We start from the raw sequence: 144179 nt of genomic DNA on the forward strand, positions 1-144179 counted from the left end.
AGGGATTGTGAGGCCCTATGGTCTCCTCATGCTGCCGCCAACTCCAGGTTGTGTCATTCAGCCACTATATGGTCTCCTCTTGCTGCAGCCAATTCCAGGCTGTCATTCTGCCAGATTATGGTCTCCTCATGCTGCTGCCTCTTCTAGGCTCCATCATTTTGCCGCCATGTTTCTCCTTGTTAGATTGGGTTTTATGGTCATACAGTATTAGTTCAAAGTAAACACCGGGACATTAAACTTGGGAATCTAATGTTAATCTTAAATTTAAAAAAATCAATTAAATCTTTTCAAGACTGAGGCCTTATGATTGTTGACGTCATATTACCTGTGGAATTATCACAAGAATCCAATGAAACAGCTTGGAGCGATAACAATAAACCATAACTGATTAAATGGAACATTGACACTTTCACAGTCAGAAAGGCACTGAGAAGCAGGTGCTGGAACAGGTGGTATCTCGCCTGGCGGAGGACTGCCAGCTCGATGCTCACCAGGATGGGTAATCAAAAATTAAAATAAATTCAAATTAAATTAAGTAAAAATTACTTAAAAAATCTGCCACATCCAGACGCTCTGTGGCAGTGATTCTAATAGTGATGCCTGTAATGTGCATGTCATACTGAATAACAGTATTATTTCACTAAATCAGCACACTCCCTATGCGTGTTAGGACAAGGCAAAGCCTCTCTCTAGGCCAGAAATAGCTGTTTTAAATAGCGATTCGCCACAAATAAATTTAGTCCGAACCAATTTTTTTTGAAAAATTTGGCTAATCTGCCTGAATTGAATTTTTCATCTCTAATGAATACAATAATGTGAAAAGGAACTATGTTTTAATAATACTAAATATTAATTAACACCCATATGTAGAGAGATAGATGTCTATGTTCTATATACATATATACAATATGAAACACATCTATTTTTACCACATTATAAATGTAGTTTTACTCTTCCATAGGCCAACGCTTCATCCGGTCAACAGGTACCTGTTGACCAGAAGAAGCGTCAGCCTATGACGCGAAACTAGTTGTCTAGTGGTACACCCCCTGCACTGAGAGCGGCGTCTCTCACTCCCTGCTGGCTATTTCCTTGCACCGTGTCTTGATGTCCTGAAATAAAGAAGGATTTTACCTGCTACAGTGGGTGAGTGCAGCGTTCTTTTTCTCTGCCTTCAATTGCTCATTTAATAACAAAATCTGCTGCAAAACCCAAAAATATTTATTTGTGAAATAAAATAAAAAATGCCACTTTGTAAATTTTGGGGGCTTTTAGGGGCCGATTCTACACAGAGCACTTTTTGGTAAAAATGACACCTTATCTTTATTCTGTAGGTCCATACGGTTACAAGGATACCTGATTTATAAAGGTTTTATATTATTTCACTACTTAAAACAAATTTTAACTACATGCACCAAAATAAGTATGTTAAAATTGTAATCTTCTGACCCCTAAAACTTTTTTATTTTTCTGTATAAAGGGCGGTATGTGGGCAAATTTTTTGCGCCATGATCTGAAGTTTTTATCGGTACCATTTTTGTTTTTATTGGACTTTTTGATTGCTTTTTATATAAAATATGTTTTATTTATTGTATGCAAAGTGACCAAAAACATCCAATTTTGGACTTTGGTATTTTTTTTACGTGTACGCTATTTACCGTGCAGTCTAATCAACATTTTATTTTTATATTTCAGACATTTACGCAAGCGACAATACCACATATGTTTATGTTTATTGTTACTTACATATTCAAACTTTTATTAGGGAAGGGGTTAAAGGGGTATTCCAGGAAAAAACTTTTTTTTATATGTCAACTGGCTCCAGAAACAGATTTGTAAATTACTTCTATTAAAAAATCTTAAACCTTTCAGTACTTATGAGCTTCTGAAGTTAAAGTTGTTCTTTTCTGTCTAAGTCCTCTCTGATGACATGTGTCCCAGGAACCGCCCAGTTTAGAAGCAAATCCCCATAGTAAACCTCTTCTAAACTGGGCGGTTCCCGAGACACGTGTCATCAGAGAGTACTTAGACAGAAAAGAACAACCTTAATTTCAGAAGCTCATAAGTACTGAAAGGATTAAGATTTTTTAATAGAAGTAATTTACAAATCTGTTTAACTTTCTGTTTTTTTCCTGGATAACCCCTTTAATGCACATTAACTTTTATTTATTTATTTATTTTGAAAAATGTTATAGTTCCCATAGCATAGCATTGATCAGTGTTATTGGTGCTCTGCTGCTCCAGTCTGCTGAGGCTGACTGGAGCTTCAGACCAACGATCGGACAGCGAGGAGGCAGGTAAAGGCCCTCCGTCCCTCCTCTAAGCTGATTGACACACCGTGATGGTCCTGATCAGCTCTGCTGAGCTGCCGGGATAGATTTTTTCTATTTTAGACATCGCAATCAACTTTGATCCCAGGCATCAACAGGATCAGTGATGTCTGGTATTAGCCACCATAGGGACCACCCCACTATGACGCAGGGTCAGCTCGTGACCCTAAGTCATAGATGGGGAGCCGGACGAGGGCATACAGGTATGCCCTTCATCCTTAAGAATATATATATATATATATATATATATATATATATATATACTGCATGGTAATAAAATAATATGTGTTACGTAAATAAAGAAATAGACATCGATGACCCTTTTGGTAGTTCACTGGTTGTCCTTACTTAGGCCACTTTTGGTAGCTAACCAAAGTGTACTGGAAACACCTTCCATTTTCACGATGCTCTGACTATTGCATTGCTTTGGCTCCTTATCTAACCATCACAGTTTTGCCCTTGAATGAGTGTTCCTGATGACCCTCTCCAAGAAGGCCATGAGTGAAAAAATGCTTGTTGTTAGCTGATTGGATCTTTTGTACAGCCAAGAAAATAAATGTTATCGGCCGTATATCACCCTCTTTAAACAGATGTAAAGCCGACAATAGTGAACCTTACAGCTGCACAAACTATCCAGTGGTTGTTCGTATGGCCCAGTTGGACAATCAATCAAACCTAGTGAAGGTTATGGAAACCATCGCCGACATTGTGATCATTATTAAGAACCTGTTGGCTTTATTGTAGCTACAATCAATATATGTATATGTATGTGGGTGTATAAAAAAACCAAAAAAAAAAAAAGCACAGATGCATATATATATATATATATATATATATATATTAGACAAAAGTTAGCTTCTTTAAGTCAAGCTTCAATCTACAGTATGCGACACTTGCGCTAGTGTCTATTGTTATAGGCAGCTTGAAATGGTATATTTCATCTTGGCTAGCTCATCAGTCAATTTTCATATCCGTAAAACCAGAAATATGCTTGTAGTCATTTCTTCTTGCCAGGCAAGGTAATCTTTCAAATGTTTATTCAAAAGTGGAGTGAGTCATGTAAACTGCTCTATCCAAGATATTTAATATTTATTTATTGTGCTGTTACATGTGGCTTCAGACTTTTTGGTACAATGAGATCCTGCTGCCTTACCAAGAGTTCTGCTCTTTTTCTCTCCACCTTTGACATAAGACTTTCCAGTAAAGCCCCATCCTTACCTCAGACAGCCTGATTATATGACCCATGTTTATACTTGTTCTTCTTTAAAGCATCCCTCCGGCGTAACTCCCAAAAAAACATTTTGAAAGCAACATATCATAAGTCTAAGCTGTTAAAACAAATATCTAATATCCTTTAAACAAACATTTATTCATTTGGTTTCTTTAAAATGTATCATTGAAGCAGGCATCCTATAAAAAGAAGCTCCTGACAAGTGTTTTCTACAAGTCAGAAGTAAAATCAGCACACATGTCGGCCTGTCTAATATTCTGCCAATAGTCATCAGTATGACATCACAGGAAATGGAATGTAAAGAGTCAAAGCCTCTTCCAGTGTTTGTTTATAGTGCTAGTAAACAATTTGTAGTAAAACTGATTGCAAGGCTATCTGTAAGTCATTCCCAACAATGTGTTTCTTCCAACAGTCAGGAAAGGATACTTGATGGAGAATACGTTTGTATTGTAATCTGTAATCTGCTTAGTCCATACACTTTACAACTGTGGAGTATTTAAGGTTGACTATTTTAAAAATGAGCATAAATAACAGGTAGGTCCAATTGGTAGGCTGGGTTCACACAACGATTTTCAAATACGGTAACCGTATATGGTTTTCCGCTAAAAAACGTATGGCAAAAACCGTATGGAACCGTATACAACCGTATGACTCCAATTACGGTTTTTCCCCGTATACGGTTCCAAAACGTATGTACGGTTCTATCCGTTTGCATCCGTTTTTGCCAACGGTTTTGCTGATTTGTTGGAATAAGTTTTCAAGCAATTTAATAAAGTTACTAGTGTTCTATTGAAATTCCTTCTGCGCATTTGTCAACTCCAAAAACGGATTAGAAAAACCGTGTGCAACCGTATTCTGAAATTCTGTGTACGGTTCTCATAGACAACAATATTAAAAGAATCGCATACGGTTTTCCAACTGGAGGCAAAAATGTGGTCGACAGCGTTTTTGCCTACGGTTGAAAAATCAGCAAATCCGTATCCGAGGCAAAACGGATGCAACCGTACACAACATTTGGAATATGGTTTACAATGCATTCTCTATGCATACGGTTTCGGATACAGTCGGATACATTTTTTTGAGGGAAATTTTTTAAGAAAATAGGGGGAACCCTATGCATTTTTTTGGGATAAATAAATAAATTAAAAAAATGTGTGGTTCCCTCAATTTTTCAGTATCAGCCAGATACCAACCAAGCAGCAACAGCCTGACATTACCAGGGTGGGCGAGGACCATTGTTACTGGCCCTCCCAGTCTAAATAACGCCAGCCTGTTACCGCCTAGGCCCAGGAGCGGGCCTGTTGATACCGTCCCTTCCCGGAATCCCTGTGGTGGTGAGTACTGGGGTAACAATTGGGGGTTAGCGCTAACTGTTTTGGGGGCTAATGCTAATCCCCGGGTTAGATGGATTCTGTCTACAAGACTCCTTCCACTACTAAGCCTGAAAATTCAATTATAAAAACCACAACACATTGAAAAAAAATAAAAAAAATAAAAAGCTCCCCCTCAGCCCTCGTTAACCCTTTTATTGACATTTAAAAAAACACTGTTCATCGTCGCAATCCACCAAATCTGCATTCACATATCTAAATTTTGAAGAAAAAAAAACAACAAAAAGTTTAGTTTTTTTTTTGGTTTCCACACACCAGCAAAAACTCAAGTAAAAAATGCAAGAAAAACTGACAAAACACAGGAAAAAGCTGTGACAGATTTTCTGGCGTTTTTGCTGATGGACAAAAAAACCTCAATGGAATCCTGGTCTCAAAGCAATAGAACAAAATCCCTGTGTCCACTTTTCCTGTGAGGTAGAGAAGCAGTGTACGGTAGAGCGAGGGGGGGGGGGCGTTTCTATATTTGCACAAGATTTGGAGTGCACAGCCTTAGTAAATTCTGAGCAAGAGTGTACAATAGACAAGCAGTGTAAAGGGGTAGAACTGTGTCTACAATAGACACATAATGATAAATTACCCACTTAGTGTATATGGCTGAGAAAAAAAATTATATCTAAAGAATATATATAAAATAAATAAGCAATAGCAGTTATCATTAACCTGTTAAGGACCCAGGGCCTACCTGTACGATACAACATATGTTTATTTTTATTTTTTTACACTGTTTTATTTTTTTTATGGGAAAAGGGGGGTGATTCAAACTTTTATTAGGGAAGGGGTTAAATGACCTTTATTAACACTTTTTTTTTACATTTTTTTGCAGTGTTATGGGTCCCATAGGGACACACTGATCTCCTATGCTGATCACTGGCGTGTATTGACACGCCTGTGATCAGCATTATCGGCGCTTGACTGCTCTTGCCTGGATCTCAGGCACAGAGCAGTCATTCGTCGATCGGACACCGAGGAGGCAGGTAAGGGCCCTCCCGGTGTCCGATCAGCTGTTCGGGACGCCGCGATTTCACCGCGGCAGTCCCGAACAGCCCGACTGAGCAGCCGGGTCACTTTCAGTTTCACTTTAGAAGCGCCGCTTCTAAAGGGTTAATACCGCACATCGCCGCACATCGCCGTGTTGATGAGCGCCGGGACCGAAGCGATATGATGCAGGATCGCGGCGCGATCCCGCTTCATATCGCGGGAGCCGGCGCAGGACGTTAAGGGGTTAAAGCTGTAAAACTAAAACATTAGGGTGACTAATTAACTAGAGAATCCATCGAAAGATGGTAGTGCTATCATTATGATAATAATTACATAACCAATAAATTACACAATTTATTACAAATTGATGATTTAAAAATGAAAAAATCACCTCTAGCAGATATTGGCTGCCGTAAGTTGTTCTGGGAGAGTGGGATACCGAGAGTAATGCCGCTGGTATTGCGCAGTAACCACCTGGCCGTGCCTCACCCTTGCGTTGCTGTGACTCCGCCTCCGTGTGATTTCACGGAAAACGCCATGCATGCTACAGGGGAGGTCTGGAGGAGGAGCATGTCTGTCCTACACTGTGCGGCAATATTGCTCGCATAGTGTAGGAGGATTGGATCAGCAGGGAAACAAATGGAGGCCCTGCCCCCCACTTCCTCCCTACCTTACCTATACAGGAACATATAGAGGTACTGTATATACCCCCTCCCCCCAGTAGGCAGGTAGTATCCCCAGATTAGACCCCCCCAGTAGACAGGCAGTACCCCCAGATTAACCCACTCCCCCCATTAGGCAGGTAGTACCCCAATATTAACCCCATCCCCCCCGTAAACTGTAGTGAGCGAACATCAATACGAGGCAGACGCACCTAGCTGGACGGCCTTTACCTGGGGACGGGGACATCCTAAGTTCCCGGCAACTACAGGTGAGCTGGGCACAAAAAATAGGAGCCAGAGGCCGAGCGGCTTTAGTCTCTGTCTCCCGCTCCAGGCTCTGGCACTGCTGGCCCGGCCGGCCGACAGGGCGAGCTGCCAAACCAGGATAGGGGCAGGAGGACGGCTCGGCAGAACAAGCACCAGCTCTGCTCGGGGCCCGGCCAGCTCGGGCCCCAAGCAATTGCTTGGTTTGCCTGTCCTGTAGCGACAGGCTTGAACAAATCCATGGCAAGGCAGTGCAGCACGGAGGTGATAGAACCTCAAGTTTGAGGCTTGATTAGGGTGTTCCCATGCACACCCGGTACACCCCGTGCACACGCCTTTGTGTCCAACGCAGTGGAATCTGTAACCAATTGAATACCCAATTCTGCTTTCAGCCATGAGACCAATGCCACATGATGACTGTCATTCAATACCAGAGCCACCAGAGAAATGGAACTTAGACAAAACAGATAAAGATGCAGCAATGAACTAGCTGTGCACGGACAGTGACATTCATCCAATGATCCAGTGACAGTGATTTTGACCCATGCGTGTCTGCTGGATCTCATCTACACTGCTCAAAAAAATAAAGGGAACACTAAGATAACACATCCTAGATCTGAATGAATGAACTAATCAGATGAAATATACCTTTTTTTTTTACTAGTCTTTACATAGTTGAATGTGCTGACAATCACACAAAAATTATCAATGGAAATCAAATTTCTCAACCCATGGTGGTCTGGATATGGAGTCACACTCAAAATCAAACTGGAAAACCACACTACAGGCTGATCCAACTTTATTTAATGTCCTTAAAACAAGTCAAAATGAGGCTCAGTAGTGTGTGTGGCCTTCACGTGTCTGTATGACTTCCCTAAAACGCCTGGGTATGCTCCTGATGAGGTGGAGGCTGGTCTTCTGAGGAATGTCCTCTCTGACCTGGACTAAAGCATCTGCCAACTCCTGGACAGTCTGTGGTGCAACGTGGCGTTGGTGGATGGAGCGAGACATGATGTCCCAGATGTGCTCACTCTGTTCCATTTGCACAACAGCATGTGAAATTGATTGTCAATCAGTGTTGCTTCCTGAGTGCACAGTGTGATTCACTTGGAGTTACATTGTGTTGTTTAAGTGTTCCCTTTTTTTTTTGAGCAGTGCATGAACACAGTCTAAATGTATCAATCCGGTGAGGGACTAAGGTTTGTTATAAGTAGAATAAGAAGTACTGGGTTTGATAATGCAAGGATGGTGTTTGCTGTCAAATGGTGCAGTAATTTCTGTCTTTCGAAGCTGCCAAGATCATTTAACAGAACTTTTTGCACAGGATGACATCCTCATTTTCTCTACTGACAATAATGTCTCTCTATTGATTTAGTGTTAAGCCTCAAGGCTGCCTTGTGATGCAATGTTACACAATGTCCTTGCTACACAATGTCCACCCTTTAATATGTGTTGGCTATGTGCACACACAAAACATATGAAAGCATAAAACTGTTGTACACTGAACACAGCTGTGGAGCTCCTGTGGAGATCTAAAAGTAGGAGCTCTGCTACATGGAATGCAACGTGGTTGGAAGATTTGTTTGTAAGCCCAGAGAAAATTGCCTGAAAAGCATTCAAGGGTGTTGTAGCATCACGCCCCGTCCATTCATGTCCATGGGAGGGGCAGTGGGACCCCGCGATCAGACATCTTATCCCCTATTCTTTGGATAGGGAGTAAGATGTATGTGGGTGTAGTACCCCTTTAAGGCTACCATGGGGCCCTTGTGTAGATATGGCTCCACACTTACTTCATAGATAAAAAGTGAAAACCAAGCTTACTGTATTGATACAATGTCAAATCAAGCTTACTACATACAATTACAGAACAGATCTTACTGCATAGCTACATCTTATGTGTACTGTTATGTTAGCCAGTAGATGGAAATTATAGTCATTACTTGTTACTGGCTAACTATAAAAAATGATGACAAAATACAAGGTTTCCAGACTGAAGCATTTAACCTCCTGAGCGGTATTCCCGAGCGTGACTCGGGGTTAATTTTCCCTGCCAGGATCGGTAACCCCGAGTCACGCTCGGAGTAGAATTGCAGAGTTCCCGGCCGGGCTGCACTATATATCGCAAAAGCAATGCGATATAGCGATGCGGCCCCCCGGGGGAAAACATGCGATTATCTGCTCTGGTCGGCTCCCGTTGCGGGGGCCGGCCAGAGCAGGTAAAGAAAAATACTAAAAGTCAGTGTTTCCCTACCAAGGGGCCTCCAGCTGTTGCAAAACTACAACTCTCAGCATGCCCTGACAGCCAAAGGCTGTCCGGGCATGCTGGGAGTAGTAGTTTCACAACAGCTGGAGGCCCCCTGGTAGAAAAATACTGAGCTAAGTGTAAAAGGAAGAAGTAGTAAAATAAAAAAAAACTTTTGCTCACCTAATCCCGGTCCCTGAAGATGTTGTTCCCCTCCGTACGGTCCGGGGTGTCCTCTCTTCACTATTCATCTTCTAGGACCTTTCCCTTTTCAGCCAATCACAGGCCGCAGTGGTGTAAAGCCTGTGATTGGCTGAAGGGGAAAGGGCTTGTTCTGCAGCAAATACACTAGGTTTGAAATCTGCCCGGCAAACCTAGTGTATTTGCTGCAGGACAAGGTGACAAGGGGGGGGGGGGGAAGAATGTGACAAGGGGGGAATGTGACAAGGGGGGAATGTGACAGGGGGGAATGTGACAGGGGGGAATGTGACAAGGGGGGAATGTGACAAGGGGGGAATGTGACAAGAGGGGGAATGTGACTGGGGGGGGGGAATGTGACTGGGGGGGGAATGTGACAGGGGGGGATGTGACAGGGGGGGTAGGGGAATGTGACATGAAGGGGGGATGTGACAGGGGGGAGGGGAATGTGACATGAAGGGGGGATGTGGCAGGGGGGGAGGGGAATGTGACATGAAGGGGGGATGTGGCAGGGGGGGAGGGGAATGTGACATGAAGGGGGGATGTGACAAGGGGGGGGATGTGACAGGGGGAGGGGAATGTAACATGAAGGGGGAGAATGTGACAAGGGGGGAATGTGACAAGGGGGGAAGAATGTGACAAGGAGGGGGGAGAATGTGACAAGGAGGGGGGAGAATGTGACAAGGAGGGGGGAGAATGTGACAAGGAGGGGGGAGAATGTGACGGGGGATGTGACAAGGGAGAGGGGAATGTGACGGGGGAGATGTGAAATGGGCGGAGGGAGATGTGAAATTCAGTTAAAAAAAATTGTACCGCTTTTGGTACAAATTTCCAGACAGAATCATACCGCCAGGGAGGTTAATAAAGAGACCACTGAGAGTCTGCGTAGATATAGTGTCAGAGTTGCTATACTTGGGGACTAGATGGATATGCAAGATTCCTAGTTATATGAAATTGGATATCGCCTCAACCAATAAATAAAGTTAGAAGAAGAGGTGAGGTAGGGCACAGTGAAGGGCTTATAGTCCTAGGTGGGTGCACAGCTCCAGGGATCCGACTCACAATCCCAGACGTTCAGTAGAGACAAAAAAGGATGAAGCGGCACTCCAACGGATTAAAATCCAAAATGTGAGTTTATTCACCTATCAGTACAGATGCAACGTTTCGTTCCACAATCAGGAAAGGTTTGAGAAAGTTCCTGATTGTGGAACGAAACGTTGCATTTGTACTGATGGGTGAATAAATTCACATTTTGGATTTTAATCCATTGGAGTGCCGCTTCATCCTTATTTGTCTCTAATAAATAAAGTTATATGAAAGGAATTGTGAAAAATAAGTAAATATATTTTTTTCTGTTCTTCTAGACAGTTGGAAGCGAGGGGGAAGTGAAGATAAAGTTTGATAGGTATAAAAGGTAATGTATTTTGTAAAAAAAAAATCTGAAGAAAAGTGGAAAAAAAATACAAATAGATACAGATACACAAGTCATGTATGGACTAAGACACGGACATAATGTTGATAAATAGCCATTCAGGTGAAGCAATGGTATTAAAGGGGTACTCCAGTGGAAAACATTTTATTTTTAAATCAACTGGTGCCAGAAAGTTAAACAGATTTGTAAATCTTTTCCCTTCCAGTACTTTTTAGCAGCTGTATGCTACAGAGGAAATTCTTTTCTTTGAATTTGTTTTTTGTCTTGTCCACAGTGCTCTCTGCTAACACCTGATGCCCATATCAGGAACTGTCCAGAGCAGGAGAAAATCCCCATTGCAAACCTATGCTGCTCTTGTCAGTTCCTGACACGGACAGAGGTGTCAGCAGAGAGCACTGTGGACAAGGCAAAAAAGATACCGTATTCAAAAAGAAAAGAATTTCCTCTGTAACATTCAGCTGCTAAAAAGTGCTGGAAGGGTAAAGATTTTTTAATAGAAGTCATTTACAAATCTGTTTAACTTTCCAGCACCAGTTAATTAAAAAAAAATAAAAAAATTAAAAAAATGTTTTCCAAAAATTTTTTTAAGGGTGAAAGTTATTTAATCTGACATAACATGGTCACTTATGACCAAAGAAGAAGAATTTTTATAGGATTAATTTACATCATGTTTGGGCTCTATGTCAGAGGCAGACATTAATCAGAATAAAGGCTGATACTAAACTCACATACACCCATGTTTTAATTATATTATAATACCTTTTTATGCTAAAATCTTGACGTTTTTCAGCAGTTTGCTGTAAATGTGGTACAGAAAATGTAATTTACAGTCCCATGTAAATATATTGTTACAGACTCACATGATATCTTGTACTATTTCCAGGGATGACTTAGCTTGTTAATATCAGAACACTTTGTTGTATGAAGCTTGCATCTATCCTAAGATGGCCCATAAGCTCAATTATATGAAATCTTCAAATGCATATAAAAACTAAATCTTTCCAAATGTAGAGCAATGGGAAATCAAATTTTGCAAGAAATTTTAAGTTTAAATCTTCAAATGTACTAAGCTTTTCATACACATCTACATGTCATTTATCAACTTACTAATGTACCTGGAATAATTCCAGCTTTAAATAAATAAAGAGGTAAAGAAATACCTATATAACATTTATGCTTTCTAGGTAATAGACTTTGTGGTGTAAACTGACAAAAAAGGTACAGTGCCAACTGCCAAATTACTGGAACTGATTTTTTATTTTTTTTTTAAAGAAAAGAAAATCACCAAACTTAAACTAGTTTTAGGAAAATTTTCCATTCTTTTCTTAAAACTGTGTTTCAGCAAATAATTCACAAAATAAACAATATTGCAATTAGTACATTAAATAAAAACTAACCATGTACCATGAAATTGATGCCTGTAAGAGGAAACAGACTTAATATCTGCATATAATGGCACATAATACATTTATTGTCCCAAACTGGAAGTCAGTCTGGCTAGGGCTTTTGAGAAACAGCTTCTTACCATTGATAAGTATGTCTCTCCTATGTGTTTCCTCTGTATGGGATTCTGAAGCATGCTGATAGAACATTCATAGAGACATATGGTCCATAAATAATGCACCTATTTGCATTTAAAAGCCACTGTGCAACCAATAAAGTTGCACACGCTTTATAAATGACCATGTCTCTGACTGTTGCTAATTTTCCAGGCCACAAAAAAACAATGCAGTTTTGGTAAAGTTATTGTATGTGTTCCCTTTAACTAAGACCATAACTGCTACAGAAGAGTCCTAGTTTTGAAAGCTGTTATGGGTAGGGAAGCATACTGGATTGGCAGCCTGACGGGGGTTTAAATGGGAACCAGGTGGGGGTTAGGTTACTTTATAGATGGGGCTGCAAGATTGTAAAGGGTTTTATGGGCCCAGGTCTCCTTAAATGTGTGTGGCCACACAATAAAGGGGCAGTACTGTTAATGGGATGGGGGGGGGGCATATTAGACAGGTGGGTGGAGCAGGTGGAGTCCAGGAGCTGGTGAAAATGAGGAGCCTCTCACTTGGTGGGAAAGCAGCTTGGTTGGCTAGGTGCTCCTTACCCCGACAATGACAAATGCAGTAGATGCCCTGCATGAGCAGCTGTGGTTGGCAGTAAGATGGAAGGGAACAGCATGGCTGCGGGATCAGTTCTCAAGCTGTGTTGGTGAGCAGGAGTGTGGTGGCTTCAGGTTTCCTCCCCAGTTGGAGGCACTGAGCTCCTGAGTGGGTTAGCCCAAAGGTAGCTCCCTAGACTAAGTGCTGTGTTGAGAGTCCTATATCTCTCCTGGCCTGTCCCTGCGCCCCACCATTTCAGACATCTCTTGCAAAATATTAGGTAAAATCTGGCAGTTTAGGAATTGTTTTGGGGGTGTAGAATGGAAGTTAAGTATGGAAGGAGAAAGTTGTGCACAACATCGACTTTGAACTATATACCAACGTGTCAAGTGACACTGGGTATGGGATGTATATATATATATATATATATATATATATATATTTTTTTTTTTTAGGGACAGGGAAGTGTGGGTCCTTGACTGTAGTCATAGAAGGGGTCTGGATTCCTGGTGAACCTGGTCCTCCTGGAGTTGGTTTCCTGTCATTAAGTTGCATCATTTGGTGTTGAGGGGTATGTTGTTGAATTCTCAGTTCTTGGCTGTGCATGTGGCAGGTGTGCAGAATTCTGAAGGTGGAGCAGTATAGGATTTCTTCTCCAGCAAAAATGGGGATCAAAGTCTGAGGTCAGTGGCAGACTTGGTTAGACTACCCTTGAAAGTATCTGGTTGTCTTATTCCAAGATTTGGTGTAACTATAGGAGTCTATTGGTGCATGCTTTAACCCCTTAAGGACGCAGCCCATTTTCACCTTCGCCTTTTTTTGCAATGCAATCATAAAGTAGACATTTTTTAAGATGCAATCATAAAGTAGACATATTGTATATGTGAATCAAAAAAAAATTATTTGGAATATCCATTTTCCTTACAAGCAGATAGCTTCAAAGTTAGAAAAAGGCAAAATTTTCAAATTTTTTCAACAAATTTGGGGATTTTTCACCAAGAAAGGATGCACGTTACCACAAAAATTTACCACTATGTTAAAGTAGAATATGTCACGAAAAAACTATCTCAGAATCAGAATGATAATTAAAAGCATTCCAGAGTTATTAATGTTTAAAGTGACAGACTGTCACTTTAAACATTAATAACTCTGGAATGCTTTTAATTATCATTCTGATTGTGAGATAGTTTTTTTCGTGACATATTCTACTTTAACATAGTGGTAAATTTTTGTGGTAACGTGCATCCTTTCTTGGTGAAAAATCCCCAAATTTGTTGAAAAAATTTGAAAATTTTGCCTTTTTCTAACTTTGAAGCTATCTGCTTGTAAGGAAAATGGATATTCCAAATAATTTTTTTTTGATTCTCATATACAATTTGTCTACTTTATGATTGCATCATAAAATTGACGAGTTTTTACTTTTGGAAGACACCAGAGGGCTTCAAAGTTCAGCAGCAATTTTCCAATTTTTCACAAAATATTCAAACTCACTATTTTTCAGGGACCAGTTCAGGTTTGAAGTGGATTTGAAGGGTCTTTATATTAGAAATACACCATAAATGACCCCATTATAAAAACTGCACCCCCCCCCCCCAAAAGTATTCAAAATGACATTCAGTAAGTGTTTTAACCCTTTAGGTGTTTCTCAGGAAAAGCAGCAAAGTGAAAGAGAAAATTCAAAATCTTCATTTTTTACACTTGCATGTTCTTGTAGACCCAATTTTTGAATTTTTACAAGGGGTAAAAGGAGAAAATGTATACTTGTATGTGTAACCCAATTTCTCTCGAGTAAGCACATACCTCATATGTCTATGTAAATTGTTCGGCGGGCGCAATAGAGGGCTCAGAAGCGAAGGAGCGACAAGGGGATTTTGGAGAGTAAGTTTTTCTGAAATGGTTTTTGGAGGGCATGTCTCATTTAGGAAGCGCCTATGGTGCCAGGACAGCAAAAAAAAAAAAAAAAACACATGGCATACCATTTTGGAAACTAGACCCATTGAGGAACATAACAAGGAATAAAGTGAGCCTTAATACCCCACAGGTGTTTCACGACTTTTGCATATGTAAAAAGAAAAAAAAATGTTTCACTAAAATGTTGGTTTTCCCCCAAATTTCACATTTTTTAAAGGGTTAATAGCAGAAAAGACCCCCCAAAATTAGTAACCCCATCTCTTCTGAGTATGGAGATACCCCATAAGTGGACCTGAAGTGCACTGCGGACGAACTACAATGCTCAGAAGAGAAGGAGTCATATTTGGCTTTTTGAGAGCAAATTTTGCTCGGGGGGCATGTTGCATTTAGGAAGCCCCTATGGTGCCAGAACAGCAAAAAAAAAAAAACACATGGCATACCATTTTGGAAACTAGACCCCTTGAAGAACATAACAATGAATAAAGTGAGCCTTAATACCCCACAGGTGTTTCACGACTTTTGCATATGTAAAAAGAAAAAAAAATGTTTCACTAAAATGTTGGTTTTCCCCCAAATTTCACATTTTTTAAAGGGTTAATAGCAGAAACCCCCCCCAAAATTAGTAACCCCATCTCTTCTGAGTATGGAGATACCCCATAAGTGGACCTGAAGTGCACTGCGGACGAACTACAATGCTCAGAAGAGAAGGAGTCATATTTGGCTTTTTGAGAGCAAATTTTGCTCGGGGGGCATGTTGCATTTAGGAAGCCCCTATGGTGCCAGAACAGCAAAAAAAAAAAAACACATGGCATACCATTTTGGAAACTAGACCCCTTGAGGAACATAACAAGGAATAAAGTGAGCCTTAATACCCCCCAGGTGTTTCACGACTTTTGCATATGTAAAAGGAAAAAAAAATTTCACTAAAATGTGGGTTTCCCCCCAAATTTCACATTTTTGCAAGGGTTAATAGCAGAAAAGACCCCACAAAATTTGTAACCCCATCCCTTCTGAGTATGGAGGTACCCCATAAGTGGACCTGAAGTGCACTGTGGACGAACTACAATGCTCAGAAGAGAAGGCGTCATATTTGGCTTTTTGAGAGCAAATTTTGCTCAGGGGGGGGGGGGGGCATGTCGCATTTAGGAAGCCCCTATGGTGCCAGGACAGCAAAAAAAAAAAACACATGGCAACCATTTTGGAGACTAGACCCCTCACAGAATGTAATGAGGAGTACAGTGAGCATTTGTCCCCCACTGGTGTATGACAGATCTTTGGAAGAGTGGGCTGTGCAAAATTTTTCATTTTCATGGACCACTGTTCCAAAGATCCGTCAGACACCTGTGAGGTGTAAATTTTCACTTTACCCTTCATTACATTCCGTGAGGGGTGTAGTTTCCAAAAGGGGGTCACATGTGGGTGTGCTTTTTTTTTTTTGCGTTTGTCAGAACCGCTGTAACAATCAGCCACCCCTGTGCAAATCACCTCAAATGTCGCACTCTCCCTTCTGGGCCTTGTTGTGTGCCCCCAGAGCACTTTGCGCCCACATATGGGGTATCTCCGTACTCGGGAGAAATTCCGTTACAAATTTTGGGGGGGCGTTTTTCCCTTTTACCTCTTGTGAAAATGAAAAGTATAGGGCAACACCAGCATGTTAGTGTAAAAAAATTTAATATTTTTACACTAAAATGCTGGTGTAGACCCCAACTGTTCCTTTTCATAAGGGGTAAAAGGAGAAAAAGCCCCCCAAAATTTTTTAGGCAATTTCTCCCGAGTACGGCGATACCCCATATGTGACCCTATACTGTTGCGTTGAAATACAACAGGGCTCCAAAGTGAAAGCGCCATGCCCATTTGAGGCCTGAATTAGGGACTTGGACATAGGGGTATTCTATGCCAGTGATTCCCAAACAGGGTGCCTCCAGCTGTTGTAAAACTCCCAGCATGCTTGGACAGTCAATTGCTGTCCAGATATGCTGGGAGTTTTTGTTTTGCAACAGCTGGAGGCTCCATCTTAGAAACAATGCCGTACAATACATTTTTCATTTTTATTGGGGAAGGGAGGTGGTAGGGGGGGCAGTGTATGTGTGTATATGAAGTGTTTTACTCTGTTTTTTATGTTAGTGTAGTGTAGTGTTTTTAGGTTACATTCACACTGGAGGCAGATTACACAGAGTCCCCCGCTAGGAGTTTGAGCTGCGGCGGAAAGTTTGCCGCAGCTGAAACTTGAAGCGGGGAACTCACTGTAATCTGCCGCCAGTGTGAATGTAGCCTGTACATTCACATGGGAGGGGGGTTAAAACTACAACTCCCAGCATGCACTGACAGACCATGCATGTTGGGAGTTGTAGTTTTGCAACAGCTGGAGGCACACTGGTTGGAAAACCTTGAGTTAGGTTCTATGACCTAACTCAGTATTTTCCAACCAGTGTGCCTCCAGCTGTTGCAAAACTACAACTCCCAGCATGTACTGATTGCGGAAGGGCATGCTGGGAGATGAAGTTATGCAACGGCTTGAGGCACGCAAGTACAACTCCCAGCATGCCAAATACAGCCTTATGCTGTTCCTGAATGCTGGGAGTTGTAGTTTTGCAAGATTTAGAGGGGTTCAGGTTGTAAATCAATGTCCAGTGGTCTCTAAACTGTGACTGCTGTCTGGGCATGCTGGGAGTTGTAGTTTTGCAACTTCTGGAGGGCCACAATTTGGAGACCACTGTAAACTGTGGCCCTCCGGATGTTGCTAGGCAACAACTCACTTGGCATGACCCGGATTAATTGCTGCCGCCGCCATCGCCGCCGCATATGGGGGATCCCTGCATGGAGAATCGCGCTCTGGGATCCAGGTAAGGGACCTTCGGCGCCGGTCCCTGGACAGTTCCCTGGTTTTGCCCGGACACCGATAGGCGGGCAAAGCGGGGGAACCGAACTTTAACCCCCCTCCCCAGGTCTGCTATCGGTCGCTCGGCCGACCAATAGCAGGGATAGGAGGGGTGGCACCCCTGCAACCAAACTTCTATCCCTTCAGGGGGATCGAGGGTGTCTCGGACGCCCCCGATCCCTCTTATTTTCCGGGTCACCAGTGACCCGTATGACCAGGAATCGCGCAGATCGCAGGTCTGAATTGACCTGCGATTTGCACCCATCGCGGTCATGGGGGAGTCTCAGGACCCCCCTCAGCGATGTGCCGGGATGCCTGCTGTTAGATAACAGCAGTCATCCCGGCCCGATCACCGCTACCGGTGACGCGGCGCTCCCGGAACCCCGCGACGTACATGTACGTCGCCGCGCGCCAAGTGACACTTCGTGGCAACTTACATGTACGTCGCTCGTTGTGAAGGGGTTAAGGAAGATGATTGGGTGACCATGTTGTTTTATATTGTGGGCTCTCAGTGGCAGGCGTGAATGACAGGGAGTTGGCTTTTTGGCTTTACTTGCATAGCCTCAATGATGTTACAAATATTTTCTGATTAGGCAGGTGCTGTGTGGTTATCAGTTAGGTATTTTGAGTGTCAATACTCGATGACTGGTGTCGGAAAAGGAGAAAGGATCACATGACCTAAGGGAATTCAATAATGCCTTTCATACCTCTCCCAGCGAATCAGGAGGCAGTATTGGGGAGATGTCAAAGCAACCATAAAAGCCTAAGCACATAGCTTCCACAGTCCCTTAAGAGATAATAGGTGTTAGGTGAAGATCTCTGTGAGGGGCAGTGATCAGTAATCAACACAAATTGGAGTAGGATCAAACATATACAGTGGGGCAAAAAAGTATTTAGTCAGCCATCAATTGTGTAAGTTCTCCCACTTAAAAAGATGAGAGAGTCTGGTAATTTTCATCATAGGTATACCTCAACTAGGAGAGGCATAAAAATCCATAAAATCACATTGTCTGATTATCAAAGAATTTATTTGCACATTATAGTGGAAAATAAGTATTTGGTCAATAGCAAAAGTTCATCTCAATACTTTGTTATATACCCTTTGTTGGCAATGACAGAGGTTTAACGTTTTCTGTAAGTCTTCACAACGTTTTCACACACTGTTGCTGGCATTTTGGCCCATTCCTCCATGCAGATCTCCTCTAGAGCAGAGATGTTTTGGGGCTGTCGCTGAGCAACACAGACTTTCAACTCCCTCCAAAGGTTGAGATCTGGAGACTGGCTAGGCCACTGCAGGACCTTGAAATGCTTCTCACGAAGCCACTCCTTCATTGCCGTTGTGTTTGGGATCATTGTCATGCTGAAAGACCCAGCCAGGATACATGGCCCCATTAATTCTTTCTTTTACACAGATCAGTCGTCCTGGTCCCTTAGCAGAAAAACAGCCCCAAAGCATGATGTTTCCATCCCCATGCTTCACTGTAGGTATGGTGTGCTTTGGATGCAACTCAGCATTCTTTCTCCTCCAAACACGACGAGTTGAGTTTTTACCAAAAAGTTCTACTTTGGTTTCAAATGACTATATGACATTTCTCCCAATACTCTTCTGGATCATCCAAATGCTCTCTAGCAAACTTCAGATGGGCGCGGACATGTTCTGGCTTAAGCAGGAAAACACGTCTGGCACTGCATGATTTGAGTCCCTGGAGGCGTAGTGTGTTACTGATGGTAGCCTTTGTTACTTTGGTCCCAGCTCTCTGCAGGTCATTTTCTAGGTCCCCTTGTGTGGTCCTGGGATTTTTGCTCACCGTTCTTGTGATCATTTTGACACCACGGGGTGAGATCTTGCGTGGAGCCCCAGATCGAGGGAGATTATCAGTGGTCTTGCATGTCTTCCATTTTCTAATAATTGCTCTCACAGTTGATTGCTTTACACTAAGCTGCTTGCCTATTGCAGATTCAGTCTTCCCAGCCTGGTGCAGGTCTACAATTTTGTTTCTGGTGTCCTTCGACAGCTCTTTGGTCTTGGCCATAGTGTAGTTTGGAGTGTGACTGTTTGAGGTTGTGGACAGGTGTCTTTTATGCTGATAAGTTCAAAGAGGTGCCATTAATACAGGTAAAGAGTGGAGGACAGAGGAGACTCTAAAAGAAGTAGTTACAGGTCTGTGATAGCCAGAAATCTTGCTTGTTTGTAGGTGTAATAGTACAGAGAATTTAGGGTATCTCCCAATCAAATAGTAACAATACTCCCAGTCAATTTAAGAAATGAAAAAGGGGGGGAGAGGAGTGACTAAAACTTAACTTTTAATCTAGTAATCTTAAAAGAATACAGTTATATGTGAATGTACAGTGTGGGGTAGATCTGATGATATCTCCCCACCATAAGGACGCAATAAATACACACTGTTAAATAACCACGAGTGTTAAGTGTTGTAATTTAGTGTCATCAGTTATTTCCCTTAATGTCCAATGTCCATGTTGTTTGTAGGTGGCCAAATACTTATTTCCCACCATAATTTTCAAATAATCTAGCTACAGTGATAGACCCCCAAGTAGGGGGGGGGGTATAGGTAGAGGACAAGGGAATTTTAGGGGAAGAAGAAGTAGAGGAGCGGGTCAAACCCATGGTGATACCAACAGGAACCAATATAATAACTCAGAATGGGTTACAGGCAACTCCTCCACCTCCTCACAACCCTCCTTGCCTTTTTTAGGGAACAGAGACCCCTACCCCCTACGCCCGAAAGAAGGACAGAACAGATGACAACTGCTGGGGATGATGGTACCCTGTCTTGTAAATCAAACTTGTCTGATATTGAGTGATGCACAGTTGAAGATTCTAAGTCGGGGCTTGTTTTATGTTCCCACAACATCTTTTGATGCCTTCACATGGACGAAAGACCTTCCCTTGTTCTTTAGAAAATTTGAATGGCAAAACTATTTTAAACAGAAAGATAGAAGAGAGGCTCTGGAACTGGGCATTGGAGTTAATGAACTCCTTGCTGTAAGAGAGGCAATGAAAACCCCCATAATGAGGGCCCCTTTACTTCCCTGAAATTAAAAAGTAATGCATTTTCACCAATCTCCGAAACTTCCTGCCTTGATGTTTTTCTTGAGCTTACTCTCCAAGACATTAGGAGACTTTCCATAGCCCCCTCCCCCTCCTCTATGATGAGACCTAATCTCTAAAATTGAGAGACGAGCACTGAAAGAACTTCAAGATAATGAGGATCTCATTATTAAGTCAGCGAATAAAGGTGGCCATAGCGTACTAATGGATCGTCTGCAATACACCTCTATGTGCCGAAAAATTCTAGAAATTCTAGTCCACATTAAATACTCTCAAGTGATCCCACCATGCAATATAAACATGAGCTCTCACTCCTCATCGTGCAGGCAAGGCAAAAAGAGATAAACTTCTGAGTGAGGAGGAGTGCAGGTTTTTGGTTCCCAAAACACCGGTCTTGGCGACCTTTTATGCCTTGCCTAAGATTCACAAGGGGATGACCCCTCTTAACCTCTTGAGGACGTAGGGCTTACCTGCACGCCCTACACCAGGTCCCGGTATATAAAACAGAGTCATACCGTGACCCCGCTTCATACCGGGTCAGTCCCAGTGGCTAATGATAGCTGGGACCCTGGGCTAATAGAGTGCGTCACCGATCGTTGCGCCACTCGCTATTAACCCTTTATCAAAGTTGATAGCCGCGTCTAAAAATAAAGTGAAAGCTTCCCAGCAGCTCAGTCGGACTGATCGGGACCATCGCGATGTCCCGATCAGCTAGGACACGAGCGGAGGTCCCATTACCTTGCTCCGTTGCATCCGATCGGCGATTGATTGCTCCAAGCCTGAGATACAGGCTTGAGCAATCGACCGCCTATAACACTGATCCATGCAAAGCTATGGCTTTACTGGGATCAGTGTAAAAGATCAGTGTGTGCAGTGTTTTAACCCCCTATGGGAGCTATAACACTGCAAAAAAAAGTAAAAAATAAAAAAAAGTTAATAAAGGTCATTTAACCCCTTCCCTAATAAAAGTTTGAATCACCCCCTTTCCCGTAAGAAAAAAAAACTGTGTAAATAAAAATAAACATATGTGGTATTGCCACGTGCAGAAATGTCCGAATTATAAAAATATATTGTTAATTAAACTACACGGTCAATGGCCTACGCTCCAAAAAGTTGTCAAAGTCAAAAATAGCGTATTTTTGGTCACTTTTTATATCATGAAAAAATGAATAAAAAGTGATCAAAAAGTCAAAAAGTCACAGACACGGACACCAAACATCGATCAGCAGAATGGGTGACAGCTGTTGCGCGTGCGCAAAGCACGCTTCATCGGACCCTGCCTTCTTCATGCATGACACGCACATATAAACTCCTCAGGTGTGACGTCAGCAAAGGTAAACTTACAGATTAAAAAGAAAGTGTAGTGAAACATTAAAAACATTAATCTGTATAAATACATACTTCACAGGTATACACTATAGTCTAGTCTATCATTAAGACCTAGGTTTTCCTTGTGTGTTAGTTATTAGTATCTAACATGCTTCAGCTTGCAGAAGGGCTCTATGTCTATCTTGACCTTCTTTAGTATTAACCCTTTCTAAGCCGTAAAAGACTAGACTATTAGGATCACCATTGTGTCCTTCATTCAGGTGACTAATAAAGCAAGGAGCACCGTTTTTGGAATGGATGGAGTAGATATGTTTGCGAAATCTGATATTCATGGGTCTTTTAGTACTTCCTATATAGAAGTGCCCACATTTGCAAGAAATCGCATACACTACTCATAGGGTGCGGTAAGTTATCAGATCATGTAATGTTATTCTGCATCCTCCGATGCAAAAAACCTTACCAGGCATTAAATGGGAAAACCAGGAATACGTACCACATCTAAAGCTACCTCTCGGACCTGTATTAGCAAGCCAGTCCGTACCTTTTTTCTTTTTGGAATCAAAGGAACTACATGTAAGTATGTATTTCCATGTGGTATTGCCACGTGCAGAAATGTCCAAATTATAAAAATATATTGTTAATTAAACTACACGGTCAATGGCCTACGCTCCAAAAAGTTGCCAAAGTCCAAAGTAGCGTTTTTTGGTCACTTTTTATATCATGAAAAAATGAATAAAAAGTGATCAAAAAGTCTGATCAATACAAAAATGGTACTGATAAAAAAACTTCAGATGACGGCGCAAAAAATTAGCCCTCATACCGGCCCGTATGCAGAAAATTAAAAATGTTATAGGGGTCAAAAGATGAGAATTTTTAACGTATAAATTTTCCTGCATGTAGTTATGATTTTTTTCAGAAGTACGACAAAATCCAACCAATATAAGTAGGGTATCATTTTAGCCGTATGTACCTACAGAATAAAGATAAGGTGTTTTTTTACATTTTTTTACCGAAAAATGTACTGCGTAGAAACGGAAGCCCCCAAAATATACGAAATGGCATTTTTACTTCACTTTTGTCGCACAATGAATTTTTTTCTCTTTCGCCGTGGATTTATTGGTAAAATGACTAATGTCACTGCAAAGTAGAAAAATTAGAGTTGGTGGCGCAAAAAATAAGCCATTATATGGAATTTTATGTGCAAAATTTAAAGCATTATGATTTTTAGAAGGTGATGAGGAAAAAATGAAAATGCAAAAATGGAAAAACAGAAAAACCCTGCATCCTTAAGGGGTTAAGGGTCATCTCATTGTATCAGGCATTGGCAGCTTGGGACAAAATGTTGGGATATATATCGACAGGGTGTTACGTGAATTTGTTTTATCACTTCCGTCGTACACAAGAGACACCATGGACCTCTTACAAAAACTAGAGGGGATCACGATCGATAGTAATACTCTACTTACTAGTATAGATGTAGAGACACTTTACTCATCTATACCCCATGAGATGGAGTTGAAAGCAGTGGCATATTAATTGTCCTTTAGAGGAGTACATATGAAGGCACACAATGATCATCTTCTGCAACTTTTGGAGTTTATCTTGACACAAAACTATTTTTTGTTCGATGGTAAAATCTTCCACCAGCTCAGGGGTACGGCTATGGGGAGCCCATGTGCCCCCACATACGCGAACCTACTCCTGGGCTGGTGGGAGGTCACCATAGTTTTAAATGCTCAAAGGGAACACTTCCATGAACTGTCCCTTTTATGGGCCAGATATATAGATGACATTTCTATTCTTTGTCAGGGCTCTAAAACCACATTTGAGCAATTCTTGACATCTCTCAATCAGAATAGTATTGGTTTACATGTCACGCATGAAATTGGGACTGCCAGACTGTTCTTTTTGCACATAATGCTACGGAGGGAGGAGGATGGCAGTCTTTCTATGTCCATACATAGAAAACCCACAGCAACTTATAGCCTCCTGAGGTGGGAGAGCTGCCACCCGGGCCCTCTCAAGAGGGGGATTCCGGGGGGAAGGGCAGTACCTCCGCCTCAGGAGGAATTGTTCCAGGCATGACGAGTTTGTCAGAGAGGCGAGGGGCTTGAGAGCACGATTTAAAGACAGGGGATATCCCAACCACGTACTAACTGCCGCATACAAACAGGCCCTGGATACCCCAAGAGAAATTTTTCTTATTCCTAAGTCCCATACAGATGGCCACAGCCCTACCCAGATTATAGCAACTTTTGACCAACGTTCCCTACAGGTCAGGGAAATTCTGAATAAATATTGGAATATTCTGAAAATGGACCAGGACATATGGGAGACCTTATCGGATACACCTCTGATTACATACAGGAGAGGATGGAACCTAGGTGATTTACTGATGCAGAGTCACCTAGGTCCAAATAAAAAAACAAGAGAGACTTGGTTAGGAAGAATATCCAGAGTTTGCGGCAGTTACCCTTGTGGGCGTTGCAAGACATGTACATATCTTCCCAAAACTGATCACTTTTTTGACTACTCGAGTGGCACCCGATGCAAGATTCGGCAATTCATTAATTGCACGATATATCATCTATATGGCGACCTGTGATGTGGTATGAGATACATAGGAAAGACTACTCGAGTACTCAAAAAACGGATACTGGAGCACCTTGGAGATATCAGACACGACCGTGATATTCCACTTGCAAAACATATTAATTTGATCCATGCAGGGAATTATAGGAATTTGACATTTGTTGGGATTAAGAGTATAACTCCTTCAAAAAGAGGCAGGATGTGTAGCGGTTGCTACTTCAGCTGGATATACCAGCTGAATTGCATGCTTTGCATGTTTTTTGTAAATGCGATTCCCCCCTTTGTTTTTGGTGACAGCTAGGCAGTTGAGTGGAGGTTGTAGCCGACCCCCTGAGGTAGTGTCACCATCACTAGTGTAGGGGGAATATGAATTTAGGAGGCACGAGAGGGGGACCACCCTTTTTTAGGGCTGACCATCCTGCCTAGCTCTAGGGCTGAGGGCTATAATAGGGCTAGCAAGGTTCACTAGGCCCCGCCTCAATACCTTGTCCCATTTCGATAGGGCCCCCCTTAAGTCCATCCTTGGGGGGTCTCGCATTTTGATCCACAACCCCCCTCCCTAGCTTGTAGTATGTTTATTAATATCCAGTTCTATCTGAATTGTTATAGCCCCTGCCTACTCTACTTCTCTCAATAACAATAACCTCGCCGTATTCCTGTCTATCTCATCATGCCTGGTATAGCAAATGTCACAGTGCAAGTCTGGATCAGGATGTTTAGTGGCATTGTCCATCCCTTATAAAATGGTGCACGCTATCTGGACTTCCACTGCGCACAAATTATGTCTATATTAGAATCTATCTCTATATATCATTGTTCTATTCAGTTTAGTAATGACATCAACAGCTCATTTGCATAAAATGCCATCAGCTAGAAGACATATGGGACGAGTCAAAAACATTTTTGACAGTCTCAGTTATTCCACTGATGCTTAACTTGATATCAGTGCCGAGAATCACATTGCTCTGATTGGCTGCTTAGCTGAAACTTAGTGCAACGTCAGGTCAACCAAGCCGAGCCCACTACTGACGTCAGACGGCGCTGCAGCGAGCAGATATTACATCAGACAGCGCTGACATGTGTTTACAACGCAGAGAAGCCAGTGGTCACGGCTCCCTGCCACTGCAGGTATGCGCTGCACCTAAACCTTTATACCAGATGTACTAACTGTGAGTACACCACTGCGCGGCATGCTCAAATTTCATTCCTTTCTTCTTCCCCAGAGACAATGCAACTTCAGAGATTGGGCTACATCGTTTTTATGTATTTTTCCTAGGTTGCCTTATTCTATCCATGGATGACTGTGAGTAAGACACTCAATAACTGGGGGCTGCAATGTTCTCTTTTCCAGGAATATGAATCATAAATTGCATATATTTTATGTGTTTTTCTACAGAATCCTGGAGAAGGACGGCCAAACCTATCTCTAATAAGGGACTTTGCATATTGCAGACCTGATATTAAAGTGTGCTATCCTCTGAGAACGTAGTTCTTTGGTGCATAATGTACATACTATTGTGTTGCACAATGAATTTTGTCATTTGAACAAGCACTTCTTTTGTACAATTCCATAGAAGAAGAAGGTGGCAGCACTCACCAATACAGTACAAAAAATCTTCTTTAATTCAAAGTGCAGAAGTGAGCATTCAGTGCGGCCGGACACGGACGCCAAACATCGATCAGCAGAATGGGTGACAGCTGTTGCGTGTGCGCAAAGCACGCTTCATCAGACCCTGCCTTCTTCATGCATGACACGCACATATAAACTCATCTGGTCAGCAAAGGTAAACTTACAGATTAAAAAGAAAGTGTAGTGAAACATTAAAAACATTAATCTGTATAAATACATACTTTAAAGGTATACACTATAGTCTAGTCTATCATTAAGACCTAGGTTTCCTTGCGTGTTAGTTATTAGTATCTAACATGCTTCAGCTTGCAGAAGGGCTCTATGTCTATCTTGACCTTCTTTAGTATTAACCCTTTCTAAGCCGTAAAAGACTAGACTATTAGGATCACCATTGTGTCCTTCATTCAGGTGACTAATAAAGCAAGGAACACCTTTTTTGGAATGGATGGAGTAGATATGTTTGCGAAATCTGATATTCATGGGTCTTTTAGTACTTCCTATATAGAAGTGCCCACATTTGCAAGAAATCGCATACACTACTCATAGGGTGCGGCAAGTTATCAGATCATGTAATGTTATTCTGCATCCTCCGATGCAAAAAACCTTACCAGGCATTAAATGGGAAAACCAGGAATACGTACCACATCTAAAGCTACCTCTCGGACCTGTATTAGCAAGCCAGTCCGTACCTTTTTTCTTTTTGGAATCAAAGGAACTACATGTAAGTGTATCTTTAACATTTTTACACCTTCTAAAGGCTACCATTGGTCTGGTGGGGTCTATCTTGTTTAGATCGGGATCTTTTTTAATAAAAAACCAGTTCTTAAAAATAGCATTCTTGACTACATCGGCAAGGGGACTAAATTTGAACGAAAATGAAAATATATTTTCTTTCTCTTTATTGTTGACTGTTATACTTGTTTTACACTTCTTCCTATTATTATGGAGTAAGATACTTCAATCTTGATTCAATGCTTGTGTCCATGCTTTATCCAAGAATTGTTCAGGGTAATTTCTATATAGCAATCTCACCTTCAAATCGCCAGCTTGTTTCATAAAACCATCTATAGAATTGTTAATGTGACACAGTCGCAAAAATTGACCATAAGGTACTGCTCGCTTTACGTGTTCCGGATGGTAGCTGGCGAAATGAAGGAGAGAATTGAAAGCTGTGAGCTTTCTAAACCCTGACGTCACAAGCTGCCCATTCTTAATTTGTACCAGCACGTCCAAGAATTCAAATTTTTCTTCATCTGTTTTTTATGTAAATTTAAAATGTTGTACCATTAGCATTCTATATACTAAAAATTTTTTTTTCTGGGTTACCCCTGAGGACACAGCGTCATTGCGGTAGAAACATGTTGGGTATCTTGTTTCTATGTACTAGTACCATTACTTGCATGGAAATGGTTTTCTGTGTGGTTGTTTGCTTGTATACATATGATTTATAACAACATCTACTGGTGCAGATGTAAACAGGCACGGTTAGATAATTTGGGGTGAGGCTATATAGAGCTCCCCTGGTCTAACAATTTTAGGATTGTGCACAAGTTGTTACCTGAGACTCTGGAGCAAATTATTGGTCCGTTTATGGGCCCATGCAATAGTCTCCTTTGCAAACGTGACAAATATTTAAAGGGGTTATCCAGGAAAAAACTTTTTTTAATATATCAACTGGCTCCAGAAAGTTAAACAGATTTGTAAATTACTTCTATTAAAAAATCTTAATCCTTTCAGTACTTATGAGCTGCTGAAGTTGAGCTGTTTTTTTCTGTCTAAGTGCTCTCTGATGACACGTGTCTCGGGAAACGCCCAGTTTAGAAGCAAATCCCCAAAGCAAACCTCTTCTACTCTGCTCTCTGCTGACATCTCTGCTTGTCTCGGGAACTGCACACTGTTGCCAGACAGAAAACAACAACTCAACTTCAGCAGGTGATAATTATTGAAAGGATTAAGATTTTTTAATAGAAGTAATTTACAAATCTGTTTAACTTTCTGGAGCCAGTTGATATATAAAAAAAAGTTTTTTCATGGAATACCCCTTTAAGCCTATATTGACTTTTATGGTTCTATAATCTATTTTCTACACCTTAGGTGTTCTCACATGCTCTTATCTAAGTACGTAAAAAAGGTTATGTTTTATAACTCTTCCCCGCCCTATTCACAGGTTGATTAGGTAATATTTTTTGTTTCATATTTGGGAGTGTACACCAATTATTATTTTGATCTTTCTGCTAGACCAGTTTTAGACAGCAGTCTCATTTCTAAATACTTTTTTGCCCCACTGTATAATATCACTTTTAATTGGAAGATAAGGGTGACACTTTTGTCTATTGTACACTTATTGTTAAAGAGCTGTGCAAAGAGGGTTTTATGTAAAAAGTCACTTGTTCTATACTTTCCAGGCCCCAAACAGGTTGCTACTCCTTAAAAGGTATCATTTTTGGACTACTTGCGTCCAAAAAGGTATAATTTATTACCATGAAGTACCATGTATTTACCTATAGCCATACATGTTGCCGTAATTTTGAAATCTACTGTGCCATTAAAATAGCAGAAGTAGTCTGAGCTACAGGGCTTTTAAGACTCTTACACAGTGTTAAAAATGTTTTTGTGCTTTTGGTGAAGTACAGGTACGGACAAAACTTTTTGCCAGAGTTATTGGAGCCAGCAAAACAAACATTTGCTCCAGTAATGGCAACTACGTGCATTCTAGAAATTCAGCCACACACAAATTAATTTTCTACTATACATTGATACTTGAGGTGTACCCCATTTTTACAATGGGCTAGAGATTTCTGAGATCATTTTAACCCCTTTTCCTGGCATGCCTTTTGGGCTTATTTTTTGTTTTCCCTTTGTTGTCTTCCAAGTGCTATTACATTTAGATTTTTCTGTCGAGAAAGCTATATGAGGGCTTGTTATTTTGTAGGACAAGTTGTTTTTTAATGCCACCATTTTGTGGTTCATATATCTCATTGGATAATTTTTATTCTTTTTTTTTTTTGCTGATCAAATGTGATTTTGTCACTCATTTTTATACATTGTAAATTTATTCTTTTCATCATACAGTAAAAATAACATTATAGCTTTATTCTACAGGTCAGTAAAATAACAGCATTACCAAATCCATATACCTTATTTTTACTACATTGCCACAATAGAAGCATTAAAAAAAAAATAATAATAATTAAAGACGTTGTCCAGTGGAAACAGTTAATTTACTATAGTTCACAGGCTGCCTACAAAAATAATAAACACTTTCATCACCTTCTGCCAATACAGGAGCTATAAGGGAGCTGCGGAAGATGAATGATAGTGTTTGTTATTTTTGCAGGCAGTTTGGGAATGCTAATAAGTAAATGTCTCCACTAGTGTAAGGATTTTTTTTTTCATTCTTTTTTTTTTTACTTGTCCCACAAGGGGAGTGACAGCAATCACCAGATCACTGGTATAATACTGTGCCCTTGTATAACACTAGTCAGCATAATGCTAACAGGCAATGTACCCGGTCATGCTGCAGAGCATGGAGTATACAGACACCACCATGGCAAGTTTAGGGGACTTCACAAGACCCTCGGCTGCCACGGAAACCAGGGCTGGAGACTGATGGGCCAATTGAGTTAAGCTGCATGCAGGCACTCTTCCATATCTCTATCAATGTACAACACAGACCGCTCGGAGATGCAAAATAATGATTGTACTGAGTACTCTACATACAAACTTTATACACTAGACAAAAATTTTGAGCTTACACTTCAATCTTTATATATAAAACTCAATGGCCCTCATTTATTAAGAGTGGAGTGTCGGTTTGTGTTTTCAACCTTTTTTTTCACTTGATATTTACTAATCTGTCGCATTTTTCCCGATATTTTTAGTCGCAGGGAAAAATTCTGTCGCACGGTAACTTTTGTCGCATGGTTCTGTTGCACGGTAATTTCTGTCACAGGGTTTTCTGTCGCACTGTAAATTCTGTCACAGGCAGGTTTATTTCTGTCGCAGGGTTTCTTCTACTTCTAATCATAAAAAGTGGCAATACATGGTAGGACTACGCATTTCTGAGGGGCTCCCTCCTTCGTTAGGTCCGAGTTACAGTACTTTATATATACATATTTCCATGAATACATTAACCCATTAAACATTTGAAGTTTGTCGGGTCTCAATGCCATTGGAGTATGATGTCAGCCTCCAAGGTCTATTGGTGGTGTATAGGAATGGGCTAGATCTATAACATTGTGATTTTTTTGCCCCTTGAAATCTGTGGGCCCATATATGTCTATCCTAATTAAAGTATAATCATTACACTGTATATCAACCTGGGAATTGAACCTACACCAGGGTCTCCCATTCTCATTACTACCAGGACCCTACTATTTAGCTTTCTACCCTGTTTGCCACAAGATCTCCCTAGACCACAACAGGCCCATTGACTTCAATGGGCAAAAAATCTCAATGTTATAGATCTAGCCCATTCATTCCTATACACCACCAATAGACCCTTGAGGCTGACATCATACTCAGCCTCCAATGGCATTCAGACCTGGCAAACTTCAAATGTTTAATGGGTTAATGTATTCATGGAAATATGTATGTATAAAGTACTGTATCTACTAGACATGCGCAATTCGTTTCGTAAGAAATTCGTTTTTGTCCAAATTGTTCATATTTCGTACATTCGGATTAATCCGAATGTACAAAATACTTACATCCGAATGAATCTGAACTTGGAAAAAAACTAATTGAACATGCCTACGAAATTGAGAAAAATCAAATTTTATTCTTGTTAAAACAAAATTATTTTTCATTTAGAAGCAAGGGACCATTATCGGGAGCGGGTGCACGGAAAAGAAGCGACCCGCAGAGATCAGAACATTTGAAGACCGGTAAGATAATGTATAATTCTATGTGATTCATTAATACATGATGTAATGTTAAATGAATGAATGAATGCTGCATGAATGATTGATGTGTTTGATCCATGTGTTTGACGGGTAAATTATGTATAACATGTGATGTTGGTTATTTTTATTGTATTTTTGATGTAGATATTTATAGTAAAATATGTGATTTGAATACTTATTGTTAATACATTAATTTTTATGTCATGTCATGTGTATTTTTTTGAAAATGTAAAATATGTTAGATATGTGTTTTACACTTGGGCTAACCCAGTGTTTCTGTTACCCAACAAACCAGGGTGCCTCCAGCTTTTGAAAAACTACAATACCCAGCAGCCAAAGGCTGTCCGGGCATGGTGGGAGTTGTAGTTTTTCAACAGCTGGAGGCACCCTGGTTCATTGGCAAACAATGTGCTAACCTATTTCTGGTTTTTCTTTTTTAAATTTCCTCTCTTCTTACTCAATTGGTTGGTAGGTTAATGAAATGCATAGTAAATTGCGTTGGGAAATTTTTTTTTATTGACAAAGCCACAAACGTTCTAAAGGGCAATTATCAAATTATGTCTTTGGTTTTGTCAATAAAAAATGTTTCCACAGCAATTTACTAAGCATTTCATTAACCTACTAACCAGTTCAGTGAAAAGAGAGGGAAATTTAAAAAAGAAAAAACAGAAATAGGTTAGCGCATTGTTTGCCAACGAACCAGGGTGCCTCCAGCTGTTGTAAAACTACAACTTCTAGCATGCTCGGACAGCCTTTGGCTGTCAGGGCACGCTTGGTGTTGTAGTTTTGCAACAGCTGGAGGCACCCTAGTTTGTTGGGTAACAGAAACACGTAAGCGCAAGTGTAAAACACGTTTCTAACGTTTTACATATTCAAAAAAATTACATCAAAATTAATGTATTAACAATAAGTATATATTCAAATCACATATTTTACTATAAATATCTACATGAAAAATACAATAAAAATAACCAACATGACATGTTATACATAAATCACCCGTCAATCAAACACATGGATCAAACACATCAATCATTCAAGCAGCATTCATTCATTCAACATTACATCATGCATTAATAAATCACATAAAATTATACATTATCTTACCTGTCTTTTCTTTTCCTGCACCGGCACCCGATAATGGTCCCCAGCTTCTAAATAAAAAAGAATTTTGTTATAAAATAAAAAAAATGTTTCTCACAAATCCCTACATCCTCTTTCTTTTTCGTGGTAACCTTGCAAAAGGGCAAAAAAGAAAAAAAAATGAAAAAGTAATGAAACGAAACGAAAATTTCCCTTGTGCACATGTCTAGTATACCATATATCTTTTTTTTCATTTTTTTTTTTGAATCCCCATCATTACTGAAACGATAGAAAAAAATAAAGTGTTGAAAAGACTCACAAAAAATGTGTTAATATAGCTAAAACCTAAATTTAAAATGAATTGCTTGAAAAAGACGAGGCAGGCAAAGGAGCAAACAGCCAGAGAATTCACTCAACTTTCTGAATCTTTATACATGCTTTAAAGTGTTGGGTTTTCTTCCCAGATAATTCACATGAATTTCAAAGTGGTTTTAGGAAAAGACGAGTGATTTTGGGTGAAATGTAGGGAACATGCCCCTTTTCCCGAAAACAACGCCCATTTTGTAGGTTTTTCTTTTTTCACTCTGAGTGATTCAGATTCTGTCAGGATTTTTCTGTCGACAGAATTTAGGCGCAAAACCCGACAAAAAGAGTCAGAATCATCTTGGTAAATGAGGCCCACTGTGTGTATGTATGTGTATATGTGTGTCTGTATGTTCCAGCATCACGTCCAAACAGCTGAAGATATTAACATGAAACTTTGCAAACATGTTACTTATATGTCAACAACAAACAAAGGATAGGTGATTTAACCCTTACTCGCCCCCATTTGCCAGGGTCAGGGGTTTTGTTTAAAGTCCCATACAAGTCTATGGGAAATTGATGCTACTGCATAACTTCCAAACGGTTGGAGATATTTTGATACTACTTGGTCACATGTTACTTATATGTCAAATAAAAAGATATGATAGTTAAATTAACCCTTACCTACACCCTTACATACAAGATGGGTTTTTGTTTCAAGTCCTATGCGAGTATATGGGACTTCCAGTACCTTACTCCACAAGATCCGTTCTGCATCTCCTGGTGAATGTGTCAATTAAACTTACAAGCCACACCCCATCACACAAAGAGAGGAGATCGGGATAGGAGGTCGAGATATGAGGATGGGATATGAGGTGGGGATATGAGGTTGAGATATGAGGACAGGATAGGAGGTGAAGATATGAGGATGGAATATGAGATCGGGATAGGAGGTTGAGATATGAGGACAGGATAGGAGGTCGGGATATGAGGTTGACATATGAGGTCGGGATATGAGGTCGGGATATGAGGACGGGATATGAGGACAGAATATGAGGACAGGATATAAGGTCGAGATATGAGGACGGGATATGAGGTTAAGATATGAGGGCGGAATATGAGGAATGGATAGGAGGATGGGATATGAGGAACGGATAGGAGGATGGGATATGAGGACAGGATAGGAGGTCGAGATATGAGGACAGGATAGGAGGTTGGGATATGAGGTCGAGATATGAGGTTGAGATATGAGGTCAGGATATGAGGTCGGGATATGAGGACGGGATATGAGGTCAAGATAAGAGAACAGGATATGAGGATGAGATAGGAGGTAGGGATAGGAGGTCGGGATATGAGGACAGGATAGGAGGTCGGGATATGAGGTCGAGATATGAGGATGGGATATGAGGTTGAGATATGAGGACAGAATATGGGGACGGGATATGAGGTTGGGATATGCAAACAATATATGGGGATGGGATATGAAGTCAAAAGCTTCCTCCTTTGTTGATTTTCCTCCCCAACAAGGATGAGTAAGGAAAAACCGGGCAAAGCACGGTACTCAGCTAGTAGGTTTATAAAACTAAATTTTATTAAACAAAATTAAAAACTTGTAAGACTAAGACAATATGTACCAATATACAATAAGAAGCTTAGGGCCCAATGTTAATACAATATTATGCACCATTATTTACACTCCTATCATGAATACGATCCAAAAATGTGATGGCTCACTATATTCACCATATCATGAATACTCCATTTGCCCTACAATTTTGTGACAAGTACTAATAGTCATATACCAATACATAAATCTAATGAAGTCACTAATGATGTATGACAAATGCTAGAATGGTTACAATAACCTGAAAGAGTATCTTCAATGGACTTCTATCATGACATGATAACAGCTAGTACAATAATATAAATGGTGCCAGAGTCATCTGACCCATTTTGTTTGATGCCACACGGCTTCAATACCACAACAACTGCTGTTTCAGCTCCTTACTCAGGGGGCTCTGCATCAAAAAAAATGGATAAGATGACTCTGGCACCACTTATATTATTGTACTAGCTGTTATCATGTCATGATAGAAGTCTATTGAAGTAGGTGGATACTATTTCAGGTTATTGTAATGAGTCCATTCTAGTATTTGTCCATGCAGCATTAGTGACTTCATTAAATTTATGTATTGGTATACATAAATCCTATCTTCCTATCTTCCAATGGGTCCATGCAATGGGACATATACATATGTTCTACGGATCGCAAAAATGGTACCAATAAAAAGTACAGCTTGTTGTGCAAATAATAAGCCCTCGTACAATGGTGTTTGATGAAAAAAAAAAAATAAATTATGACTGTCAGAACATAAAAAGCTATATAAATTGTGTATGACCATAATTGTACTGACCCACAGAATAAAGATAATGTAATATTTACTGCAAAGTAAACTGTATAAAAAATTAATTAAAAAAAATGGCAGAAATTTTAAAATTTTTCCCAATATTTTGGAGTTTTTTTTTTTTACAAAAATGCTGTATGTATTAACAAAGATTTACCACTCATTTTTTTCCCAAAATGCTTTCCTCAGTAATAGCATGTCAGAGGTATTACCGCTTAGAGAGACAGAGACATGGTATAAAAATATAACCTTAATTAATGTTACGCCGAGCGCTCCGGGTCCCTGCTCCTCCCCGGAGCACTCACGGTGTTCTCCTCTCTGCAGCGCCCCGGTCAGACCCGCTGGCCGGCAGCGCTGCACTGACACAGCCGACGGGGATGCGATTCGCATAGCGGGACGCGCCCGCTCGCGAATCGCATCCCAAGCTACTTGCCTGTCCCGGTCCCTGGCTGTCACATTCTGGCGCGCGCGGCTCCGCTCTCTAGGGTGCGCGCGCGCCAGCTCTCTAAGATTTAAAGGGCCAGTGCACCAATGATTGGTGCCTGGCCCAATTAGTCTAATTAGCTTCCACCTGCTCCACGCCTATAATACCTCACTTCCCCTTCCCAGCATCGCCGGATCTTGTTGCCTTGTGCCAGAGAAAGCGTTTAGTGTTTGTCCCAAGCCTGTGTTCCAGACCTTCTGCTGTTGCCCCTGACTACGACCCTTGCTGCCTGCCCTGACCTTCTGCTACGTCCGACCTTGCTCTTGCTTTGTCCTTTTGTACCGCGCCTGTCTCAGCAGTCAGAGAGGTTGAGCCATTACCGGTGGATATGACCTGGTTGCTACCGCCGCTGCAAGACCATCCCGCTTTGCGGCGGGCTCTGGTGAATACCAGTAGCAACTTAGAACCGGTCCACCGGTACGGTCCACGCCAATCCCTCTCTGACACAGAGGATCCACCTCCAGCCAGCCGAATCATAACAGTAGATCCGGCCATGGATCCCGCTGAGGTGCCGCTGCCAAGTCTCGCTGACCTACCCACGGTGGTCGCCCAGCAATCCCAACAAATCGCCCAACAAGGACAGCAGCTGTTGCAGTTGACTGCCATGCTTCAGCAACTTCTGCCACTGCTACAGCAGCAACCATCTCCTCCGCCAGCTCCTGCACCTCCTCCGCAGCGAGTGGCCGCTCCTAGCCTCCGCTTGTCTCTGCTGGACAAATTTGATGGGGACTCTAATCTCTGCCGTGGTTTCCTGTCTCAATGTTCCCTACATTTGGAGATGTTGTCGGACCAATTTCCTACAGAACGGTCTAAGGTGGCTTTCATAGTTAGTCTTCTGTCTGGAAAGGCCTTGTCTTGGGCCACACCGCTCTGGGACCGCAATGATCCTGCCACAGTCCAGTCCTTCTTCGCTGAAGTCCGTAGTGTCTTCGAGGAGCCAACCCGGGCCTCCTCTGCCGAGACTGCTTTGCTGAACCTAGTCCAAGGAACTTCTTCCGTTGGCGAATACGCCATCCAGTTTCGTACCCTTGCCTCAGAGCTAGCCTGGAACAATGAGGCCCTCTGCGCGACCTTCAAGAAAGGCTTATCCAGCAACATCAAAGATGTACTGGCCGCACAAGAAATTCCAGCTAACCTGTCTGAACTTATCCTTTTGGCCAACCGCATCGACAAGCGTTTTTCTGAAAGACACCAGGAGCTCCGCCAGGAAAAGGACCTTGCTCTCTGGGCACCTCTCTCCCAGTATCCTTTGCAATCTACTCCTGTGCCTCCCGCCGAGGAGGCTATGCAAGTGGATCGGTCTCGCCTGACCCATGAAGAGAGGACTCGTCGCAGAGATAAAAACTTATGCCTGTACTGCGCTAGTACTGGACATTTCCTGGTGGACTGCCCTATTCGTCCTCCGCGTCTGAGAAACGCACGCACGCACCCTGTTCAAATGGGAGTGGCGTCCCTTGGTGTGAATTCTGCTTCTCCACGTCTCACTGTGCCCGTGCGGATTTCTCCTTCTGCCAACTTCTCCTTCTCAGCTGTGGCCTTCTTGGACTCTGGTTCTGCTGGAAATTTTATTCTGGCCTCTTTTGTTAATAGGTTCTGCATCCCAGTGACCCGTCTCGTCAAGCCGCTCTACATTTCTTCGGTCAACGGAGTGAAATTGGACTTCACTGTGCGTTACTGCTCAGAACCCCTGCTTATGAGCATTGGTCTGCATCACGAGAAAATTAAATTTTTTGTTCTGCTCAACTTCACCTCTGAAGTCCTCCTTGGTCTGCCATGGCTCCAACGTCATTCTCCCACCCTTGACTGGACCACCGGGGAGATCAAGAATTGGGGTCCTGCTTGTCACAAACGATGCCTCACATCTGCTCCTCTAAGCCCCCTTCCTGGTAACACTCTGGCCCGTGACAAGCTTCACCCTCTGCCCCCCCTCCTCATTCCCACTTCTTCTGGATTGCCTGCCGCTGATGTAGTTTCCCAGGACTTCTCTTTTTTCCGGAAGGAGACTCAACAGTCGCCCCCAATGTTCTCGTCTCATTTGAAGGGACAAACAGACAAAAAGAGGGGGAGACCTAAGCGGGGGGGTACTGTTACGCCGAACGCTTCGGGTCCCTGCTCCTCCCCGGAGCGCTCGCGGCGTTCTCCTCTCTGCAGCGCCCCGGTCAGACCCGCTGACCGGGAGCGCTGCACTGACAAAGCCCGCCCGTTCGCGAATCGCATCCCAAGCTACTTGCCTGTCCCGGTCCCCGGCTGTCACGTTCTGGCGCACGCGGCTCCGCTCTCTAGGGCGCGCGCGCCAGCTCTCTAAGATTTAAAGGGCCAGTGCACCAATGATTGGTGCCTGGCCCAATTAGTCTAATTAGCTTCCACCTGCTCCACGCCTATAATACCTCACTTCCCCTTCCCAGCATCGCCGGATCTTGTTGCCTTGTGCCAGAGAAAGCGTTTGTTGCCAGAGAAAGCGTTTGTTGCCAGAGAAAGCCTTGTTGCCCCTGACTACGACCCTTGCTGCCTGCCCTGACCTTCTGCTACGTCCGACCTTGCTCTTGCCTTGTCCTTTTGTACTGCGCCTGTCTCAGCAGTCAGAGAGGTTGAGCCATTACCGGTAGATACGACCTGGTTGCTACCGCCGCTGCAAGACCATCCCGCTTTGCGGCGGGATCTGGTGAATACCAGTTGCAACTTAGAACTGGTCCACCGGTAGGGTCCACGCCAATCCCTCTCTGACACAGAGGATCCACTGTGTCAGAGAGGGATTGGCGTGGACCGTACCGGTGGACCGGTGGACCGGTTCTAAGTTGCTACTGGTATTCACCAGAGCCCGCCGAAAAGCGGGATGGTGGATCCTCTGTGTCAGAATCATAACAATTAACCCCTTAAGGATGCAGCCCGTTTGGGCCTTCAGGACGCAGATAATTTAATTTTTACGTTTTCGTTTTTTCCTCCTCTCCTTCAAAAACTCTTTTATATTTTCATCCACAGACTAGTTTGGGGCTTGTTTTTTGCGCGACCAGTTGACCGTTGTACTGCCATCACTCATTTTACCATAGAATGTATGGCGCAACCAAAAAAATGGTGAAATTAAAAAGAAACCACAATTTTGCTAATTTTGGAAGGTTTTCACGCCGTACAATTTACGGTAAAAATGACATGTGTTTTTTATTCTTTGGGTCAATACAATTAAAATGATACACATGATAACATACTTTTCTAGTACTGTTGCGCTTAAAAAAATCGCAAACTTTTTAACCAAATTAGTACGTTTAAAATCCCCCTATTTTGAAGACCTATAACTTTTTCATTTTTCTGTATAAGCGGCGGTATGAGGTTTAATTTTTTGCACCGCAATCTGCCATATTTGCTTATATAGAACTTTTAATCCATTTTTTATAAAATTTTTGGGGAATAAAATGTTATAAAAAAAGCATCTATTTTGGACTTTTTTTTATTTTTACGTTCAGGCCGTTCACCGTACGGTATCATTAACATTTTATTTTAATAATTCAGATATTTACGCACGAGGCGATACTAAATATGTATATCAAATATTTTTTTTTAACACTTTTTGGGGGTGAAATAGGGAAAATAGGACAATTTACATTTTTATTGGGGGAGGGGGTTTTTCACATTTCTTTTTACTTTATTTTTAACTTTTATTTTTACACTTTAATAGTCCCCATAGGGGCTATTTATAGCAATCACTCGATTGCTAATACTGATTAGTGCTATGTATAGGACACAGCACTGATCAGCATTATCGGTCATCTTCTGCTCTGGTCTGCTGAAGGCAGATCAGAGCAGAAGACTCCGGGAAGGCAGTGGAGCAAGGTGAGGGGACCTCCGTCTGCCGTGCTGGATGATCGGATCACCGCAGCAGGTGAAGTGACGCCGCACCACCTGCACCAGAGCAGAGGATGTAGGATGCAGGAGGTATAAGGTTTTTTTTTTTTTAAAGGGGTACTCCGGTGTTTAGACATCTTATCCCCTATCCAAAGGATAGGGGATAAGATGCCTGATCGCGGGAGTCCCGCCGCTGGGGACGCCCGCGATCATGCACGCGGCACCCCGTTAGTAATCAGTCCGATTACGATCGACCGCAGAGCCAGCGGCGTGTGACGTCCCGCCCCGTGTGACGTCACGCTCCGCCCCTCAATGCAAGCCTACGGGAGGGGGCGTGACAGCTATCACGCCCCCTCCCGTAGGCTTGCATTGAGGGGCGGAGAGTGACGTCACACGGGGGCGGGGGCGCGACATCACACGCTGCCGGCTCTGTGGTCGACCGTAATCAGACCTGGAGTGAACACGCTCCGGGGACTGATTACTAACGGGGTGCCGCGTGAATGATCGCGGGCGTCCCCAGCTGCGGGACTCCTGCGATCAGGCATCTTATCTCCTATCCTTTGGATAGGGGATAAGATGTCTAAGCACCGGAGTACCCCTTTAAGTATGGGGGTACCTTCTCCCTGTCACTCAGCTTTTCCAGTCTCCTGAAGAGACTGTATGTCAGGTGACTGGAAAAGCTGGGTGACAAAAGCTGTGACTGAAGTACTGAAACTGCCAGGGGGTTGTTAGGGTGTGTGTGTGTGTGTTGGGGGGGGGGGGGGGTAAGGGGGGTGGTGTTAGGTAGGTTAGGGGGGTGTAAGGTAGGTGGGTGGCCTACCAGCCTCAGGAGGAATGAGGACGTCCGGTGGTCTGCAGGCCAGTCCTGGCACTGCAGGCAGCAAGCAGACAGGCGGCAGCCATTGCGGCACTCCCCTCTACTATGCAAGCTCCGCTTCATGTTCCACATCACTGGGCGTGACGTCGGGTCTTCTCCCAGGCAGCCACTGCGGTACTTGGCTGCAGTGACTGCCTGAAAAAATTAATGAGGAGGAACATCTCACCGGCTCCTCTATGTGGCGGTAATTTAAAAAAAGAATACGTGTTGGATGGGTGTGCAGGTGGCAGGGCGGGTGTCATGGACGGGACAGGCGCACCTGGGTCATGGAGTCACCCCACATGGGGGTTTCACCCGGTGCGGTCCGCACCCCCCGCACCCCTGTAGCAACACTACTGGTGTCCTGGTACAGAACACATTTCAAAGCCTGTACTGTCCAGCAGATGTTGCTGCAGGTGTCCGTTCCAGCCCACATGTCCGGAGAGGGAAATGCTTTGTAAAATTGTATTGATTCTGGTTTGATTCATGTTATTTATGCTTTTGTATCATTAATTTATGTTCATTATGCCTTTATACCCATAATATGTTATTAGTAGGACTGCTGTACCTTTAAGAGAGACCTGCAGAGGAGTCATGCGATCTACTTTGGCCAATAGGAATCTCCTGCCTGAATTTAGTGACCTGTCAAGGCAGGAAGGAGTTCAGTGTAGAGGAGAGTGTTGATGAGAGTGTGTGAGGAGAGAAGTCAGTTAGTGGAGTGCTGTGAAGTCAGTTATTGGAGTGAGGAAAGGAGTCGTGGAGTATGAGTCAAGGTTCTGCAAGTGAGCAACAACACTACCTACATGTGTTCTGCCATCCAGGAAAAGTCAGAAGTTGCGGGGAGAAGAAGAAAAATTGCCAACAAGGGGCCCCATAGCACAATTAAGGAATCAGAGTAGAAAGCCTCAGGCAGCTCTTGTCCTAAAAGTCTAAAGTCCAAGCCTGACGGTAAGCTAATTCCGTGGATGCACTGTAGTGAGTCTCCAGTCAGTGTCAGTTATCTCAAGTCTGAAGTCTCCAGTAATTTAGTTCAGCTAAGTCAAGTTACATAAAAGTGGTGTATGCCCAGCCATTTCACTACTGACTTCCTCTGCAACCCTCTGTCTTACTCTGCTATAAAAAGACTGTATTGCTATGGTTATATATCTGCCTGCAATTTTCCTCAGTAAACTCCTCAGTGGTTTTATGTAACCTTGCATCTGGTGTCTTTATTGCCCAGCACCTGGCCCAGGAGAACTGTTGTACCTTGAAGCATGGTGGTTAATGCTACCCTGGCATCACAAGTGATTGTCTGTCTGTTCGCTGCACCCCAACACTAACACTAAAACACGCCATAATAGCCCACCACACATGCAATGGTCATGATTTGACCGCAGCATGTGAAGGGTTGAACTACACAAAGCAGAGGTTTCTCCATTCCTAGTAGTTACAGTGGGACCCTGATTATCATGTTGACATCTTAGTTCCTGCGATCACTGCACAGGAAAGCCATACATGCTTATGCTGTTTTCATGGCGGGCTAGAATAAGTATCTTTTATAGCAGCTGTAAAAAGATGTATTGGTGGTCATAAAGGGGTTAGGAATCCTTAGATTTTCCCAGAACCTATTTGGAAATTGACAAATCTAGAAAGTTAAACAGATGTGTAACTTACTTCTATTTAAAAATCTTAATCCTTTCAGTAATGTATGCTACAGAGGAAATTCTTTTCTTTTTGAATTTCTTTTTTGTCTTGCCCTCAGTGCTCTCTGCTAATACCTCTGTCTGTGTCAGGAACTGTCCGGAGCAGCATATGTTTGCTATGGGGATTTTCTCCTGCTCTGGACAGTTCCTTATACGGGCATCAGGTGTTAGCAGAGAGCACTGTGGACAAGACAAAAAAGAAATTTAAAAAGAAAATAATTTCCTCTGTAGCATACAGTTGCTAACAAGTACTGGATGGACAAATATTTTTTAATAGAAGTAATTTACAAATCTAAAGCAAAAAGACAAAGAAAACTCGGCACTGCTGCGACTGTACTACGGACTGATAGGTGAGGAAGGGACCACTGGTAAACTGCTGTATGAACTTGGGTGGTGCTCAGACTGAATGATAACAGTTCAATAAATCTTCATAGAACGCTGGTTCTTGTGAGATCCTTCTTTATTCATGGCATACTCACATGCAACAAACAGGGGAGAGACAGACTGTGGGGGGTACAACAAATAGGCCAAGCTGAGCGCCGCATCAAAAGTGAAAGTAAATGCTTCCCGGCTGCTCAGTCGGGCTAATCGGGGTCATCGACATACAATCGCGATGCCCCGATCAGCTACCCGGAGAGAAGAAGGTCCCTACCTTCTTCTGTCGGCGTCCCGGCTCTGATTGATTGCTCCATGCCTGAGTTACAGGCTGGAGCAATCAACTGCCGATTACACAGCTTGTTGGCATGCAACGGCAAGGCAACAATCTGTGTATGCAATCAGCCATTGCAAGCTCATAGGTCCCTATAGGAGCTATGAGCTCGCCAAAAAAAAGTGTAAAATAAAAGTTAACCCTTTCAGGTATTCCCTTCTGAATTAAAAGTTTAAATCACCCGGCATTTCCTAGTAACAAAATAAAACAGTGTAAATAAAAATAAACATATGTGGTATCACCGAGTGCGGAAATTTCCGAATTATAAAAATATACTGCTTTTAAAACCGCACGTTTAATGGCGTACGCGCAAAAAAATTCCAAAGTCCAAAATAGCGCATTTTTGATCACTTTTTATACTTCAAAAAAGTGAATAAAAAGTGATCAAAAAGTCTGATCAGAACAAAAATGGTACCGCTAAAAACTTCAGATCACGGTGCAAAAAATTAGCCCTAATAGCGCCCTGAACAAAGAAAAATAAAAAAGTTATAGGGCTCAGAAAAGGATAATTTTAAATGTATAAATTTTCCTGCATGTATTTATGATTTTTTTCTGAAGTAATACAAAATCAAACATATACAAGTAGGGTATCATTTTAATCGTATGGACCTACAAAATAAAGATAAGGTGTAATTTTTACCGAAAAATGTACTGCGTAGAAACAGAAGCCCCCAAAATTTACAAAAGGCATTTTTTCTTCAAGTTTATCGCACAATGATTTTTTTTTCCGTTTCGCCGTGGATTTTTCGGTAAAATGACTAATGTCACTGTAAATTAGAATTGGTGGCGCAAAAAATAAGCCATAATACAGATTTTTAGGTGCAAAATTGAAAGGGTTATTTTTTAAAGGCAAGGAGGAAAAAACGAAAATGCAAAAACGTGAAATCGCTCAGTCCTTAAGGGGTTGAGTAACACTACTATGGCATATGCATTCTTCCCTCTGACAAAAAAAGAATATATATATATATATATTATGCAAAAAAAAAAAAGTAGGTCTGTCAACAGCTTCATATAATAATAGACCATATTATTCCATTTGTAAATCAAACTAGCCTGCAAGCTTAAAAAATAGCAACCATGGAGCACTGAGGGAGAAGAGCTAATAGAAAACTGTCAAGGATGATCAGAAAATGATCCCAGACCAAGGGTAATGTGCAGAAAACAATTGATTCTCTTCACAAATTAAAGGAAGATTTTAGCTTCAGGCAATGCAGATTATTCTGTAGTCCACAACTGTTCTGTATTATTCCCCATTACAATCCAGTTTTCTTACGCTCTCAAGAGAAACACTGATATTATACGTGGCACATGAACAGTGTAGCTGGAAAGTATTACAATATAGAGGACATTTTATTTCTTGACCCCTATTTCCGACCTCTGAACAAGGTGAAATATACCGTAAAATATGATACAGTTTTTCATGCTTCGCTATTTTATGGCTGCATAATTTTCATTTGAGAGTTTAGAGTCCATGCTGTGCAACTCAAAAATAACTGCATGGATCTGAAACACTGTGGAAAGCTAGAAAACCTGTATCTGTATGTAGGTACTGTTAGCTCACTATAGGTTTTATCCTCTTCATGTAAACAAGAAGTTTCAATTCACTGATAGCAAGCAGAGTCCTAGTAAATGGTAAGGAATTATAATGCAGAGTATACTGAGAAATTATGTATTTTTCTCAGTAAAACTCACAGTCACTAACCAACATCAGTAAGCGATCACACTAATAACGGTCATTACTATCCTCTTAAAGGCCATATTTAAGAGGTTGGTGATAGGAGCAGGGGGATCGATTGGTTAACATGGCAGCCGGAGGTTTTCTGGTCTCAGGCAGACTAAACTAGCAGAGTCTCACTGAGCTATGGTATAAACTGGAATAGCATTGTTTAGTAAAAGCAATCCAATAATTGATTATAAAAATCTCATAGAGGGATTAAAACAAGTGAAAAAAAAAGTAAAAAAAAAATACATTAAAGGGAACCAATCATCAGATTTTACCCTATATAATGCTTGGCACAGCGTTATATAGGGTAAAATCCTTATCATCATCCCCTTATCATCATCCCCGGGGGACGCTCCTGCCCCCATGGATGGTGATGATATGAACTCATAAGATGCTCCCTGCCAGCGCCGTAAGTAGTTCCCTGGGCAGGGAGCTCCTCTAACCTAGTCCCATGTCTTCGGCCAGCAGCGATGCCCCCCTCCACTTGATTGATGGGCCGCGTCATCGCTCTGCTCACTGAACAGATGGAGAAGAGCGATGATGTGGCCCGTCAATCAAGCGGAGGGGGCATCACTGTCAATTCAGACCGGCAATTCCGAGTAAATCGGGTCTTCGGTGACAAGGGGGTGAAAAAAAGGGTGATTGGTGCTGTCCAAGACACGATCATTCAGATCTGTCAGCCAACGAATCAGGACTCCTGCTGGGGGTGTCACTAACGGCACCCGCTCCGCCCCTAGTCCGGAGGATGAGAATGGGTGCCAGGAGTGGACACCGGCAGCTGGGGCCCACAATTCCTGGTGTTGGGATCAGGGCCTCAGGACCGTAGGCGGCATTGGCGGTTGATAAAAATTGTCCCCCATACTGCCGGCAGTAAAAAAATATAAGATATACATACCTTCCTCCGCTCCCCCGGGGCCTCCGGTAACCCGCTCAGGTCTCCGCCACGATCCTCTTCCTGGTTGCCGGTGGTCGGAGAGTCTTACTGCGCTCAGCCAATCACCGGCCGCAGTGAAGTCCCAACTCGGCCGGCAATAGGCTGAGCGGCAGTGTGACGTTTTCGGTCCCGGCAGAAGATGCCGGTGTAGTGAAGAATTTTGTGTCTCACACTGCCGCTCAGCCTATCGCCGGCCGAGTCTGACTTCGCTGTGGCTGGTGATTGGCTGAGCGCAGTATGATTCTCCGACCACCGGCAACCAGAAAGAGGATCACGGCGGAGACCAGAGACGGTTACTGGAGGCCCCGGGGGAGCGGAGGAAGGTATGTACATCTTTATTTTTTTACTGCCGGCAGTATGGGGGACAATTTTTATATTCTGGAGTTCTCCTTTAACTCTTTTTTGTAGACTTTTTTTTTTGCAATGTTATAGCTTCCATAGGGGGCTATTACATGCAGTACATTGATCTGTGTTATCGGCGGTCGATTGCTCAAGCCTGGGTCTACGCCCTGAGTCCCCAAGAGATTAAGGCCTAAACTGGTGATTTGCACAGGGGTGGTTACAGGGGTGGTTACAGTGGTTCTGACATAAACGCAAAAAAAAAAAAACACCCATATGTGACCCCATTTTGGAAAACTACACCCCTCATGGAACATAACAAAAGGTATAGTGAGCACTAACACTCGACAGGTGTTTGACAATTGTTTGTTAAAGTTGGACGGGAAAATGAAAAATTTGATTTTTTTTCACTAAAATGCTGCTGTGACCCCAAAGTTTTCATTTTCACAAGGGGTAATAGGAAAAAGTCCCCCAAAATTTGTAACAACATTTCTTCTGCGTAAGGAAATACCCCATATGTGGATGTAAAGTTCTCTGTGGGTGCACTACGGGGCCCAAAAGGAGCTAAATTTGGTTTTTGGAGAGGGAATTTTGCTGGAATTAAAAACCATGTGCATTTACAAAGCCCCCATGCTGCCAGAACAGTGGACCCCCCATATGTGACCCCATTTTGGAAACTGCACCCCTCACGGAATTTTAACAAGGGGTAAAGTGAGCATTTACACCCCACAGGTGTCTGACAGATTTTTTGAACAGTGTCCGTGAAAATGCACAGCCCAAAGCCCACTGAAATTGTGATTTCCCGCTGTCTAAACGGTGATCCTCTGCTGGAGCTGGAGTAGCAGAGCACCGATAACACTGCTCAATGCTGAGCCAAAGCTCAGCATTGAACAGTGTATGCAATTACAAGATTGCATGGTATCGCCTCCTATGGGAGCTAATAAAAAAAAAGTTAAATGTGTAAAAAAAAAAAGTTAATAAATGTGAATAAGCCCTTCCCCTAATAAAAGTTGGAATCACCCCCCCTCCTTTTCCCATTATTTAAAATAAAATAATGTAATAAAAAATAAACATAAACATATGTAGTATCGTGTGTAAGGTTAGTTAAACTGCATGGTCGATGGTGTACATATAAAAAAAATTGTGCATTTTTGGTCACTTCATATTCCATAAAAAAATTTAAAAAAAGCGATCAAAAACAAAACAAAACCCATCAAAACAAAAATGGTATCAATAAAAACTACAGATTAATTGTTTTTCTCCCTCAAATAGCCTCGTATGTAGAAAAATAAAATAAAAGTTATAGGGGTCAGAAAATGACAATTTTAAAAATACTAATTTTGGTGCATGTAGTTCGGATTTTTTTTAAAGTAGTAAAATAAAATAAAACCTTACATGAATTGGGTATCTTTGTAATCGTATTAACCTACAGAATAAAGATAAGGTGTCATTTTTACCAAAAAGTGCACTGCATAGAAAAGGAAGCCCCCAAAATTTTCAAAATGGCTTTTTTTTAAATTCCACCCTAATAAGTATTTTTTGGTTTTGCCATGGATTTTGTGATAAAATAAGTATTCATTACAAAGTACAATTGGTGACGCGAAAAACAAGCCCTTATATGGGTCTGTAGGTGCAAAATTGAAAGCGTTATGATTTTTAGAAGAGATGGAGGAAAAAACTAAAGTGCAAAAACGAAAAATCACCTGGGCGTTTTTCCGTTTTTGCATTTTCATTTTTCCTCATCACCTTCTAAAAATCATTAGGCTTTCAATTTTGCAACTAAACATCCATATTATGGCTTATTTTTTGCACCACCGATTCTACTTTGCAGTGACATTAGTCATTTTACAAAAATATCTACGGCGAAACAGAAAAAAAATTCATTGTGCGACAAAATTGAAGAAAAAATGTCATTTTGTAACTTTTGGGGGCTTCCGTTTCTACGCAGTACATTTTCGATAAAAATTACACCTTATCTTCATTCTGTAGGCCCATACGGTTAAAATGATACCATACTTATATAGGTTTGATTTTGTCATACTTCAGAAAAAAATCATAACTACATGCAGGAAAATTTATACGTAAAAAATTCTCACCTTCTGACCCCTATTACTATTTTATTTTTCCGCATAATGGCCGGCATGGGGGCTAATTTTTTGTGCCATGTTCTGAAGTTTTTATCGATACCGTTTTTGTATTGATCAGACTTTTTGATCGTTTTTTATTCATTTTTTCATGATATAAAAAGTGACCAAAAATACACTATTTTGGACTTTGGAATTGACCGTGCCATTTAATTAATGATATATTCTTATAGTTCGGACATTTACGCACGCGGCGATACCACATATGTTTATTTTTATTTTTATTTACACAGGTTTTTTTTTGGGGGGGGGGGGAAGGGGGGTGATTAAAACTTTTATTAGGGATGAGGTTAAATAACCTTTATTCACTTTTTTTTCACTTTTTCTTTGCAGTGTTATAGCTCCCATAGGGACCTATAACACTGCACACACTGATCTTTTACCCTGATCCCTGCAAAGCCATAGCTTTGCATGGATCAGCGTTCTAGGGGCTTGATTGCTGAAGCCTGTAGCTCAAGCTTGGAGCAATCAAACGCCGATCGGACGCAACGGAGCAAGGTAAGGGGGACTTCACTCGTGTCCTATCTGATTGGGACATCGATTTGTAAATTACTTCTATTAAAAAATCGTAATCTTTCCAGTGCTTTTTTAGGGTCTTTATGCTACAGAGGAAATTTTTTCTTTTTGGAACACAGAGCTCTCTGCTGACATCATGACCACAGTGCTCTCTGCTGACATCTCTGTCCATTTTAGGAGCTGTTTGCTATGGGGATTTTCATCTACTCTGGACAGTTCTTAAAATGGACTCAGTATTCAGCAGCTAATAAGTACTTTTTCATTTTTACATTTCTGGCACCAGTTGGTATATAAAAAAAAAAAAACGTTTTCCACGGGAGTACCCCTTTAACCCCTTAACGACCACGGACGTAAATGTACGTCCTGGTTTGGACTTCGCGCACCAGGATTTACGTCCTGTGTATGAGTGCGAGCATCGGAAGGGTGCTCGCGTCATACACAGCAGGTTCCGGCTGCTAGCAGCAGCCGGGGACCCGCCGGTAATGGCTGACATCCGCGAAGGCGCGGATGTCTGCCATTAACCCCTCAGATGCCGTGATCAATACAGATCTGATCATCCAGCATGGCGGCCGGAGGTCCCCTCACCTTGCTCCGGCCGTCTCCCGGGGTCTTAGCAGAAGATCACCGATAATACTGATCAGTGCTGTGTCCTATACATAGCACTGAACAGTATTAGCAATCAAACAATTGCTATAGATAGTCCCTTATGGGAACTATTAAAGTGTAAAAGTGAAAAACATGAAAAATCCCCTCCCCCAATAAAAATGTTAAATGTCCTTTTTTCCCATTTTACCCCCATAAAGTGTTAAAAAACATTAATAACTCTATTTGGTATCGCCGCTTGTGTAAATGTCCAAACTATTAAAATATAATGTTATTGATCCGGTACGCTAAACGTCGTGAACGTAAAAATAAAAAAAAGCACAAAATTGCTTCTTTTTTGTCACATTTTATTCAATAAAAAAATTATAAAAAAATTAATAAAAGTTTTATAAACACAAATGTGGTATCAATAAAAAGTACTGGTCATGGTGCAAAAAATGAGCCCTTATACCGCGGCTTATACGGAAAAAATTAAAAAGTTGTAGGTCGTCAAAATAGAAGGATTTTAAACATACTAATTTGGTTAAAAAGTTTGTGATTTTTTTTAAGTGCAACAATAATAGAAAAGTATATAATCATGGGTAACATTTTAATCGTATTGACCCACAGAATAAAGAACACGTGTCATTTTTACCGTAAATTGTACGGCGTGAAAACTAAACCTTCCAAAATTTGCAAAATTGTGGTTTTCTTTTTAATTTGCCACACAAATTAAATTTTTTGGGTTGCGCCATATATTTTATGGTAAAATGAGTTATGTCATTACGCAGGACAACTGTCCACACAAAAAACAAGCCCCCATACTAGTCTGTGGATGAAAATTTTAAAGAGTTACGATTTTTTGAAGACGAGGAGGAAAAAACGCAAATGCAAAAATAAAATTGGCCTGGTCCTTAAGGTCAAAATGGGCTTTGTTCTTAAAGGGTTAAGGACCAAGCCCATTTTGACCTCAAGAACCAGGCCAATTTTATTTTTGCATTTTTCATTTTTTCCTCTTTGTCTTCTAAAAATCCAGAAGTCTCCTCTCGAAAGACTCCACATGAGATGAAACCATGCCCTCCGTGGTCAAATCGGAAGGATAGCAATGGCTCTGACCTTCTCGTCCCTGATCTTCTTCAGGACTGCTGGAATTAATTGAGTCAAAGGAAAGACAAACACGAAAATCCTGGACCGTGTTATTGATAGCCTGTCCACTGCTACCGGATGATCTCCCCTCACGAGGGAACAAAAGCTGATCAACTTTGCATTCTGATGTGTTCCCATCACATCCAGAGAAGGAGTTCCCCGTCTTGCAGTTATCAAGTCGAACACTTTTGAATTGAGCTCCCACTCGCCTGGTGATATTGTGTTCCTGCTTAGCCAGTCCCCTGTGGTGTTGAATGATCCCTTTATGTGGACCGCTGATAGAGATAGCAGGTGATGTTCTGTACACAGCATCAATCGGGCACACTCTTTCTGAAGGGCTTCACTCCTTGTGCCGCCCTGTTTGTTTAAATAGAATACGGAAGGTAGGTTGTCTGAAAACAGAACCAGCTGATGGAGCAGGATAGGTTGGAAGTAAATAAGGGCTTTCCTTATCGCCGTCAATTCCTTCAGATTCGAGGAAAATCTCTGCACCATTTGGCTCCATTTTTTCTGTACCCATGCGTCCCCTACATGGGCACCCCAACCCGAACCTTATGCATCTGTAATGAGGACTGTAGGGAGAGGAGAGAGGAGAGACTTGCCTTTCCACAGACGACCTTCTTCTAGCCACCACATCATGTCCCTCTTCACTGGGGTCGGAATTCAAATCACAGAATCCTGAGGATTTTTTACAAAGTAAATCCACTTTTCTTTCCATCGGGTCTGTAAGCAGAGAAGACTCATCTGATGGAAAAATAGATTTCTTTGCTGGTCTGGCAGCTGCTAGGTCCACCTTTAGAGGAGCATCCCACTTGGCAGAGATCAATGGGTCCAACTTGTATGTAGCCTTAAACTTCTGGATCTGTCTTTTTCTCGGGTTTTAGCCAATCCTTTTCCACCCAATCAGAGATTAGCGGTTGTGAAGGCAATTACCCTGGTTTCCCCGGAGGGAAATAGTGAAGACGATCCTTACAGGACTTGTGAGAAGCATCATCTGTGGACTCCAGTACTTGTTTAACTACCTAAACTAATTTCAGTATTTTTTCTTTTTGAAGGAGATAAATATTTTCAATGGTCTCAGACTCCAGAACTTCCCCTTCTTCACTATCAGACCCTTCAGGCGTACTTGTGGAAGAAGTGGAATCCTGAATTTGAATAGATTTAATCTTCTTACTCCCTTTCTTAGGAGCCAGAAAAGACTTCAAATCGTCAAAAGTAGAGGATAATTGGCCTTTAAGCATCTTTCACATTTTCTGTCCTCCCATGATTCAGGCAAGGGTGTCTCACATTCTTCACACACATTGGCCCTGATTTACTAAGATTGGAGTATAGGTTTCTTTGAATGTTTTAATTCCCTACAATTTTTTCCAACAGTATTTACTAAGGTTTCCCTATATTTTGCACTTTTCCCTACATTTAGCTTTTTTTCACATGCTCTGATCTGTCGAGTTTTCCTCAGCTAAAATCCACAACATTTTCCGTGGAAACCTTAGTAAATATTTATTTATTTATTTTTTTAATGGTGGGAACACGGCCCTTTTTTGGTGGCCATGCCCCCTTTTCCAGGCGGTCACACCCCTTTTTTGTTTTTTCCCATTAAAATAGAGAGTTAGTCTTTTTTTTTTTCAATTCTGGCGCACATTCTGACGCAGACAGAATTTCTGGAGCAAGGCGCCAAACATTTCGGGTTTGCAATAGTAAATGAGGGCCATTATGTATTGATTTTCTTTTTCTTTTACCACCGTCTTTAGACATGGGGGAAAAAACAACAGAAAAGATCACATTATAAGCAAGTGAAACCAGAGAGGATTCATGAAGGAAGGTAAGAATTATCAGCAGCTGCAGAGAAATACTGAGGAGCTTATACCTGTAATGACTAGGGAAGTCTGCTGTGTTAGGCTGAGTACAGCCAAACCAAGCCAGAGGCTTCCCAGAATACCCGCCAGAAAGTGCGCTTGCACCAGAAACTGTGCCTGCTCCAGAATTTGCACCAGAAACTGGTGCACGCGCCCAGGACCCAGCGCACTGTGCAACTTCACGCAAGCATGTGCCTGCAGCTGTGTGACGGCAGAGGCCATCCATGTGCCTGCGCCCGATCCTGGGTCATGCCCCAAAGAAACATGGACCGAAACCGCTGTCCCTCGTGTTGCGGGAAAATCAAAACTGCTACAGGTCCAAACATGAGCCCAGGAAACACCAGGGACAGTGAACCACCATGCAGATTTCGGCTAAGGGACCAGGGCAACCCCCAGTATACGGCCGGCATAAACAGATACCACCCTCTAGGGACCGGATCAACACCCAATGTAGAGGTACTTTATGTTCTTGTCTTCCACCTTCTACCTAGAAAAGAAAAAAGATTACGAGCTGTGTTTGTCAATTGGGGGTTTATATAGGCTCGGCCCTGCAGGGAGGGGCTAAGTTCCATGTTTTGTTCTTGTTCATTGCTATATCTATTCTTCTACCAAAGGTCCACAGGAATCTGTTCTCCATATGTGTGCCGCCGTAGGTCGACCAGGATATATCTATATTAAAGGGGTTATCCAGGAAAAAAGTTTTTTATATATCAACTGGCTCCAGAAGGTTAAACAGATTTGTAAATGACTTCCATTAAAAAATCTTAATCCTTTCAGTACTTATGAGCTTCTGAAGTTAAGGTTGTTCTTTTCTGTCTAAGTGCTCTCTGATGACAATTGTCTCGGGAAACACCCAGTTTAGAAGCAAATCCCCATAGCAAACCTCTTCTAAACTGGGCTTTTCCTGAGACACGTGTCATCAGAGAGCACTTAGACAGAAAAGAACAACCTTAACTTCAGAAGATCATAAGTACTGAAAGGATTAAGATTTTTTAATAGAAGTAATTTACAAATCTGTTTAACTTTCTGGAGCCAGTTGATATAGAAAAAAAGTTTTTCCTGGAATACCCCTTTAACCCCTTCCCGACCTATAACATACCTGTACGTCATGGGTGGCAAGGTGTTCCCGACCCATGATATACAGGTACGTCATGAACATTACTGCCGCTACTCGCGGCATCCCTCAGCGCCCGGAAAGATGGTGGCTATCACTGATAGCCAGCCATCTTACCGTGCGACCACGGGGGGTTTCAACCCCCACCCCCCCCAGCGATCGCTGCTATTAGCTGGTCAAATCTGACTAGCTGATAGCAGCGTTCCGCTTTGAAAATACTTAGCAGCGCGGTGTGTGAGTCCCGATCACGGGGATCGGGACACACACCGCTCTGCTAAGTGTCCCTGACTCGTCCCCCGGCGTCACTTACCCGTCCGAGCGGTGTCCCGAGCGGTCCCGGCGTCCTCCATGCGGTCCCGGCTGCGCTGCGTCCCGGAGGTGAGTTTGCAGCAGCAGTGCGGCATCTTCATTGGCAGCAGTGAGATCGCCGTAAAGCGATCTCACTGCTGCCTCTGGGAGTTTCAAAACTGCAACTCCCAGCATGCCCAGACAGCCTTTGGCTTTCTGGGCATGCTGGGAGTTGTAGTTTTGCAACATCTGGAGGCCCACAGTTTGGAGACCACTGTATAATGGTCTCCAATCTGTGCTCTTCCAGATGTTGCAAAACTACAAATCTCAGCATGCTCAGTCTGTCCAAGCATGCTGGGAGTTGTAGTTCTCTAACATCTGGAAGAGCAAAGATTGGAGACCATTATACAGCTCAAACTTCCAGCGGCAAACTTACTGTGAACCTCTGCCCATGTGACTGTACCCTAAAAACACTACACTACACTAACACTAACCTAAAATAAAAAGTAAAAAACATTACATATACACATACCCCTACACAGCCCCCCTCCCCCCAAAAAATGAAAAACGTCTGGTACGCTACTGTTTCCAAAACGGAGCCTCCAGCTGTTGCAAAATAATAACTCCCAGTATTGCCGGACAACCATTGACTGTCCAGGCATGCTGGGAGTTTTGCAACAGCTGGAGGCACCCTGTTTGGGAATCATTGGCATAGAATACCCCTATGTCCACCCCTATGCAAATCCCTAATTCAGGCCTCAAATGCGCATGGCGCTCTCTCACTTTGGAGCCCTGTCGTATTTCAGGGCAACAGTTTTGGGACAAATATGGGGTATCGCCGTACTCGGGAGAAATTGCCTTACAAATTTTGGGGGGCTTTTTCTTCTTTAACCCCTTATGAAAAGGTGAAGTTGGGGTCTACACCAGCATGTAAGTGTAAAAAAATACATTTTTTACACTAACATGCTGGTGTTGCCCTATACTTTTCATTTTCACAAGAGGTAAAAGGGAAAAAAGACCCCCAAAATTTGTAACACAATTTCTCCCGACTACGGAGATACCCCATATGTGGGCGCAAATTGCTCTGGGGCGCACAACAAGGCCCAGAAGGGAGAGTGCGCCATGTACATTTGAGGCGATTTGCACAGGGGTGGCTGATTGTTACAGCAGTTCTGACAAACGCAAAACAATAAATATCCATATGTGACCCCATTTTGGAAACTACACCCCTCACGGAATGTAATAAGGGGTGCAGTGAGCATTTACACCCCACTGGTGTATGACAGATTTTTGGAACAGTGGTCTGTGAAAATGAAAAATAAAATTTTTGATTTGCACAGTCCACTGTTTCAAATATCTGTCAAACGCCAGTGGGGTGTAAATGCTCACTGCACCCCTTATTACATTCCGTGAGGGGTGTAGTTTCCAAAATGGGGTCACATGTGGGGGGGGGGTTCCACTGTTCTGGCACCATAGGGGCTTCCTAAATGGGACATGCCCCCCAAAAACCCTTTCAGAAAAACTCACTCTCCAAAATCCCATTGTCGCTCCTTCCCTTCTGAGCTCCTTCCCTCTACTGCGCCCGCCGAACACTTTACATACGCATATGAGGTATTTCCTTACTGGAGAGAAATTGGGTTACAAATTTTAGGGTGATTTCTCTCCTTTTACCCCTTGTAAAAATTCAAAAATTGGGTCTACAAGAAAATGCGAGTGTAAAAAATGAAGATTTAGAATTTTCTCCTTCACTTTGCTGCTATTCCTGTGAAACACCTAAAGGGTTAAAACACTTACTGAATGTCATTTTGAATACTTTGGGGGGGTGCAGTTTTTATAATGGGGTCATTTATGGGGTATTTCTAATATGAAGGCCCTTAAAATCCACTTCCAACCTGAACTGGGCCCTGAAAAATTACGATTTTGAAAATCTTGAGAAAAATTGGAAAATTGCTGCGGAACTTTGAATCCCTCTGGTGCCCTCCAAAAGTAAAAACTTGTAAATTTTTTATGCAAACACAAAGTAGACATATTGTTTATGTGAATCAATATGTAATTTATTTGGAATATCCATTTTCCTTTCAAGCAGTGACTTTCAAAGTTAGAAAAATGCTAAATTTTCTAAATTTTCATGAAATTTTTAGATTTTTTACCAAGAAAGGATACAAATATCAGTGAAATTTTACCAATAACATAAAGTAGAACATGTCACGAAAAAACTATCTCGGAATCAGAATGATAAGTAAAAGCATCCCAGAGTTATTAATGTTTAAAGTGACAGTGGTCAGATTTTCAAAAAATGCCCAGGTCATGAAGGTGAAAATGGGCTGGGTCATGAAGGGGTTAAAGATAGCCATAGCCACCTTTAATAGCTGTTGGCTGAATGCTTGTTTGTCTACTATTCTACCCATACATTCTTTGGATATGTTCACGCCCTGTTTAAACTGGCTTTTTTTTCTAGCTGTAAATTGCTGTTTTTATGGGAAAGAACTAGTTGAAATCAGCCGATTGCCCTGTATTTCCTATTTCCTTTGTCGCCATGTGCCCATTAGTGATATAAAATATAGTTTATTATTTCAACAATGTTAACCCCTTAAGGACAATGGATGTAAATGTACATCTGATGTGGCGGTACTTCACGCACCAGAACAAACATTTATGTCCTGTACATGACCGCGAGAACGTGTACTATCAGTTGGGGACAGCGATCGCGTAAACGTCTTCCATTAACCCCTCAGATGCCGTGATCAATACAGATCACGGCATCTGTGGCAGTGTGGCTACTGTTATGGCTGTTCTGATCAACTGCGGCACGGCCACGGGGATCAGATCAGCTAAGATGGCAGCCGAGGTCCCCTCACCTGCCTCCACCACTCTCCCGGGGTCTTCTGCTCTGATCTGCCTTCCAGCAGACCAAAGCAGAAGATCTCCGATAATACTGATCAGCCCATGCATTGCACTGAACAGTATTGGCAATCTAATGTTTGTCTTGAATAGTCCTCTATAGGGACATAATGAGTTAAAAAGTAAAAGTATAAACAGTTTTACAAACTATTTAAAAAAATGTGAAAAATCCCCCAATGAAAATGTAAATCACCCCTTTTCCCCTATTTTACTAAAAAAAAGTGTAAATATAGCCACCTTTAGTAGCTGTTGGCTGAATGCTTGTTTGTCTACTATTCTACCCATACACTTAAAAGTGTAAAAAAAATAAAATAATTAAACATATTTGGTATCGCTGTGTGCGTAAATGTCCGATCTATCAACATATGGAACTGATTCATTTGAAATTACTAGGAGTACGTGTATAAAAGGAGGGAATAGAAAAAAGTCTGTTTCCCAAGAAAAGTCAGATGCTGTATATACAATAATTTGTAATGTCTGGCAAATGGTGAGGTATTACACTTACCTTCCAGTGTTGTGCTGCAGGCACAACACTGCGATGCGCATATAAGAAGATGAATGCTCAGTAAGAACCCCTGTAGCAGCCTGGTGTCCTGGTCCAGGTAATCGAAGATGGCGGTCTGGCAGTCTGAGGTTTGGAGAGGTGTATACCCCTCGCTGGTGAGGATCGCAATCAGACGCTGCAGGGTGGCGGTCTGTTACAGATTCACAGCAGGCAGCCGAGGTAAAAAAAAAGTATTTTTATTGTTTAAAATAGCACAAAGACAACGCGTTTCGCAAGGCACCCCTTGCTTCGTCAGGTCTAAAGCAACTTACTACATGTATATATATATATATATATATATATATATATCCACATATATGGCCGTAAATGTTGGCACCCCTGAAATTTTTTAAGAGAATGAAGTATTTCTCCCAGAAAAGGATTGCAGCAACACATGTTTATCCCCTTTGTGTGTGTTGGAACTAAACCAAAAAAGGGAGGAAAAAAAGCAAATTGGAAATAATGTCACACCAAACTCCAAAAATGGGCTGGACAAAATTATTGGCACCCTTAAAGAGGTACTCCGCTCCTAGACATCTTATCCCCTATCCAAGGATAGGGGATAAGATGTCTGATAGCACGAGTCCTGTGCTGGGGACCCCCGCGATCTCTCCTCCAGCCCCCCGAATCATCAGCTCTCCACAGCTAAGTTTGCTCTATGGCTGATGACAGGGGCTGGCGGTTCGTGACGTCATGAGGGGGCAGAGCCATGACTTCTCGAACCTCCGGTCCCTGTATCGTGAGTCATCAGCCACGGAGTAAACATAGCTCTGGAGAGCTGATGACTCGGGGGGCTGCAGGAGAGATCGCGGGGGTCCCCAGCAGCGGGAACCCTGCAATCAGACATCTTGACCCCTTTAACTTAAAATTTGGTTGCATAGCTTTGGGAAAAAATAACTGAAATCAGTCGCTTCCTATAACCATCAATAAGCATTGCAAACTGCTCCAGGTCTCTCTTATTGGAAGGTGTCTTTTCCCAACAGCAATTTTAAGATCTCTCCACAGGTGTTAAATGGGATTTAGATCTGGACTCATTGCTGGCCACTTCAGAACTCTCCAGCACTTTGTTGCTATCCATTTCTGGGTGATTTTTGACGTATGTTTGGGGGCCATTGCTGGAAGACCCAAGATCTCAGACGCAAACCCAGTTTTCTGACACTGGGCTGTACAGTGCGACCCAAAATCTGTTTGCAATCCTCAGATTTCATGATGCCTGTCACGATGCCGGCTGGCAGGTAGTGGATCCTCTGTGCCAGAGAGGGATGGCGAGGACCGCGCTAGTGGACCGGTTCTAAGCCACTACAGGTTTTCACCAGAGCCCGCCGCAAAGCGGGATGGTCTTGCTGCGGCGGTAGTGACCAGGTCGTATCCACTAGCAACGGCTCACCTCTCTGGCTGCTGAAGATGCTGAAGATAGGCGCGGTACAAGGGAGTAGGCAGAAGCAAGGTCGGACGTAGCAGAAGGTCGGGGGCAGGCGGCAAGGATCGTAGTCAGGGGCAACGGCAGGAGGTCAGGAACACGGACTAGGAACAGACAAGGGAACGCTTTCACTAGGCACAAGTGCAACAAGATCCGGCAAGGGAGTGCAAGGGAAGTGACTAGATATAGGGAAGTGCACAGGTGAACACAATAAGCTAATTGGGCCAGGCACCAATCATTGGTGCACTGGCCCTTTAAATCTCAGGGAGCTGGCGCGCGCGCGCCCTAGAGAGCGGAGCCGCGCGCGCCAGCACATGACAGCAGGAGACGGGAACGGGTAAGTGACCTGGGATGCGATTCGCGAGCGGGCGCGTCCCGCTGTGCGAATCGCATCCCCAACGGCCATGACAGGGCAGCGCTCCCGGTCAGCGGGACCGACCGGGGCGCTGCGGAGAGAGAGACGCCGTACGCGCTCCGGGGAGGAGCGGGGACCCGGAGCGCTAGGCGTAACAGTACCCCCCCCCTTAGGTCTCCCCCTCTTCTTGGGGCCAAAGAACCTGAGGAAAAAAAATTCAATTTTTCCGTGATGAGGTCCGATGCAAATTAGGAGGGGTTCTGTGTGGAAACGAACGAGACAGTCCAATCTTTTATTGTAAAAACAATAGATGTAGAGGGGTCTGGCGAGACTGGTCACAGGAACGTAGAACCTGTTGATGAGAGAGGCCAAAAAAAATTTTCCTGCAGATCCGGAATCCAAGAAGGCCACTGTAGAGAAGGAGAAGGCAGAGGCAGACATCCGCACAGGCACAGTAAGACGTGGAGAAGCAGAGTAGACATCAAGGACTGTCTCACCTTTGTGCGGAGTCAGCGTACGTCTTTCCTGGCGGGGAGGACGGATAGGACAATCTCTTAGGAAGTGTTCGGTACTAGCACAGTACAGGCAGAGGTTCTCCATACGGCATCGTGTCCTCTCTTGAGGTGTCAAGCGAGACCGGTCAACTTGCATAGCCTCCGCGGCGGGAAGCACAGGAACAGATTGCAGAGGACCAGAGGAGAGAGGAGCCGGGGAGAAAAAACGCTTCGTGCGAACAAAGTCCATATCCAGGCGAAGCTCCAGACGCCATCCGGAAGAACGCATGTCAATGCGAGTGGCAAGATGAATGAGTTCATGTAGGTCAGCAGGAGTCTCTCGTGCGGCCAGAACATCTTTAATGTTGCTGGATAGGCCTTTTTTAAAGGTCGCGCAGAGAACCTCACTATTCCAGGACAACTCGTAAGCAAGAGCACGGAACTGAATGGCGTACTCGCCAACGGAAGAAACACCCTGGGCCAGGTTCAGCAGGGCAATCTCGGCTGAAGAAGCTCGGGCAGGTTCCTCAAAGACACTTCGAATTTCCGAGAAGAAGGAGTGTACAGAGGCAGTGACGGGGTCATTGCGGTCCCAGAGCGGTGCGGCCCATGACAGGGCTTTTCCAGACAGAAGGCTGACTACGAAAGCCACCATAGACCTCTCAGTAGGAAACTGGTCCGACATCATCTCCAAGTGCTGGGAACATTGCGAAAGAAAGCCACGGCAATACTTAGAGTCCCCATCAAATTTGTCCGGCAAGGACAGGCAGAGGCTAGGAGTGGCCACTCGCTGCGGAGGAGGTGCAGGAGCTGGCGGAGGAGAAGATTGCTGGAGAAGTTGCGACTGAAGTTGGTGCGAAATGGTGGACATTTCCGACAGCTGACGGGTTAGAAGGGCGATCAGTCGGGCTTGCTGGGCGGCCACCGTGGTGAGGTCAGCGACCACTGACAGAGGAACTTCAGCGGGATCCATGGCCGGATCTACTGTCACGATGCCGGCTGGCAGGTAGTGGATCCTCTGTGCCAGAGAGGGATGGCGAGGACCGCGCTAGTGGACCGGTTCTAAGCCACTACAGGTTTTCACCAGAGCCCGCCGCAAAGCGGGATGGTCTTGCTGCGGCGGTAGTGACCAGGTCGTATCCACTAGCAACGGCTCACCTCTCTGGCTGCTGAAGATGCTGAAGATAGGCGCGGTACAAGGGAGTAGGCAGAAGCAAGGTCGGACGTAGCAGAAGGTCGGGGGCAGGCGGCAAGGATCGTAGTCAGGGGCAACGGCAGGAGGTCAGGAACACGGACTAGGAACAGACAAGGGAACGCTTTCACTAGGCACAAGTGCAACAAGATCCGGCAAGGGAGTGCAAGGGAAGTGACTAGATATAGGGAAGTGCACAGGTGAACACAATAAGCTAATTGGGCCAGGCACCAATCATTGGTGCACTGGCCCTTTAAATCTCAGGGAGCTGGCGCGCGCGCGCCCTAGAGAGCGGAGCCGCGCGCGCCAGCACATGACAGCAGGAGACGGGAACGGGTAAGTGACCTGGGATGCGATTCGCGAGCGGGCGCGTCCCGCTGTGCGAATCGCATCCCCAACGGCCATGACAGGGCAGCGCTCCCGGTCAGCGGGACCGACCGGGGCGCTGCGGAGAGAGAGACGCCGTACGCGCTCCGGGGAGGAGCGGGGACCCGGAGCGCTAGGCGTAACAATGCCTTGTACACATTCAAGGCACCCAGTGCCAGAGGCAGCAGAACAACCCCAAAAAAATCATTGAACCTCCACCATATTTCACTGTAGGTACTGTGTTCTTTTCTTTGTAGGCCTCATTCCATTTTTGGTAAACAATAGAATGATGTGTTTTACCAAAAAGCTCGATCTTGGTCTCATCTGTCCACAAGACGTTTTCCCAGAAGGATTTTGGCTTACTTAAGTTCATTTTGGCAAATGTAAGCAGTGGGGTCCTCCTGGGTCTCCTGCCATTGCATTTAATTTCATTTAAATGTTGACAGATAGTTCGCGCTGACACTGATGCTCCCTGAGCATGCTGGACAGCTTAAATATCTTTGGAACTTCTTTGGGGCTGCTTATCCACCATCCAGACTATCCTGTGTTGACACCTTTCATCAATTTTTCTCTTCCGTCCATGCCCAGATAGATTAGCTACAGTGGCATGGGTTGCAAACTTCTTGATAATGTTGTGCACTGTGGACAAAGGCAAATCTAGATCTCTGGAGATGGACTTGTAACCTTGAGATTGTTGATATTTTTTCACAATTTTGGTTCTCAAGTCCTCACACAGTTCTCTTCTCCTCTTTCTGTTGTCAATGCTAGTGTGGCACACACAGACACACAATGCAAAGACTAAGTGAAGTTCTCTCCTTTTGATGTGATTTTTATATTGTCCACACCTATTACTTGCCCCAGGTGAGTTTAACCCCTTAACGACAATGGACGTACTCCTACGCCCCCGTTTCCGAGTCCTTAAGGACCGAGGACGTAGGAGTATGTCCTGTCCATTCCCGGCCCCCCGCCGCTAGCCGGAGGGGAGCCGGTGACCGATGCCTGCTGAAATCGTTCAGCAGGCATCGCGGCATATCTCCCAGGGGGGTCATGATGACCCCCCATGTCGACAATGGCCGCAGATCGCTGGACAATTCAGCCCAGCGATCTGCGGCGGATTCCGGGTCAATCGGGTCTCCAGTGACCCGGTGACCCGGAATTACTGGCTGTCGGCCCCGAACAGCCATAGCCGAACAGCCATAGCCAGCAGGGGTGAGGTGGCACTGGTGCCATTCATGATCGCCCTGATTCGTCGGCTGGTTTACCGGCCAACCAATCAGGGCACCTGCTGCTGGTGTCACTCCCGCAATCCGCTCTGCCCCTCTTCCGGAGGACGTGAGCGGGTGCGGGAAGAAGACCCCGGGAGCTGGGGACGCCGATCCCCGGCATCAATGTTGGGATCAGGACCCCAGGAGGGGCGGCGGCGGCGAGAGGCTGACCTGCAGCGTGGAGCAGCAGTAGGAGGTGAGTGACAGCCTCCTGCTGTTGCTTAGCAACAGTTCCCAGCATGCAAAAAGGGAATGCTGGGAGCTGTAGTTGTGCAACAGCAGGAGGCAGACCACCACAACTCCCAGCATTCCCTTATGGGCATGCTGGGACTTATAGTTTTGCAACAGCTGGAGGCCATTTTGGAAGTGGGAAGGAATATCAGATAGATATAGAAGTATGGGCTTAGTATTAAGTATTAGAGAGGAAATACGAAGGTGGATCTAAAAATTAGATAAAATAGCAGAAAGGAATAATAGAGTATTAAGAATAATGAAAGATAAAATAAAAAAGGTAAAACAGAAAATAAAAAATAACTAAAGAAAATAAAAAATTAATAATCATAAAAAATTATAAATAAAATATAAAAAGTAAAAATAAATAATAAAAAATTAAGATTAAATTATAAAAAATAAAATAGCAATAAACAATAATTTGTCCAACCTCCTCTGTGAATGGAGTTGAAAATATCGTCGTGGACTGCCCCCACTCCAGTGTCCGGTCATCCGTGGGAGAACCCATGTAGGGCCGGACTACTCGAGGCTCAAACCTGTCACAGGTTATGTAGCAGGTTGCCTGCTAGAGCAATGGGGTGGAGGCCTAGAGTCCCAGTATTATAGCCTTAAAGTTAGAGGAGGTCGACTGGTGTTATGGAGGGGCCATTGGCATCTAATGGACTCCACCTCATGGTCACATTGCTGTGGCCAAAAATAATGAAAATGAATAAACAAAATTGAAAATAAATACATAAACCATAATAAATACATTTGTGAAATAATAAAAAATGACAAATGAAAATAAATTAGTAAAAAGAAAAAGAAAAGGAAAGGAAAAAAAGAAAATATAAAGAATAAAAAATAAGGGAAATTTTTATGTAAAAATAAAAAAGGGAAGAAAATTAGATCAATACAGAAAATGAAGAAGAATGTCTGTTTTAATTAATAATTTTTTTTTTTAAAGTGTCTGTGTCAATAACAAAATTGGTATATACAAAACAGTTTAATGAAATAAAACATCTTGGTGAGGAGTCCAGCCGTCTACCCTTCTGACACCCTGAAAAGATAAAAAGAGAAAAGCATAAATAAATTATAAGGTCACTTCCTGTATCCCCATACCAAGAGAATCATCTGCCAGAGTAATACATTTGAGGCGTCACTGAAAAATCTATATTTAACCCTCCTGGTCTATGGGAACACAATTCGAATATCCATTTTACCTCTCTGCGTTTGAGGAGACTAACTCGGTCTCCCCCACGTTTTGATGGTGGGATATGGTCAACCAGTACAAATTTGAGTTCCTTCTCTGAATGTTGAACCTCGGTGAAATGTTTGGACACTGGTAGGTCCATGCGACCCTTCCGCATAGTATACCGGTGATAATTAAATCTAGTTTTGAAATCCCTTGTGGTCTCCCCTACATAGAGGAGACCACATGGGCAAGTCAAAACTTATACAACGTAGTCAGAGGTACAAGTGAGCTAGTGATGTAATTTATGTAAAAATTTCCCTTATTTCTTATTCTTTATATTTTCTTTTTTTTCCTTTCCTTTTCTTTTTCTTTTTACTAAATTATTTTCATTAGTCATTTTTTATCATTTCACACATTTATTTATTATGGTTTATGTATTTATTTTCAATTTTGTTTATTCATTTTTATTATTTTTGGCCACTGCAATGTGACCAGGAGGTGGAGTCCATTAGATGGCAATGGCCCCTCCATAACACCAGTCGACCTCCTCTAACTTTAAGGCTATAATACTGGGACTCTAGGCCTCCACCCCATTGCTCTAGCAGGCAACCTGCTACATAACCTGTGACAGGTTTGAGCCTCGAGTAGTCCGGCCCTACGTGGGTTCTCCAACGGATGACCGGACACTGGAGTGGGGCCGTCCACGACGATATGTTTGCAACTCCATTCACAGAGGAGGTTGGACAAATTATTGTTTATTGCTATTTTATATTTTATAATTTGATCTTTATTTTTTATTATTTATTTTTTACTTTTTATATTTTACTTATTATTTTTTATTTTCTTTATTTATTATTTTTTATTTTCTTTTTTACCTTTTTTTATTTTATCTTTCATTATTCTTAATCTTCTATTATTCATTTCTGCTATTTTATCTCACATTTAGATCCACCTTTGTATTTCCTCTCTAATACTTAATAATATGCCCATACTTCCATATCTATCTGATATTCCTACCCACTTCCAATATGGCTCCCGCTGTGTGTTTGCAGGCAGACACGAATGCGCTGGTCAGCGCAGCACGTCATGCCAGGTGGACACACAGGGGGCAGCTGATTGGTGGACACACTGATTTTCAGTCACGGCGACGGCTTTCCCCTCAACCAATATGGCCCCAGTTGCTGTTGGTGGCGCTGGTGCGCATGCGAAGTGGCCCTGGGCGACGATGCATCACGTGACAGCACGGCTGGGTTGCCAATTGGTGGAGGCTATCGCCGGATATCGCGTGACTGCTAACACACACGCTAGTATGGCGTGTATACTCCATTATGGCATCAACATCCGGTGAGTGTCCTGCTGCGATCCCTGCCCCCTTTGTAAATATTAATGATGATATGTACTGTCTATTAAGTGATTATGTCTTTTTCAATGTGATTTTATATATTGCACCACCAGCTCACTGCATCATTATTTGGACGGAGAAATCCGCCCCGTACCTAAAGTACACTAAGTAAATTTTTTGCACGATATCACTTTGTATTTTTGTATTGTACTTTTAATGATGTTATATCAATATATCACTGTACTCATTGATTGATTGCTTTGAATATGCATTTAAACCCACCACTGGGGTCACTTCCTATGCTGTTTTTTGTATGGAATAAAGCCACATATATATTTTTTCACTACTTCTGGATTGCTGCGACCATCTTTTCTTCTTGTGTATTTGGGATCCTTGACCGGGATCAACTGGACTCCTGCACCCTACTTTATTGCTATTTTTGCCTGGCAGTGCCGCTTATCCATTATCTTCTCCATATATATATATATATATATATATATATATATATATATATATGTTTGTTTTTATGTTTTTATATTAAATTGTTCAGTTCTCTTCTTATCGGCTTTCATTTGGTCTGGTTTTGGACTATTATATTACGGAATTGCGGGTCATTAGTGTCTTGTGTTGTCTTATTTGCGTAAATGTTTCATTTATTAAAAAGATGTGTGCGTGCCAACTTTTACAAGTATGTTTCTCTGTTCCCTTCAGAATGGAAAGTAGGAAACTGGCAGTCTGCCATGATATCCTCATATGGGCAGCTATATGGAAATAGTGCCATTAAAATGTAAACATTGCTATCTTTTATTAATTATATGATTTAAAAAAATATTATTCACATAAACCAGGAGGCTACAATGACTGTGCAAAACAAAGCATGACGGTGCTAACAGACTTTATTAAGGACAAACCTGGGGTCTTTTTAGAAGTCAGTATTAGACCATTTGCACTACCAGTGCTGAAAATAGAGGGACAGAAAGACCCATCTTATTGTTGAAGATACACCTGCAGTGCCTGCTTTATAATAGCACCATAAATGTTTGGCACTGGACATTGAAGCACAGCTTCCAGAATTTACATTTATGGCATATGACAGGGAAAAATTAAAGGGACACTCTGCAGTAAAATTGACATACAGTTATGCTTAGCTTAGGGCTTGGGAGGGTGGTGCCTGGTCTACTTTAAGGCCCATATTTTTGGAGAGAAAAAACAATCACAGCTTAGCTTTCACTTTACCTCAGCTCAGCAGCTGAGCTGTGATTGGTTGCTGTGGGAAAATCAATTTTTTTCTCTCACACAGTTTGATATAGTATCAGTTTTTTAATCAACTGATGCCAGAAAGTTAAACAGATTTGTAAATTACTTCTATTAAAAAATCTTAATCCTTCCAGTACTTTTTAGCAGAGGTCAGCAGAGAGCACTGTGGTCGTGACAGAAGAGAAATAAAAAAGAAAAGCATTTCCTCTGTAGTATACAGCCGCTATCAAGTACTGGAAGAATTAAGATTTTTTTAACAGAAGTAATTTACAAATCTGTTTAACTTTCTGGCACCAGTTGATTTAAAAAAAAAAAAAAAGTTTTCCACCTGAGTAACCCTTTAAAGGGGTACTCCTCTTTAAATTTTGTATATCATAATTTGCCTACTGAGGAAGGGGTCTAGTTGCAGTACCCTGAAACGCTTAAGACTTTGTCTGAATAGAGCACTGCAAAGACGCACTGCCCATTCAGAAGCCAACTTAGCCTAAACCAGCTGCTGATAGACCCGCTGTTCCAGCCAGGATTTCTATCCATCTGATGCACTCACCTGCTTCTGATTCTACCTTACATGCCTGACATGCTGCCACCACCACGAGCATTTCCAACAGAGTAAGCCAGCGAGGGTCCGACATTACAACAGCCGCACGCCGCAGCCACGGACCTCCTTCATGGGAGCCATCTGCTATATCACTGCTCCCAAACCAAGCAAAAATCAACGTTCTGCTTGTGAAGTAGAACAGCTACTCCCATCATTTTCGGCCCGTCGCAGTACGGGACCAGCGGACACGGTGAGCATTATTCATCTCCATAGACACTACAGGATTTTTTAGTCCAATCCACACAAAGGACTTTACAACCAGATATACAAATTGCAGGTTTAACAGTACAGTCGGCCATTATTTACAACTGCAGTGCCTCATATATCACTATGAATATATACCATTAGGGCCCTATGGTAATCCAATATATTCAATATTGCTCTGTTCAAATGTTTTTTAATTTAATAATTTTAATAAATATTTTTTGCATTGTTCAAACAAACTGTCTTCAAACCATTTTTTCACTGTGCACCCAGTAGGGTGGTATCCTTGAGGGGTGGGTGAAATTTTGTTTCTAAATTTGTTTTGCTCAGTCAGTGGGGACCGATTTGTCAACCACAATTTAACCTCGGATACAAGGTTGTGAGCTGCACACACATTTCCATTTATCTCAGATTTGTAAATTACTTCTGTTAAAAAAAATCTTAATCTTTTCAGTACTTTTTAGGGTTTGTATACTACAGAGGAAATGGTTTTATTTTTGGAACACAGAGCTCTCTGCTGACATCATGACCACAGTGCTCTCTGCTGACATCTCTGTCCATTTTAGGAACTGTCCAGAGCATCATATGTTTTCTATGGGGATTTTCTCCTATTCTGGACAGTTCTTAAAATGGACAGAGGTGTCAGCAGAGAGCACTGTCGTCATGATGTCAGCAGAGAGCTCTGTGTTGATAAAAGAAAATAATTTCCTCTGTAGTATTCAGCTGCAAAAAAAGGACTGGAAGGATTAAGATTTTTTAATAGAAGTAATTTACAAATCTGTTTAACTTTCTGGCACCAGTTTTCCTTTAACCCCTTAAGGACCAAGGACGTACCGGTACGTCCTTGGTCCTGCTCTTCTGATATAACGCGGGGTTACACAGTAACCCCGCGTCATATCATGGCGGGTCCGGCGTCATAGTGATGCCGGGACCCGCCTCTAATAGCGCGCAGCGCCGATCGCGGCGCCGCGCGCTATTAACCCTTTAGCCGCGCGCTCAAAGCTGAGCCGCGCGGCTAAAAGTGAAAGTGAAAGTTCCCGGCTAGCTCAGTCGGGCTGTTCGGGATAGCCGCGGCTAATCGCGGCATCCCGAACAGCTGACAGGACAGCGGGAGGGCCCCTTCCTGCCTCCTCGCTGTCCGATCGCCGAATGACTGCTCAGTGCCTGAGATCCAGGCATGAGCAGTCATGCGGCAGAATCGCTGATCACTGGTTTCTTATGAGAAACCAGTGATCAACATAGAAGATCAGTGTGTGCAGTGTTATAGGTCCCTATGGGACCTATAACACTGCACAAAAAAAGTGAAAAAAAAAAGTGAATAAAGATCATTTAACTCCTCCCCTATTAAAAGTTTGAATCACCCCCCTTTTCCAATAAAAAAAAAAACACAGTGTAAATAAAAATTAAAATAAACATATGTGGTATCACCGCGTGCGGAAATGTCCGAATTATAAAAATATATCATTAATTAAACCGCTCGGTCAATGGCGTGCGCGCAAAAAAATTCCAAAGTCCAAAATAGTGCATTTTTGGTCACTTTTTATATCATTTAAAAATGAATAAAAAGTGATCAATAAGTCCTATCAATGCAAAAATGGTACCGTTAAAAACTTCAGATCACGGCGCAAAAAATGAGCCCTCATACCGCCCCATACACGGAAAAATAAAAAAGTTATAGGGGTCAAAAGATGACAATTTTAAACGTATTAATTTTCCTGCATGTAGTTATGATTTTTTCCAGAAGTCCGACAAAATCAAACCTATATAAGTAGGGGATCATTTTAATCATATGGACCTACAGAATACATATCAGGTGTCATTTTTACCGAAAAATGTACTACGTAGAAACGGAAGCCCCCAAAAGTTACAAAACAGCGTTTTTTTTTCAATTTTGTCGCACAATGATTTTTTTTCCCGCTTCACCATAGATTTTTGGGCAAAATGACTGACGTCATTACAAAGTAGAATTGGTGGCGCAAAAAATAAGCCATCATATGGATTTTTAGGTGTAAATTTGAAAGAGTTATGATTTTTTAAAGGCAAGGAGCAAAAAACGAAAATGCAAAAACGGAAAAACCTCCGGTCCTTAAGGGGTTAAGGACCAGGCCAATTTTTGTAGTTGGATTTTCGTTTTTCCTCCTTGCCCTTTAAAGAGGTACTCCAGTGGAAAACTATTTTTTTTTTAATCATTTGGTGCCAGAAAGTTAAACAGATTTGCAAATTACTTCTATTAAAAAACTCTTAATCCTTCCAGTATTTATTAGCTGCTGCATGCTCCACAGGAAGTTCTTTTCTTTTTGAATTTCCTTTCTGTCTGACCACAATGCTCTCTGCTGCCACCTCTGTCTATGTTAGGAACTGTCCACAGCAGGAGAGGTTTGCTATGGGGATTTGCTCCTGCTCTGGACAGTTCCTGACATGGACAGAGGTGTCATCAGAGAGAACTGTTGTCAGACAGAAAGGAAATTCAAAAAAGAAAATAACTTTTTCTGGAGCATACAGCAGCTGATAAGTACTGGAAGGATTGAGATTTTTTAATAGAAGTAATTTACAAATCTGTATAACTTTCTGGCACCAGTTGATTTTAAAGAAAATGTTTTCCACCAGAGTCCCTTTAAGGTCAAAATGGGCGGTGTCCTTAAGGGGTTAATCGTGTCAATCTAAAATATCAAGTGTCACGATTCGGCTTACGGGTTGTGGATCCGCTGTGTCAGCGAGGGATTGGCGTGGACCGTGCTAGTGGACCGGTTCTAAGAGGCTACTGGTTTTCACCAGAGCCCGCCGCAAAGCGGGATGGTCTTGCTGCGGCAGTAGCAACCAGGTCGTATCCACTAGCAACGGCTCAACCTCGCTGACTGCTGAGAAGGCGTGGGACAGAAGGACTAGGCAGAGGCAAGGTCAGACGTAGCAGAAGGTCGGGGGCAGGCGGCAAGGTTCGTAGTCAGGATGGATAGCAGAAGTTCAGGTAACACAGGCTTTGGACACACTAAACGCTTTCACTGGCACAAGGCAACAAGATCCGGCCAGGGAGTGCAAGGGAGGAGATCAGATATAGCCAGGGAGCAGGTGGAAGCCAATTAAGCTAATTGGGCCAGGCACCAATCATTGGTGCACTGGCCCTTTAAGTCTCAGAGAGCTGGCGCGCGCGCGCCCTAGAGAGCGGAGCCGCGCGCGCCAGCACATGACAGCAGGGGACCGGGACGGGTAAGTGACCTGGGATGCGACTCGCGAGCGGGCGCGTCCCGCTGTGCGAATCGCATCCCCGACGGCCATGATAGTGCAGCGCTCCCGGTCAGCGGGACTGACCGGGGCGCTGCAGGGAGAAAGACGCCGTGAGCGCTCCGGGGAGGAGCGGGGACCCGGAGCGCTAGGCGTAACATCAAGATTACATGTTGGTTTGACCAAACAGTGATTTTTTTTCTATTTTAAAGCATACAGTATGTTGTGGAAAAATGAATGAAGACATTATAAATCAATTACAACTGGTCCTGCAAAAACAAAGCCCTTACATTGGAGTGTAGATGAAAAATAAAAGAGTAATGGGTACTCCGGTGGAAAATAATTTCTTTTTCTGAACTGATGCCAGAAGCTTAAACAGATATGTAAATTACTTGTTTAAAACTCTTAATCCTTCCTGTACTTATGAGCTGCTGTATGCGCCACAGGAAGTTGAATTTATTTCTGGAGTTCTTTTCAGTCTGACCACAGTGCTCTCTGCTGACACCTCTGTCCATATCAGGAACTCTCCAGAGCAGGAGAGGTTTGCTATGGGGATTTGCTTGTACAGTTCCTGGACAGTTCCTGACATGGACAGAGGTGTCAGCAGAGAGCACTGTGGTCAGACTGAAAAGAATTCAAGAAAGAAATACAACTTCCTGTGGAGCACACAGCAGCTGATAAGTACTGGAAGGGTTTAAATAGATGTAATTTACAAATCTCTTCAATTTTCTGACACTAGTTAATGTTAAAAAGTTTGTTTTCCACCGGACTACCCCTTTAAGTGCAGAATGATATGGTGTACTCGTAGCGGCCACAGGGGGGGAAACAGCTGGAGGCACACTATTGGGTCGTGTCATTGGCAGATCAGCCGAGTAAAACACGTTGCGGATCTGTTACATGTGACCCTAGCTTAAGGTCACACTTATGCTATTCGAGAGTTGGGTGATCTCCATTATCACTGCTGAATAACTTAGTTAATTCTTAATGTTTAAGACGCATTGGTTGATGGACATCACAGATTGGTTAGTTTCATGAGCTTTATTAAAGGTTAGGTTTGAATTGTATTTTATAGCAGGCTTGTCACATTTATTTAAGAATAATTTTCTTGCAGGTTTTCTTAGATAAAAATAAAAAAAAACTCCAAAACCAAGATAATGGGAATTACAGCTAAATCAACAAAGACTAAAGGAAACTTCAAGTGTATCTTAGAGGTAATTCATCACTACATGGTAAAACCGTCATGGCATGTTTCCTCAGTTGTGGACATAGAGCAGAAGCCTGTTATTGTTATGCCTTACATTACACATAATATGGTTTGTATGTTTTTTAATCTAATATATATTAATATTATCATCTCAGTTCATAATTTACCCGAAGATGAACAGATCTTGCATCCTGAACATGATTAAATTAATGATAGACCCATTTCAATGGAATAAATGCACATGGGTCTATTTAAAGTTCCATCGATCTATTGGCAAACTTTACCTTGATATTTAGGTTTAACAGGCAAAGATGCAGCAAACTTTCCCTATATCCCCTGAATAACCAACAGAGCTGGGGTCCTGTTTTGGAGATCAATGGGACCCCCCCCCCCAGCAGATGGAATCCTCCATCATCAGACACTCATCCCCTATTCTGTGGATAGGGCATATGTTGTTCCGCCCCCCCCCCCCCCCCGACATCTCCTCTGAAGTTTGCTGGATCTCTAAATGATGTCATTCCATTTAACCCCTTAAGGACCAGGGTTTTTTCCGTTTTTGCATTTTCGTTTTTTGCTCCTTGCCTTTAAAAAATCATATTTTGCACCTAAAAATCCATATGAGGGCTTATTTTTTGCGCCACCAATCTACGGTGAAAGGGAAAAAAAAAAATCATTGTGAGACAAAATTGAAATTTTTTTTTCAATTTTGTAAATTTTGTAAATTTTGGGTGCTTCCGTTTCTACGTAGTACATTTTTCGGTAAAAAGGACACCTTATCTTTCTTCTGTAGGTTCATACTATTAAAATGATACCCTACTTATACAGGTTTGATTTTGTCATACTTCTGGAAAAAATCATCATAACTTCATGCAGGAAAATTAATACGTTTAAAATTGTCATCTTTTGACCCCTATAACTTTTTTACTGTTCCGCGTATGGGGTGGTGTGAGGGCTCATTTTTTGTGCCGTGATCTGATGTTTTTAGCGGTACCATTTTTGCATTGATGGGACTTATTGATTGATTCATGATATAAAAAGGGACCAAAATGCACAATTTTGGACTTTTGAATTTTTTTGCGCGTACACCATTGACCGTGCGGTATAATTAACAATATATTTTTATAATTCCGACATTTCCGCACGTGGCGATACCATATATGTCTATTTTTATTTACACTGTGTTTTTTTAATGGGAAAAGGGGGGTGATTCAAACTTTTAATAGGGGAGGGGTTAAATGATCTTTATTCACTTTTTTTAAAAAAAATTTTTTGCAGTGTTATAGCTCCAATAGAGACCTATAACACTGCACACACTGATCTCTTACATTGATCACTGGTTTCTCATAAGAAACCAGTGATCGATGATTCTGGCGCTTGACTGCTCATGCCTGGATCTCAGGCACTGAGCAGTCATTCGGCGATCGGACAGCGAGGAGGCAGGTAGGGACCCTCCTGCTGTCCTGTAAGCTGTTCGGGATGCCGCGATTTCGCCGCGGCTATCCCAAACAGCCCACTGAGCTAACCGACATACTTTCACTTTAGACGCAGCGTTCAACTTTGAACGCCGCGTCTAAAGGGTTAATAGCGTGCGGCACCACGATCAATGCCATGCGCTATTAGCCACGGGTCCCGGCCGTTGTTAGAGGCCGGGCCCGACCCGCTATGACGCGGGGCCACGCAGATGGACACATGACGTTCCAGTATGTCATGTGTCCTTAAGGTGGTTAAAGAAAATATTAAAATGATCAGAAATCAAGTTTTTTTTAATTTAAACTGAATATTTTATATGCAGGTATGTCTGACTAAATCAAGTGATTTTCCCTATCATCATCATTTATATTGTACTGTACTTAAAAAATAAATCCACTTTCCAAATCCATAATATTAGCTAAATTGCTTACTTCTTATGTTGTGTTCATCCTCTGTTCCTATTGTTTACAGTTCATTGCTTAGGATGCGACCATACAGGTTGCGACAGGTGGTTGGGATCACGGAAGGGCACTCTACTGCCTTGCTACAGCTCACAGATGGCTTCAGGTCAGTGTTGGAGAAAATTTCCTGCATCGCTCCAACACTGTCCATGATCCATCTGTGCAATTTGAATATCCTGCCCCCGCACCCAAAACAGAAAGTGAAGCAGAGAGAAGAACCTTGCAGGGAGCAGAAAACACAAGGTGGGCAAACCCCTTTAGAGTTACTGTCAATAAACAAAACTTTTGACATGTCATAGAGACATGTCAAAAGTTTTGATCATTCGGTAGGGGACTTGGTCTTGGAATGTTTTAACATACACTTTTGGTGCAGAGTAAGCCAAACAGTGGTTGGTATAAAAAGTTGGACAATTTGGATGGGACAAATTTATCAAGCAACATAAGCCAGTGTGGTGAATTTGGTGTTTTTCTAAGACTGGGCCTCATTTTCTAAGGCTCTTCAGAGTAGATATGGTTTTTTGTGTCACATGTGTTGTGTGCCAGAATTTCCAACAAAAAGTTAAAGCAAAACGTACTAACTCTCCACTTTACGCAGAAAACCCAAAAGGGGAGTGGCTGCCATTAAAAGGGGGGTGTGACAACTGAAAATTGGGAGTGTTCCGGACAGTTTTGAAAAATCCCAACATATGTAATAATGTTTCCACATAAAATGTGGTGAATTTGAGGTCTGTAAAATCCCGCAGCTCAGAACAGGTGTAAAAAAAAAAAAAACATAGGAAAAAGTAGTAAAAAAACACCAGGATTTAGATTTATGTCCTGCAGCGTTTACTGTCTATGAAGTGAGCGCAGGACTTTTGCTTGCTATTACCAGCTGGGACGCTCCTCTAATGGCGGACATCAGCGATGATGCTGATGTCTGCCATTAAAGGATAAAAAAGACAATTGCCAGGGATTCATGGGGTTTATTGGATCACAGGGGTCAGATGAGTCAAGATGGTGGCTGGAAATCTCTTCTTTACCTCTGTGCCGCCAATTGTCGCTCATCTGAGAAAGTCTTACTCAGGCATCCTGTAAGAGCAGTGTGTCGATAACCCTGATCAATGTTATGTTATGTGGGAATTCCACGAGTGGTATTACGCACTGTGAACATTAGCATCAGTGTGAATGGGTCTTCCGCGAGACCCGTTCAAACTGGGGAATTTCAGCAGCAGACAATTCCGACGCTGAAATTGTTCTGTGCAAAAAGGAACATGTTCATTCTTTGCGCGGAAGTCCGCAACCACTGCATAGCCGTCAATGGTGACGGAGCAGTGCTGCACAGTCCTACTGCCGAAGTATTTTTGGCAGCGGACTCCAGATGGAATCTCTGCTTGCGGAATTCGGCAGTGTGAACATACACTAACATTGAACATTGAACAATGAAAGCAATCAAAAGCAAACATATAATAGTGACTGGGGACTTTAAAAGTGTAAAATAATACAAAACAAAAGGAGGAAAAAAACATATTGCCAATAAAAAATAAAATGATGTTACTCAGTACCTAATCCTGATCATGTACATATATTTTTATGTGTCTAGGACTTATATATCCCTAGCAAATAGCATTTATATCTTGCTCACTTGCTTTGTTATCTTGCCTTGTGGAGGGGGCGTGTTCATCTCTCTCACTGTGGATGACTCATCTGCTCTGAGTTTTGGAGCAGCCTGGCAGTCTGCATATTACTCCGTAACACTTTCCTCTCTGGGCAGTCAGCAAATCACTGCGCTCTGTATCCCTTTCCTCTCTGGTTTCATGCTGTACATGAAAGGAAAGGAAGATAATTAGAGTTTGCCTGCAGCATTCCCAAGACATTATGGTGAGTTTATAACACTAAAAAATGTGTAAATATGAAAATAGATCTTTCTAAATTAGTGCAAGGATTTTAATGATAAAAGCACAGTAGCTTTTATGCATACATTTTCTATCTATGCCTAGTAAAGCCGGATGCTAATCAACATAGCTGTCACCATGTGTGTCATTCAGCTTTCACAGACTCCTGAATGTCTAATCAGCTTCTTTGTCATTCAGGAGTCAGAGAATGCTTTGGCTGTTCAAGCATTCTGGGAGTTGTAGTTTTACAACAGCTGGAGCTGCAGTGTTTGTAAAGTACTGTGTTAGAGCAGTGTTGCCTTTAGCTGTTGCAAAACTACAACTCCCAGCATGCCCATACATCCTTTGTCTGTAGTTTTGCAAGAGCTGAAGGCACACAGCTGGAGAATACACAGCTCTAACACAGAGTTTTAGATTGTACCTCCAGCTGTTGCAAACTACAACTCCCATCAAAGGAGTTGTAGTTTAGGAACAGCTGAAGGCTGTAGTGGTGCAATGGTGATCTCCCATACTGGATACCAACATGCTTTATGGCTGGTATCCAGTATGCTGCAAAATACAAAGTAGTCTGTCTGCAAAAAGGCAGATGACTCCTAGTGGCGGCTATTTTAATTTTACATTTTTTTGTAAAATTTATATATTTTTTTAAATAAATGTATAATTTAAAAAGTTATATTATCTGTAGTACTACAAAATATAAAAAGATTTTCATAATGACAGTGCCTCTTTAACCTGTTAAGGACGAAGGGCATATCTGTACACCCTGCGCCCTCTCCCGCAATGTAATGGGGGGTCATATTGGGTCGGTCCCGGCACCTAGTAACGGCTGTGATCCGTGGCTAATACTGGACATCACAGTGATTTTTTTGTTTAAATTTTGTCCCACAAATTATATATATATATATATATATATATATATATATATATATATATATATATATTTTTTTTTTTTTTTACCGTAGATTTTTGGGAAAAATGACTGATGTTATTACAAAGTACAATTGGTGGCACAATAAACAAGCCATCATATGGGTGTGCAGGTGCAAAATTGAAAGGGTTATGATTTTTAAGGTAAGGAGGAAAAAACGAAAGTGCAAAAATTGAAAAATGCTTTGTCCTTAAGGGGTTAAGTGCAATGCACACCTATCAATAACAACAATATTCTGTATAAAATATCAATCTTTATTAGCAAATGATATACAAAAAACACACAGTACAATTAAAAAGAATAAAAATTGCTCTAACCAGGGCAGCCTCCTACAAAAACATGAGGGGAGGGAACATGTACATAAATGGTAAGCAGATTATACTGTTCAGTCTGTCCAAAACCCCAACCTCATGTGTAAACCATATATGTGACAAAAAAGCAATACCTAGTGTATAGAATAAAATTGCACAGTATAGCATCAAGGCAAAGTAATGCTGCCCTACACTTTATTCCCTTAAGGACCAAGCCCATTTTGGCCTTAAAGGGGTACTCCAATTCCCAGTGTTCGGAACATTTAGGTCCGAATGCTGATGCAGCCACCTCATGATGTCATGTCCCGCCCCTTGTGACGCTACACCCCACCGCCTCAATGCAAGTCTATGGTAGGGGTGTGACGGCCATCATGCCCCCTGCCATAGACTTACTTTGAGAGGGCGGGGCATGACATCACTCATTTTACCATAAAATGTATGGCGCAACCCAAAAAAATACTATTTGTGTGGCGAAATTGAAAAGAAAAATGCAATTTATAATTATGTTTATGATTTTTTTTTTACACTTTTTGGGGTCAAATGAGAAAAAGGAACGTTTTAAATTTTTATTGGGGGAGGGGATTTTTCAAATGTTTTCACTTTTTTTTAATAATTTTTTTTACTCTTTTGTTTTAAAATTTTATATCCCCATAGGGGACTATTTATTGCAATCACTTGATTGCTAATACTGTTCAGTGCTATGCATAGGGCATAGCACTGATCAGTGTTATCGGCGATCTTCTGCTCTAGTCTGCTCGATCTCAGACCAGAGCATAAGACCCCTGGAGATGTCCGGAGGGAGGTGAGGGTACCTCTGGCTGCCATGCTAGGTGATCGGATTCCCGTGGCAGGGGTTAATGGCGGATATCGGCGCGATCGCTGATGTCCGCCATTACTGGCGGGTCCCTGGCTGCTGACAGCAGCCGGGATCTGCCGTGCATGATGCGAGCACCGGATCGGTGCATGATGCGAGCTCCGGATCGGTGCTCGCGGTCATGTTCATGTTGTAAATGTACATCATGGTGCGTTAAATACCACCGCACCATGACGTACATTTACGTCCGATGTTGTTAAGGGGTTATACACAGGCTGGACTGGCTACCCTACAGAGCATAAGTATAGCAATGAATGTAAAAGTAAAACATGCAAACCAGTGCAGGATACCAGTTTGAGGATTAGGTGGATGCAGGTATAAACAGGTCACAACAGGTGGGGGGGCCACAGAGCACCATGCGTTCTGTCACTGTTAGGCAACTTCCTGAGATATATAAAAGACCCTTTTTTTTATACAATAATAGAAAAACTATGTAAACTACGTTTAAATTGTATCGATCAACAGATAATTAGCCTATATTTGCATTGTTTTTATTTTTTGGGGGTTTTTTTTGTATCCCCCACTTAAGTAACATTTCTTTGGTTGTGCTGTACATTTTATGGTAAAATGAAAGGTGCCATTACAAAGGACAATTGGTTGCGCCAAAAAAATAAAAAAAAATAAAAGCCCTCATATTGCTATGTGGATGGAGAAATAAAAGAGTTATGGCTGTTATAATGTGGGGAGGAAAAAAAATAAAACCTAAAAATAAAAATTAGCTGTGTCCTTATAGAAGGACCTGTGCTATCTTTGTCTCGACATCTATAGACAGTAAAGGGAGGTTGATCAAATACCTGTTTATAGTATCATAGTAAATAATCATTTTGAGAGGCTCTTTCCCTGCTATTAACCATTTAAGACTGGGCTAGCCAACATCTATACATCTATACCCCAGATTACAAAATAATACCAAGTAAAAGAAGATATTTGTGTTGGCACTCAAAGTCACAAGTATATGCATTATCACTTTAAATAAACACAATATTTGTATGTATATATATATATATATATATATATATATATATATATATATATATATATATATTTATATTTATTTATCTATTATGAATCTATATATCACCACAAATCTATGACCCCCAATTTGTGGTGATATAGATTTTAAAAATAAATATTGTGTTTATTTAAAGTGATAATCCAGATACTTGTGAGTTTGAGCGCCAATGCAATTTGGTTCTTATATGGTATTATAGTATGGGGATTTCCCCACCCCCTCTTTTTAAAGATACAGGATGGCATTATACAATGTACAGCATGTGTGGACTATCCGGGATCATAAGTGTGCATACTTAATGACTGGGGCGTGTATTCAGCTGTGACCAGCACACACAAGATCCTGTTTGTTGGACCTGGCTGGAGTTGAATACTGTAAGGATTCCTCCTTGGGGATAGCTCCAGGATCGTCCTGGTCACTTGCCATGGGACACATTCCTCACAATAACACAGCAGACCACAGTTCCTCATACAAGTCTGGCTCCTCGCCAGCTTTATTTCCACAGGTTGCAGGTAAAACAAAACACAAACAGGAACAAAAATAAAGTCCTAGACCGTCTGTTCACTGACTATACATGTAAGCATGCCCTGACTACGAACTGGTGAGCTACCCTCAGCCAGTTAAAAACCTGTGCCACCTGCATTCTGTTTTACTACCAGTTCACACCCGAACTTGGACCACTCGCAGCACCTTCTGCGTGTTACCTAAACAGGGCCCGTGTGTCTCCCCCTCTAACAGCCAGCATACTGTTTCCCAGGGAGAGCACAGACTAGACTGAGTCTCCATCTTATATACACCTCCCTTCCCTGCTGCCTCATTACTTAAGAAGCAGGTGAGAGAATCTTCAGGGTGAGCAAAGGAAATACACCCTTTCCTTGCCACCTTATCACAATACACACTCCAATCATTAGGTTTGCATGACCCCATCCTATTACAGCAGATGCACTTCACACACTGTAATAATGCCGTCCCACCAATTTGAGTAGCTAGACCATCAGATGGACCCTATATTTCCGGAACAGGGGGAAGAGGGGCATCACTATACCATAAACAGGTATGTGATCAGCCCTCACCTGTCTACAGATGCTGGTATCTCACTTTATACAAAGAGATCACAGGTCCTCTAAGAGAAAAATGGACCCAGTTTTGAAGGTGTTCCGTTTATGTTATCTAAGAACTCAACAGAATAAGTAAACTTGCCCCACTCTGTTTATTAAAAGTACACTGTATTATTTCCAGCCTAAGTAGGCAAAGCATGACTTTATTGTCTTTTTGATGTCCCTTTAAACCCTGTGAAATTCAAAACAGACATAGGTGCACAGGTTGCAACTAGGACCTGAAGTCTTAGGGGGTGAATTAGGTTCCATAGGAGACCCGTACTGTAAACTATGGTTTGGACACCCTGTTACAGATTTTACATGGGAGTCGATGTTGCTGTTCTCTAGTGAGGTCTATGGGTGTTATTATAAGTGATAGTGTGTAACCAAACATGCAGCATATTGTATTTTGAGAAAATAAGTTATTATCCTCCTAGTGAGGTCAATTCTATGGGTATAAGGTATGAGGTAAAAGGATGCTAGTGTGAGATTGTATTCAGCTAAAATATCATCAAAAAGAGAATAAAAATGGAGGACATAGAAAAGATAGATGTATCCAGACACATTTAGTATTGTTAAAAATTGGATATTTATTAAAATGAGTATTTAATAAAAAAATATATATAAAAAAGGATTAATGTATGTTTAGCTTCAGGGCCCTTGCCGTATACATACAAAATCAGTATATCAATGTCACTGCATCTAAATTACATAGATAATACTTATTGCCTAGCTTTGTATGTTTCAGTATTGTTTTAAATAGACTCTTACAATATGGATCGCATCGGTATGGCAAAATCAAAGGTACATGTCTCTGTTATGATCTGCTGTGTGTATAATGGTATGTTGTTGTTCCACTAAACATGTAACATCACAGTCAACAGTATAAATAGTTTTCTTTTTTTGTACTCCAAATGCATGTGTGGTGAGCTGGGTGAGGCAATGGTGTAACAGGGGCTGGTGATATTAACCCTTACTTGTCGTGATGCCAGGGTGGGGTTTGCTTAGTATTGACGGTCCACAGCAGATTTTATAAGCTAACTGGAAACTTTTACTTGAACTTTTATGCAACAGTCTTTACAATTATACAGTTTCTCTCGAGGTAACCAGGATGCAGGTTCCTCACAGGCTTTGCTGGGATTTGTAGTAATGAGCTTTATGCAGGCCACCGTGCTATTAATTATAAGATTTGAGTAGAATAGTAGTCACACAGGATTGATAGGATGAGCTTTATAACTCACGGTTTTAGTGGCTGCTGGTTCTTTAGGCTTTGGCCAAGTTGAGATGAATGAAGATATGCTGATTGTGCTTACTTGATAGTCCTAGACTAGGAGAGTGAATTTGGTGACTACAGCCCCTTATATACCAAGGAGGCTGGACTAAACTCATTGGCCAGCAAAGCTGTAGGTCCTGAACCCAGTGAACTCTGGGTAGACCACATGACCCGGGAAGGTCCTTAAACATCCGTACATTCAAAACTGTAGATCACATGACCTGGGAAGGTCCTATACATTTATTTTACCTATACATTAACCCCTTAACGATGCAGGACGTATATTTACTTCCTGCGCCGGCTCCCGCGACCCGCGGCTAATACCACACATCGCCGATCGCGGCAATGTGCGGTATTAACCCTTTAGAAGCGGCGGTCAAAGCTGACCTCCGCTTCTAAAGCGAAAGTGAAAGTATCCCGGCTAGTCAGTGAAATCGCGGTGAAATCGCGGTGTCCCGAACAGCTTGCAGGACAACGGGAGGGCCCTTGCCTGCCTCCTCAGTGTCCGATCGACGAATGACTGCTCCGTGCCTGAGATCCAGGCAGGAGCAGTCAAGCACCGATAACACTGATCACAGGCGTGTTAATACACGCCTGTGATCTGTGTAAGAGATCAGTGTGTGCAGTATTATAGGTCCCTATGGGACCTATAACACTGTAAAAAAAAGTTAAAAAAAAGTGTTAATAAAGGTCATTTAACCCCTTCCCTAATAAAAGTTTGACTCACCCACCTTTTCCCATAAAAAAAATAAAACAGTGTAAATAAAAATAAAAATAAACATATGTGGTATCGCGGCATGAGTAAATGTCCGAACTATAAAAATATATTGTTAATTAAACCGCACGGTCAATGGCGTACGCGCAAAAAAAATTCCAAAGTCCAAAAAAGCGTATTTTGGTTACTTTTTATACCATTAAAAAATGAATAAAAAAGTGATCAAAAAGTCAGATCAAAACAAAAATCATACCGATAAAAACTTCAGATCACGGCGCAAAACATTAACCATCATACCGCCCTGTACATGGAATAGGGGTTATAGGGGTCAGAAGAGGACATTTTTAAACGTATACATTTTCCTGCATGTAGTTATGATTTTTTTCCAGAAGTACGACAAAATCAAAGCTATATAAGTAGGGTATAATTTTAACCATATGGACCTACAGAATAATGATAAGGTGTCATTTTTACAGAAATATGCACTGCGTAGAAACGGAAGCCCCCAAAAGTTACAAAATGGCGTTTTTTCTTCGATTTTGTCGCACAATGATTTTTTTTCCCGTTTCGTCATGAATTTTTGGGTAAAATGACTGATGTCACTGCAAAGTAGAATTGGTGACACAAAAAATAAGCCATAATATAGATTTTTAGGTGGAAATTTAAAGGGTTATGATTTTTAAAAGGTAAGGAGGAAAAAACGAAAGTGCAAAAACGGAAAAACCCTGAGTCCTTAACCCCTTAAGGACATAGGGCGTATCCATACGCCCCCGTTTCCAAGTCCTTAAGGACCGAGGGCGTATGGATACGCCCTGAGCATTTCCGGCCCCCACCGCTAGCCGGAGGGGAGCCGGAGCCGGATGCCTGCTGAAATCGTTCAGCAGGCATCCCGGCATATCGCCCAGGGGGGTCATTATGTCCCCCCATGTCGGCGATTGCCGCAGATCGCTGGACAATTCAGTCCAGCGATCTGCGGCAGATTCCGGGTCAATCGGGTCTCCAGTGACCTGATGACCCGGAATTACTGGCTGATCGGGGCCGTCAGAGACGGCCCCGAACAGCCATTGCCAGCAGGGGTGAGGTGGCACTGGTGCCACCTCACGGTCGCCCTGATTCGTCGGCCGGATTACCGGCCGACCAATCAGGGCGCCTGCTGCGGGTGTCACTCCCGCAACCCGCTCCGCCCCTCTTCCGGAGGACGTGAGCGGGTGCGGGAAGACGACCCCGGTGCTGGGGACCCCGATCCCCGGCGCCCCTGTTGGGATCGGGGCCCCAGGAGCAGCGGCGGCGGCGGAGACGACGAGGGACTGACCTGTGCTGCTGGATCGTTGGAGGTGAGTGACAGCCTCCTGCTGTTGCTTAGCAACAGCTCCCAGCATGCAACAAGGGCATGCTGGGAGCTGTAGTTATGCAACAGCAGGAGGCAGACCACCACAACTCCCAGCATGCCCTTATGGGCATGCTGGGACTTGTAGTTTTGCAACAGCTGAAGGCACATTCTTTCTATGTAAAAGTGTACCTTCAGCTGTTGTGTAACTACAACTCCCAGCTTGCACAATCAGCTAAAGTGCATGCTGGGAGTTGTAGTGGTGCATCTGGTGGTTGCATAACTACAACTCCCAGCATGCCCGTTGGCTGTCGGTGACTGCTGAGAGTTGTAGTTTTGCAACAGCTGAAGGCACACTGAGTTAAGTAGTAAACCAGTATGTCTCCAGCTGTTGCATAACTACAAGACCCAGCATGCCCTTCCGCTGTCCGTACATGCTGGGGGTTGTAGCTTTTGCAACAGCTGAAGGCACACTGGTTGCAAAACACTGAGTTTGTTACCAAACTCGGTGTTTCACAACCTGTGTGTCTCCAGCTGTTGCAAAACTACAACTCCCAGCATGCACTGATAGACCGTACATGCTGGGAGTTGTAGTTTTGCAACAGCTGGATGTTCCCCCCCCCCCCCCCCCCCCAATGTGAATGTACAGGGTACACTCACATGGGCGGAGGATTACAGTAAGTATCCGGCTGCAAGTTTGAGCTGCAGCAAATTTTCTGTCGCAGCTCAAACTGCCAGCGAGAAACTACTGTGAACCCCCCGCCCGTGTGACTGTACCCTAAAAACACTACACTACACTAACACACAATAAAATAAAAAGTAAAAAACACTACATATACACATACCCCTACACAGCCCCCCTCCCCTCCCCAATAAAAATGAAAAACGTCTGGTACGTCACTGTTTCCAAAACGGAGCCTCCAGCGGTTGCAAAACTACAACTCCCAGCATGCACTGATAGACCGTCCATGCTGGGAGTTGTAGTTTTGCAACAGCTGGATGTTCCCCCCCCCCCAATGTGAACGTACAGGGTACACTCACATGGGCGGAGGATTACAGTAAGTATCCGGCTGCAAGTTTGAGCTGCGTCAAATTTTCTGCCGCAGCTCAAACTGCCAGCGAGAAACTACTGTGAACCCCCGCTCGTGCGACTGTACTCTAAAAACACTACACTACACTACCACAAAATAAAATAAAAAGTAAAAAACACTACATATACACATACCCCTACACAGCCCCCCTCCCCTCCCCAATAAAAATGAAAAACGTCTGGTACGCCACTGTTTCCAGAACGGAGCCTCCAGCTGTTGCAAAACAACTACTCCCAGTATTGCCAGATAGCCACTGACTGTCCAGGCATGCTGGGAGTTTTACAACAGCTGGAGGCCCCCTGTTTGGGAATCACTGGCGTAGAATACCCCTATGTCCACCCCTATGCAATCCCTAATTTAAGCCTCAAATGCGCATGGCACTCTCACTTTGGAGCCCTGTCGTATTTCAAGGCAACAGTTTAGGGCCACATATGGGGTATCGCCGTACTCGGGAGAAATTGGGCTTCAAATTTTGTGGGGTATTTTTTGCTATTACCCTTTTTAAAAATGTAAAATTTTTGGGAAAACAAGCATTTTAGATTAAAAAATTTTTTTTTTTTTTACATATACAAAAGTCATAAAACACCCGTGGGGTATAAAGGTTCACTTAACCCCTTGTTACGTTCCCCGAGGGGTCTAGTTTCCAAAATGGTATGCCATGTGTTTTTTTTGTTGCTGTCCTGGCACCATAGGGGCTTCCTAAATGCGGCATGCCCCCAGAGCAAAATTTGCTTTCAAAAAGCCAAACGTGACTCCTTCTCTTCTGAGACTTGTAGTGCGCCAGCAGAGCACTTTTCACCCCCATATGGGGTGTTTTCTGAATCGGGAGAAATTGGGCTTCAAATTTTGGGGGGTGTTTTCTGCTATTACCCTTTTTAAAAATGTAAAAATTTTGGGAAACCAAGCATTTTAGGTAAAAAAAAAAATAAAATTTTCACATATGCAAAAGTCGTGAAACACCTGTAGGGTATTAAGGTTCACATTACCCCTTGTTACGTTCCCCGAGGGGTCTAGTTTCCAAAATGGTATGCCATGTGTTTTTTTTTTTGCTGTTCTGGCACCATAGGGACTTCCTAAATGCGGCATGCCCCCAGAGCAAAATTTGCTTTCAAAAAGCCAAATGTGACTCCTTCTCTTCTGAGACCTGTAGTGCGCCAGCAGAGCACTTTTCACCCCCATATGGGGTGTTTTCTGAATCGGGAGAAATTGGGCTTCAAATTTTGGGGGGTATTTCCTGCTATTACCCTTTTTAAAAATGTTAACATTTTGGGAAACCAAGCATATTAGGTAAAAAATAAAAAAAAATTTTTACATATGCAAAAGTCGTGAAACACCTGTAGGGTATTAAGGTTCACATTACCCCTTGTTACGTTCCCCGAGGGGTCTAGTTTCCAAAATGGTATGCCATGTGTTTTTTTTTTGCTGTTCTGGCACCATAGGGGCTTCCTAAATGCGACATGCCCCCAGAGCAAAATTTGCTTTCAAAAAGCCAAATGTGACTCCTTCTCTTCTGAGACCTGTAGTGCGCCAGCAGAGCAATTTTCACCCCCATATGGGGTGTTTTCTGAATCGGGAGAAATTGGGTTTCAAATTTTGGGGGGTATTTTCTGCTATTACACTTTTTAAAAATGTAAAATTTTTGGGAAACCAAGCATTTTAGGTAAAAAAAATATAATTTTTTTTACATATGCTAAAGTCGTGAAACACCTGTGGGGTATTAAGGTTCACTTTACCCCTTGTTACGTTCCCTGAGGAGTCTAGTTTCCAAAATGGTATGCCATGTGTGTTTTTTTGCTGTTCTGGCACCATAGGGGCTTCCTAAAGGTGACATGCCCCCCAAAAACCATTTGACGCTCCTTCCCTTCTGAGCCCTCTACTGCGCCCGCTGAACAATTAACATGGACATATGAGGTATGTGCTTACTCGAGAGAAATTGGGTTTCAAATACAAGTAAAAATTTTCTCCTTTTTACCCCTTTCAAAAATTCAAAAATTGGGTCTACAAGAAAATGCGAGTGTAAAAAATGAAGATTTTGAATTTTCTACTTCACTTTGCTGCTATTCCTGTGAAACACCTAAAGGGTTAATACACTTACTGAATGTCATTTTGAATACTTTGGGGGGTGTAGTTTTTATAATGGGGTCTTTTATGGGGCATTTCTAATATGAAGGCCCTTCAAATCCACTTCAAACGTGAACTGGTCCATGAAAAATAGCGAGTTTGAAAATTTTGTGAAAAATGTCAAAATTGCTGCTGAACTTTGAAGCCCTCTGGTGTCTTCCAAAAGTAAAAACTTGTCAATTTTATGATGCAAACATAAAGTAGACATATTGTATATGTGAACCCAAAAAATATATATTTTGAATATCCATTTTCCTTACAAGCAGAGAGCTTCAAAGTTAGAAAAATGCAAAATTTTCATTTTTTTCATCAAATTTGGTGATTTTTCACCAAGAAAGGATGCAAGTTACCATAAAATTTTACCACTAAGTTAAAGTAGAATATGTCACGAAAAAACAGTCTCGGAATCAGAATGATAACTAAAAGCATTCCAGAGTTATTAATGTTTAAAGTGACAGTGGTCAGAATTGCAAAAAACGCTCCAGTCCTTAAGGTGAAAAAGGGCTCGGTCCTTAAGGGGTTAAGGGGTTAAATAATGTACGTATAAGCACAATTATATGAGGCGACCAAGGGGCAAGCCCTGCAGGAGAGCCTTGTAGAGATGGAGGAACTCTAGCTGAGGGGACTTAACACAAGGAATAGGACAAGGTCTTGTACAGGGACGCCACACAAGATATAATAAATCCCTGTGGGATAAATATAATAACGTCAAGTATTCCTTGCGGTTTTGTATAAATAATGGTAAGCAATTTCCGTGCCTTCTGTTACAGATTTTGCATTACAGACTTGGTGTTTTAGATTTCATAGCTTTCATACCCCACCCCTTCATGGACCTGTACAAGGTGTAACACAGACTGGTCCCTTCCTAATGTGATGCTGACTAATTTTTCTCAGGTTTTGTATGAGTCACACGACCAACTCTCAGAAAACCCTAAAAAGGGGTGTGGCTGCCAGAAAAGGGGCATGGTCCTAAAAAGGGGTCATCCCAACAAATTTACTATTGTTCCCACATAAAAAGTGGTGGATTTGAGCTCTGGAACACCTGACAGCTCAGAGGAAATAAAATTACATTCCACCCTTAGTAAATAAGGGCCACTGTCTGGTTTTGCCAGTAAAAACCAATCACAACTCAGCTTTCAAATCTTAACAAGCTCTGGTAAAATAAAAACTGAGCTGTGATTGGTTGTTATGGGCAAAACCAGAGAGTTTTCGTTGTAGGCAAATTGAAAAGTCTAGGACAGTGTATCGGACTTTTCTGGGTTTGTGCTGATAAACTGATTTTACACTTAATGCACATAAACCAACGTGGCTTAGATAAGACCATTCAGTAGATGTCCTGTGTCTGATTAAACTGTGGGAAGCTTTCTAGTCATATATATATATATATATATATATATATATATATATATATATATATATACACACACACACATATATATATATATATCACTCATTTAACTAGGAATTTTTTATACATATTAATAGACTTTTTTATGTGTTTCACAACTCTCTCAGTATGTTTCTTAACCAATGAAAATGAGAAAAATGTGTGTCTGAGATTTGTCTTTAAAAAGAAATCTTAGTTTTTCCATTTAACAAGCCTGTTTTAGTTTAATAGTTACTGAAGTACTTTATCATTTTTACAGTGTTTTTTGTCACCAGTTTCTAACATATTTCACTTTCTATCAGTGTATTTTTCCAGCGTTGAATCGATGCTTTTTTTTTAGGTCTACCTAGAAGATTTTCGGTGACATCATTTGAACAAATATGTTGTTGTTAACGTTGAGAAACCTCTTTGCTTGCAGTTGTATATTTTATTTGGCCAAAGATGGACTCATGTCTAATACATCACATGTCCATTGGTGATATTATTTAAGATGGAAATTCCAAAACTCACAAATACCGAACAGCCAAATGTTCCAATGTTGGACTAGTATACTAAACATGCAATATATCTCCTCCTTTTCCAAACAGAAATAGATTTCTCTTAGATTTGTTTGATAAATTTGACCTAAGATTTCCATTTGGAGTTATTGGAGTTCCTACTGTTTTTCTGTGTGTTGGTGGGCCAAGGCCTAATCACCCAAATCTCCCAAGGAGGTAATAAATTACAGCAATGAGATGGGTCTTTGTATTTCTACTGCTGTGGAATAAGGCGAATTTGCAGCAGTATTTTTTGACAGGCATGAATTTAATTCATTGTTTTATGACAGATGGTTAAAGTGAACATGTTCCCTCAGCTGATTTATGATCATTTGGGTCTAGAGGATTCTATAATTTACAAGCAACGTGAAAACAGATGGATGGACAGACACTAAAGTGTTGTCTGACCTATGTGTTCTCACCACTGCTTACAAATGGCATCCATATGCGAGTGAGATCTTCATTAACACAGGCTTAAAAAACCCATGACTCATGGAATGCTTCTACATATATATATATATATATATATATATATATATATATAAATATATATAGGTGTGTGTGTAAATGTTACATAATAGAATGTATATATATATATATATATATATATATATATATGTATATATATTTGTGTGAGTAAATGAATTCGTGTGTGTATATATATATATATATATACATATATAAAAAAAAAATATATATATATATATATATATATGTATATATATATATGTGTGTGTACATGCCATTGGATGTGGGATGATGCTATTATAATCTAGGAGAACAAATATATGATCCAGACTTAGCTTCCTAGGGCTCAGATCCATGTGTCATCAGCTGGGAAACATCTGAGTAAAAACCACATGTTATACCCATACTGTAAATACGTTCTTGTGGGGAGAAAAAAAAAATGATGTCATGGCAGAGTTGAAAAGATGGTCAGTCTAACAACTTTGATTGGAACAGATTTTATCCTCAATCTAACAAAAAATCGACTATTTACTTAAGTGATTTTATCTGAAATAATCGAACGGGTAAAAAAACAAACAAACAATACAAAACGGTTCCTAAATATACCTACAGAACAATACATAGTTAACCCCTTAAGGACGCAGGACGTAAATGTACGTCCTGGTGCGGTGGTACTTAACGCACCAGGACGTACATTTACGTCCTGTGCATAACCGCAGGCATCGGAGTGATGCCCGTGTCATGCGCGGCTGTTCCCGGCTGCTGATCGCAGCCAGGGACCCACCGGCAATGGCCGACGCCCGCGATCTCGTGGGCGTCCGCCATTAACCCCTCAGGTGCCGGGATCAATACAGATCCCGGCATCTGCGGCAGTGCATGATTTAAATGAACGATCGGATCGCTCGCAGCGCTGCTGCGGGGATCCGATCATTCAGAACGCCGCACGGAGGTCCCCTCACCTTCCTCCTTCTGGCTCCCGGCGTCTTCTGCTCTGGTCTGAGATCGAGCAGACCAGAGCAGAAGATCACCGATAACACTGATCTGTTCTATGTCCTATACATAGAACAGATCAGTATTAGCAATCATGGTATTGCTATGAATAGTCCCCTATGGGGACTATTCAAGTGTAAAAACAAAATGTCAAAAAATGTAAAAGTAAAAGTAAAAAAAAAGTGAAAAATCCCCTCCCCCAATAAAAAAAGTAAAACATTCGTTTTTTCCTATTTTACCCCCAAAAAGCATAAAAAATTAATTTTATAGACATATTTGGAATCGCCGCGTGCGTAAATGTCCGAACTATTAAAATAAAATGTTAATGATCCCGTAAGGTGAACAGCGTGAATGTAAAAAAAAAAGTCCCAAATTGCTACTTTTTTAATACATTTTATAAAAAAAATTATAAAAAATGTATTAAAAGTTTTTTATATGCAGTATCAAAAAAAAGTACAGATCATGGCGCAAAAAATGAGCCCTCATACCGCCGCTTATACGGAAAAATAAAAAAGTTAGAGGTCATCAAAATAAAGGAATTATAAACATACTAATTTGGTTAAAAAGTTTGTGATTTTTTTTAAGCACAACAATAATATAAAAGTATGTAATAATGGGTATCATTTTAATCGTATTGACCCTCAGAATAAAGAACACATGTCATTTTTACCGTAAATTGTACGGCGTGAAAACGAAACCTTCCAAAATTAGCAAAATTGCGTTTTTCTTTTTCATTTCCCAACAAAAATAGTGTTTTTTGGTTGCGCCATACATTTTATGGTAAAGTGAGTGATGTCATTACAAAGGACAACTGGTCGTGCAAAAAACAAGCCCTCATGATAGTCTGTGGATGAAAATATAAAAGAGTTATGATTTTTAGAAGGCGAGGAGGAAAAAATGTCCTTAGGGCCAAAATGGGCTGAGTCCTTAAGGGGTTAAATAGGAGAGTATATAGATTAGAATTATCTGTGTATATGGGGACAACAAGAACTAGGGAAAACCACAGATATAAAATATAGCTTTTATTAATTTAATCAGGCATAAAACATATATAATGTCCACAAAGTTAATCAAGTACTAAAAAGCACCGTACTTAGCCAAATAGATATTGGCCAAACACTGTGACCACAACTAACCTGACCCTGCTAGGCACCAGGCCCCCTGCCTATTACTGCAGGGAGGCTCTCCTTGCGACGGCCAGCCTGCAGCTGGAACCTCCTACCTTGCCCTAATAAAGGAATAGGACAGGAGGATATGTTGGTCAACAGTAGTATATAGTTATTAGACCTCCAAAACACTAGTGAGGTATATAACTTGCAATTTTACAAAGTTTGCATAATATGTATGTTATGCAAACTTTGTAAAATTGCAAGTTATAAACTTGCATGTCTATGAGTCGACCGGAGTGAACCGCAGGGTCCGGTTGGCTGCGTTTTCAGCCGTATGCGGTTTCCCAACCATAGGCAAAAACGCGGTCGACCACGTTTTTGCCTGCGGTCGGGAAACCGCATATGGCCGAAAACGCAGCCAACTGGAGGCTGCGGTTCACTCCGGTCGGCTCATAGACATGCATTAAATACTGTTCCCCTATACGGCTGAGTGCGGGCGCCGCGATTAAGCCTCGCTCCCCCTCCCTCCTCCCAGCCGTATACAGGAACCGTAAGTACAAAACGTGGTGTGAACCCAGCCTAACATCCACCTGCTCTGGGATATCATAGAGGAGTGGAAGATCTCCAGTGTCAACCTGTGAAGTTCTGGTGAACTACATGCCGATGAGGCTTAAAGCAAAGCTGGAAAATTATTGTGGCCACACAAAATTTGACCTTTGGAACCCAATTAGGACATTTTAACTAGGGGTGCATTCACTTTTTTTTGCCAAGGTTTAGACATTAATTGCTGTGTGTTAAAGGGGTATTCCAGGAAAAAAACACTTTTTTTTTGTCTCCAGAAAGTTAAACAGATTTGGAAATAACTTCTCTTAAAAAATCTTAATACTTCCAATTATTATCAGCTGCTGAAGTTGAGTTGTTCTTTTCTGTCTGGCAACAGTGCTCTCTGATGACATCTCTGCTAGTCTCGGGAACTGCACAGAGTAGAAGAGGTTTGCTATGGGGATTTGCTTCTACTCTGGACAGTTCCCGAGGCAGGTGTCAGAGAGCACTTAGACAGAAAAGAACAACTCAACTTCAGCAGCTCACAAGTACTGAAAGGATTAAGATTTTTTTAATAGAAGTAATTTACAAATCTGTACAGCAAGAAAGAAGGTAGACCTGGTACTGTTCTGGTTCACAACTCAGATTCAAAGGAGATTCCTGTTAACATGAACAGGTGTATATACAGCGAGCATTAAAGGGGTACTCCGGTGAAAAACTTTTTTTTTAAAATCAACTGGTGCCAGAAAGTTAAACAGATTTGTAAATTACTTCTATTAAAAAATATTAATCCTTCCTGTACTTATTAGCTGCTGAATACTACAGTGGAAATTCTTTTCCGATTGAAACACAGAGCTCTCTGCTGACATCTCTGTCCATTTTAGGAACTGTCCAGAGTAAAAGGAAATTCCCATTGCAAACATATGCTGTTCTGCGCAGTTCCTAAAATGGACAGAGATGTCAGCAGAGAGCACTGTGCTCATGATGTCAGCAGACAGCTCTGTGTTTCAAAAAGAAAAGAATTTCCACTGTAGTATTCAGCAGCTAATACGTACAGGAAGGATTAAGATTTTTTAATAGAAGTAATTCACAAATCTGTTTGATTAATAAAAAAAAAAAAAAAAAGGTTTTCACCGGAGTACCCCTTTAATGTTCCTTGGTGTATGTGGTGCTACACAATCTTGAGCAGGCTTCAAACACTTCACAAGTAAAAAAGATAAGTGTGCATTGGAGCACTCACCTCGGACACCAGGTAACTTCTTTTAAAGATGCTTTTATTTCATGCTTGCTGGATAACAGAAAAGCAGGGAGGTGAATAAACATGACAAACAAGCGGGTGCGTAGTAGCCGATGGGCGACGGTCCGTTATCGCGCCTTATCGCATCGTCAGGCCCCTTAGGGCTTGTGAAGTAATTTACAAATCTGTTTAACTTTTCTGGAGCCAGTTGATATATAACCCCTTTAAGTTATTTTGAGAGTACACAACATTAAACACTGTTATATGGGATGTGCACTTTAATTTACATGAAAAGTCACATGAAAAGTTATAATAAAATATTTACATAAATGTGAGGGGTGGTCTCACTTATGTGAGATACTGTAATGGTATAATACTAGTTCTATGCAGCCATATTGTAGACCATATAAGTGAATTAAATGTTGTTAATTCCAATGACTCACAGATAATGTATTTTATCATTAAAGTTGATCACTTTTACTGTCATTTTCATCTGGCCCAGATGTCCATGAAGATATCTTCCAGCAACACCTTGGGGAGGAATCATTTTTAATGTGTATTCATCTTTGTATAGATGATATCATAAGATAAGTTCCGCTTCTGTCTGACCATGGCTACAATTCACACAGGCTTACCAAAAGTGGTCCATAAGAGACTGAAAGAATGTTGCCCAGTCTAATGAGTCTAGATTCCAGTTGTAACAATCAGATGGCAGGGTCAGAACAACAACATAAAACCATTTTGCCTGGTTCAGGTTTGTGGTGGTAGAATGGTCGGGACATTTTCTTGGCACACTTTGGGCCTCCTAGTACCTATTGAGCATCCTTTGAACCTGAGTATCATTCCTGACCATGTACACCAACAAAGCATCACAGAAACAATGGCCGCCACAGAGAACCACACCAGTATGAAACTTACCATGTGCTCACTGCCAGAGGGCTTGCTTCTCAGCATAGTTTCAAAAACTAACAGGTTTTTTTTTAGCAGGAAACTGCACAAGGGTTTCCTCCTACCATTCTCCCAGCCCTCTGGCAGTGAGCACATGGTAGGTTTCATACTGGTGTGGTTCTCTGTGGCAGCCATTGTTTCTGTGATGCTTTGTCGGTGGGGTGGAGTGGCCCAGAGCCAGGGGCTTGGTCGGGAAGTAGTGGGGCTGCCTGGCCACTGGGTCGCTCCCCCTGTTGGGCATGGAGTCTCGGAGGCAGTGGTCGCCGCCGAGCGCTATGCCAGTGTCTGGTTAGGGACCCACTCTAACTAGGTGACCTTGACGTGGCGAGTGGGCTTGTACTTTTTGATCAAAATGTATGCTAACAACCTGTTAGTTTTAGAAATTATGCTGAGAAGCAAGTAGATCAAATTACAGATGGTGGATGTGCGGCTGTGTTTCTCTCTTTGTTTTGCACAGTATATATCTGTTACACACTGCGCTCCGGCCGCAAGCACCGGCCGTGAGCGCAGTGTCCCCATGTCCCCGATCACCGGTGGGGCCGGGATTCGCATCGCGGGATGCGCCCGCATGCGAATCCCGGCCCGTCACTCACCTCGTCTTGCTCCTGCAGCTCTCTCACTCTCTCAGCTCCGGCGCACGCGTCCCCGTCCCTTAGGGAACACACATGCTGAAGCTTTGAAATTTAAAGGCGAGTACGCCCATAATTAGTAAAAGCACCTGACAGCACATTATAAGTTGTTGCACCTCCCACACACCCCTGCCGAATCTTCAGTGCCTATTGCCTGAGAGAAAGGATTCCCTATTGCCTGTTTTGCCATACCCCTGTATCCAGACCTTCCTGCTACGTTTTTTGACTACGAACCTTTGACACCTGCCTTGACCTTCTGCTAAGTTGACTACGCTACAGCCTCCTCCTTCGGTACCTTGCCTTGCCCAGTTACCTGTGTGGTCGAGCCGTGTCGGGGGTAGCGACCTGGGTGTGGCCTGCCACAGCAAGCCCATCCTGCCTTGAGGCAAAGCTCTGGTGAAGACCAGCGGCACCTTAGACTCAGCTCCCTGATACGGTCCGAGTCATCAGCCACACAGGTAGAGGATCCACATCCAGTTCCGTTACGGTAAGGTCCAGCCATAAATCCCACTGGGGTTCCTCTGCCTGACAACACAGTTCTAGCTTCTATCGTGGTGCTTCAGACACAGCAGTTGGCCCACAAAGCACAACAGCTTAACCAGCTATCCCCCATGATGCAGCAGTTGCTATCTGCTCAGCAGCCACAGCCTTTTCCAGCTCCAGTACAGCCTCCTGCTGCTTCAGTCTCCTCCGGAACCAAACTCCGTTTGTCACTTCCACAGAAGTCTGAGGGGGATCCTAAGTCCTGTTGTGGTTTCGTGATGCAGTGCTCCATGCACATTGAACTCATGGCGGACCAGTTCTCCACGGAACAAGCAAAGGTAGCCTTCGTCATCAGTCTCCTATCTGGTAGGGCCTTAGCCTGGGCAAGTCTGTTCTGAGATCGCAGTGATGCTATCACTACCAATCTCCAGGCATTCCTGATGGAATTTTGCACTGTCTTTGAAGAACCTGCCATAGCTTCCTCCGCTGAAACGGCTTTCCCAGGTCAACTCCACTGTGGGCGAGTATGCCATCCGGTTCCAGACCCTGGCATTGGAGTTGTCTTGGAATAATGAAGCTCTCTTCACTACTTTCAAGAGAGGATTATCAAGTCAAATTAGGGATGTCCTCGCTGCCCAGAATTTCCATCTAACATGAATTAACTTATACAATTGGAATCCCGGATTGATATGGGGCCAGTACTGCAACAACCACTGTATACATATACGTGTGACCAAGTTGAAATCTTCATCTAGTCCTCTGCGAGGTTTACCTTCGTTGTTCCAGAACTTTGCTCATGTCTTCAGGGAAAAGCAAGCTGAAGTTTTGCCTCCACATCGTCCTTATGATTGTCCCATTGATTTACTGCCTGGCACCACACCTCCCAGGGGCCGAATCTACCACTTGTCAGTTCCTGAAACCCAGGCCATGTCAACTTACATCCAGGAGATTCTCAGAAGGGGTTCATCAGTAAATCCTCTTCTCCTGCCAGAGCCGGGTTCTTCTTCGTGGAAAAAAAGATGGGTCGTTGCGTCCTTGCATCGACTACCGAGGACTGAATAAAATTACAATAAAAAATTGTTATCCCCTTCTTTTAATCTCAGAGTTGTTTGATCAGCCGCGAGGTGCCAGGATTTTCTCCAAACTGGATCTTTGTGGTGCCTATAATTTGATTCATATAAGAGAAGAGGACGAGTGGAAGACTACGTTTAATACTCGAGACGGACATTTTGAGTACCTTGTAACGCCATTCCTACTATGTAATGCTCCAGCAGTCTTCTAGGAGTTTGTCAGTGACATTTTTCAGGACCTTCTCTACTCCTGTGTCGTTGTCTATTTGGATGACATTCTCATCTATTCGCCCAATCTCCACATTCATCGTCTCCATCTCCGTCAAGTTTTACAACGTCTCCGAGACAACCAACTTTATGCAAAACTTGAAAAGTGTACTTTTGAAGAGACCAGTCTACCATTTCTGGGGTATATTGTTACCAGTCAAGGACTTCATATGGATCCTAACAAATTATTCTCTGTACTCGCTGTAGTGGCCTCAACCTTCTGGTCTGAAAGTGATTCAGTGCTTCCTTGACTTTGCAAATTATTGCCGGCAGTTTATTCCCCACTATTCTACCTTGGTTGCCCCCATCGTGTCTCTTACCAAGAAAACTGCCAATTCCAAGGTCTGGACTCCAGAGGCCGAGGAAGCCTTCAAGCACTTGAAGTCTCCCTTCGCTTTTGTTCCGGTGTTGTCAAGACCGGATCCGGACAAGCCGTTTACTTTGGAGGTGGATGCATCTTCAGTTGGGGCAGGAGCAGTCTTGACACAAAGCTCTTCCAAGGGCAGGACTGTGACTTGCAGATTTTTCTCCAGGACTTTCTCTCCAGCGGAGAGAAATTATACTATAGGAGATCGTGAGCTTCTGGCTATTAAGTTGGCCTTGGAAGAATGGCGACATCTCTTAGAGGGCTCAGTGCATCCAATAACCATCTACAAGGATCACAAGAATTTACTCTATCTTCTGTCTGCTCATCGTCTCAACCCTCGACAGGCTCGCTGGTTCCTATTCTTCTCCAGGTTTAACTTTTCTATTAATTTCCGTCCAGCAGAGAAGAATCTTCGGACTGAAGCTCTATCAAGATCTTCTGAAGTACAAGACCAGGAATCACACCTTCAACATATTGTTCCTCCTGATTGTCTTATTTCCGCAGCACCAGCAAGTATTCAGCATCTGCCCCCTGGGAAGACTTATGTATCTCCTTGTCTGAGACTCTGAATCTTGAAATGGCATCATTCCTCTCTGTTGGCTGGTCATGCCGGTATCCATAAATCCTTACAACTAATATCCCGACAATATTGGTGGCCCACTCTGAAACGGGATGTCATAGACTTTGTTTGTTCCTGCTCAGTCTGTACCCGGGACAAAACACCATGTGCCAAGCCAGCCGGTCTTTTACATCCTTTACCTGTTCCTGACCTGCCCTGGACTAACATTGCAATGGACTTTATTACAGACCTTCCTCCTTCTAGCAGCAATACGGTCATCTGGGTAGTTGTGGACTGATTTTCTAAGATGGCTCACTTTGTGCCCTTTCCTGGTTTACCATTTGCACCTCAACTCGCTAAACAGTTCCTTTCCCATATCTTAGGTCTCCATGGATTACCGGCACATATTAGTTCTGACCAAGGACTCCAGTTCGTTTCTAAATTCTGGAGGGCACTCTGCTCACATCTTCAAGTTAAGCTGGATTTCTCCTCTGCCTATCATCCCCAATCTAATGGTCAAGTTGAGAGGGTTAATCAGGTCTTGGGAGATTACCTTCGCCACTTTGTTTCTGCCCGCCAAGACGACTGTGCCGATCTACTACCCATGGCAGAGTTTTCATACAACCATAAGGATACCGAATCCACAGGAACTTCACCCTTCTTTGTAGTCTATGGACTTCATCCTTGTCCACCTTTGCCTTTGTCTTCTCCCTCTGGTGTCCCTATGGCTGATGAACTTGTACGGAACTTCTCCTCCATCTGGAAGAAGACTCATCTCTCCCATCTTCGTGCCATGACCCGGGTGAGTATTTGGGAGGAGGACAAGGAAAGGCGTCCTCCTCCCGAATACTCACCCGGGGACAAAGTGTGGTTATTATCTAAATACATCCTCTTCAAATTACTCTGTTACAAACTGGGTCGATGCTATTTGGGTCCTTACAGAGTCAACAGACGGCTAAATCCTGTGGCTTATTCTCTTTATTTCCCTTCCTCCCTTCGGATCCCAAATTCTTTTCACGTCTCCCTCTTGAAACCCGTCATCTATAACCGCTTCTCTAAAAAGGATGTTTCTCCTACTCCTATCTCGGGTACCTCGGATGTATATTTGGTCAAAGAAATTCTGGACTCCAAACTCATCAGAGGAAACGTTTCTTTCTTGGGTCAATCGGGTCTCCAGTGACCCGGTGACCCGGAATTACTGGCTCATCGGGGCCGTCAGAGACGGCCCCGAACAGCCATTGCCTACAGGGGTGAGGTGGCACTGGTGCCACCTCACGATCGCCCTGATTCGTTGGCTGCAATCCCGGCCGACCAATCAGGGCGCCTTCTGCGGGTGTCACTCCCGCAACCCGCTTCGCCCCTGTTGCGAAGGATGTGAGCGGGTGCGGGACGTGCACCCCGGGTGCTGGGGACCCCGATCCCCGGCGTTAATGTTGGGATCGGGGCCCCAGGAGCGGCGGCGGCGGGACTGACCTGCACGGCGTGGATCAGCAGCAGCAGGAGGTGAGTGACAGCCTCCTGCTGTTGCTTAGCAACAGCTCCCAGCATGCAAAAAGGGCATGCTGGGAGCTGTAGTTATGCAACAGGAGGAGGCAGACCACCACAACTCCCAGCATTCCCTTATGGGCATGCTGGGACTTATGGTTTTGCAACAGCTGGAGGCACAATTTTTCTATGGAAAAGTGTACCTTCAGCTGTTGTATAACTACAACTCCCAGCTTGCACAATCAGCTAAAGTGCATGCTGGGAGTTGTAGTGGTGCATCTGGTGGTTGCATAACTACAACTCCCAGCATGCCCGTTGGCTGTTGGTGACTGCTGAGAGTTGTAGTTTTGCAACAGCTGAAGGCACACTGAGTTAAGTAGCAAACCAGTGTGTCTCCAGCTGTTGCATAACTACAATCCCCAGCATCCCCAGCCAAAGTAGTATGCCTCCCGCTGTTGCATAACTACAACACCCAGCATGCCCTTCCGCTGTCCGTACATGCTGGGGGTTGTAGCTTTTGCAACAGCTGAAGGCACACTGGTTGCAAAACACTGAGTTTGTTACCAAACTCGGTGTTTCACAATCAGTGTGCCTCCAGCTGTTGCAAAACTACAACTCCCAGCATGCACTGATAGACCGTACATGCTGGGAGTTGTAGTTTTGCAACAGCTGGATGTTTCTTCCCCCCCCCCCCCAATGTGAACCTACAGGGTACACTCACATGGGCGGAGGATTACAGTAAGTATCCGGCTGCAAGTTTGAGCTGCGCCAAATTTTCTGCCGCAGCTCAAACTGCCAGCGAGAAACTACTGTGAACCCCCGTCCGTGCGACTGTACCCTAAAAACACTACACTACCACAAAATAAAATAAAAAGTAAAAAACACTACATATACACATTCCCCTACACAGCCCCCCTCCCCAATAAAAATGAAAAACGTCTGGTACGCCACTGTTTCCAAAACGGAGCCTCCAGCTGTTGCAAAACTACAACTCCCAGCATGCACTTATAGACCCTACATGCTGGGAGTTGTAGTTTTGCAACAGCTGGATGTTCCCCCCTCCCCAATGTGAACGTACAGGGTACACTCACATGGGCGGAGCATTACAGTAAGTATCCGGCTGCAAGTTTGAGCTGCGGCAAATTTTCTGCCGCAGCTCAAACTGCCAGCGAGAAACTACTGTGAACTCCCGCCCATGCGACTGTACCCTAAAAACACTACACTAACACAAAATAAAAAGTAAAAAACACTACATATACACATTCCCCTACACAGCCCCCCCTCCCCAATAAAAATGAAAAACGTCTGGTACGCCACTGTTTCCAAAACGGAGCCACCAGTTGTTGCAAAACAACTACTCCCAGTATTGCCAGATAGCCATTGACTGTCCAGGCATGCTGGGAGTTTTACAACAGCTGGAGGCACCCTGTTTGGGAATCACTGGCGTAGAATACCCCTATGTCCACCCCTATGCAAGTCCCTAATTTAGGCCTCAAATGCGCATAGCGCTCTCACTTTGGAGCCCTGTCGTATTTCAAGGCAACAGTTTAGGGTCACATATGGGGTATCGCCGTACTCGGGAGAAATTGTGTTACAAATTTTGGGGGGTATTTTCTGCTATTACCCTTTTTAAAAATGTCAAATTTTTGGCAAACCAAGCATTTTAGGAAAAAAATTTTAAATTTGTTTTACATATGCAAAAGTTGTGAATCACCTGTGGGGTATTAAGGTTCACATTACCCCTTGTTACGTTCCCTGAGGGGTCTCGTTTCCAAAATGGTATGCCATGTGGTTTTTTTTTTTTGCTGTCCTGGCACCATAGGGGCTTCCTAAATGCGGCATGCCCCCAGAGCAAAATTTGCTTTCAAAAAGCCAAATGTGACTCCTTCTCTTCTGAGACCTGTAGTGCGCCAGCAGAGCACTTTTCATCCCCATATGGGGTGTTTTCTGGATCGGGAGAAATTGGGCTTCAAATTTTGTGGGGTATTTTCTGCTATTACCCTTTTAAAAAATTTAAACATTTTGGGAAACCAAGCATTTTAGGTAAAAAAAATGTTTTTTTTTTACATATGCAAAAGTCGTGAAACACCTGTAGGGTATTAAGGTTCACATTACCCCTTGTTACGTTCCCGGAGGGGTCTAGTTTCCAAAATGGTATGCCATGTGATTTTTTTTTGCTGTTCTGGCACCATAGGGGCTTCCTAAATGCGGCATGCCCCCAGAGCAAAATTTGCTTTCAAAAAGCCAAATGTGACTCCTTCTCTTCTGAGACCTGTAGTGCGCCAGCAGAGCACTTTTCATCCCCATATGGGGTGTTTTCTGGATCGGGAGAAATTGGGCTTCAAATTTTGTGGGGTATTTTCTGCTATTACCCTTTTAAAAAAATTTAAACATTTTGGGAAACCAAGCATTTTAGGTAAAACATTTTTTTTTTTTTTTTACATATGCAAAAGTCGTGAATCACCTGTGGGGTATTAAGGTTCACTTTACCCCTTGTTACGTTCCCCAAGGGGTCTAGTTTCCAAAATGGCATGCCATGTGGTTTTTTTTTCTGTCCTGGCACCATAGGGGCTTCCTAAAGGTGACATGCCCCCCAAAAACCATTTGTCGCTCCTTCCCTTCTGAGCCCTCTACTGCGCCCGCCGAACAATTAACATGGACATATGAGGTATGTCCTTACTCGAGAGAAATTGGGTTTCAAATACAAGTAAAAATTTTCTCCTTTCTACCAATTGCAAAAAATTAAAAAATTGGGTCTACAAGAACATGCGAGTGTAAAAAATGAAGATTGTGAATTTTCTCCTTCACTTTGCTGCTATTCCTGTGAAACACCTAAAGGGTTAATACACTTATTGAATGTCATTTTGAATACTTTGGGGGGTGTAGTTTTTATAATGGGGTCATTTATGGGGTATTTCTAATATGAAGACCCTTCAAATCCACTTCAAACCTGAACTGGTCCATGAAAAATAGCGAGTTTGAAAATTTTGTGAAAAATTTCCAAATTGCTGCTGAACTTTGAAGCCCTCTGGTGTCTTCCAAAAGTAAAAACTCATAAATTTTATGATGCAAACATAAAGTAGACAAATTGCATATGTGAACCTCAAATTTTTTTTTATTTTGAATATCCATTTTCCTTAGAAGCAGAGAGCTTCAAAGTTAGAAAAATGCTAAATTTTCATTTTTTTCATCAAATTTTGGGATTTTTCACCAAGAAAGGATGCAAGTTACCATAAAATTTTACCACTAAGTTAAAGTAGAATATGTCACGAAAAAACAATCTCAGAATCAGAATGATAACTAAAAGCATTCCAGAGTTATTAATGTTTAAATTGACAGTGGTCAGAATTGCAAAAAACGCTCTGGTCCTTAAGGTGTAAAATGGCCTGGTCCTTAAGGGGTTAATAAAAGCACCTGACAGCACATAATAAGTTGTTGCACCTCCCACACCCCCCTGCCTGATCTTCAGTGCCTATTGCCTGAGAGAAAGCGTTCCCTATTGCCTGTTTTGCCATACCCATGTATCCAGACCTTCCTGCTATGTTTTTTTGACTATGAACCTTTGCCGCCTGCCTTGACCTTCTGCTACGTTGACTACGCTACAGCCTCCTCCTTCGGTACCTTGCCTTACCCTGTGTGGTCGAGCCGTGTCGGGGGTAGCGACCTGGGAGTCACCTGCTGCAGCAAGCCCATCCTGCCTTGCGGCAGGCTCTGGTGAAGACCAGTGGCACCTTAGACTCCGCTCCCCTATACAGTCCGAGTCATCAGCCACTCAGGTAGAGGATCCACATCCAGTTCCGTTACAATATCATTCAGCTTTCAGTAAAATACTTTCTAAATTAATGCATTCTGTGTGGCATATGGACATATTTTCTTATACCAAGGGTCAAATATAGGGGAAAGTATAATAGAGGGATATAGAGGGAAAGTGTCAAAGGGAAAAAGGTGTGTATAATCAATAAAGGTAAAATAAATAATATAAAAGAATATATATTTATATATGTAAAGCGAAATAAAACTGGAGTTATGAATAACTTAAAATTAAAAAGGAAATAATAAACAACAAAAATGGTAACATTATATGAAAAAACAGGAACAGGAATGAAGAAAGAATGTAAAAAATGTTTTAAAACTTAATTCAGCATTTAATCAAGCTTTCCATCTCAAGCCACTGTAAATACTTTTTTTAAATAAAATATTCCAAAGGGTAAACTGGCTATGCTTAAGCCAAAGATCAAAGTAACCCAGTCCAAGCTGCAAAACCTCAAAACTAGGACAGTTGTCATGTTCTCTATTAATCTTCATTGCATCAACAAACAGGCTCTCACTTTGATCATTAGAATGTAACCAAGGTGTAAAATTAAAGTGTACCAAGGGTTTTAGACATAGGCAACTCCTGAGGTTAAAATGGTGCCCATGAAGAGGCGCCCAATCACATTCGAAACAGAGCTGTGCATTATTTTAAAGTTTAAAGCGTTTCTGTTGCCTAAAAAAAAAAAAAAAACTTTTGACATTTCACACAGACATATCAAAAGTTTTGATATATTGGGCTCTTATTGTTGAGACCCCAAGCCAGGAGTAAGGCACGCTCATTGTGTTCTCTTCTGGCTTTCAGTCACACTACCAAGATGGTCTCATAAAGTAAGTCTATGGGACCGTTCTTGTAAGAGCAGTGTCTCTTAAAATTTCCTGTTTGTTTTCTGCGTTAGGTTGCTGTGGTTACACCCTGCCCTATCATGGTTCTGTCTCACCCACCTATCAGATTGTAGTGTGACCACACCTGCTTAGCTGGCTATATAAACCTTTAGTGTATTTCTAGACCTCGCCAGTGAAAGAAGATTATTTCTGAAGCTAGCGGTCTACATTGTATTCTGATTTCTGGTACCTGACTTTGGCTCTGTATTCCTGGATTAACCCCTTGCTTTCTGAATGGGCATTTCTCTCTCGGTTCTGATTTTGGCTTGCAGACATTGATTTATCTGTTGGTTTGTTTGTTTGTCTCCCTCTGTATTGTTAGTGTGCTTTTCCCTTTTGGTATTCCTGACAATCCCCTGACCTGTGACTGTGTATTTTTGAAATTTATTATTTTGACAGGACGCTCCCAGCGCTTAGCCTGGCATAGACTCTCTTCATGGTTGTCGATCCGTAACGTAGGGTGGATATGCAATAGGAAGGGACAGGGGCTGTTGCTGGGATTAAGGCTTCACCAATTCCCTGTCCATACATGACTCTTCCTATAGTGTTGTTTTTCAGCAAGAAATACATACAAATCCATGTATTCTGATGCATATGAAAAGACCTGTAGCTCAGTGGCCCACTCACCAGTGCAGTCATGGAACTTTTTGGTAACTTCTGATATTCTTGATAGTAATTGACAGTGGGACTACGATATTCCATATACAGTATCTATTTGGCTACTGTTTTATTACACAAGTTACAGATTATTTATTTCAGTAAGCAGTGCTTTATTATGTAAATATACCCTTATGTAGTTATGTCCTATTATAATAGTAAGATTGATGCTTAGTTGCTTCAAACTGCGACTCAGTGCTGCTGAAATCGATAACTGGAATTAAAAAATTTTTTAGATATTAAGACAAAACATATGAGGACACTTTTTCTAATTCCAATATTGTAAAATCTTCAAACAGATGATATTTATAATGCCTATGTAATGTATGTGGTTTTAATGATTTATTACGAGTCTGTAGAGTAAGCCCTGTTAACATGAACTTGAAAAGCTCAACTTTTTGAATCGCAAAGCCTTGGAGATTCCTAATAATGTAAGTCCATTTTGAAAGGTTGCCAAGCACTATACAGCTGGATACGTGCCCTGTATTGACGAACGGGTTAGCTATGTATTTAAGGCAATAGATGCAGTGTGTTTGGTTTTGTTAAAAACTTTTGGAGTACAATCATTCCCATGTTCATTTATGCAAGTTTAAGTTGCTTGATATCCTAAGACAAGGCCAAAATGAAATACACATTTAAAGGAGGTGCAGCACAGGAAAGGATTTCATTCTTGTGTATGGCACACTTTACCAGTCCTTGTTTAATATATTAACCAGGAGAGGTTTGTTTAAGGCAATGTTCTGTAAATTATGGTTCCCCAACTAAATTCCAACTTCTTCAAGGTTTTCTGGTAAACTAAGTATAGCAATGTATGCTTGAAATTGTAGTTTTACATTAGCTGTAGATCTACAATAGACCTGACAACTACTTTACAAGGGTATTCTAGATACTAAAAAGTACGGTATCTCTTATTGTGCTTCTGGCCGCCATAAAGATAATAAAAAATATATACTCACCAACATTGTTTCCTGGGGGACCCCCGAGGGAACAAAGTAGGTAAGTATTTTTTTTTTTTTTATCATTTTCATGGCGGCCCCAACACAATGAGCGATACTATTTAATCATTGTTTCTGGGGAAAAAAAAAAATAATATATATATATATATATATATATATATATATATATATTAATTATATCTCATGCAGCTCTTTTGCACCCTTATGCTATAATTGTATGGTGCTTGAGGTCAACTTATATTACTGCTGTGATTGGCCAGATACATCAGTTCTGCCAATATATCATTTAGTGAGGCAGCTTTAATTGACAACCATAATGATTGACAGAAAACGCTGATCTCTGTGTTTAACCGTTTCCACTCTGTAATAAATAGCAACACAAGGAAGAGTTGGGGTATGTTCACATGGCAGAATTTCCTGTCCGAAAAATTCCACTCAGAAATTCAGTTGCAGCAGAATCCCATTGCTTTCAATGGGATTCTGCTATACTGCACACAGCAGAATTTCCACGGCAGGAACATCTGGTATTCTTCTGTGTAAACACATCCTTGCTCTCTTTGCTCCTGATCGGCATAACCTGTGTGAATCCTTGCCATAATGCTACATGCACCAGCAAAAAAGTATTGGAATAAATGGAAATCACATTGCATTATAATAAAACAAAAATCTGAAATCTGAAGTAAATGCGACATGTAAGACAAAGAAATTACATAAATTAATAAAGAGTACCTCTCATGATCTTGTTACATTTTATAATCCTCCCAGTTCACTGCCCCATGCCTTTATTTTTATTATTTGTAAGTTTTAGAGATGAGCCAACTTAGTTTTCGATTCGGCCGATTTGCCGATTTTTTCGAAAAAATTTGGTTCGATCCTTAATAGGGGTGGAGAACACTTTGCTGTGTTCAAACACGCATATGGAGTGTGCTGGGGTAGTGAAATAATACTGTTACTCAGTATGACATGCAGATTACCGTCATTGCTTTTAGAATCAGTGCTGCAGAACGGAACAATGACAGAGCCTTGAGGTGGCATCAGTGTGAGGAGACCATATAGTGGCTGAATGACACAGCGTGGAGGTGTTGGCAGCATGAGGAGACCATATAGTGGCTGAATGACACAGCTTGGATGAGGCTGAAGGATGAGGAGACCATATAGTGGCTGAATGACACAGCGTGGAGGTGTTGGCAGCATGAGGAGACCATATAGTGGCAGAATGACACATCCTGGAGCTTGCAGCAGCATGAGTAGACACTAGGGCTTCACAATCCCTAAGATTAAAAGATGAATTTTGAAATTTAAATGGAAGATTTTGGGTAGCTAATGCTACAATAACAACATTTTTATTCCCAGACCCAGGCCCAGCAGCATCAGTAAACCATATATTCCCTGAGTGACACAGCCTGTAGTTGCCTGAAGCATGAGGAGACCATATAGTGCCTGAATGGCACAGCCAGGAGATAGCAGTAGCATGAGTAGACACTGGGACTTCAAAATCCCTAAGATTAAAAGATGAATTCTGAAATTTAAACTGAAGATTTTGGGTAGCTAGTGCTAGCATAACAAAATTGTTATTCCCAGACCCAGGCCCAAAATTGTTATTCCCAGACCCAGACCCAGCAACATCAGTAAATTATATGCATGTTACCCCCTATCAGCTCACCCCTGACGAAGCACAAATGTGAAACGTACAATGGGGTGAGCTGGTAGGTGGTAACATGCATGGCGGGCAGTGTCTTGTTTCTTAGCTGGTCTCTTTGTTTCTTTCCAGCCTTATTTGTATAGGATTTATCTTATGTTTTGACCATCTATCTGTCTATGCTTATGGTACTTCTTTTTCTGGTGATTATCCAGAGAGATATTTTCATTGTATCTGCCTTTGTCCTGTATTCCATGTATTGCTGTATTCCTTACCAGCTCCATTTTTCGTTTTTTGTCACCTATGTGCCCATATTTTATTGTTCTCTCTATTTTTTAAATGTATGTATTTTTTTTTTTATATCTGTTCAATAAATACTGTGATTTTACACGATTGGTTCTTTTTGATTGCGAGCATTGGTTAAGGCGGCCAATTGTGGTTATTTCACTGTGGCCATTATTTTGTTGGTGGTATAATATCAGTAGACCATATATTGCCTGAATGACACAGCCTGGAGTTGGCTGAAACATGAGGAGACCATATAGTGTCTGAATGGCGCAGCCTGGAGTTGGCGGCAGATGAGGAGACAATAGGGCCTCACAATCTCTAAAAATAAAAGATGAATTTTGAAAATCCCATTGAAGATGTATGGTACCAAGTGCTACCATAAACATATATTGGTAATGACCTAGGCCCAGCAGCATCACTAAGCCATGTAGTTGCTGAATGACACAGACAGGAGCAGGCAGCAGCATGAGTACACAAGAGGGGTTCACAACCCCTAACATTAAAAGGTGAATGTTAAAATCTCTATTGAAGATGAATGTTAGCTAGTGCTACCATATAAAAATGTAAGGCCCAAGCCCAGCAGCATCACTAAACCATGTAGTTGCTGAATAACAGACAGGAACAGTCAGCAGCAGGAGTACACAAGAGGGTTTCATAACCCCTGAGATTGAAAGATCAATGTTGAAATCTCTATTAAGCATGTATTTAAGCTAGTGCTAACATCCAAAAATTTAAGGCCCAAGCCCAGCAGCATCAGTAAGCCAACTAGTTCCTGAAACAAACGGTCAGGAGCAGGCATCAGCAGTACAAAAGAGGGTTTCATAACCCCTTACATTGAAATATCAATGTTGAAATCTCAAATAAGCATGTATGTAAGCTAGTGCTAACATCCAAAAATGTAAGGACCAAGCCCAGCAGCATACGTAAGCCAAGTAGTTCCTGAAAGACACTGTCAGGAACAGGCAGCAGCAGTACTCAAAAGGTTTTCATAACCCCTAAGATTGAAAGATCAATGTTGAAATCTCTATTGAGGAAGTATGTTACCTGGTGCTATCATCAAAGAATTTAAGGCCCAAGCCCAGCAGCATCACTAAGCACAGTAGTTCCTGAAACACACAGCCTGGGCAGGCATCAGCATGAGTTTACAAGAGGGCTTCACAACCCCTAACATTAAAAAGTTAATGTTGAAATCTGTATAGAAGATATATGTTAGCTAGTGCAAACATCAAAAAATGTTAGGCACAGGCCCAGCAGCATCACTAAACCATATAGTTGCTGAAACATACAGCCTGGGTCAGGCAGCAGCAGAAATACACAAGAGGGCTTAATAACCCCTAACATTATAAGGTGAATATTGAAATCTGTATAGAAGATGTATGTTAGCTAGTGCTAATGTCAAAAAATTTAGGCACAGGCCCAGCAGCATCAGTAAGCCAAGAAGTTCCTGAAGCACACAGCCTGGATAATGCAGCAGGATGCGTATATAAGAGGGCTTCACAACCCATAACATTAAAAGATCAATGTTGAAATCTCTATTGAGCATTTATGTTTGCTAGTGCTACCATAAAAAAATTGTAGGTAATATCCAAGACAGTCTCAACAGCATCAGAAAAAAATATATTGTCTGAATGACACAGCCTGGAGGTGGAGAAAGCATAAGGAGCCCATATAGTGTCTGAATGGTACAGCATGGAGGTGGCCGAAGCATGAGGAGACCATATAGTGGCGGAATGACACAGCCTGGAGTTGGCAGGAGCATACGGAGACAAAATAGTGGCTGTGAAACAGCCTGGAGGTGGATGCAGCGTCAGGAGTCCTGAAACTGAAAGCTGGAATGTTTGCAACTGGGGAGCAGTGCCTTAAATCTGTTTGGCACTATCCATATTTGTAAAGTGATGGTGTAGCACCATGATCAATCTACTCTGATGCATCTGGCATTGGTGGGTGGAAATCCTGGCTGATCCATGCCTGATTCATCTTCACAAAGGTCAGCCTCTCCACATTTTTCGTGGACAGACGAGTTCTCCTTGGGGTGACTATGGCCCCCGCAGCACTAAGCACCCTCTCTGATGGCACACTACTGGCCGGGCAGGACAGCTTTTCCAGGGCAAACACTGTTAGTTGTGGCCATAAATCAAGTTTGGCTGCCAAGAAGTCCAGCGGATCTTCAAGGTTTGTTGGCATGGCCATGTCAAGGTATGACACCACCTGCTGGTTCAGGTCCTGCTTCATGTCTACCTGCTGCTGATGAGTTGCTTCACTATGCGGGTGAAAGGTACTCATCAGCGACTGTAGACTTAGGCTGCTGCTAATGGAGCTGGTACTGCTCCTGCCACCCCACCCCTCCCCAGCAGCCATGGCAGTGGAAGGATTGCGCAGAGGGCCCCCCGAGTAAGACCTGTGAGTGGATGGATGATTGGCACCAACTGACGGGCGGTGGTATTCCCCACTATGGGTAAGCAATTGAGTTGTATGTACTTTGTGATATAGAGGGAATAGCCCTCATGTGGGTTGATGGTGGATTAGTTTCATTGCTCTAGACCTTGCACAATATAGCTGGCTGATTAGTGACTTTTATGGGCATGTGCAATTTGGAGGTTTATATGCTGCCTTAATTTTCTATTGTTGCACATATCACTTTACTGTTTAATATATCTCCCAGTTTTTTGTAAATCCATTGGATTTCCTGCTGCAGGTATTTTTTGCTGCAAGGCATCACTTCCACAGAGACCTGGCTTAATTACTTCCAATATGTCACGTTTAAACGATATTTAATACCGTTAACCTTCTCCGTTGCTATTGGCAACTGTGCACTTTTGTTTCTGTCATGTGTTGTGTGATACGATTTTTATATTATTTTCAATAAAGTGTTGGTTTTTATGAGGAGGCCATTGGTTTTTGTGGCATTTATTGAACTTGAGGTTCTCCAGGTTTAAAAAAAAAAAAAACTGACTACGTAGGATCTCTCTGTAGTAGGTCAGTTTGTCCTCCTTCTCAGTGGGTGTAAAAAAGGCCCCCATTTTGTACCGGTAGCAAGGGTCCAATAAGGTGCTCCACTGTGCCTCTCATCCTCCTCCAGTTCAGCCCCCACAGGGCTCATGTGGCCGTGAGATGTAGGCGCAACGTCTCCATTGCCCTGACCAGTCATCGTTTCCAACACTTGTTGCAGGAAATGAAGCAGTGGAATGACGTAGTTCATCCCATAATCCTGGCGACTTACTAATAATGTAACTTCCTCAATGGGCCCGAGCAAACGGCAGGTGTCATGTATGAGCTGCCACTGGTTCACATTGAAGTTCACATTGAAGTTCAGCTGAGGTTGTGGAGCCTTGGCTGGCTGAAAGAGGAAGCGGCGTGGACCCTGAACCCTGGCAACACCGCCTCCCATGTCACTCTCCTCATCACTACTTGCCCGCCTAGTGGAGGAAGCGACGGATGTCTCCTCCACTTCTTGGCTGGGCAGTAGATGCTGACTTTTCTCTATTAGATCGTCCTCAGTGAATAGTGGAGCTGAACACACAGCATAAGATACTTCTGTAGAGGAGGGAACAGCATAGGACAGGGGCAATGGGAGGACAGGGACTGCTCCCGGGCCCTGCCAACTGAGGGTTGTGTCTGAGGAACCCATCAACTGTTGACTGGGGGTGTAAGATGTCACTTGTGATGAAGTGGATGATCGTGTTAACCAATCGACAACAGCAGATTGGTTGCTGGTCTAGACACGACCCCTAGCTGATAACGGGAGCTCAGGTCTCTCGCTGCAACTCCTGCTGTCACTCGCCCCTAGTTTGCTGCGACCTCTGCCTGAAGGATTTAGGCCTCTGCCACTCCTCTGTACACGTCCTGGCACTTCTCTCCCTAACATAATTTGTGCATATATGAGGGGAGTACAATATGCTTCACTACGCTTAAAAAAGTATTTTTCTAGAACAGCAGTATGTGTGCACTTTTGGCTGGCCTTTCACAGTATCTAGGCCCTTGACAGATTAACAGATACAAAATAGTACACTACTTAGATGTACATATGCGGTATGCACTGATGAGGGCAGAAAAATGTGCTACAGTATGCCTTAAAACTCTGTATTTTTTGTAAAACACCAGCCAGTGATTTATTTTGTCAGTCCTTTCACAGTATGTAGGCCCTTGACGGAATAACAGGTAAAAAATAATACACTACTTAGATGTACGTATGCGGTATGCACTGATGAGGGCATAAAAATTGTGCTACAATATGCCTAAAAACTCTGTATTTTTGTAAAACACCAGCAGGAGATTAATTTTGTCTGTCCTTTCACAGTATATAGGCCCTTGACAGATTAACAGGTACAAAATTGTACACTACTTAGATGTACGTATGCGGTATGCACTGATGAGGGCAGAAAAATGTGCTACAACACGCCAAAAAACTGTATTTTTCTAAAACACCAGCCAGTGATTACTTTTGGCTGTCCTTTCACAGTTAGTGTTGCTCGCGAATATTCGCAATTCGAATTTTATTCGCGAATATCGCATATTCGCGAATTCGCGAATTTCGCGAATATAGCGCTATATATTCGTAATTACGAATATTCGTTTTTATTTTAAATTTTTTTTTTCTTCACAGTACACATCACAGTGATCACCCCTCTCTGCTTCCAGCTTGTGTGGTGTAAAGAAGGCTGTAATACTACTGTGTGAGACTGGCGTGCGAAAATTCGCATATGCGAAAATTAGCATATGCAAATTTTCGCATATACGAATGTGCGCATATGCTGGTTTTGTATATGCTAATATTCACATATGTTAATTTTCGCATACGCGAATATTCGCATATGCGAGAATATAACGAATATGCGAATATTCGCGAATATATGACGAATATTCGTCCATATATTCGCGAATATTCGCGAATTCGAATATGGCCTATGCCGCTCAACACTATTCACAGTATGTAGGCCCTTGACAGATTAACAGGTACAAAATAGTACACTAATTAGATGTACGTGTGTGGTATGCACTGATGAGGGTAGAAAAATGTGCTACAGTACCCTTAAAAAATATATATTTTTGTAAAACACCAGCAGTACACAACAGTGCTGCAGCCAAACAAAGCTGTGTACTAAACACAAAATTGCACTCTGTCACAGACTATTAGAAATGTACTGCTGGGTATTATACCGTCTGCAGACTAGTATAACCAGCAGATGATTTTTTGTGGAACAAAGACACTGAAAAATAATTCCCGCCTCCTCTGCTAAGATTTATGAAGTTGATGCAGCTTGTTGAAATGTATGAGGCAACACACAGCTATTTGCCCTTCTCTGAAATACTATGCCGAAGAAAGTGACTGGAAGGTTAATGCCTGCAGCTGCAGTAAAAATCTTTTCAGTGAAAAAAAAAAAACAATGCTCTCCGTCCATGAGAACACTGATGTGACTAGGAGGATGTTAAATGCTGCTGGAATGCGCTTTTCTCTGCTGTGACACACAAAAACAGGCTGTCCTTCCTATCTCTCCGCAGTGTAATGAATGAAGTCGCTGGCCGCAATATGGCTGCCGAATATATAGGGCTGTGACATCACAGGGGTGACTGGCTGCTGATAGGCTGCATCCTGCATGTGATTCAGGGTCATACTGCCTACTTCCCTTCCCGCCTTGCCTTCCCAGCGTCCCTTGCCCCATGTGCTGACATGTGGATCCGCCATTTTAGATGCCCTGGACCCTGGAATGCTGTAAAATGGAGTCTAATGAAGCGATTTGCGTCATAGAATTGTGGCAATATTCGCATTCGTTGCAAATGTAATACTTCCTGAAATTCGTAACGAATTCGGGTTCGTCAGCTTCGATTCGCTCATCTCTAGTTAGTTTTCTACCTTGATATTGCTCTGTATTTCTGCTCAGTCTCAGTCAGATACACTGAGTCGCAACACCAGCGAGTCGCAACACCTTTCCTTATGTGTGAATAAAAACACTCAAGGGGATTAAGCATTATTTGTGAGTGCCAGGATTCTTTTACCTACCTCTGCTGACTACTTGTCCGTGGGCATCACGCTACTGAGATGAGTGCCGACTCCCCTCTACCTCTATCAGTCGGTTCACAGACTCAGTGTAAAATTCTATTTAACCTCTGCTACTGCGTATGTGGCATTGAGAGAGGATGATTTGTGGACAGACAGTCAGTTCTCATGTTGTAATTGATCAGATATGAAGTGGAATAGAGCAAGCCATGTAAGAAAGATATGTTTCAAAGAACCTTGTTCTCCACATTCCCTCCAACACATAGGAGACAAAATGTTGCTTAGACTGCTTCTTAAAAACTCCCAAATTAAAGACGAATTACTCTTACTACTTATAGGCATAGATAACTTTCCAAAAAACATTCAAGTACCAATTGTTCACATATGTTTAACGTACAGAACACTAACGTACAGAACGAAGGAGATTCCCCATATTGGAGAACTAATTAATACCTTATTAAATAACTACACTTTTGAGTTGGTTCTGGCTGGACAAAAAGGCAAGAGAGAGAAATGCGTGTTCTTATGGGATTCATGGATAAAAATGTATAAACCCCCATGATTACTTTCTTATTAGTTGATCTCGTATGCCTGATGTACATTTCTATTTGGAGATGTGTCGAGATAGATGGCGTACATGACTATTTTCACCTGACATATATATCACTTTAAACCTAGTAGTCAATTCTACATTTTTACAGCAGTGAAGGACAGTACCGAACGATAACAGTACTTGATGGAGGGACAATTTGTTTTATACTCTTTTATACTACTTTTCCCTGTTTATTTTACCTTCTTATTCTAGTTTTTACTGGTTATTACTATGTTAATCCGCACTTGGATTCACTTGTTTTACTTGTATGTACTGCAATATAGATTCACTTTGACGTTGGAAATGTGTAATGCTGCTTCATAAAGAAGCTTCATTCTTTGTGTTACATGTTACTTACCTATGTTTGTATCAAAATTAATAAAAACTAATGTTAAACTCATGTTGCAATTGATCCCAGTTGAGGATGAATAGCATGGAGATGTCCTCCAAACTATGGACCTCCAGATGTTGCAAAACTACAACTCCATATCTAGGCATGCAGGGAGTTGTAGTTTTGCAACATCTGGAGGTCCACAGTTTGGAGACTGACTTGTAGCTATTTCTAGTTAGTAAGAATTAGAAGATAGTAATATGGGACAAAGTCTGCCAATTCTAGAGATATGGAAAGGAGATGGCTTCAACAGGAACGCCGGTTCAACGTGGCGCTGGACACAAACAGTGAAGGGTAAGTAAAAGCAATGGTATTTTATTCTCCCAGAATGCAACGTGTTTCACTGCAACGGCAGCTTCATCAAGCATGAAGCTGCCCTGATGAAGCTACTGTTGCAGTGAAATGCGTTGCATTCTGGGAAAATAAAATACCATTGCTTTTACTTACCTTTCACTGTTTGTGTCCAGCGCCACGTTGAACCAGCGTTAATGATGAAGCCATTTCCTTTCCACATTTGTTTTAAGCCGGGGGGCTGCGGACATTTTACCATTATATGGTCACCATTGTTGTGTATGATGCTACTTCACAGGTGAGCGGCTATACAGCCTTTATATATTTCCCATTGTCCTTTTTTATTACACCACAGAGCGCTGTTACTTCCTTTTTTACAGAATTCTAGAGATAAGCTTGAGAAAAACTGACAATTATAGAAAGGAAAAATACTGAAAAATCATAGTGACAATGAGGTCATAATTTGTTATTACACACAAGGTGGCTTTTCCAGATTGAAAGGTAGGTGTAACAATTTTTCTGCTAAGAGTATTTTTGATTATATAAATATTGTTTCAGAATAAAAGTTTTATATATGTCTGCTGCATGTCTTGCTTGTATCCTAGTCAGCAATATTACATTGTTATTATACATTACTTTTGGGGGTAAAAGCCTTGAAAACAGACCCTTGTTTGAGCCATGTTAAACACTTCAATCTGTCAGCACTGCCCCGTCTATAAGATGCAAGATGTTGATAGTGATCACTCAAACTCTGCTTACATTGCACTTGGGTACGTTGAATGTCATTGAGCCATGTGACGGGGCATGTTCTTAGTCTTAGGCTTTCCTAACAGGCTATACTTACAGGAGTAGAATTAACATTTCCTACCTGTCAATCACTAGCACAGACCTAGAAAAATATGTCAACTGAATAAACGCCACACTGTCAGTCACTGCATAGAGCTGGTCATTTATTTATACATCTATATTAAATGTTGCCTTTATAACACAGTGCATTTAAAATGTATGTAAACATTAAAACAAATACAGTTTGGGGGTCTGCATTTAAATGGGCACTATCACCCAAAACTGAACTGAACCCAAAACTTTTAATATGTTGTTACTAATAAAAATTAAAGACCCTTTGTGATACAGTTGTTTAAAATGTTTTGAGTATTTAATGAAAATGGCTCCTGAAAATCCCACCACTAGGGGTCCCCATACCTACTGGGACACAAACCAGTCCTGCAGCAGCATCAGGCTTGTTCATGAGTCATAGACAAGAGATGAGTTATGGACAAGGCTGCATAGACAGACACACCAATCACCTTCCACCACCACACCTTTCACTAAGAGGATTTCTTACACTGTGAGCTAATGAAAAGAGTTTTTTTTTAATAATAAATATAGGTGATAGAGGCATAAAAATGAGATGTACATGGTCAGGATTAGGTACTGAGTAACATATTATTTTTTTGTGGGATCTGACAGGTACGCTTTAAGAGTATACAGTGTCATTCAGCTGTTGCATTGATATGAATCTAATTTCTCTTAGCATTTTTGGGGTACTCTGCTCTAGACATCTTATACCCTATCCAAAGGATAGGGGATAAGATGTCTGATCGCGGGGGTCCCACCGCCGGAGTCCCGTCGTGGGGATCCCACTGCTTTTGCTGCCGTCACGCCCCTAGGCTTGCATAGGCTTGCATTGAGGGGGTGGGGCGTGATATCACAAGGGGGTGTAGCCATGACATTACAATCCTCTGACCCCTGTATCATGAGTCCTCAGGCACAGAGCGAACTTCGCTCCATGCAGCTGATGACAAAGGGGCTGTCGGAGAGATCATGGGGGTCCCCAGCAGCGGGACCCCCACAATCAGACATCTTTTCCCCTATGTCTTAAAGGGGCGGAATACCCCTTTAAGCTGCCAGCTATAATGATACCCATTGATACTTGAGGATAATAAGTTGGTTAATGTCCCTTACCCCTTAAAAGACACAGTCAATTTTTTTGCCTTGAGGACACATCCAATTTTTTACAATTGGTCACGCAAAAAACAAGCCCTCATTTGGCTCACAGAGCCATATGAGGGAATGTTTTTTTGCGTGACCAAGTGTAGCTCTGAGTGTTCTCCTTTGTGAACAAAGCAGACTGGCAGCTCGTAGTGTTTAGGACTCCAGCATGAGTCTGAAATGCTTGCTGCCAGGACTGGTAGGGAGACCCCTAGTGGTCATTTCTTCAAAGTGGAAAATTAAATAGAAAAAAGCATATTTTTTAATAACATGCAATTGTAAAGTTATTCTGCATACATTACTCTATAAAATATCAAAAGTTTTTTTGATGAGAGGTACCCTTTAACTATATACCTGGCTACCTACCTACACACCTGGCTGCCTAACTACCTATATGCCTGGCTACCTAACTACCTAACTACATACCTGGCTACCTACCTACATACCTGGCTGCCTCATTACTTACATACCTGGCTACAGAACTACCTACTGACATACTTGATTACCTAACTACCTAGCTAGCTACCTGGATACCTACATACCTGGATACCTAATTACATATCTACCTACATACCTGCCCAGTTACCTACCTATCTGACTAACTAACTACACAGTTAGCTACCTACCTGGCTACCTACATACCTGCTCTTTTTTGTGTAAGACACCTTGAAGGGCATTATCACTGTTCTAAGCCTATATATGAGGAGATTGTGTAAAGAATGGGATGGCACTGTAAAAATGCAGAGTCTAACATATTTGTCCTGCAGTTGTTAAGAGATGTGTTTTGGCTGGAAGAAGCTGACATGGCGGTCTGAGCCAGACAGAGAAGAAAAGGAAAAAATAATCCGCTGATCAAAAAGTCCCTAGATGTAACTTTAACCCCTTAACGACGCAGGACGGAAATGTATGTCCTGGTGAGCTTTTACTTAACGCACCAGGACGAACATTTACGTCCTATACATAACCACGAGCATCGGAGCGATGCTCGCATCATGCGCGGCAGGTCCCGGCTGCTGATCGTGCGGATGTCTGTCATTAACCCCTCCGATGCCGTGATCAATACAGATCACGGCATCTGCAGCATTATGGACACTAAAATGGATGATCGGATCACCCGCAGCGCTACCGCGGGGATCCGATCAACCATGATGGCAGCCGGCGGTCCCCTGAACTGCCTCCGCTGCCTTCCACGGGTCTTCTGCTCTGGTCTGCAATCGAGCAGACCGGAGCAGAAGATGATCGATAATACTGATCAGTGCTATGTACTATGCAATCGAATGATTGCTATAAATAGTCCCCTATGGGGACTATTAAAGTGTAAAAATAAAAGTTAAAAAAAAAAAAGTTAAAAAAATTTGGAAAAACCCCCTCCCCAATAAAAACGTAAATTGTCCCGTTTTTCCTATTTCACTCCCAAAAAGTGTAAAAAAATTTTTTATATACATATTTGGTATCGCCGTGTGCGTAAATATCCCAACTATTAAAATAAAATGTTAATGATACCATACGGTAAGCGGTGTGACCGTAAAAAAAAAAAAATAGCTACTTTTTTACAAAAAAATTTTTCCCAAAAAAAAAAATATGGTATCAATAAGAAGTACAGATCACAGCGCAAAAAATGAGCCCTCATACCTCCGCTTATACGGAAAAATGAAAAAGTTATAGGTCTTCAAAATAGGGGGATTTTAAATTTACTAATTTGGTTAAACAGTTTGCGATTTTTTTTTAAGCACAACAGTAATAGAAAAGTATGTTATCATGAGTGTCATTTTAATTGTAGTGACCCAAAGAATAAAGAACACATGTCAAATTTTTACGTAAATTGTACGGCGTGAAAACGAAACCATCCAAAATTAGCAAAATTGCGGTTTTCTTTTAAATTTCCACACACAAATAGTATTTTTTTGGTTGCGCCGTACATTTTATGGTAAAGTGAGTGATGGCATTACAATGGACAACTGGTCACACAAAAAACAAGCCCTCATACTAGTCTGTGGATGAAAATATAAAAAAGTTATGATTTTTTGAAAGCGAGGAGGAAAAAAAGAAAACGTAAAAATGAAATTGTCTGAGTCCTTTAAACACAAATGGGCTGAGTCCTTAACCCCTTAAGGACGCAGGGTTTTTCAGTTTTTGCATTTTCGTTTTTTCCTCCTTTTAAAAATCATAACCCTTTCAATTTTCCACCTAAAAATCCATATTATGGCTTATTTTTTGCGTCACCAATTCTACTTTGCAGTGACATTAGTCATTTTACCCCAAAATCCACGACGAAATGGAAAAAAATCATTGTGCGACAAAATCGAAGAACATACGCCATTTTGAAACTTTTGGGGGCTTCCGTTTCTACGCAGTGCATATTTCGGTAAAAATGACACCTTGTCATTATTTTGTAGGTCCATATGGTTAAAATGGTACCCTACTTATATCGGTTTCATTTTGTCGTACTTCTGGAAAAAATCATAACTATATCCAGAAAAATTTATACGTTTAAAAATGTCCTCTTCTGACCCCTATAACTTTTTTATTTTTCAACGTACAGGGCGGTATGAGGGCTCAATTTTTGCACCGTGATATGATATTTTTATCGGTACCATTGACCGTGCGGTTTAATTAATGATATATTTTTATAGTTTGGACATTTACGCACGCGGCGATACCACATATGTTTATTTTGATTTACACAGTTTTATTTTTTTTTTTATGGGAAAAGGGGGGTGATTCAAACTTTTATTAGGGAAGGGGTTAAATGATCTTTATTAACATATTTTTTTTACTTTTTTTTCTGCAATGTTATAGGTCCCATAGGGACCTATAACACTGCACACACTGATCTTTTACACAGATCACTGGCATGTATTAATTTGCCTGTGATCAGTGTTATCGGTGCTTGACTGCTCCTGCCTGGATCTCAGGCAAGGAGCAGTCATTCGCCGATCGGACACCGAAGAGGCAGGTAAGGGCCCTCCCGGTGTCCTGTAAGCTGTTCAGGACGCCGCGATTTCACCGCGGCTGTACCGAACAGCCCGACTGAGCAGCCGGTATACTTTCACTTTCGCTTCAGACGCGGCGGTCAGCTTTGATCACCGCGCTAATATAGGGCATCACTGCGATCATTGATGTCCTGTATGACCCCGCGGCATATCGAGGGAGCCGGCAGAGGACGTATATATATATGTCCTTCATCGTTAAGGGGTTAATCACTTATATGGTCTATATATCCTGGGTACAGATCTTATATCTATCACCATATGGTACTGTATATAATCACTTATATAGTATACTGATCCTGTGTACAGCTTGTCTCTACCACTAAATGGGCACTGTATGGGGTATACTGGTCTTTATATAGTGGTTTTATTCAGTACAGTAACGCCCCGACATGCGATGGCCCCGACATATGATCAAATCGACATACGATGGCCTCTCAAAGGCCATCGCATGTCGATGTCAGCATCAACATACGATGCTTTTATATGTCGGGGCCATCGCATTAACTGCTATCCGACAGCGCAAAATGCTTAAGCTGCTGTCGGATAGCAGTTTAAGCATCCAGGACAGGTTCACTTACCTATCCCTGCTGCTCCGGGTCCGCTTCGCGATCCTCCGGCGTCTTCTCCGGGGCCTGGGCCTCGCTTTCCCGCGTCGTTATTACGTCACTGCGCACGCCGCCCCGGCGCAGCAACGTAGTAACGTCACCAGAAAGCAAGGCTTGGACACCGGAGAAGATGCGGAAGAAGCCGGAGGATCCCAAAGAAGATGCCGGAGCAGCGGGACAGCGTCGGGAGCCCCTGGGACAGCATCGGGAGCGGTGAGGACGCGGTCCGGAGCGGCGGGAACAGGTGAGTATTAAATGCACTTTTTACATTGCACGAATCCCTCAACATACGATGGATTCGACAAACGATGGGTCATTTGGAACGAATTTCCATCGTATGTTGAGGGACCACTGTACATTATGGCAACATTAGCCAGTTTTTGTGTGGTTGTATATATTTCCTCCTTGTATACCAGTATTATTAGTCATGAAAAATTATCTTTCCTACATTAATGTTATATATTTATGACAGAGGTATAGTCAGGGGCTGAGTCTCTCAGGGAGCCCTTGCTTTAGTTGGTCAGGGGGCCCTGAGTGCCCCGATTGAATCCCAACATATATGTTGCAGGGTGCCTATTGGTCACAAAAGCTGCCATTGAAGGCTATTGATTATGGGACTTTAGGGGTTAATGGTGGACCTTTGCATGATCATCTGTGCTTGCTTCATAGACAGAATGCTGATCAATACATAAATATATGGCCTTGGTCGTTAAGTACCAGGAAGCAAGAATATACATTTAAGTTCATTGCCCTTAAGGTTTTAAAGTGATCCCCTGGTCTACAGTAAAAATTTCACTAAACATGCAGAATGTAACAAACCTAGTGCCCTCCTTCTCGCTCTTGCTATTGTGATTCATCCTATTTTCAGTCCCTTCTCAATGTATTTAAACCCCTTAACAACTCAGGACGTATATTTACGTCCTGCGCCAGCTCCCGCGATATGACGTGGGGTCATGCGGTGAAAAAAAACTGTTAATAAATGTGATTTAACCCCTTCCCTAATAAAAGTTTGAATCACCCCCCCTTTTCCTATAAAAAAAACTGTGTAAATAAAAATAAACATATGTTGTATCACCGCGTGCGTAAATGTTCGAACTATAAAAATATATTGTTAATTAAACCGCACGGTCAATGGCGTACGTGCAAAAAAATTCCAAAGTCCACAATAGCATATTTTTGGTCACTTTTTATACTATTTAAGAATAAATAAAAAGTGCTCAAAAATTGTGATCAAAACAAAAATGGTACAGATAAAAACTTCAGATTACGTTGCAAAAAATGAGCCCTCAAACCACCCCGTACGCGGAAAAATAAAAAAGTTATAGGGGTCAGAAAAGGACATTTTAAACGTATACATTTTCCTGCATGTAGTTATGGTTTTTTCCAGAAGTACGACAAAATCAAACCTATATAAGTAGGGGATCATTTTAACCGTATGGACCTACAGAATAAATATAACATGTAATTTTTACCCCAAAATGCACTGCATAGAAACAGAAGCCCCCAAAAGTTACAAAATTGCATTTTTTTCTTCAATTTTGACGCACAATGATTTTCTTTTCCGTTTCACCGTGGATTTTTGGGTAAAATTACTAATGTTACTGCAAAGTAGAATTGGTGGTGCAAAAAAATAAGCCATAATATGGATTTTTAGGTGGAAAATTGAAAGGGTTATGATTTTTAAAAGGTAAGGGCGAAAAAACGAAAATGCAAAAACTGAAAAACGCTGAGTCCCTAAGGGGTTAAAATGACTGCCAGATTCTCCATTCTACTCTAAGCATAGTGTTCTTTGGTTGTCTGAGATTCTCTCCCCTGCATTAAAGGGGTACTCCGGTGGAAAACTTTTTTTTTTTTTAAATCAACTGGTGCCAGAAAGTTAAATAGATTTGTATATTACTTCTATTTAAAAATCTTAATCCTTCCAGTACTTATTAGCTGCTGACACATGAGCACAGTGCTCTCTGCTGACATCTCTGTCCATTTAAAGAACTGTACAGAGTAGGAGAAAATCCCCATAGCAAACATATGCTGCTCTGGACAGTTCCTAAAATGAACAGAGATGTCAGCAGAGAGCACTGTGCTCGTGATGTCAGCAGAGAGATCTGTGTTCCAAAAAGAAAATAATTTCATCTGTAGTATTCAGCAGCTAATAAGTACAGGAAGGATTAAGATTTTTTTTAATAGAAGTAATTTACAAATCTGTTTAACTTTCTGGCACCAGTTGATTAAAAAAAAAAAAGTTTTCCACCGGAGTAACCCTTTAAGATGTGCCATCACTGTGCCAAATGAGCACAGAGTCCTCATGTACAGACCATATTATAGGTCTATAGTTCTGAGCTGGACAGAGTTATGATATTGTACCTAAACATAGTGACCTATACTGTAACTTAAAGGGGTACTCCGGCGCTTAGACATCTTATCCCCTATCCAAAGGATAGGGGATAAGATGCCTGATTGCGGGGATCCCGCCGCTGGGGACCCCCGTGATCTTGCACGCGGCACCCCAGTTAAAATCAGTCGCCGGAGCATGTTCGCTCCGGGTCTGATTACCGGTGACCATGGGGCAGGCGGCTTGTGACGTCGCGCCTCCGCCCCCGTGTGACGTCACGCTCCGTCCCTCAATGTAAGTCTATGGGAGGGGGCGTGAGGGGACGCCGGAGTACCCCTTTAATATCCCCTATGCAATGATCCATTAAACATATTCTCCTGTAGAAACATTGCTAAATAGAAGAAAAGAGATGCAGGGACTCTAAAACACATAGAAATTCTAAACATATAGAAAATGTGGTGCAAGATATGCAAGCCAGTTTTAAGCACAGGCAGTTTTATCTCTCCCTGATTTTGGGAATATCTATCTTTCTGGATTTATCTGGGATGGGTCTGAGCAATTCGATAAATTATCCATGTAGAATTAGACTAAGGATGGCCTTACAGGATGCAAATTTGCCCTTACTATATGACTGGAAAATATCTGCTCATGACTTTCTTTTCTTTTTCAGACATTTAACAGAATTGTATGAAAACATAGAATCTTCCTATTAATTGAACCTAAAATAATCACTCGAATTATAGGGAATCAATTCTGACTGATTTTCCATTTCTTTAAAACTTTCTTCTGTATCCCAGAGAATGACCGTGTGTCGATTGACTAAATGAAAATAAATTAACCATATTTTTATACAAAATATCATTCCAGTAGACAAATGTTCTACACATATAATTCACCAGTTTTAATTGTGTCTGTGAAATGTCATCATACAGCTATATGGCTTTTCCATTATTTGTCTACTGTTTTATTTAGTTAGCATGTTGTGATGATAGAAGGGATACGCAGAAAGAAAGTGGTGAGACACTTTAAACAAGTTTTCAAGTTGTGAATGCCTAAATATTTTCCATTTTCACCCGGAAAAAAATCACAGTTTAGAAGTAAAGATTTCAAGGAAGGTAAGGGTAAGGACACACATAGGACATTTTACTCATTTAATTTTACAGTCTCATTTTCGACTGTAATCAGCAAATAAATTGCCATAAAAATGCAGTCTTTTTGTCTGAATTTGGACTAAAATATGAGCGTAAAATTAAATATGTCAGTAAATTTTCTGATGTGTTAACTTATCCTAAGTATGGATGCTTTTACTCCAGAGATTAATTTACAGTGCAAAGTCTAAAGCATAGATATGGTAACAGAACCAAGCAGGCTCCATGGATAATGATAAAAGAAACAAACATAGTACATAGGTATATTAAATGGGCACTGTCAGATCCAAGAACTTGTTACTGATAAAAATGAAAGACCTTTTGCAACATGGTTGTTTAAAAATGTTTAATACTTAAAGAGGTACTCCGCCCTTAGACATCTTATCCCCTAAAATGTCTGATCACGGGGGTCCCGCCGATGAGACCCCCGCGCGATCTCCCTGCAGCACCCGGTGTTCGTTTAGAACACAGACTGCGGTGCCGGAGGCTCGAGACATCACAAACACGCCTCCTCATGACGTTACACCACTCCCCCTCAATGCAAGTCTATGGAAGGGTGTGTGGTGACATCACGAGGGGCGTGGCCGTGATGTCACGAGCCTCAGGCACCAGATTGCTAGTCAATCCGCCCCTAGACATCTTATCCCCTATCCAAAGGATAGAGGATAAAATGTCTGATTGCCCCCCGCAATCTCTGCTGCGGCACCCCAGTCATCCAGGGCACAGAGCGAACTTTGATGGAAAATGATGGATAAAAAAGCACAAAAAGGCTTTCCTTTTGCTTTTTGGACGCTCTACTATGAAATATTAAAGGGGTACTCTGGTGTTAAACTTTCATTTTTTAAATCAACAGGTGCCAGAAAGTTAAACAGATTTGTAAATTACTTCTAATAAAAAATCTTAATCCTTCCAGTAGTTATTAGCTGCTGAATACTACAGAAGAAATTATTTTCTTTTTGGAACCGAGAGCTCTCTGCTGAATCGAGAGCACAGTGCTCTCTGCTGACATCTCTGTCCATTTTAAGAACTGTCCAGAGTAGGAGAAAATCCCCATAGCAAACATATGCTGCTCTGGACAGTTCCTAAAATGGACAGAGATGTCAGCAGAGAGCACTGTGGTCATGATGTCAGCAGAGAGCACTGTGGTCATGATGTCAGCAGACAGCTCTGTGTTCCAAAAAGAAAATAATTTCCTCTGTAGTATTCAGCAGCTAATAAGTCCTAGAAGGATTAAGATTTTTTAATAGAAGTAATTTACAAAGCTGTTTAACTTTCTGGCACCAGTTGATTAAAAAAATAAAAAGTTTTCCAGCGGAGTACCCCTTTAAATGCAAAAAAAAACAAGAACAAATATAGGAATGTCTGAAAAAACAGAATTATGACTCTCAGAATACAATGAGGTAAAAACAGATCTAATCTGTGTCCTAAAGGCCATGTTTCTAAGGAGTTAGCATAAAAAATTTACAATGTTTTTAATGTGCACACGATGCCTTTTATGGGGATAAAAGATTTTTTTTTACTTTAATTTATAGGAAAGCATAATACTCTGTATTCTTACATACAGCACTCCCCTGGGACATAATTATAATGAGATTATTAAAATGTAATGAAAACTATTTATCATAGTCCAGATTGAATTGTCATGTTATTCTACAGTAAAAATTGCAGTTGTTTTAATCTGCTCTTTTTTCCCCAAAATATCCAGAGTCTGCATACTAAGTTTAGAGAAAGACTTTACAAACATGGCTGATAAAACTTTATAATTTAAAGAATAAATATTTACATATAATATATATATATATATATATATATATATATATATATATATATATATATACATCATGAATTATACATTACTTGGTAATAATCTGATCATTAGTTTCTATGGTGAAATTATAGCAATTATGAGCAGTGCAATTTGAATTAACCTTGACCTTAAACCAGATGTAAAGTAAATAACTGATAAACATGGGAGTCATGCAAGATAATATGGCTACAGTCATAAAGATGTAATCTTATTTTGTATAAATAACATAAGGGGGTTTAAATAGTTCATCTGTTATTGAAACCAAGTAAGTGACAAATCTTGCATCAAAACCTGTTAGTGACTTGACCGCTGCTTTGCCTAATACTTACAGTCTCACATTACATCATTTTTATTGGGCATCGCTGTATTAAGTGGATCCTACAGGAATCACCGACAAAACTAGAACTCTGGTCAATTACCATAAAGGGCTAAAACTTTTCATAATACAATCATAAAGCAGAACACATGCTCACACATAGATATGCACAAATGTATGAAAAAAATATAAAAAATGAAAAAAACCTTATAGCTGTGCACCTAACCACAACCTGAATATGCGTGCATGTCAAAAGGGTCCCAGGGCGACAGCAGAACAGTAAGTGCTCTGGTACAGATGGTATAATGTACTATACTATTAGGAGACAGAGGAGAGACACAAATCTGATACTGATACACAAGAATATATTTTTTGTGCGCATGTAGTTTATGGGGGCCGTCACACAGGGGAGTCTACATCCCCCTGCAGTGGAGCTCAGGCAAAACTGGCACAGAAATGGAGCCTGTAGGGGAGTAACCAGTGGAAAAGCTAAGATATGGCACCATATTTAATGGCCACAAAAGTGCTGCTCCTCATGTACTTACAGGACAAATTATTCTGAAAAGTTATCTCATACTTTAAACTCAGATAATGTTATAAAATAAGAAACCAAACCAATCACTACTCCCTCAGCAGTCCCATCCAATGCCTGCTTGCATTACAGCAGAGGCCAGAGGTTGGTCGCTGTGCCTACATGAAGGTACTGCATGTTGTCACTGCAAGAAAGGAAACATTCATTAATATTGCACTCATCTAGTGCAACTGGATTGTGATTGCTGCAAGCCAAGAAGTAATATTCGCAGGGCTGGTTTTAGACTTAAAGGTTTACTTTTTTTTTTTTTTTAAATGAGCTGGTGCCAGAAAGGGAAACAGATTTGTAAATTACTTTTATTAAAAATACTTTTTAGCAGCTGTATGCTATAGAGGAAATTTCTTTTTTGTGTTCAGAGCAGCATAGGTTTGCTATGGGGATTTTCTCCTGCTCTGGACAGTTCCTGATATGGGCATCAGGTGTCAGCAGAGAGCACTGTGGACAACACAAAAGAGAAATTCAAAAAATAAAGATTTTCCTCTGTAGCAAACAGCTGCTAAAAAGTACTGAAAGGAATACGATTTTTTAATAGAAGTCATTTACAAATCTGTTTAACTTTCAGGCACCAGTTCATTTAAAAAATAAAAGTTTTCCACCGGAATACCCCTTTAATGTGGCCCTGGGCAAAATTAAAAGTGCCCCAAAAGCCGAACAAGTCTGTCACATTTAGTTAATTTAAGATGTAGCATGCCAAGAGTGTTGCAAGTTTAATAACCTCTTAAGGATCAGTGGTGGATCCAGGGGGGGGGGCAATGGGGCAATTGCCCCCCCCCCTCAGCAGAGAGCACTGTGGACAACACAAAAGAGAAATTCAAAAAATAAAGATTTTCCTCTGTAGCAAACAGCTGCTAAAAAGTACTGAAAGGAATACGATTTTTTAATAGAAGTCATTTACAAATCTGTTTAACTTTCCGGCACCAGTTCATTTAAAAAATAAACGTTTTCCACCGGAGTACCCCTTTAATGTGGCCCTGGGCAAAATTAAAAGTGCCCCAAAAGCCGAACAAGTCTGTCACATTTAGTTAATTTAAGATGTAGCATGCCAAGAGTGTTGCAAGTTTAATAACCTCTTAAGGATCAGTGGTGGATCCAGGGGGGGGGGCAATGGGGCAATTGCCCCCCCCCCCCCCGAGATTTCTGCCCCCCGATTTCTAACATGGGGGAGCCGGAGCTGTCAGCTCCCGCTCCACCATTCGCTCATTAATTTACCTTTCTCCCCGCTTGAATGGGATCGGCGATCAACGGCAGGCCGGCGCGATGACGTCACATTATCGCGCTGGCACCTGAAGATCCCCTCACCACGGCTCGCCGCTCACCTATCTGCACAGTCTGTGCAACTAAGAAGAAGAGAGCTTCTCAGCGCGGGAACATAATATAAGTGTATGGATTGTTTTTTTTACTGTTTGGCACATCTATATGGCACTGGGCTCAGGGGGCAATTAAAAAACAAAAAAGGATAAATTTGATGTGAGGTGCCCATGACAGGGGGGCATTATATGTGAAGAGCACATAAAGCACATTATATGTGCTCTTCAAATAATGCCCCCTGTGCTGTGCCCCTCACATATAATGCCCCCTGTCCTGCCCCACAGGGGGCATCATATGTGAGGGGCACATAACAGAAGCATTATATCTGAAGGGCACATGATGATGATGGGGCATTATATGTGAGGGGCACAGCACAGGGGGCATTATATGTGAAGAGCATGTCCAATGCCGTACCTCACCAATCTCGGTGATGCCTATAATTAACCTCTTAGACATGGCGTTTAAAGTTGATCACCGCGTTTAACATGAAGGTAAAACCATTCCTGGCAGCTCTGTAAGGCTGTTAGGAACCGCCACGGTGAAATTGGCTGGATCAGCAGAGCGCCGATAACACTGATCTAAGCTATGGCATAGCATTGAACAGTATATGCAATCAGAAGATTGCATGTAATAATCTACTATGGAGACTAAAATATGGTGTAAAAAAGTAAAAAAAATATATAATAAATTTGATTTAACCCCTTCCCCAATAAAAGTTTGAATCACACCCCCCCTTTTCCCATAAAAAAAATGTAAACAAAAATAAACATATGTGTATTGCTACGTGCATAAATGTCCAAACTATAAAAATATAATGTTAATAAAACCGCACGGTCAATGGCATATACGTCAAAAAATTCAAAAGTCCAAAATTGCATATTTTTGGTCATTTTGTATACCATTTTGTATATAAAAAAATGTATAAAAATCGATCAAAAAGTCCCATCAAAATAAAATGGTACCAATAAAAAGAACAGACCACGGCGAAAAAATTAGCCCTCACACATCCCCATATAAGGAAAAATAAAAAAGTTATAGGGGTCAGAAGATGCCAATTTTAAACATTCAAATTTTGGTGCATGTAGTTGTATTTTTTTTATAGTATAATAAAATAAAACCTACATAAATTGGGTATCAAAAAAACAAAACAACAAAACAAAAACATAAATTGGGTATCCTTGTAACCATATGGACCTACAGAATAAAAATGTGTCACTTTTACTGAAAAGTGCACTGCATGGAAATGGAAGATGCTGAAAACTACAAAATGGCTTTGTATTTTTTTCAATTTATTTCCCACAAATATTTTTTTTGTTTCATCATAGATTTTGTGGTGAAATTATTGGTAGCGCATAAAATAAGCCCTCACATGGGTCTGTACAAAGTAAAATTGATGGCGCATAAAACAAGCCCTCGCTTGGGTCTGTAGGTGGAAAGCATTATGGTTTTTAGAGGGTGAGGAGGAAAAATCAAAAGCGCAAAAACGGAAAAATGTTGAGTCCTGGAAGAGTTAAAAGAGCAGGAGCACAAGCCACAAAGCGCATGTCCCTGTAGACACACAATATTTGCTAGACACACACAATACCGCTATATTGTTCCTAAATAAAAACCACAATATATAGACTAATATTCTCACATACAGTATCATATAGTGGTAGATACCACCTATACACTGGCACCCTGCAGACCGAATGAGGCCGGGTTCACATATATCAGGTGTGCACTGGAGGGAAACTGATGCTAGAACTGATCCCATTCCATTGAATGGGACAGTTCACAATCATTCAGCATCTTAATACTGACGCCAGATGGTTGGACACATCAGAAAGAAAAGTTTGGATTACACCCCCTGAAATACACTACTGTGAGTGTGTGTGTGTGTGTGTGTATATATCATAGGAAAGAAAGGGGGGAAAAAACAGAGTGTATCCAGCTGTTGTAAAACTACAACTCTCAGCATGCTGGGATTTGTAGTATTCCAACAGCTGGAGGCATCTTGGTTGCGAAACATTGATATATATACACACACATGCATAAATCAGTGTTTCCCAATCAGAATGCCCCCAGCTATTGCAAAACTACAAATCCCAGCATGCCCAAACAGCCTATACAGCTGGAAGCACCATGGTTGGGAAACACTGATAACGAGATATATATATATCTCAAATGTTAGCGCCATGAGATTTTGCCACTGCTGCATTATTTGCTGCACTAGGGTTGGGCCTTCAGTAGGCCTAGAGACAGATAGTGATAGATGCACCACTGTATATCACATATTTTTTTTTAAATCTATACATACAGTCATGGCCATAAATGTTGGCACCCCTGAAATTTTTCAAGAAAATGAAGTAGTTCTCACAAAACAGGATTCCAGTAACACATGTTTTGCTATATACATGTTTATTCCCTTTGTGTGTATTGGAACTAAACCAAAAAAGGGAGGAAAAAAAGCAAATTGGACATAATGTCACACCAAACTCCAAAAATGGGCTGGACAAAATTATTGGCACCCTTTCAAAATTGTGGAAAAATACGTTTTTTTCAAGCATGTGATGCTCCTTTAAACTCACCTGGGGCAAGTAACACGTATGGGCAATATAAAATTCACACCTGAAAGCAGATAAAAAGGAGAGAAGTTCACTTGGTCTTTGCATTGTGTGTCTGGGTGTGCCACGCTAAGCATGGACAACAGATAGAGAAGAGAACTGTTTGAGGACTTGAGAACCAAAATTGTGGAAAAATATCAACAATCTCAATGTTACAAGTCCATCTCTAGAGATCTAGATTTGCCTTTGTCCACAGTGCGCAACATTATCAAGAAGTTTGCAACCCATGGCACTGTAGCTAATCTCCCTGGGCATGGACGGAAGAGAATAATTTATGAAAAGTTTCAACGCAGGATAGTCCAGATGGTGGATAAGCAGCCCCAAACAAGGCTCAGGAATCATCAGTGTCAGCGCAAACTATCCGTCAACATTTAAATGAAATGAAATGCTATAGCAGGAGACCCAGGAGGACCCCACTGCTGTCACAGAGACATAAAAAATGCAAGACTACATTTTGCCAAAATGAACTTGAGTAAGCCAAAATCATTCTCGGAAAACATCTTGTGGACAGATGAGACAAAATCAAGCTTTTTGCTAAAGCACATCATTCTACTGAAAATGGAATGAGACCTACAAAGAAAAGAACACAGTACCTATAGTGAAATATGGTGGTGGTTCAATGATGTTTTGGGGCTCTTTTGCTGCCTCTGACACTGGGTGCCTTGAATGTGTACAACGCATCATGAAATCTGAGGATTACCACAGATCTTGGGTCGCACTGTGCAGCCCAGTGTCAGAAAGCTGGGTTTGCGTCCGAGGACTTGGGTCTTCCAGCAAGACAATGACCCCAAACATATGTCAAAAAGCACCCAGAAATGGATGGCAACAAAGCGCTGGAGAGTTCTGAAGTGGTCAGAAATGAGTCCAGATCTAAATCCCATTGAACACCTGAGGAGAGATCTTAAAATTGCTGTTGGCAAAAGGCACCCTTCCAATAAGAGAGACCTGGAGCAGTTTGCAAAGGAAGAGTGGTCCAACATTCTGGCTGATAGGTGTAAGAAGCTTAATGATGGTTATAGGAAGCGACTGATTTCAGTTATTTTTTCGAAAGGGTATGCAACCAAATATTAAGTTAAGGGTGCCAATAATTTTGTCCAGACCATTTTTGGAGTTTGCTGTGACATTATGTCCAATTTGCTTTTTTTCCTCCCTTTTTTGGTTTAGTTCCAATACACACAAAGGGAATAAGCATGTGTATAGCAAAACATGTGTTACTGCAATCCTTTTCTGTGAGAAATATTTCATTTTCTTAAAAAATTTCAGGGTCGCCAACATTTAGGGCCATGACTGTATACATATGCATACATACAACACATACATACTCAATCAGACATATATCATCATATGTGTATATCCATACATGCATTTCACACACATACAGCACACTAGACACAAATACAAGTAACAGATAAACTGTTTACATCACACATGTACAGCTACACATTACATCTACTTACTTTTATTGAAGGCTGGCTGGGTGCATTAAATACTTCAGCAGCTGCTAGATATTCATGCCTCTGCCTGGAGACTACTACCCTCATTGTCGGCCGACAGGCAGCAAAACTGTGCGACATCAGCAGCAGGAGGAGGAGACTGGGGAAGGGGGGGGTTACAGGAGCCTCTCAGTGCCAGCACTATGTGAATGAACTCTGCAGCGAGGCTCAATCCTGGATGCAGGTGGCTGCAGGGCTACACTGCTTCCCCCAGCTACAAATGCTACAGCAGCCACAGGGGGCCCTCTGAAGGAATTGCCCAGTTTGCCATGTCTTAATGCCAGCCCTCAATATTCGGTTGCTGTCAGAACATTCAGTCAAAAGTCAAAATTTACACCAATTTCTGTCACTACATTAAACAATACTGCAAATCATTATGACCCCTATCCAGGGGTGTAGCTATAGGGGGTGCAGAGGTAGCAGTCGCATTGGGGCCATGGTGCCTGAGGGGGGCCTAAAAGCACCTCTGCCCCATAAGAAACCAGTATTATAATTGGCACATGGGCCCTGTTTCAGATTTTGCATCTGGGCCTAGAAGCTACAAGTTACACCTCTGCCCTTATCCCAATATAAAAGTTACATATACTCATTATCATTGATACTAAATGTCAATAACATTTTTTTAAATAAAACTTATGCCAATTTTTCTTACCACATGTATTAATAATATACATGTAAAATATAATGTTATATTTTTATAAATAAAATGTAAATACATTTTTTGTCACCACATTTTACATTTCTATACCCTATTTTGTGAAGAGTTCTATAAAACAACATTGACTTGGACAAAATATATTAGGAAAATATAGCTGAATCATTATTTTGCATGATATTTTATTTTATAGTATCACAGAGCATTACATTAGTTTCACTGTAAATCTAAATATGCCACTCATATGTATACCGTATATGCCGACGTATAAGACGACTGGGCGTATAAGACGACCCCCAACTTTTACAGTTAAAATATAGAGTTTGGGATATACTTGCCGTATAAGACTACCCCTCCTACCGCTATGTACAGTACCTTATAGTTCCCCCACATTAGGTCGACAGCATGTTCCCCCACATTAGGTCGGCAGCTCCCCCACATTAGGACGGCAGCTCCCCCACATTAGGTCGGCAGCTCCCCCCCCCCCCACAATAGTAGGCAGCTCCCTCCCCCACAATAGTAGGCAGCTCCCCCCACATTAGTAGGCAGTTCCCCCACAATAGTAGGCAGCTCCCTCCCCCACAATAGTAGGCAACTCCCCCCACATTAGTAGGCAGTTCCCCCACAATAGTAGGCAGCTCCCTCCCCCACAATAGTAGGCAGCTCCCCCCACATTAGTAGGCAGTTCCCCCACAATAGTAGGCAGCTCCCTCCCCCACAATAGTAGGCAGCTCCCTCCCCCACAATAGTAGGTAGCTCCCCCCACATTAGTAGGCAGTTCCCCCACAATAGTAGGCAGCTCCCTCCCCCACAATAGTAGGCAGCTCCCCCCACATTAGTAGGCAGTTCCCCCACAATAGTAGGCAGCTCCCTCCCCCACAATAGTAGGCAGCTCCCTCCCCCACAATAGTAGGCAGCTCACCCCACAGACATACAACTTCCAGCCATATAGAGTGTATGGCTGGAGGCTGTATGTCTGTGTACTGCCCCCCACAGTGTTCCGGTCAGCGCTTCTCCAGCCCGGGGTCACAATCTACTGCTATGGCCTATGGACCATAGCAGCAGTCCCAGGACCGGAGGAGCGGTGATCGGAACACTGTAGATGACGCGCCGCCGGTCACTCACCAGGCCCCGGCCACACTCGTCCTCCTCCGGTCCTCCTGCGCCTCTATGGTTATATGCACGGGACGTCACTGACATCACGTGCGTACAACCATAGAGAGGTGGAGAAGCGCAGAAGGACTGGAGGAAGACCGGAGGAGGACGAGCGGCGGGCGGGGAATGGTAAGTGACCTGCGGACATCCTTATGTCCTGAAAAGATTTTTCGGGACACAGGGATGTCCGGCATAGTAATGCTAATGCTCCTGTGTGTGGCTGCAGGCGGGGGCCGGCCAGAGCATGTAAAAACTAATTCATGTATACTAAAAACCAGGGGGCCTCCAGCTGTTGTGAAACTACAACTCCCAGCATGCCCGGACAGCCTTTGCCGGTCCGGGCATGCTGGGAGTTGTAGTTTCACAATAGCTGGAGGCACCCTGGTTTTTAACTATACAGTTATTAGTTTGTACATGCTCTGGCCGGCCCCCGCCTGCAGCCGCACACAGGAGCCGGGAAGATAATCATAAGCATTCCTATGCCGGACCCCTATACCCGGCGTATAAGACGACCCCCGACTTTTCTGAAGAAAATTCGGGTTTAAAAAGTCGTCTTATACGCCAGGATATACGGTAAGTATTTTATTATATAGTAAAAAGGAATATTTTCTAAACATACAACTAGGTATAATTACATGTACAGTATGGTTGGAAATGACACATTATATATCTGAGTATTAAAAATATTTAAATAAATCTTTTTCAATGTAGCTGAAGCTGATATTCGATCACACACCGTTTGGGGAGATTTATAAGTGGTTACATTTTGACATTTCATAAACTTAAATATATATTTCAAAAGATTCAGAATATTAGTTTAAAGAAAAATGCTAATAAAAATTTATAGAAAAGAACGTTACAGTTACAAGGATCATGTGCATTTTTAAATGAGGATGGCAATAGCCATCCAATGTCTCCTTTGTATTTGATTTGCTTAGTTCACATTAAAAAATTAACATAGGTTTTGTCAAAGAAGTACAGGGTAATTTAAAACAGATGTGCAGAATTATAGCCTTGGTATTCTTAACTCAGAGAACATAACACAAATATATTAACATGAAAAGATGTACTATTTATCCAAGTTTTATCTATACACTACAAATGTTCAAAGTGATTGCCACTGGTGACACGGAAGATGTCTAGGCTGTAGTCTAGTTCTGTACTGATGTGACCAGCATATCCTCACATATGTACAACACAAATAGAGAAACACAGCCGCACATCCACCATTTGTATTTTGATCGACTTACTTCTCAGCATAATTTAAAAAAACTAACAGGTTGTTAGTATACATTTTGATTGAAAAGTACAAGCCCACTTGCCACGTCAAGGCCACCAAGTCAGAGTGGGTCCCTAACCTAACATTGGCGTAGCGCTGGGACACCATGCCACAGGGGGAACGACCCAGTGGTCAGGCAGCCCCACTGCTGCCACACCAAGCCCCTGGCTTTGGGCTGCACCACCCCACAGACAAAGCATCACAGAAACAATGGCCGCCACAGAGAACCACACCAGTGTGACCACTTACCATGTGCTCCCTACCAGAGGGCTGGGAGAATGGAAGGAGGAAACCCTTATGCAGTCTCCTGCTAATTAAAAATGCCTGGGCCGAATGGGTGGAGTGGATTGCTGGCCATAGAAGAAGGGAAAGGCTACAAATGTACAACACAAATAGAGAAACACAGCCGCACATCCACCATTTGTGTTTTGATCTACTTGCTGCTCAGCATAATTTAAAAAACAAACCAGTTGTTAGAATACATTTTGATAAAAAGTACAAGCCCACTTGCCACGTCCACCTAGTCAGAGTGGGTCCCTAATCTAACACTGGCATAGCTCCGGGCAGCGACCACTGCCTCCGAGACACCATGCCCACAGGGGGAACGAACCAGTGGCCAGGCAGCCCCACTGCTGCCTGACCAAGCCCCTGGCTTTGGGCCGCACCATAGACAAGTAACATAGTAACATAGTTCATAAGGTTGAAAAAAGACCAGAGTCGATCAAGTTCAACCTATAACCCTAATGAGTCCCTACTGAGTTGATCTAGAGGGAGGCAAAAAAAAAAAACAACTCATATTAGAGGTAAAAATCCCTTCCCAACTCCAAATATGCGAGTCAGAATAAATCCCTGGATCAACGTTCTGTCTCTATAAATCTAGTATACTTAACCAGCGATGCTATTATTCTCCAAAAATGCATCCAGCCCCTATTTGAACTCTTTTACAGAGTTCACCATGACCACATCCTCAGGCAGAGAATTCCACAGTGTCACTGCTCTTACAGTAAAGAACCCCCATCTGTGCTGGTGTAGAAACCTTCTTTCCTCTAAACGTAGGGGATGCACCATTGTTATAGATAACAGAAACAATGGCCGCCACAGAGAACCACACCAGTGTGACCACTTGCCATGTGCTCCCTACCAGAGGGCTGGGAGAATGGAAGGAGGAAACCATTATGCAGTCTCCTGCTAATTAAAAATGCCTGGGCCAAATGGGTGGAGCGGAGTGCTGGCCATGGAGTGCTGGCCACGGAGTGCTGGCCAGGGAGAGACTAAAATATACAACACAAATAGAGATATCCTCACATATGGACTCCACTGTTTCCGTGATGAGCTATCTCAGGTTGCACTGATCCTGTGAGGGGCGGGATCAGATACAATGATTGCTTGATGAAGCCCCATAGAAAGTAGTCACAGGGTGTTAGATCTAGTGATCATGAAGGCTAGCGAATCATAGGTGAATCAGCTTGCATTTTTTTTAATGTACAGTTCAGCAACCTTTTCAAAGGTTTAGTTCGGTAGGCTTGCCATACTTTCCGAAAATGATTGGTTTGCTGCAAATAGGATCTTCACAAACCAGCAATAAAATAACCCTCAAAACATGTATAACACATGTATAATGCTGCCTAGGAGCTCTAAAGCACTGTGTATCTCAAAATTCTTCCTAGGCCCCACTTTCTTATGCTCCTCATCCAACTCCTACTTAGGGAGAACATCCATACTGCCAATAGCTATGTGTGAACCTTCCTTCATCCCTCCTTCCTCAATCATTCTTGTGAGCGTTAGGTCCAGAAGGAATATCACTGGCATTACATCACTAATTTCACTGTTGTTGCCTCTTCAAAAGTCCTGAGCACGCAACATGTGTTCCTGATTAGCTGGTAAAGGGGTTCACCGCCCCTAGACATCTTATCCTCTATCCAAATGATAGGGGATAAGATGTCTGATTGTGGGGGTCCCGCCACTGGGGACCCCCGCGATCTCCCTGCTGCACCCTGCATTCGTTTAAAGTCTCAGGTGCAGCGCCAGAGGCTTGTGACGTCACGCTCACGCCCCCTCAATGCAAGTCTATGGGAGGGGGCGTGACGGATGTGATGCCCCCTCCCATTGACTTACATTGAGGGGGCATGGTCGTGACGTCATGAGCCTCCACCCCGCATCGGCAGTCATCCGACAGGAAGCGAAGTTCGCTCCATTCACCGGATGTCTGGGGTGCCACAGCCGAGATTGCGAGAGTCCAACGCAGAGGGACCCCCGCAATCAGTTATCCTATCCCCTATCCTTTGCATAGGAGATAAGATCTATAGGGGCGAAATACCCCTTTAATGCATCAGCTGAAAGTCACATTGGCTCAATTTTTTTTTACTGCTTTCCACTGCAGATACAGATTGGCCAACATGTGTATTGTTGAGTTTCACTGTGTAGAGCGCAAACTTACCTGCCCATAGCAAACACATCACTGATACTGCCACATTTTTAACCCCTTAGGAACCAAGCCCATTTTAACCTTAAGGACCAGGCCAATTTTATTTTTGCGTTTTCTTTTTTTCCTCGTCGCCTTCTAAAATCCATAACTCTTTTATTTTCCCATCTACAGACCCATATAAGGGCTTGTTTTTTGCGTGACCAATTGTACTTTGTAATGAAACCTCTCATTTTACCATAAAATGTACGGCGAACCCCAAAAAATATTTTTTTAGTTAGGAAGTTTAAGTGAAAACAACAATTTTGCACTTAATGATAAAAATGACATGTGTTCTTTATTCTGTGGGTCAATACGATTTAAATGATACTCATGGCTAGATACTTTTATATTTTTGTACTGCTTAAAAGAAATCTAAAACTTTTTGTACAAAATCAGTAATCCAAAATCGCCCTATTTTGACCACCTATAACTTTTTCATTTTTATGTATATAGGACAGTATGAGGGCTCATTTTTCGCACCGTCATCTGTCATTTTTATCGATACCACATTTGCATATAAAAAACTATTAGATCATTTTTTATTAACCTTTTTTGAAATAAAATGTGACTAAAAAGCAGCATTTTTTAAATTTTTTATTTTTTACGCCTTTCACCGTACGGGATCATTAACATTATATTTGCATAGTTCTGACCTTTACAGATGCGACGATATCAAATATGTTTTTTGTTTTTTTTTAATTACACTTTTTTGGGGGTAAAATGGGAAAAACTGACAATTTTAATTTTTATTGGGGAGGGGATTTTTCACTTTTTTCACTTTTTATTTTTACATTTTAAAACTTTTTTTTTTTTTTTTTTACACTTTTTATGTCCACATAGGGGACTATCTATAGCAATCATTTGATTGCTAATATTGTTCAGTGCTATGCATAGGGCATAGCACTGATCATTGTTATCGGCTATCTTCTGCTATGGTCTGCTCGATCTCAGACCAGAGCAGGAGACGGATGGAGGCAGGTGAGGGGACCTCTGTCCTCCATTACAGATGATCGGATCCCTGCATATGCCGTTTATGACACGAGCACCGCTCCGATGCTCGCGGTCATACACAGGACATAAATGTACGTCCTGGTGCGCTAAGTACCACCGCACCAGCCAGGACGTACATTTACGTCTGTGGTCATTAAGGGGTTAAAGAAATGTTTGACGATAAGATATAGCACATGTTTCATACAGGGAGAGTGTGTTATTCCTTATAGACGCAGTGTTTCATTGATGTTTGTGCCGTTATCAGCAACCACGTTTCCCAATGCAAGGTTACAGGTAGAGAGCAAGTGTGAAGCTTCTGTTACAGACAGGGAAGCAACTTCTTTACTGTGTGACTGTTCTCATCCAAGCTTAGCAGATGTAATACAACATGCAGCACTTAACTTTCCTCCTGTTGAGGGATATAAGATGTCTGTAAAAGAGGACCTGGGTGAGGAGGATAGGCTGTAGGCAGGGCTGGTTCTACCATAAGGCAGCTAAGACAGCTGCCTTAGGGTGCCAGCAGTGGAGGGGCACAAAAATCCAAATACCCATTCACTGGCAGTAAATTCAGATCAGAAGCGTCCCTCCCCCAAGAAGAAAAATGGCAATGTGTACCATGAAGGATGCTGACCAAGAATAATCCATTGAGTTAAGTTTAACCTCAAGTAATGCAAACAGTGATGTCATAATGTAATGATGAAATAATGCAGATAATGATGTCCCAGTACAGGGAAAGTGTACTCAGTGGTATCACAATACAATAGAAATATACTGTAGTGATAATATCCAAAGTGATGTTACAGAACAAGGATAATGTACCCAGTGATATCAAACTGTATAGATAAAGCGTAGTCCAGGCATAATGTATAGAACATAATTATGTCATAGCACAGAGACATGAACATAATGAGATCTTAAAATGCATGCAGTGTCACATTTAAAAGAAAATACACATTCACCACATAATAGATTATAATAATAATAATAATAATAATAATTATTATTATTATTATTATTATTATTATTATTATTACCTTATATACTCGAGTATAAGCCGACCCAAATATAAGCGGAGGCCCCTAATTTCACCCCCAAAAAACGGGAAAAAAAAAAAATATTGACTCGACTATAGGCCTAGGGTGGGAAATACATCATCCTCCCCATGTAATCATCCAGACCCCCATCATCATCCAGACCCCCGTCATCATCCAGACCCCCGTCATCATTCAGACCCCCGTCATCATCCCCCCCTTCATCATCACCGTCTGTCAATCCTTTCATCAGTGGCCTTCAACATGCGGACCTCCAGATGTTGCAAAACTACAACTCCCAGCATGCCCTGACAGCCATCGGCTGTCCAGGCATGCTGGGAGTTGTAGTTTTTAAACCTCTGGAGGTCTGCAGGTTGAAGACCACTGCAGCCTTAGTCATCATCCAGCCCCCCCCCCCCTTTTGTTTTTTACTCACCTCCCCTCGGCGGGAAGTTAGGGTGAGCTGGTCCGGGCCATCTAGGCTGTAGGGACCGTCCGGGGGGGATGGTTAGTCGTTGTGGGCTGTCCATTTTCACTGGGGGGCCCTCTTCTCCACGCTTCGGGCCTGCCCCGGACTAGTGATGTTGCCTTGACGATGACGCACAGGGACGTTGCGCATTAAAGTCCCTGTGCATCGTCGTCAAGGAAACGTCACTAGTTCGGGGCTGGACCCGGAGCGGAGAAGAGGGACCCCCGTGAAAATGGACAGCCCACAATGACTAACCATCCCCACCGGACGGTCCCTGCAGCATGGATGACCCGGACCAGCTCACCCTAACTTCCCGCCGAGGGGAGGTAAGTACAAAACAAAAAGGGGGGGGGGGGCTGGATGATGATGACGAAGGCCGCAGTGGTCTTCAACCTGCGGACCTCCAGAGGTTTCAAAACTACAACGCCCAGTATGCCCAGACAGCCGTTGGCTGTCTGGGCATGCTGGGAGTTGTAGTTTTGCAGCATCTGGAGGTCCGCAGGTTGAAGACCACTGAGAAAGGATTGACAGGCAGAGAGTTCACCCGAGTATAAGCCGAGGGGGCGTTTTCAGCACAAAAAATTGTGCTTGCAAAACTTGGCTTATACTCGAGTATATACGGTATTATTATTATTATTATTATTATTATTATTATTATTATTATTATTATTATTATTATTCCATTATACAGCATTTATATAATTCCATTATACATTTATTCCATTATACAGCATTTAAAAATAAATAAATTCCTTTCCTCCCTAGGGCTTATAAAATAGAGCAGCCAATGTCAGTCCATACAAACATCCTCTCCCAGCCTGTGCAATATATTTGTATTTTGTTTGTAAAGTATTATGGCTACATTTTATTTTCCAGTAAAACATTCCAGACTAAGAAATTCATGAGATTCTTTTTTCCTGGTAGCTGCTTATGGGTTAAAATAACAAATATGCCAACTATCATCATTGAAATTCCCTACTGCTACAATCTGATGATTCCATGGTTTTCTTCCTTATTCTTACTAATTCCAGGCAGATATGTAGCACTGCTAGAGCTTGGCGCTAAAGTTATCACATGTGGGCATTGAAGGGATATAACATAAGGAATTGATATATACATTTTTTTAAGTTAAAATTTTAGGATTTGTTCCATCAGTGGTACAATGATCAGGAATTCTTCATTCTTTGTTCTTCATGCTGATGGGATAGATAGATAGGGATAGGGAGGAAGCCTTGTGTGCCTGTCAGGACTAAGGTAAAATAAATTTACATACTAAATTGCAAATTCACCTTATGTCCCTTACAGCCACACAATGACTTGAATGTAGCAAGCAGAATCTCCAAGGGGATAGCCTCTTGCATGGTTAATTTAAATAGTTCTTCATATACATCATTTTGGTCCCATGTCCTCCTTGCAGGTGCTTACACAGGGGCAACTGACTAACAATAATTTTAAGGGTTGCATAATCCCAGCAATTAGTTGACAAATTAACTTTTGCTTGTTTGTTGGCTGACCGCTGGGTCCTTTAAATGGGGACGTTATCAGCCCATTTCAAGTAATATTTACCTCCTGTAATAGTCCCAAAACCTTCTCTGAAGATCTTTCACAGAGTATATAGTGAGCAAAAAAAGTTATCGGAGCCCATGCTAATTTGCTCTACTGAGATCAAGGAGCTTTTTTATTTTATTTTTTAAACAATTTTTATTTTTACAACAGTGCCCAGTAAACAGTTCGAATGGTACAACAAAACATTAGAACAACATTAAAAATGGTACACATGTCTCAATGGATTCACAATTCATCCCTCCTAGGATGTAGTCACTTCGGAACAAAGTCCAACAATTGAATGGGGGGGAAGATCAGGCTTGGACCCCAAGGTGAAATAACAGGTCCCACTCTAGAACCAACATAAGAATGGTACCAGAAAACCCACAAGTAAACTATGAGGTATAATGGGTAAGGAGAGTTACAGAAACATTCGAAAACAGGCACTAGAGGAGACGCAAATCAGCAGGATTGAAGGTGACAAAACAGCCCTGGCTCAACATTCAGTAGAGAGGCCCAGGTAAGACCCCCAGCATGTCTATGAAACTTTGAAAGCACCCAAAGAGCCTGACAGTTCTGCCATGGTGTTCAATTGTGTGTGAATAAGCAGGCGCATTTTGGAAGCCAGCTCGGGTGGGTCATAATAGTGAGTATGAACATTTTCCATTTGGTAAAAAAAAAAATGTGACCATGTGGTCTATGCACAATCTTACATCCGCGCTCCGGCCAGACACACTGGCCATGAGAGCTCTGTCATGCCCTGCTGCTGGCAGGGCTGGGATTTGCATTGCGGGACTCGCCCGCATTCGAATCCCAGTCCATCACTCACCTCCCTGTCCTTGCAGCCCCGGTGCACGTGCCCCCACCTCTTAGGGCACGTGCGCGCAGGAGCTCTCACTCTTAATGGGCCATTGCTCATTTAGTCAAGTGTCAACACCTGCACCCTGGTCCTTACATATCAGCTCCTCCCTTGGTTCCGGGACGGATCTTTGGTTGTCTATTACCATAGTGAACGTTCTGTGTCTCTGTTACTGTGTACCTCTTCCTTGCTACCTTCCTACCCTGCACCTGTGTTCCTGCCCTGACCTGCCAGTCTCCTTCTGTGCCACGCCACCTCCCAGCTACCTGTGTCAATGAGTCATGCCAGGGGTAGCAAACTGGGTGCCTCCTGCCACAGCAATACCATCCTGCTTTGCGGCGGGCTCTGATGAAAACCAGCGGCACCTTATACTCCGCTCCCTGGCACGGCTCACGTCTTCATCCACACAGGCCCAGAGGATCCACCACCTGCCATGACCATAACAGTAAGATCTGGCCATGGATCCCAGATGCCAGATGCCATTGTGGCTCAACAGTCGCAGCAGTTAGCCTGTCAGGCACAACAACTGAATCAACTCACTGCCATGGTGCAACAGCTTCTTGCTGCTCAGTAGCAACAACAGCAGCAGCCACCTGTTCCTGAGCCTCCTGTGTCTGCAGCTTCTCCTGGGATGAAGCTTCGTTTGTCCTTGCCGTCTAAGTATGACGGAGATCCCAAGCTGTGTAGAGCCTTTGTGACAGTGTTCTATCCATCTTGAACTCATGGCGGATCTGTCGACGCAATGAGAATTTGCGCCTATATTGTGCCAGTCCGTAGCACTTTCTCAAAGACTGTTCTGTATGTCCTCCACATCCGGGAGAACGCTCTCATCTTGAACAAGTTGGAGTGGCATCCCTTGATGTCCATATTTCCTCTCCTCACTTGACCACCCTGGTTCAAGTGTTTACCTCTGCCAAGACTTCTTTCATTGCTTCTGCTCTTTTGGACTCCGGTTCCGCAATTAACTTCATTGGTGCCTCCCAGGTCCATAAACACCATCTTCCAGTGTCTCGTCTTGCCAAGCCCTTCTATATCTCTTCTGTTAAGGAGCAAAATCTGAACTGTAATTTGCAATTTCACACGGAACCCCTCATCATGCAAGTAGGAAATTTGCATAAGGAAAAAATTGAGTTCTATGTGCTACCACATTGTACTTCGGAGCTTCTTCTTGGTCCTCCTTGGTTTCAATGTCATTCTCTACAACTTGACTGGAAATCTGGTGAAATCACTTGTTGGGGACAATATTGCCAAGATCACTGTTTTGTTCCCCCTGTGATATCTTCTGTGCCTGTTAAACTCAGACGTAAAATCTTGAATTGAGGATATTCTTCTTTGCCAGTTTGTCACCTGCTAGTGCCTTTCAGCCTTTGCCCATTCCAGAAACCCCTTGGTCTCATGTAGTGGGGAACTTTTTGAGTTCCAAAGAAGAGGGGGAGACTAAAGGGGTGGTACTGTAACATCCGCGCACCGGCCAGACATGCTAGCCGTCAATGCTCTGTCATGTCCCCGCTGCTGGCGGGGCTGGGATTCGCATTGTGGGACGTGCCCGCATGCGAATCCCAGAATGTCACTCACCTCCCTGTCCTCACAGCCCTGATGCGCGTGCCCCTGCCAGAGCTCTCACTCTTAACGGGACAGTGCTCATTTAGTCGAGTGTCTACACCTGCGCCCTGTTCCTTAAATATCAGCCCCTCGCTTGGTTCCGGGACGGATCTTTGGTTGTCTATTGCCATAGTGAAAGTTCTGTGTCTCTGACCTGCCATCTTGCCATGTCCTGCCAGTCTCCTTCTGTGACATGCCACCTCCCAGCTACCTGTGTGGACGAGTCATGCCAGGGCTAGACCATCCCGGTTTTGCGGCGGGCTCTGGTGAAAACAAGCGGCACCTTAGACTCCGCTCCCTGGCATGGCTCACGTCTTCATCCACACAGGCCCAGAGGATCCACCACCTGCCGTGGCCACAACACACAAGAATACCTTTTTTCCTATCTTAGGTGAATAATTGCTTCAGTGACTTAGATGTAGTACGGTAAGTAAAGTAGTGGACAGCCCTTCTCGCAGATTCCCAGTTTCAAGATCAAGGAGCTTTAGCGATGGTGCTGTATACTGTTCACATAGTGGGCTATACTGTTATACTGTACGTCTGGTAACATCTGGGGAAGAGTGACACACGTGTGCATGGCCTATTTCAAACTGAGGGGCAACTTGTCCATAATCATCTGGAAACTACATCTGCAGAGTCTTGGTAGAGTTAGCTCTGAAAAAGGAATGAAGGCTCTAAACCTTCTTTTAAGTAAGCATTAGAAATCAATTGTCTGATCTAGTGAGAGGTGATTGACACGGTGCCCTTGTGCCCCGTGTTGGAAGCTGAAAAATAAAATCAGATATTCCTCTCGCTAAGGGTACCTGTCTTATTCAGATATCTGCAGATGGAGAGCCAAGTCCAGCAAGCCCTACTAGATTTCTTCTTTAGCAGAGCTGTCCTGTGGAAACATAAGAAGAGAGGTAAACAAGTTAATGGTAACATAGGAGACCTTTGGCTTGAAATATAAGAGCAATCTTAATGAGACCATCAGACAAAAACACTATAGGGAAGATTTATCTAAACTCGTGCAGAGGAGCAGCATTTAGTAATGTTCTTTAATTCATTTTTTGAAATGTTACCATCCTCTTAGGAGTAAGCGTACAGGTGTTTGGCTTGGCAGATCCAGACATAGGGGGAGATGTGTGAGGTTCACTCACTCCTAAGAAGAAAGTAACGTTCCAAAAATTATGAACTAAAGAGCATTCCTTTAAAATTGTGGCCTTTCTTAAGGTCCTAGAGATTAGAAGAATACACCAATGACAAAATGTCTGTAAAACACGGTCTCTAAATATGGAGATAGCTTTGAAAAACCTCCTAACAAAGTGGTATTGATCACACCAGATACTAAAAATGGCAGACAATGCAGCAACTTGGACCTTGAGGGTTAATAAACTGAGACCCTTATTAAACCTTCCTGAAGAAAATCCAGAACTGTAGCAGCAGAAAAAAAAGGCAGTAGGTGGTACAACTTAAAAGAGTTGCTGTAGATCTAATCTTTTAATAGATCTTGTTTGTAGTTTAGGGTATTGGATAGCCCTGGTATCTCAAAAGAGCCATGTCAACTTCCATGATCTCAGCTTAATGCTGCAGAGGGTGTGACACATCTGGATGCCCTATAACCAGGGTTGTGTTTAAGGGTTAATATGCAGATGAGATCCAGACAAGTGCATCAGTGAACCAAGCTCTCTTGGACCAATAACAGGCTATAGCAATGAGAGTAGCTTGATCGTTCTGTGACTTAGACTAAACCCTCTAAATGACTGCTATTGATGGAAAGTCCAATGGAATTGTCATGACATCCACTGTTAGAGGGTTGTCCACTTTTAAGTGACTCCACTTAATCATAAAGTTGTCTGCTTCTACATTTTATGGTAAAATGAAGGGGCACGATATGGTGCCAAAAGGGATATAGGTAAACTGGTACTAT

At 42.2% G+C, this 144179-nt stretch overlaps 1 long non-coding RNA gene across 1 annotated transcript; it reads left to right on the top strand.

Moving 5' to 3' along the window:
• Window positions 1–10659: 10659 nt before the first annotated feature.
• On the top strand, window positions 10660–87413 carry LOC130362730 (uncharacterized). The gene is made up of 3 exons (XR_008891542.1): window positions 10660–10710; window positions 70807–70906; window positions 87178–87413. It is a non-coding gene; the product is annotated as an uncharacterized LOC130362730 (long non-coding RNA).
• Window positions 87414–144179: the final 56766 nt, after the last annotated feature.

Source organism: Hyla sarda, chromosome 3 (genome assembly GCF_029499605.1).
Source record: "Hyla sarda isolate aHylSar1 chromosome 3, aHylSar1.hap1, whole genome shotgun sequence".
Taxonomy (NCBI): Eukaryota; Metazoa; Chordata; class Amphibia; order Anura; family Hylidae; genus Hyla; species Hyla sarda.